Raw genomic sequence first — 137,346 nt, 5'->3', positions numbered from 1 at the left:
TGAAAGGACCAACATAGCTGAGATATTCTTCTAAATATCTTTGTTTATGTTATGCAGAAGAAAGAAAGTCATACACATCTAGGATGGCATGGGGGTGAGTAAATGATGAGAGATTTTTCTTTTTTGGGTGAACTATCACTTTAAGAAATATTTTGTCTTTAAATCTTATGTGCAGAAGTCTCTGAACCTAGCTGAATGAAGTAAACCTAAGTAAACTCTGACATAAAGAGCTGAACAGTATTTTGAATAGCACACATCTTCCCCGTAAGATCACATAAATTCTTTTGAACAATAGCAGGAAATTGCCACCTTAGCTAGAACGGAAACATATCTAGAGGCAACCATTGCTGTCTGTTATGATTGACTGCAATTTGCATGTAAAATGCAAAAGCATAATACAGTCTTGTAACCTACATGGAAAAGTATTTTTATGCATTATTATTATTATATTATTCTTATTTATTTATTTTCTTTGCATTTTTTCTCTAGTCCATCTCAACTGAGTATTATTCCTGGCATCTAACAGATGTCTGGTCTAAGGACATATCATGGTTGTATGACGCACTTCCATCCAAATGCCTTCTGATGGGAGTGCCGAAAAATAAACAACAGTGTGACTGTTAGTTTTCAGAAACTAGATTTGTTCCTCTCCATTGTTTTGTTTCTTTAAAGCTGTTACTGTACACTGAAAAAAAAAATAACAAAAAAAATAAAATAAATAAAATAAAATCGCTGGTTTTACCTAATTCAATTGTGGACATCGGTTCCACACAATGAAAATGAGTTTCCTTAATATAAAATGTAAATGTAGGCTTTACTCAAATATTTTGTGTTGAATAGACCCAAAGGAATTGAGTTAAACTCACTTAAATTTGATTAGTCCAAATAACTCCAATGAACTTTGCAGCTTGCTATGAGCTAGCAACAATCTCTCTCTCTCTCTCTCTCTCTCTCTCTCTCTCTCTCTCTCTCTCTCTCTCTCTCTCTCTCTCTCTCTCTCTCTCATATATATATATATATATATGTGTGTGTGTGTATATATTTGTTTTCTTTAACAAGGATGGTGCTGCTGAGGATTTACACTGATCCTCAATCAGCCTTTATGCTGATGACCCCTCAGTCTTTGCTTCATGACAAAAGCTAAATAAAATTTTATATTCAGCATGGTAAATCACCCATCCTCAATCTAACCATTAGCTCCACTCTTCTCCACAATGGTAACCTCCAAAAAAATCCACCAACACAGAAACTTCTCTAAATACCAACATAACAGAACTTTAAATACTAACAAGTCTCCTACTTGTTTCATTTTGTGTATAAATACATTAAAATAACTACATAAAAATTGTACTCTCCCAATCCAGTCTCATGCAAAGCATGCTAGGTAATGTAAATTCCCTGCCTGTTTTCAGCAATACTTTGATGCAACAAATATTATTCACATTGTTCCAACACAGCTGGATTAATTAAACATAGATGGATTGTACACAATGAAATTAAGTTAAGACCAAATGCTAAATAAATGTGTTGGATTAACTAATTTGAATTAAGTAAATTAAGCAAGCAGTAACAAATTATGTTGAGTGAAGACTTCTAATCCGTTAGAAGTCTGAATCCATTTAATCATTTCATACCTATGTAATCTTATCACTTTTTAATGACTGCGTTGAATTTTACTTGGACTTCACGCAATATGATTATGTTCTCATCTCCAACATAAATGTATTAAGTTGATTTTAAGTGTACTGGTTTAGTATTGTCAGTAGAGCTGCTTTCCATTTTTTTTCAGAGTACTCACATCAAGTAAGCCATTCTGAGCCCAGTAATTAGTGAACTAAGTGATCTAGACAAACTAACAAGCATATGTGCATTTTCACAAAGAATGTGTAAACAAAGACATTCAATCATGATTTATACTGTTCTCAATAATAATGCCAAATGTCCAGTCTTGATTAAAGTGGTAGTTCACCTAAAAATAAAAAAATTCTGTGATTATTACTTACCCATCCTTATGTTGTACCAAACTTGTATGACTTTCTTTCTTCCAAAGACCACATATGATGTTGGGCAGAATGTTAGGGACTGACAGATTCACCATTCACTATCAACATTCTTCAGAATTTCTCCTATTTCTATTTCTATTTTTTTTTTTTTTTTAACCATTGAAGCAAATTTTAAGCTAACAACCAATAGTGAAACAGATATAAACGATGGGTCAGAACCCTCCAGTGTAGCATTTTAGGCATCTTATTAACGTGACTGTTTACATTGTTTACCTCACTTGGTTTTGTCACTTTTCAATACACATTTATGCATTTTTTTCAGGATTGACTTATGTTTTAGCAATAAAAGGATAAAGGGGTTCAGAAACAGCAAAAAGCAAAACTAAAAAGGGAAGATTTGAACCAGATTCATATGAACAGGGTTAAACATGATTTGTCTCTTATGGGACTGGCATCTCACAAGCAGAATTCCTGTGTCCCATCTATGACCAGACCCTGTGGCTGGTGTTAACACTAGAGACTTATCTCAAAAGTCTAACCCCACCTCCCGGGGGACCTCTCTAATATCTGGCTATTTAGGAATATGCAGAAACATACAGACATGTCTGATTACATCGAATACGTAGTACTGAAGGCTTGGAACCTCCAGTGTGTAATGTCTTATTTATTTAACTGGAGGAGCAAGAGGGCAGTAGAGATGAAGAGGAGATGGAGATAGCTCATTTTCCACATCTCTCTGTTTTCTCAGGGGAGATGGGTAAATGAGATGCCGGCACCAGTAAAGGCAGGGCAGCAGCTCTTTTCACGCTAACCCCGTCAACGCCCATACGCAATGGGATAAACCCAGGGGCTTAGGCAAACTCAAGCACAGTCGTACTCAAAGAAAGAATGCCTTACTATTGCCATAATTGCTTAATGTTGGTAATTTCAGCACTGTTTAGGATTTGATGAAATCCAACGTTCTGCAAAATAGTTTGACTTGAACTCGAGTCTAATAACGCTCCATTAGCTCAAAACTTAATCAAAACTCATATGAGCATAGAGAATAACTATGGAGTTCTAATCTGGGACTCCTGGAGAGAGTTCTTGAGTAGATCTCTCTCCTTTTGGGGGGTGAAAGAATTACGCAGGAGGCCCAAAAAACCTCACTTAGGTTTCATGTGCTAGGCGTGAACCCTCTAGATTCATGGTTTGTAATATGAATTCACAGACAGGTGAAACCAGACCTGGAAAATTATCTCTATGCAAACAGCAGGCTACGCATGTGTTTCATTAGAATTTGCAAAGGGAAATTAAACCACTTTGGTCAGTTTATAAGAGAGCATTCATAAAGGTAAGGCCAGTAAAGGTGCTGAACTTCCTAATAGGATGCCACTCATCACAGCTGTTAGCTCAACAGATGACTTCATACTGGTGTCAAACATCTGGTAAAATCAGACCAAATGCTATATCTTTCAGAGAGGTTTGTTTTTAGACCTACAGAGAGCACGCGTTCATCCTACAGAGTTAATGACTATAAAGTGAACTTACCAAATCTTTGCTCCAAATTATAGTAGATCACATCCTTAAAGGGATAGTTAAACAAAATATAAATAAATTCTGTCATTATTTACATTATTTACAAAGACAAAGGAGATATTTTAAAGATGTTCCTTTCACTGATTTCCATACAATAGCAGTTGATAGTGACTAACTTTAAAGCTTTTAAAAACACCCAAAAGTCATAAAAGTAGGCCATGTGACTCGTGCATCATATTCCAAGTCTTCTGAAGTTATCACTTTTTTATGATAAACAGACCTAAATGTATATGAATATTCCGGGTTCAATACAAGTTAAGCTCAATCAACAGCATTTGTGACATAATGTTAATTACCACAAAAATTAATTTCGACTCGGAAAAAAAAGAAGAAAAAAATCACATTTACAGTGAGGCACTTACAATGGAAGTGAATGGGGCCAATTTTTTGAGGGTTTAGAGGCAGAAATGTAAAGTTTATAATTTTATAAAAGCACTTACATTAATTCTTCTGTTAAAACTCATGTATTATTTGAGCTGTAAAGTTGTTTAGATCTTTTACAGTCATTTTAGGGTTTTAGGGTTTGTTGACAGTACATCGTCATGGCAATGAAATTGAACAATGTAATGTAAATAAGTGTCTCACTTTAACCCAGATTTTTGCTTTTTTAAAAAAAATGAGGGATGAGTTTTTATTTATTTTTATTTTTATGGTAATTAATATTGTTCCACAAATGCTGTCGATTGAGCTTAACTTGTTTTGAACCCGGAATATTCCTTTAAGACGGTTTTCACTCTTGAATCCAATCATTGTAAATAGAGCACAAATTAAAAATGGTGACATGTCAGTTACTTCAAACCTCATTGGTTCTTCAAACCAATTTGCCTGTTCATCATGCAAAGTAATCGTATGCCTTCAGAAGACTTGGAATATGATGCACAAGTCACATGGACTACTTCTATGAAACTTTTGGAAGTTTTTTTTTTAGCGTTAAAGTGAGTCACTATAAACTACTATTGTATTGAAATCAGCAAATGGAACATCCTTTAAATTATTTCCTTTTGGGTTCAGCAGAAGGGAGAAAATATGTATCTTGGTGAATTTCCCTCATGATTTTTTGTCCTACTGTATGCATGGCACACTGGTTCATTCTTTGGTTATCTCTTTTAGCACATCCTTATGTATTTAATTCTCAATTTCTCTCGCTCAAACTATTTAACTATTAAAAAAAAAAAAAAAATACATACATATATTTTTCACTCGCTATGCTTTACAGTGCTTCAAGTCAGATGTCACCTTTATTCACAGTATCTATTCTTATTTCACACTCCAGCCCTCAGTGAAACTTCAGGGTGTTCAACTTAGCTTCTCTGACAAGCCAGGTGAAATAAAGCCCTGAGGAAGAAAAATAATCCCTCAGTGGAAAACAGCAAGTTGAGGCATTTGACTGCACACCTCGTCTGAGTACATTTAAAATCATCTCTTCTCAATAAATCCTCTGACCACTCATCATTCAGCAGACTTTTAGTGGGCCCTTAAAGAAAAGCAGCAACTGAAATGAATACGCTGTCACCTCTCATTTCTGTCCACAGCCAGGCCCTGTGAGAGCCAACACCCCCCCCCCAGACATGTCTGACAGCCTGAATCGCTCACCAGACTGCAAAACTCATTCATCTGTGGCCTCTTATGGTCAAATCTGGATCCAATAAAGCAGGATACTATTGATCCCTTGTCTCACTGCAGCTTGCTGTGGCAGTTCTTCACCACTAGGGGGATCTCTTATCCAGGTTTGGGGCAGGAAAATGAGAACGACAGGACATAAATGTGCAGTGAGCTACTTTTGAATGAGTTCAGTTATTTATGTGTGAGAATATTTCAACCAGAGATTTATGCAGCTCTCTTTGATTGATATGAGTTTACATGAGTGACATTCTAGCACATACTGTATATTTGTAATCTGCCACAATGACAAAACTACATACTATTAAACGAGGTTGACGAAACCACCTTCATCAGTCTCTAGACATCTGGTCACATCTCAACATGTGAACACATTTATTTTATGCATGTGTTACTGAAAACTTGCAGGGTACACATGTGACCACATTTAAAATCTAGGATAAAAAATTTAAATCTTTTAAGCTCAGAAATAAATAGAAGGATTTAGCATTTTTAAAAAAAAAAAAAAAAAAAGAAAGAAAAAAAAGAAAGAGAAAACTAAAAGTAAAATTAGAATGAAAAATTAATTTATCTTCAGTTTATCATTTCCTTTCCCCCCCACAATTGCCTATTAGTAAAACAAACGTAACACTATTATTATAGCCTATTAGTAACATAATCATATCACTTTATTGTTTGCAATTTCCTATTGGGTCTTAAGAACAGTTTAACTGTAATTTCCCCTGATTAAAATTGTGACCAAAAACAACTTAAAACAAACAAACAAACAAACACAAACATATAAAAAGATAATACACCGATCAGCCACAACATTAAAACCACCTGCCTGATATTATGTAAGTCCCCCTCGTGCTGCCAAAACAGCGCCAACCCACATCTCAGAAATGCTATTCTTCTCACCACAATTGTACAGAGCGGTTATCTGAGTTACCGTAGACTTTGTCAGTTAAAACCAGTCTGGCCATTCTCTGTTGACCTCTCTCATCAACAAGGCATTTCCATCCACAGAACAGCTGCTCACTGGATGTTTTTCTGTTTTTGGCACCATTCGGAGTAATTTCTAGAGACTGTTGTGCGTGAAAATTCCAGGAGATCAGCAGTTACAGAAATACTCAAACCAGCCCATCTGGCCCAACAATCATGCCACGGTCCAAATCACTGACATCACATTTTTTTCCCCATTCTGATGGCTGATGAGAACATTAACTAAAGCTCCTGACCAGTATCTGCATGATGTTATGCACTGCTGTCACACAATTGGCTGATTAGATGATCGCATGGATGATTGTTGGTGCCAGACAGGCTGGTTTGAGTGTTTCTGTAACTGCTGATCTCCAGGGATGGAAACGCATTGTTGATGAGTGAGGTCAACAGAGAATGGCCAGGCTAGTTTGAACTGACAATGTCTTCGGTCACTCAGATAACTGCTCTGTACAATTGTGGTGAGAAGAATAGCATCTCAGAATGCTATTCTGAGATGCGGGTTGGCACTGTTTTGGCGGCACGAAGGGGTTAGGGTTAGGGTTACCTACACAATATTAGGCAGGTGGTTTTAATGTTGTGGCTGATCGGTATACATACAAATGTGCCCACTTAACTGGGGGAAATTATTTATTTACTTATTTATTTTGGATAAATGGGTTAAATTAGAAAAGACTGCAAAATACAAATATTTTCAGTAGTGGTCTTAGATTTTTGGACCCCGCTCTATGTCAGTAAATGTAGCCTACTTAATCAACAGTGTCAGGGATACAGGAAACATATTTTATGAGCTGCTAGACTTTCAGCTTTCAAATGAATTCCCATAATCTATTTTCATTTCGCAAGGCACTTTTTGATGTGCTTGTATGTACAGATACTTGTGAGGCACAAATTGAACCCCCCACCACTTGTTCCCTGGGGCAACAAACAAACTTGTGAAACAGAAAACAGACCTAGCCACACACAAATGCTCAGTTTGCCTGATGCTTTGGGGTTTGCTGATTTTTTTAGTGAAATAAATACCTAAAAATAAAAGGTTAAAAACACAACACTGAATGTCTGTCGGAAAGTATGAAAGTTGGAGAGCCAACTTCAAAAGAAATGGAAGACACAGGGAGTTGGCCTAAAATTGTGTGCGTAAGTGACTGCAGGGGCACCGCTGGCAAAAACCGCAACATTCTTCCCCTTCCTTAAAGGGACAGAGCAGTTTCTATGGGTACGTGCCAAACTTACGCACAACATTAGATTAGCATCTGAACATGGTCCTCTGTATGGTGCTGTCTTAATGTTTACATATGCTTAACACTTACTATCTAAACAACTGGGCGTGACATGTTGTTCAGTGGTATTATACATTACCCATTTTATCTTCCTTGTCTATCATAAATTAATCTTCCAAAAAACTTTAGGTTGTGCAATAATTTCCAATGACTGATAGAGGGCAGAATTGAGCTATGTAAGAGACCGAACACATAACTAAGGCATCACAGTCTCTCAAATACTACAATCTATTTTATAAACCCAAAGCTTTTTTTTTTTTTTTTTTTTTAAAGTAATAAATAAATATATAAATCAGCGTTTGATTCAAAATGTGAGGTTTTACGGTATGTGTTGCAGAATTCATTTTTGTGAAATGTATTATTGTACTGATAAAATTGCTTTATGCTTATTTTCTTCTGAAGTCTTTTAATATTTTATGCTTTTATCTTTTTTTTTTTTTTTTACAATTATTTTAAAATTATAGACAATAGTGTAATTACAAATATATATATATATATATATATATATATATATATATATATATATATATATATATATATATATATATATATATATATATATATATATATATTTGATACCATTTAATGTTCCATTTTGTTCCTTGGAATATTTTTATCAAGCTCTGTCTTAAACACTTATACACAACTGATAACATCTAGAATTTGGGGAGGGGAAGTCAAAAGAGACATGTACACATAGACAAACACACAAAGATACACCTAGAGACAACGACAAACACTGCACCCACACAGTCACATACATGCAAACAAGCAGTCCCTTAGCTGCACTGACACACATTCTATCACACAAACACCTGTATCTTCATTTATCTTTTACCTACATCTTGTTACAATATAGACTGAGAGAACTTCTAGGCTCTGCAATAATTTTTGGAATATCATGTACTTTCATTATAAGCCTATATGTATGATCATTTATAAAATACATTTTAAATAAATGAGCAGAGCAGACAGAGGCTGATAATGCAAGCAAAGATGTAGGAGTGTTGAGACAAGAGGCTGGTGAGTATTTTGAATTGGATGCACTGATTTGAGCTCAGATTAAATATAGGACAGGAACTAACCATATTCACAAGACAGCAGATAAGAGCAAAAATAGTTTTAATCACCAGAAAAGGAGAGGGAGAGAGAGGCACAAAACAAGAATAGAGGAGGGAGTAGAGCTCAGTTCATTTCCTCACTGAATATCAGACTACAGGATGGACGCTACATCCTTAAAACATCAAACACATCTAAAAATGCTCCTGTTGTTTTGTGGTAGGGGTAGTTTGTGTGTGTGTCTATGGCCATGCTATTGTCTGGTTGGCTGTAAAAGCACACATCAATAAGCGCACTAGCATTTTTATTTGTGTGTGTTTGCGCGTGTGTGTCTTTTGAGAATCTGGGAGTTCCTCCAGTCTAGGCTGAAATTTGATGGGAAAGTGGGCTGATTATTTATGTGGCTATAATCTAACCCATTTCAGCTGCACCCAGATCCTCTCTATCTCGCTCAAGTCTGCCATCAATTACTATCAGGAAACAGCAAATACAGCCTTTAAGATGGTGTGTGGGTTATGACACTCGGCTATATCTGATCTTACATCTTGATGCTAGTTGCAACACCTGAAAGACATTGTGGAAACTGATGGATGTGCTTAATGGTCATTAACCCTCCTATGGTATTTGGTCATTTTTTGACCTAAATAAATGTTCATCATTTAATAAAAAATGGTTTCATTTATCTGACCAGTACATGACTTGGTGACATTTCCTCCATTTGCCACCTGAACATGAAAAAAAAAAAAAAAAAGGAAAACCTTTGGTATTCGTGGTCAAAATTGACCACCCATTGAAAATGAATAGGAAAGACCAAAAACACACACACACACACACACACACACACACACACACACACACACACACACACACACACACATATATATATATATACATATATATATATATTTATCTGTCACATATAATCAATAAATTAGACACAATGCAGAAAAAAACAGACAGAAATTACAGAGTGAGAATCTAAAACATCCTCAGTGCAAAACATACAGACCCACTCATATACAAACACACTTACACACAAACACACACACACACACACACACACACACACACACACACACACACACGCACACACACACACACGCACACACACACACAAATGTACTGGTGAGACTATAACAAAGAGCTTTTTTTTTTTTACATTTGTCAAAAAAATAAAAAAAATAATATAAAAGTCACAATGCTAAACACTCACACTCAGAAATGAAGGGGTAAGAGGATAACACACTCACAATGAAGAATACACACACACACACACACACACACACACACACACACACAGAACCAGGGCATAAATAAGTGGAGCTCTACAGCCATATTTTGGTCATTGTTGGCTTTACAAGTTATCTGTTGTTTTCCAGCTGATGAAAGCAATCTGACACACACACACATATGCATGTTTGCAAAATTAATTTTTACTATAGAAAGTTTGAAATTGCAAAATATTTGCTCTGGTTCTTCTGTTTTATATTCTGACTGAATTTTCAGAATTTTGCAGTTAATTTCTGTTTCTTGATGTTCATTTTCATGACATTATTATGTATTTACTTTGAGTTAATAATGTTTATGTTTGAAATAAATTATTTGTAGAAAAATGCTTATTCAATGTCTTTTGTAACAACATGGTCAGGTTTGATTGCAAGCATAATGACATTAACAGCAAAAACTTAAAGAATAAATTAAAAAAATGCTAAACTTTGTCAAATAATAGTTTCATAAGGTCTATATATATATATATATATATATATATATATATATATATACAAATCCATATACTGTAAAAAAAAATATAAAATTAGGTTACAACAAGCCATCAGAATTGTCATCATCCAAAAAAAAAAAAAAAAGGGTTACACATCTGACACTTCCTGTCAAAAATGACTGTAAATACCAAAGCGAGGTATTTTTAATACCATAGGAAGGTTAAATATTTCATCATAGCTGAAGGAGAAATTGGAATCAGGAAAACATAATCACACAGGAAACTGACATTTTGCTTCTGAACGTTCAAGTCCATCAGACATTTTTGCCATCAAACATTTTTTCATCAATTTATGATCATGTATCCCTATAGCGCAACCTGAGAGACCCAGGTTCTGTTTCCATAGGAACTAGGAAGTAATTCTGTTCACGCAAGCCACACAGTTGTGTGGGACCTCGGACATCTGGGGGGTCACAGTCAGAAAGTTGAGCAAAATGCTCAAGGGGTGACAGGTGACACGTTGTTTTGGGTTCACATATGGTAATGCTGTTTTCAATGGTTGCAGAGCGGTTCGTGTGCATTGTGAAGGCAAAGTGCTGCAGGTTCACCCATTTGTACAATTCCAAACATTTGAAACCACTTAAAGTTTACATTATACAAATCTAAAAACATGACACAGTGTCACAGAAATGTAAGAGGAGACAGCGTTTCACCAGATTTATAAGGAGAAACATTATAAACTGTGAAATACATACTGACACTGCAGTGCACTATCAACATTCTGTCAAAACAAAAGCTACAGGTGAAGGTGAAGTAAATATGACAGAAGACAGACATGGCTTTTTTTTTTTTTTTTTTTTTTTCTTTTTTGCTGTTTTGGTGCATATAAGTTGTATTCATAATATTATAAATTAAATACCATTCATTCTTGTGTTCATTTAGTGGAAAAACTGGAAAACATGCATTCATTATCTTTGTTTTTTATTAAACATTTTTAATGTACTTGGCTACAAGGGCTTTTAGAAATGATTTTGAAATTATGGTATAAAATCACGTTTATGTAATTTCCCCTAGTTGTGGGCCGAAAGGGGGCCTCCAGCTGGACGGTCACCTGGGGCCTCGAAAATCATAACCCCTCCCCTGCTCAAACTGTATGGCTTCTTGAGAGGTGTGATATTACTGTTCTAAGCATTCAGAAGTTTTGCATGCCAAAAAATAAAAAATGGAGGAAAAAAATTCTATAGACTTTGAAGGAGGGACCTGAGCCATAACTAGAGACAAGAAAATCATAGGTCCCAATTAAACAGTTCAGTAAACAGACACCGATGTTGTGTTGATAGTATGAAGAGTTTTGAAAATGTATACTAGGTATTGAAAGCATGTAACCAACTGTAAAAAAACTGTAACATACAGTTTCGGTGATGGAATTTCAAACAGATAGCGTTCGATCAAATGAAAAGCTAGGTGTAAATGCACCCAAATCACATTGTGATCAGATCACTTGAAAGATGTAAATGCTAATGTGTTTTTGTATCCACAACTATGCAAGAAATATGTGATATGTACAGTAAGTGCCATTTCCATTTTGCATGTGCAAATGTGATTGTATTTCTTTCTGATCACACTGAGATGCATTTGAATGCAAGGTGTAAATCCAGCTAAAGAATATCTAGATACTATCCAGATATGAAATGCAAGGTAATGCCAGGAGTAACGGGGTCCAAATAAACTTGAGAGTGGGCTCCTTTGGCTTGGGCCAGTAAGTAACCCAGAACAACCTAGCAAACACCTAGTAATGTACTAGCAAGCAAATAGAACACCAGCCTGATCTCATGAAAATGTGACTGTGGTGACATTTTTGCTACATGACATTACGTTGTCTCTTACAAATATTGCTGCATATCTGAGTTAAACAAAAAAGAGAGTTACATTTTCTCCTAAACAGATGAGGATTTTGAGGTTAATGCTCTATCTATGCAAACCTACTTCCCTACCTTAAAACTTAAACCTAACCGATAGTGTCATAAAAAACAAATATGACATGAAAAATGCAATTGCTGAAGCAACCACATACTTTTGTGGTGCTTCTATGACACTTTCATCCCACATTTTCTATGCCATTTTAGTCAGAGTAAAATGGATTAAGATTAATGAATATGACATGACAGAATACTGTGCAAATCAGAGAGCTAAATTGAATGTAAAGCTTTGGAACTGTTTGTCTCTTACCCATTTGGTGACTTTTCTAATTTGTTCAGAAAGCTATGCTATAAAAAACAGAAACCGTGACAGCTGGAGTCACTCAAGTCTTACCATACCCCATCAGTAAACACACGAAACAGGCTATTTTAAGGACATCACTCTCACAAACCACACGCACACACATTGGTGCAGCTATCCTTGTGGGGATTCTCCACAGACAAAATTATTTTTATACTGTACAAACTATAGATTCTATCCCCTAACCCTAACCCTACCCCTAAACCTAACCCTCACAAAAAACTTTCTTTATTTTTGAATAAAATAAATTAATAATAATAAAAAAAAAAACATTGTTTAATATGTTTTTTTAAGCGATTTGAATTATGGGGACACTAGAAATGTCCTCATAAACCACATTTATAGCATACTACTCTTGTAATTACCAGTTTGTAACCTAAAAATCAGTTTGTCCTTGTAAACCACCCAACCAAACAACTATTTTCTCCTAATTGCAGTATGTCTGTCTGTGTGTGTGCGTGTGTGTGTGTGTGTGTGTGTGTGTGTGTGTGTGTGTGTGTGTGTGTGTTCTAAATGTCCGATTTTGCACTAATGAAGAGAAGTTCTGGGTGCTGTTGGATGATGAGGCTTGTTTGTATTGGACTAGTCCCAGTATCTTATCAAAACCTTCCAAGTTCCTTCTTTGGATATTTCCCTCATTTTTAATCTTATTTTCCCACTTTCCAACTAATCTGCTCCACTGGCACATTTTAAACCTTGCAGTGATTCATCTCCATGAAGCTACATTATGAGGCGAAACACCTGTATAATGCAAAGTTGCAAACTTACTGCTGTAGACGTCGGGTAAATGTTGTATGTATGCTGTTTACCAAGAACAATACTTTATACTGCACTTTAAAAATTAAAAGATACTCAAGTTCCTCACATGCCACAATGGCAGAACCAGCAGGAAATGGAAAACCTGGAGTGGATCCGGAGTGGAGTGATTATAGACTCACAGCAGTGCTATCAATATGTACAACAGCACACTTGCTTGTGTGATATTGCTTATGAATAACAGTACAATACGGTAACAGATATTTCCATAACATTGAACACAGCTAACACAGTGTCTTTACTTCAACAAGGGTTGAGTCACATTGACCTTCTCTTACTGTTGGCCAAGGTTCACACCTCCATGGAGTAAAACTGTATCCGATTGTGGTCAAAAGTCCTCACAGTCCGACATAGCGGCCGAGTGACACTCCCTGCTCCCAACACCCTGGTTGCTTCTGACAAACAATGCTCCTCAGAAGGAGTTCCGGCACATGTGTCCTGACGATGGAGGACAGCGGAGCTCTGACCCATTGCAAAGCCCTCTGGTAGGCAACAATCCAGTCCCTGTCCTTTCTGTTTCTAGAAACTTCTAGAAACTTGAAACATCTGGAGAAGGCTGAACATTTTCCAAGCCATCAAATACTGGGGATGTTTGTGTGACTTAGCAGGCCTATTTAGAGGCTGTTTGTACAACTCATAAAAGGAACTGGGGACTTAATTAATGATAATATCAAGGGCTAATGGTACTCCCTAAGAATACAGCTTCTCAGGGTGCAACAAAGTCACTGTTCTTAAGCTATTCTTGGAGTCACTCAGTACTTTTACATGCACTTTAAAACTTCAATTTAAGACATTAATACAGTAAAGGCCCTGATATACTTCCTACGAAATTGAAGAATGAATGGGTGTGACGTCATTTAGAACAAAATCTAGCCAAAAAGAAGGTGTTTTTGCATTTGTTTCGGTGGTTCGTAACAGCTCACCTGGGCAAAGTTTTAGGAAAATGTTTCTCCTGCAGCTAAACACCTTACTGCCATTGGTCCATGTCATCAGTAGGTGTGACCTGAAGCTCCACCAGTACCTTGAGGCCGACAGCTAATTGTATTTATGTTTTTCAGTCAGTCAAGATCAGTCAACATGAACACACAATGGCGTGCAGTTATTAGCAAGCTGGTGCAAATTTACCGACATCTGTATGATCGTTCGCATAGAGAAATTTATCAAGAACATTTCATGTATTTTTATTTTTTTTAATTGCTCTATGAAAGGAATCAAATCTACCAAAATACTCTCAAGTGCCCATTCACTCATGTACCATATGCAGCACACACACACACTGATACACAACTGTACAAACCCATTTTTTAATGTACAGAATGAGTGCAGCATTGAAGGGGACGTGGGCTGTTAAAGCTGCTGTAGTCTTGAGTTTATTTCACATCTGCCCAAAGTAAGATATGCCTCTTATCATCATTCTTTTGTTTAACACTAACACTCTTCTATACACTCATCTTTGCAGTAGTATCAGTGTCATCATAAATTACAATAACAGAGGGTAACGCATATCCACAATTTTCCAGAGCAATCACTGGGCAGCGCCATGATGATCTAGTTGCCTGTTTTCTGTTTCTGGTCTCGAGACGCAATGTAAAACTTACTGAAACGTGCAATTTAAGTGTTATTTGGAGTAAAAATGAATTTCACGCTCAACTTGTGCAATTGTTGGTTGTCATAATGTCACCGGTCCTACTCGACCTGCCCGAGTGGGATTTGAACCAGTGATCCCCGGCATGGGAGTCGGACGCGCTAGCAAGGAGGCTATAAAAGCTATGGCCTTTAGCCTCTGTCGCTAGCGCATCTCTTAAGGCCAGGAGAGTGAGGTTTACACACTGCACAGCTATCATCGGCACCATAGAGAACATGTTTTCTTACTTTTTCTACCAATGTAATAGTATTTGTGGATGAAAACACTGGAGACTGGAAATTGAAAATCGTGGAACACTTCTGCGTTCAGGAAAAACATGTTAGCGCATTAGTGTCATGAATTCAGAATGTAAACAAGATAACTGGCACATTTTTTACTGCATATATATAACTTTAAATCATCATCGAGTGGTTAAAGCAGCTTCTTTTACTGAGCTTATGTGAACTCTCCACATAGAATGAGGCATAAAGTTATTGATAACAGAGTTTAATCTCACATTATTATCTTGAGTGTCCTCATATTTAAATATACCTCTGAACGCCTCCCACAGCGGTGTGGCAGGTGTCTGAATGTTTGCAAACAGTACAATACTGTTGCTTGGCTGTTGCAAACTTCTTTTTATCCCTGAAGGAAGAATGCAGAAGAACGTCTCTGGAAATACAGTTGTGCAGTTGTGAAAACATGAGTGAGCAGGCAAAACACATTTATTTTATTTCTTATGGGATTCATATTCAACTGTAGGTTATAACAGAATGGCACAATCATAAAACAAAACATGGCAACAAAGAAAAAAATGAAATGACCCCTGTTCAAAAGTCTGCATACCCTTAGTTCTTAATACTGTGTATTGCCCCCTTTAGCATTAATGACAGCATGCAGTCTTTTGTAATAGTTGTCTATGAGGCCCCAAATTATAGCTGCCCATTCATCTTGGCAAAATGCCTCCAAGTCATGCAAAGTCTTTGGTCATCTTGCATGAACCGCACGTTTGAGATCTCCCCAGAACTCCAGAACTTTCACCTTTTTCTGCTGTAACCACTGGAGGGTCAACTTGGTCTTGTGCTTAGGGTCATTGGCGTGCTGGAAAGTCCAAGAGTGTCCTATGCACAGCTTTCGTGCAGAAGAATGCAAATTGTCTGCCAGTATTTTCTGATAACATGCTGCATTCATCTTGCCATCAATTTTCACAAGATTCCCCGTGCCTTTAGAGCTCACACACCCCCAAAACATCAGTGAGCCTCCACCATGCTTCACAGTGGGGATGGTATTCTTTTCACTATAGGCCTTGTTGACCCCTCTCCAAACATAGCGCTTATGGTTGTGATCATAAAGCTCTATTTTGGTCTCTTCACTCCAAATTACGGTGTGCCAGAAGCTGTGAGGCATGTCAAGGTGTTGTCGGGCATATTGTAACCGGGCTTTTTTGTGACATTGGCGCAGTAAAGGCTTCTTTCTGGCAACTCGACCATGAAGCTAATTTTTGTTCAAGTATCGTGGTATTATGCTCCTTGAAACAACCACACCGTCTTTTTACAGAGCAGCCTGTATTTTTCCTGAGGTTACCTGTGGGTTTGTCTTTGTATCCCGAACAATTCTTCTGGCAGTTGTGGCTGAAATCTTTTTAGGTCTACCTGACCTCAGCTTGGTATCAAGTGATCCCCAAATTTTCCACTTCTTAATAAGTGATTGAACAGTACTGACTGGCATTTTCAAGGCTTTGGATATCTTTTTATATCCTTTTCCATCTTTATAAAGTTCCATTACCTTGTTACGCAGGTCTTTTGACAGTTCTTTTCTGCTCCCCATGGATCAGTATCTAGCCTGCTCAGTGCATCCACATGAGAGCTAACAAACTCATTGACTATTTATACACAGACACTAATTGCAATTTAAAAAGCTACAAGTGTGGGAAATTAAACTTTAATTGCCATTTAAACCTGTGTGTGTCACCTTGTGTGTCTGTAACAAGGCCAAACATTCAAGGGTATGTAAACTTTTGATCAGGGCCATTTGGGGTATTTCTGTTATCATTATGATTTAAAAAGGAGCCAAACAACTATGTGATAATAAATGGCTTCATATGATCACTATCCTTAAATAAAAGAATAAATTACTTAAATAATTTGTACTTTCAAAATCAATGCCAAAATGTCACAATTTCTGCCAGGGTATGCAAACTTTTGAGCACAACTGTATATCAGAGCCTTCATTTATCTTTTTTTTTAAATGTAATGAAAATGCAGACCCAGCTTAGCTTCATCCAGCATGTAAAGAAGTTAACAGGACCAAAACTGGCCTCGGCATTGTGCAAATGCTCCAGAAGACAGGTAACATTCTACATGTATTTACGCCCACATATCTGTCTTTTCTTCAAATAATATACTATGCATTATGTCATGTGTACTTAGACAAACAGATGAAGACTGCCCAAAATCCCATTGTAGCTGGATTATAACTGCACAATGAGTGTTTCATTGGCATCATTACATAAACTCATTCCACTTTAAGAAATATCCCTGTCAATGGCACTAAAATACACTATGTCCAGTCCAAACATGCAGTGTCCTTATTGCAATACTAAAATTCCACTTTTTTTTGTTTTTGTTTTTTCATTCACATGAGTGCCAGTTGTAGAGTTTTTCCATAAGGGGTCTAAACTTGGGTTTTAGTGTCATAAAACATTATACGCTTGCTTTTGTCATCATAACTGTGGCTTTTATCTAAAAATACCTTACAAGAAATAAAAACAAGGCCTCAGCAGAAAAGAGATCAGCCCTGTATCTATCAAAGCAGCAGAGCTCGGAAACACGGTGGCCTAAAATAGACTCACTCTTCATAAAGACCTCCTTCTTTGTAGTCGCTGGAGCAACATCTGTGGGGCAGTTTCTTTGGGGAAAGAGCCGGGCAGTGAATCAAAGCAAGGGAAGATCTCCAGCGAGAGATGAGTGGGAGGACTTTCTCTCTCACACTCGCTCAATCTCTTTCTTTTCCCCCTTTAAATTGTGAAGGGAACCTGCAGCAATCAGGAGGATTGTAATAAAAGCCCATTAATATTTCATGTCATGATGAGATATCTTTGGAAATAACACATGAGGAAAAGATGGAGTCAGAGGACGTAAGGTCTGCTAGCACTCAGCAAAGCACTAGGACAACAGAGGGGGAAACTTTGATGAAGCGCTATTCAGGATGGCAAATGCTTAAGACAAAAATACTGATAGCTAATAAGGCTTTGATGTCATCCTGATTTATCATCATATTTAGTGTGTAATAAAAGGTCTTACAGCATTTAGACACCAGCACTCTCCTCAAGGTCACCATATTCCTTTGGCCTAAATCTCTGAAAACCAATTATACAGCAATTTAGAATGAGGAGTGATTCCTGGTGCCTAATTCAGTGTGATGATAGGGTGAGGGCTGGTGGGTTACAGATCTATGAGATTTGCTTTTACACAGAGCTTTGCACTTGCACGCTCCATGACGACAGTAGAACGGACATAAGCAGTAAAGCAGTCAGACACAGTGAGTGATGAACATTTAGAGCTGGTGGTGAGGGAAAAGTGTTCTGTTTAATGTATAGTGTGACCAGACCAGAGAGAGAAAGAGTGAGAGCGAAATACATAGAGGGTTAAGCGTGAGAGCGGCAACAATGGTTTGGAAAAATGTGATAAGGAGATGAGACAGAAGAGGGGAAAAAATGTGTATGACGTCAATGGCATAACATACACACACACACAAAATCCACAATAGCCTAAATGATTTGTACTTTATCCCATAGAACAGAAAAAAATCATAAATGGGATCTCCTTAATATAGGCCTATGCACTCCAAATGCAAATTTTCTGCACAATTTCTCGTTGTGATCAACATTTTGAATCGAAACAATGGATTCCTAAAGAGCCATTCTTACCTGAAGTGAACATTCACGCCGAATCACGCGTCAACAAAGATAAGCTTTTTTTTTTTTACGGTGAGTGTGTCAATTTCAAACAAAGAAATGTCCTGACCAAAAATATATATATATAATCTTTAGATTGCATGTCATAAGCCATTGTAGTTACCAGAACCAGAGAAACTGGTGGCACTAAAGCACAGAAAGCTGTTTTCACCATCGACATTAAACCCTGAAGGAACTCGAGGAAGATATCCTGAACCAGCAGTGAGGATGTGTAGTTCATTTGCATCAAATGCTTTAAAAACTGCTCTCATATGGGTTCTCTTAACATGTAAATGATATTGCTGGTTCACTGCCTTGCATCCCCACTAAAAATGATCTGATCTAATGTAGATTGTCTTCCTAATTTATTCCATGTTGCTGCATTGTTTTGCTTTTGCTTTTAATCTTACAGGAGTTCTCGGAACGCACACTTATGGCGAAATCGTCAGGATTCGTACGACTTTTCTAAATTTGGATAATTCTTATGATACTGTGTGACTGCACTCGTTTGAATTCCTATGACTTTCACTACAGCCAATGACGTTGCTGGACATCGTTTCCATCTAATACATGACAATTTCTTGCTTCTGTCACACACAACATCTTCCTATCATGTTTACACACTCTACTGATTGGTTAAGTTTAGATAAGGAGTTTGCATTATGGCATAATATTAATAAGCATGTGCTTAATGCCTCGTGCGCGGAACTTGCGCTTACGTCCACATTAGACATCTGGGAATTTGCACGCGATGAAGTCGTACGAGTTTATGCGAACAACATCGGGTGAGACCATAGGAAACAGCCAACTCGTAAATTACGTATGACTATTCATGAGATCGGGTTGGTTCTCTTATATCATTAATATTATACAGTATATATTGCAGCATCTTTGCCTTTGTATCACTTTTTTAATAAACAAATTTACAGATCACAAGTTTTTTTTCTCTCCAAATATTAATAATACATATACTATTGCTGCGACTTGCATAATACTGTCAGTCAGCTTGTCCAGCATGTGAAATGAAATAGTTTGTGAAGAGTCTAGAACGTTTTCTTTCTCATTGAGCAAAAAAACAACACATTCACCAACGCTGCTGGGGGAGAGATGCGTTTTATTTTTCTGATCTGCTCACTAGAGAATCGTTTGCCCTTTCTTGTTCATTTTGAAATCCCGGTGATGGGCGGAGGGTAAAATACTTGTCTATTAGCGCCACCTATTGTAAAGGTGTGAATATGCTAAAGGTAAACATTCGCTTCGACTTCTATGAGAATGGGCCTTTCGCCGGCGATTCACCTCTCTGCAAATCAAAGTCTGCAATCAAAAGTAGATTTCAATAAGAACTGAAACATTAAGCCTAAGTAGATCGTAGAATCCATCTTATGATTCATTCTAGTTTTGCGGCCCATTTCCTAAAAGCATCGTTACTTAAGTAGTAGCCAGTGTTGGGGAAGCTACTTTGAAACTGTAGTTTGACAAGCTACAAGCTACTCATAATTCTAAGTAGTTAAGCTACAGTCAAGCTGCCCTTTTGAAAAAGTAGTTAGCTACACTACAAGTTACTATCAAAAAGTTGCTAGCTACATTGAAGCTACTTAATGAGGGAAAATTTGTTTTTTAATGTTACTATCAAACCAATAATATTAATAACAAAATTTACACTAATGACATTTATTAATTAATGTATTAATTAAATACATTTAATGTGTTTAATTAAATATATTAAATGTATTTAATACATTTAATGAATAATAATATTAATACAGTTAATAATGGCCATAAAATAAAATACAACAATATAAAATAAAAACAAAAAAGAGCAGATGTCATTAAAAAATCATTTTTATACTGTACTTTCAGTCCTGCTGTGGCCAGGTGTAGCCTACTTCCCTAAAGATCACATTTTTAAGTCAAACTCTCTTTGGGCTGGCATTTTTTGTTCTTTTCACATAATATTTAGTGTGGATAATATGTGAATAAAGACTCAGGGCTTGTTTCTCCCCTCACCTGGGTTCATGCTCATTGTATTATCTGACTTTTTTGCCATTGACATGTAAGTGCCAGCTTTACAGGTCACATACAGAGATTGCTCTACAAATATTTGTTCACTTTGTTCAGGTCCAAGAAAAGTAGATGGATGGCCATCCTAAATTGTTGCATAATAATACATGCCATAAATGATTTCTTTTACCAATAATTTTATTTATTTTACATGAAAATAATAGTTAATTAAATGCTAAGAAATGGAGAAATTAAATATTTCTGCATGATAGTAATTATTATTATAATATATACTGTATATTTATAAATATTATAATAATAATTCACTTGCTGCTCCCAATAATGCACAGATGATGAGAAGTGAAATAAACATATTTAGAACAGAAACAAAATCCCTCAAAAGGCAATTATAACTTTTTGAATTATTTCATTAGTAAAGGTAAATATGCTGTTGTGTGATCTATTAAGAACAAAGTGTCTGAAACATTCTTTGTTACATAGAAGAATAAAATGGTGTTCTTTTGTCATTTTCAGATTTACCTGCCCCTGTACATCTTGTAAAGGTAAACAAACTGTGGTTGCTCGCTTTACATAACCATCAGACAATCTCTTCTTATCCAAGTGAGCTGTAATAAGCTCTCAGTAGATGCCGGTAATTCACTATTTTTGTTTGTGATCTGCCATTACAAAAGAAGAAGACGACGCTGCCTGATTCTGACCAGCAGACAGAAATATGCTGCCAGATCGTCGGACGTTTTGCCGGTAAAAGTTTAGCTTCTACGCAATAAGGAAGGCTATTAGTTATAATCTGACCAACATGATGTAGCGTTTGGTCACACTACACTGCTACTTGCTGGAAAAAGTAGTTTGCTACTGGAAAAGCTACTCTTGTTTTAATAGCAGCTGAGCTACTGTCAAGCTACTGAAAAATGTAGTTAAGTTAGTAGCGTCGCTACATGTAGTTAGCTACTCCCCAACACTGGTAGTAGCCTACCTGAAAATGCTCGTATATTTCCGAGTGCTCTGGACTACTCGTACAGTGCAAAGAGCATCTTAAAAACATAGACTTATGCAGACACTTGCAGGACATTGGCGAAATTACACTTAATACAATTTAAACACCTATATCAGGATAACTATGTTTTATTTATTTTTATTTTAACAGACAAACTTAATAATAATAATAATAATAATAATAATAATAATAATAATAATAATAACGGAATGCATTAAATAGATAGTCTATACAAATGGATGAATAGATTAATTAGGAAACAAATAAAGTTATTTGTGTGGACTAGTTGGTAACTACAAAGAGCCGGCATGATTGATGCAGACAACTGTATAAATTAAAATCAGAGAGAGAAGAAAAAAGTCAATAACTGCAAGAAAATAGTCAGTACATATTGACTTATCATCCATGTGTCCTCTTCCTATCTGACACCCAAAGTCTCTCTCGCCAGCACTACAAGTTGTGTGGCACCGCACACGCAGCGTTGCCGCCACCGTTATCAATTTTGGGAGCAAAGAGCAGACCTTCGCTTTACATGTGAATGTCCCTAAAGTGCATCTTCTAAACGTCTCCTCATTTTGCACTGCGTGATAACATGGTGAACCTCCTAATATTCAACAAATGCTTGTAATTAGCAGGATCATACACGGGGCCTCCGCTGTCTTCACTAATCCTGGAAGCTTTCATATCGAGAGAAATTTGTGAAAACTAAATATTACACATACACACATGATTATGGAAGCAGATTGTGTAAAAAAGAATAGATTGTTCTGCACAAAATCATTATAAAACAATATGTTATTATGTAGTAAATTATGTCAGATATTTAAGAAAATATTTTTAAACAAATATTAGCGAGGTAAATTACAAATGATGAGCAGCACTATACTGTCACATTTCAGCACTGTCACATGGACAGCAACTCTCTTAAGTAGCACTTAAAGCACGTCCTGGCACGTTCATTTTAAGTACAGTTTTGGGAAATGCACGTAAAAAATAACAAACGTTCGTAGAATCGCTCATAGAAAACGCTCTTAACCGCTAAGATCGATCGTTATTGGGAAACGGGGCCCAGAGCTATATGCTAACCAGAGTAATATTCTTAATGTATATAAGCAGTTATCCCATTTATGTCCTAAGGAATTTACTGAAGGAAACATCTGAGACAAAGTTATTATTTAAATGGAACATAAGTTCTAACTGACTTTTAGTCTTTTTTAATGTCTTGAGCTATGAAAAAGCAACCTCTGAGCAATGAAATTGTTAAAAATAAATCAAATTGGGCATGCTTCACAAATCCTATGCATGAAAACAATATGAAAAAAATAAGAAAGTCTTGTAACTGTAATGTCAATAGCAGAGATATTGATATGCAGAAAATAAATATAATATACAGGGATTTTAGGGATGGGGGAACCCTAAAATCTGACTCTTATTCTAGTAACCTAGGTGAAATATTTTATGATGAACCTCTTGTACAGTATTTGCTGCAAATGAATTAAAGTATTAAGGTTCTTGCTTTTGAAGCGAGAGGTCCTGTGTTCAACACAAAAAACTAAACTAAACTAAGTCAGTTGCTCCTGCATATCAGTGGATTTAGTAAATCAGAACGATCATTTGGTTAGCGCTGTATGATTATAAAAAATAAAAATAAAAATTGCTCTTGCATATCAGTGGATGCATAGTATATCAAAAAGATAATTTGGTTACATTTTATCCCCAAAAAAAATAAATAAAAATAAAACACGAAGAAAAAACCACCGACTGACTAGACTAGAGGCAATTAACTTTAAAAGGTTTTTTAAGCACACTCTCTAAATGGGATGGAATGCATGAACTGGATCAAACCAAAAACTGGACTGAATGGAATGGATTGACAAACAAATTTACAAATTTAACCTCTAAATATAGATGTAAGAAGGGTGTAAATATAAATGAGGAAGGAGAGAGAGAGAGAGAGAGAGAGAGAGAGAGAGAGAGAGAGATCACAGTATTTTTATTTTATTTTTTATGTTCATAATGTCTTGTTAAATGTTTATTTTATTTTATATGGTATAGTGTATATTGTTATTAGTTATTTATAGTTTATTTATTTATAATATATTTTATATATTTTTTTTTATTCATTACCTGGTACCTTATTTTAATTCTATTTTATTGTTATTTGTTACTATTTAATTATTATTATTTGTCTAGTCATTACCTGTTTTGTGTATTAATGATTTGGCAATATTGTATGTAAACACAATCATAATAAAGTACTTTAAATTGAATTGAAAACTGATAGAGAGAGAGAGAGAGAGAGAGAGAGTAAAACAGAGCGAGCAAGAGAGGGTGGTTGAAAAGTGTTGGAGTGATAAGGAAGGCGTAAGGCATGCAGGAGGTGATGAGAGTTAGATCATGTGGAGCAGAAGTGCATCAAGGCGTTCCCTTTGAACCAGTCATCATGTTAATTGAAACAACATTGTGGGCACACGAAGAAGATCTGGATCACATTCACTGCTTCAGAGAGGTTTCCCTCAGAGACAGCACAGGTTGACATGCCACCTCTTCACGGCTCTCGCCTTGCACTTGAAAGCACATCCAGATTTATTTTCATGGACCCGCTTGAAAGATCTCCGACCATGCACTTTCTAATTCAAACAAATGAGAGTATGGGGCAGCCACGGAGAGGTTATCACTTATCCATAAGGTGTTTTGGATGAGATGCGAACAGCCTGCTGATAAAAACAGAGCACACCAGGTTGCTTGAGTTACTAGGAGAAAAAAAAAGAGATGGGGCAAAAACACAAATAGCCATAATTGTCTAGAAAATGAATACATAATATATGAATGCTGTGTATACATGCACATGACAAATATACAGAATTGTAAACAATCAGTACACCACTGCTGCTTCTAAGTAAATGATGGATAAATATGTTGTTGTTTCAAACATGGACCAGATGTTTCGATGATGACAAGATCATCTCTGCTCATTTCACACTAGGACAATTCACACTTTCTCTCACAAAGTGCACACATATGAATACAACACACTCTGTTACAAATGCATACACCCTCAAATACATGAATACACACACACACACACACACACACACACACATGCACAAAGGTCATGGCCACCCAGGCCTAATAATTTTTTTTTTGTTCATCTGGTCATAACAACACAGCTGTACAGGAACAACGCATGACAAATAGCCTCTTTTCTCCTCTCCTCTATTCAAAACTCATCCTAACTCAGGAGCATATCATCACAGCTCCAGCCCAAAACTGGCTTCCTCCCAACAGCAGTATAAAGAGGGACCTTGGATAGTACATCCAAACAGACCGCTCCCTAAACCTCTCCCTGACTCTTCTGCAGTACGGCTGTCCTCCTCTCCACAGCCCGGCAACCTGCTGGACTGATATCGTCAGAGGAAATCCACTCATTGTGACCCCCATCAGTCTCTCTCTTCCTTTTCCTCTGTATATGGACATTTTCCGTAGCCCTTTACGGAATCAGCACAGGCTGCTGGACACACTGTCAGCCACTAACATAGTAACAGGACAAGCCATTCAATCCACTTCCTCTCTGTTATGTGGCCAAGCCCAGGAAGAGCTTGTGTGAATAACTACTTAAATGGTACCAAAAACTGCAATATTTGATTTTCATATGTGTAGCAACCATTATAATTAAATTATAATTAATCTCCCCATTTATTTGGAGATAATAATTACTTTTCAAGCAATATGTGGCCCCAGTTATTTCAATAAACCCATTCAAATTCAATAAAGATTTGTAATTAATTTTAAAAAATAATGGTTAATATACACTCACATGTATTCAAAGTGTAAGGAAAATATGTTATCGTTTTTATTTTTATTTTTTTTATTTTTTTTTACTTGGGTGTTACACCACGTTTGATCTAAACATTTCTAAAAAAATAAATAAAAAAAAAAAAATAAAAAAAACTATTTTAAACTCACTATTGAAGAAAAGAAAAAAGAAGAAAAAAAGAGAGCACAATATTCCCGTGTAATGACGTTGTTTCTATATCAGTCGTTCGACACTTGTTTGATGTGGAAAGTCCTGAATGGTTTTTGGAGTGGAGCGCAGTTATTGGGGAGGGTGGGACTCCGGCAAGTGCGCTTTATCCTTCCTCTCCAAAGACAAGCCAGGTACACACAGCAACTGTCAGCTCACCGCAATCAGCCTTCAGCTTAACAACGAAAGAACGGTAAGGAGAAAGTTTCTTTTGATTCCTCTATCGATTTTTTTCGCGGAAGAGAATAGTTCAACCGTTCAATTTCTGAGCGCGTAAAATGCGGTGCTGGTGTGCTTCGCTTTGAACTTTCTGTTTGGATCAGGAACAATTGCTCCGTTATTCACAAACCCCAAAACTGACAAGAATGTGACTTTTTGATAATATTGCCGGGAAACTATATTTTATCTTTCTCTCTCTCTCTCTCTCTAATACAAAAAAGCAAATCTAAGCAAAGTTTCGAATGTTTTGCTACATTACTCAGTCAAAATTGGACTTTTTAAATCCTTCTTTCTAATATGTTTTCTTGGTAAACTGTCTGTCTTACTTTTATGTTTTAGATTTTACATTCTGCATGGTTTAATAATAATTTAATAATTAATAATAATAATAATAATAATAATAATAATAATAATAAATACTGTAAGGACATGAAATCAATCTAAACCAAAAAAATAGCTTGTACTGACATAAAATATCAGGCTGTTCTTTAAAAAGATACAAAATAAAATCAAACTGTACTAAAATACTTGCTATTTCAAATAGTGACATGTCCATTTTACTGAATAAGAGACTGGTTAACCTCTGGAAGATCCATCTGTAACAGTCACCTCAACCTTTGACTGAGAGTAACATCAGTTGTCACACTCCCTAAGCACTTCAAGATGTTTAGGCTACTCTCTCTCTCTCTCTCTTCCTTACACGCATGCACACGCACACGCACTGCTGTTTTAGGTGAATACTCAGTTGTTGCCCTGCCTGTCCATATGCGCCTCATGAGCTCCTTCCAGAAACAGAATCCTCACAGCTGGGTTCCAGCTCGCTCTGCTAATGCCCGCACTAGTAAACAATGATAAAGGGATGGCAGTAAGAAGACACTGAAAGAGTGAAAAGGGAGGGTAGAAAAGGGGGTGAAAGGGGCAGACACCAGGCGGTGGATCATCTCTCAATTCTTAAGAGATCCGACTCTTATACTGCTGGCAAATTTCAGTATTATGGTTTTCATTAACAATTGCTATTTTATTACAGATGAGATCACGGTTAGTTACAGTTAAAATTTGTTACTTTATTATAATAGTTTATTTTTGAAAACCATTTTCAGCATAAGCACAAAGTCTTACCGAAAAAAATAAATAAAAAAAAATACATTAATAATTTAATAATCAACCATGAGGGGGTTGTGGGCGTGTTGTGGCTATGGGGCACTATGAGGGGGGTCAATGTCTATGGTGGTTAAGGCCCTGTCGGAGCATGTTTTCACAGTGAACCTAATTTATAACTGCATGTTTGAAACCAAAAAAAAAAAAAAAAAAAAAAAAACACTGTTAAAGAAAACAAGCATTAGTGGACAAAGTCTGGGCTTTTTTTTTTTCAAAACCTTCTAGTTACTGAGTTATACACCTTGTGACAACTTCCATGAGTGACAACTAACCCCCAGTCTCACCTATCTATTATATTTATTATTTCATTATTATTTGAAAACACAAAAGTCAAACTAATGACACAGTCTAAGCCACTGACAAACTTTCCACAAAAGTAGTGTAAATGTAAAATGTATGATGACTATGTGTTTTAGAGCCCAGCCTGGCCGATTAAGAAACACTTAAGCAACATTACGATAACATTGCGATAGATTGCCACCTCTGAACACATCACTTCACCATCAGTTCCCACCCTTCTTCTCGGTTTGAGTCACCTCATGTCATTTATATGTTTGAGTGGCAGGTTATTACTAATCCAGGTTAACCATATGTCTGATGGAGCCTTGTCCCTTGGATAAACAGTGTCTGATTGATTGAGGTCTCTGCCCTTACCAACCTCACCTCCAGTGTGGCCATGTGTGTGTGTGTGTGTCTTGTCCATAGGCTTCCATTGCTGCAGTTGTTCCAGCTCTGGTTCGTAGAATGAGTTACTACTTGGATCCAGTTTCCTCCTGTCAAGCTCTTCAACCACCTGACTGTCTGGGTGTAATGGTAAGACCCCTCCATCTACCACTATAAATCACCTCTGTTTGGCCTGAGCTGCCCACCACACAACCACCACCACACAAGGTAGCAAGTGAATGCACACCCCAGTGTTCATGTAGTTAGTCATCTAGTAAAGCATGGAGATAGTAATGCCAAGATTGTAAGTTCAGTTCCCAGAGAATGCACATACTGATGGAATGTACACCATAAATTGACTCATATCTGACAAATCTAAATAACATTTTTACATAAAACAAAAATCCAAAAGCTGTTTGCATAGTGTGGGCTGCTTGAATTTCAAAACGTTCAGTATTACTCAAGAAGCGAAAATCCTTACTCTTACCTTTATTTTATGCTTTGTTCTACTACTGCTGATATGTCACAATAATACACTTCTAGGCCTGTCACCTCAAGTTCCTTGATTTCATATTCATTTGCTGTTGTCTAAGAAGACTGCTGTATTACAATGCAGAAGCTGCAGGAAGGTGGATGTGATTTCAGTGGCAATAAAAGGACGTAAACTCATGGATGACACCAAATGTGCCCTGAATGCAGAACATTGTTTAGACACAGAATACTATGCTTTTTCAAAGAAGATATCTGAATAATTGCACAATACAAAGGGAAAAAGAAGAATTAGTATGGGAATGCTTTCAGGCAAAAACATTTACCTCCTTTTAACCCCATCCAGGGGTCAGATTCCGTGCAGGTGAGTGCAGAATGAAAGGTGTATAATAAAGATTCATGGAGGACATTCAGCCATCAGTATGCACAGACAGGGTTGTTAGTCGTTGAGCCAGAAAGGGTCACATGCTAATACGCACCCGGCCCGGCCTCCTCATGCAGGGATTTACCGTTCGGCTAATCTGTTCAGGTGGCCTCTGTGGCTTTTGAAATTGAGATGACTGTACGCTTGTCTCCCACTATGGTCAAAGGCTATGCGGAGGGGGCTTTCCTCACGGTTCATTAATTTACATGCGCCGAAAAAGAAAAGAACATTCTCTGATCTCATCTCCCCCTGAACACCCCCTTCACCCTACTCTCTTTCTCTCTCTCTCTCTCTCTCTCTCTCTCTCTCTCTCTCTCTCTCTCTCTCACTCATGAACTATAAGTGAAGATGAGGGAACCTGTGAAGGAGAGATAGACCAATGTTTGGCTGTGTCATAAACAGGCTTATTAGCACTACAGGCCAAAGAACAAGATTGCCTGGCATTCTCGTTTCTACTGAAGTGCATCTGTTGACACAACGCACTTAATTTTCCTTGAGGGTAACAGAAGTGCATTCTATGAAATCCACTTCATCACGAAGTCCAACTCTTGAGACACATTACATTTGCATTTAAGCTCTTTGGATTGAAAGCCCTGCTGGAAAATCCAGTTTGTTACTGTGTTTTGGAACATGGTACAGTAGTTGGTTTCTAGCTGGTCTAAGCTGGTCATTAGATGGTCCAAGCTGGTCATAAACTGGTACAAACTGGTCATTTTCTGGTCCATGTTGGTTTTTAGCTGGCCTAAGCTCGTCATTAGCTGGTTCAGACTGGTCATATGTGGTCCAGTCTGGTCATAAGCTGGTCCAAGCTGGTTTTCAGCTGGTCTAAGGTCATCATTAGATGGTCCAAGTTGATCATTTGCTGGATCAAGCAAGTTTTCAGCTGGTCTAAGTTGGACATTAGCTGGTACATGCTGATTATTAGGTGGTCCAAGCTGCTCATTAGGTGGTCCAAAATCTTCATTAGCTAATCATTGCTCTTCATTGGCTGATCCAATCTGCTCATTAGCTGGTCCAAGCTGGTCATTAGCTTTTCCATGCTAGTCATCAGCTGGCCCAAGCTTGACATTAGCTGGTCTAAGCTTATCATTAGCTGTTCCAAACTTGTCATTAGCTGTCCCAAACTCGTCATTAGCTGGTCTAAACTGGTAATTTGCTGGTCCAAGCTCGAGATTAGCTGTCCCAAGATGGCCATTAACTGGTTTAAGCTCGTCATTAGCTGGTCCATGCTGGTATTTAGCTGATCTAAGCTCGTCATTACAGTAGCTGGTCCAAGCTGATCATGAGCTGGTCCAAGCTCATCATAAGCTGATCCAAGCTTATCATTAGGTGGTCCAAAATCATCATTAAAGTAGCTGGTCCCAGCTTGTCATTAGCTTGTGCAAGCTTGTTATTAGCTGGTCCAAGCTGATCATTACAGTAGCTGGTCCAAGCTCATCATTAGCTGGTCCAAGCTGGACATTAGCTGTTCCAATTTGGTAATTAGCTGGTCCATGTTCGACATTAGCTGTTCCAAATGGGTCATTAGCTGGTCCAAGCTGGTCATTAGCTGGTCGTAAGCATGTCCAAGCTGTTAGATAATTTTGGACTATCAACAAACTAGCTACCTTCTGGTCATACTAGCTTTGGGTGGTCAACTAATTTTTGGATCATGTTGGCTGATCAACCAGCTAATGACCATATTAGACCAGTTAGAAACCAGCTAATTTTCCACTCATTGTCAAACTTCCTGGTCCTTGATTTAGCCATTGTGGTGGGAGCTAGGGTGGTATTGCCCTTTGTATCGGATTGGACCCTCCAGTACCCTATAAATCCTACTGCCGTCCTCCCTACTTCCTCTATCTATCCCTCAACCAACATCTGTATCTCTCTGCTCTCGACTTTTCGTCTCCACGCCCCATGACTCCAGCAGTAGTAGTCATAGTTTCAGACAGCCTAACCAAGATCCCCCAGCACCCCCTACCAACACAACAATGACCACAGCTCTATAAAGCTGCTGCCAGGTCTTGGCTGATAACTACAGCCTTGCCTCAACAGCAGGCTTTATCAGATGGGCAGTCAGTCAGGCTGTGGACGCCTCCCCTTGCTAAGAACAGTCCTGGAGACAGACAGTAGCTCAGACACCAGGGGCTTCTGTCACCAGAGCCACTCAAGATGACAGTCTATCTGTTGTCACTTGAAGAAGAATATAACAATGTAACTTTCCCTTTTGTCTTTACCTTTCTCAACCTGCAGGGGCACAATATTACAGGAATGGTTCACCCAAAAACTAAAATTCTGCTATAATTTACTTACCAAGCCTCATGTTGTTCCAAATCCATTTGACTTTCTTTCTTGTTGGGGACACAAAAGGCGTCAACATTCTTCAAAACTTCCATGAAAGAAAGTTTAAGTTTCATTGGTCGGATAAACACAGTCAGGTTTTGTTCTTGGTAACATCACTAAAAGATACTGAACCAATCAACTGTGAGTAAAGTGACATCTCTGATGCAATGAATTCAATCTTAAAGTGCACTTTAAAGAAAAAAAAAAAAACAAGAAAAAAAAACATAGAAATCCACAAAATCAACTCTTCATGATAAATTATTTAAATATAGATTTTTGGCAGATTAACTCTAATTTTATTTAAATACACTATATTTGTTTTTCATTTACCTACTCTAGCCATAAAACATTAAAGTGAGTTGACAGAGAAAGCTGATGAGCAGCATCATGATACTAAGCCTGATTGGATTGGTTTGGTTTTGTCAACTCGAAACCAATCCTGTAACCCTGAGTTTGTTCAACTAGCTTGATGGTAAAGGTCCCTGGTCGGGATGCTCAAAAAACAGAGCAATGTTTTGACAGCACCACAGAGTGAAAGTGTTTACACTTTATGGAAAATCAACCTACAAGTGGTTTTGCATATTAAGCTGGGGATAGAAGAAAGTATTTTAACATTGAAAAAAAAAATCAAAATAAAATAAAACACTTTAAAGATGCTTTAAACATGGGACATCTCCTAGGGGGATACATATAAATGTTAAGACATGTAACCTTACACTAGCATTATCTTTAAAGAGCAGGAGAGTTGCTCTCTGCAGCACCTGTGACCATGCACACGTCAGTTTATTATTTGTGCCTTGACCAGTTATGCTGAACACTGCTTTTGATAAAATATATCAAAGGAAGCTTGCAGCTTCATTGAAATGGAAACGTCTCTCTCTCTCTCTCTCTCTCTCTCTCTCTCTCTCTCTCTCTCTCTCTCTCTCTCTCTCTCTCTCACACACACACACACACACACACACACACATTGATAATGTTTCAGACAGATAAATCTAGAGCAGAGCCATGTGCTCGCCCTGCATTAATGCTGATTTAATCACCACAAAGATGCTTTAGATATGCTGATATCAGTTAACCTGTTCCTGTATACCCAGCAGTTCACAACATGCATCAAACCCCATTCAAAATGGAACATCATTTTTGGGTCATACTTGCAGCTGTAGATTGTATATCAGATTTCTAAAACAGAGCTAACAAGAATGCACAATAATCTTTACCCAACTGAAGTCCCATTATGCTGTGCTCGCAAAAAACACATTGTTTCATTAATCTAAAGCATTCTTTTCTGGAAGTTAACCAAGACTGTAAACAACCCTAGAACAATGTATATTTACTGTACACACACATCTTCTACAATTACATGTGATGGCATGTGCTTTTGGCCAAAGGAAGTTGATTTGACTATTTGAATGGACCTTTATCTGTCAGAAATAGTTTTGTATGAGGTATTTTCCCTTAGAATGGGACTCAGAGACTGTATTCAGCAAACATCCTGGAGACTAAATCTGTTTGTGGATCTCTTTGGCCAGTTGGTCTCTTGAAATTTGCAGTAGACGATTTGGGAGATGGCTAAAACATTTAGAGCACTGATCAACCATTAGCTACCACTTACTGTACTGTATTTACCTCCTCTTGTCAGGATTTTCTTTCAGTAAGGCATATTCAAGACATTGACCCTTCATCTTGGATTATTGATCTCTTGGGATGTTCAGTGACTTTAGACATTGAATTCTGCTTTTTGATTTGAGTAGTTCTTAAGGAACCAGCTGACTCAGCAAGTTTTCTGCTACTACTACTACAACGCTCTCTCTCTCTCAGAATCCCACAGAGATCAAAATAATAAAAAATGCTTCTCAAGCGCTTTGGTTCAAAAAAACTCAAGCTGCCTCTAGCCACACAGGGAATTTCATATGTTAAAATCAAAAAGTTTGACGCTCATCGGTTGTAAGCAGTCATGAATGAAAGCCCCTGCAAGACACAAAGACATATTTAGAAATCTATTTCTGTTGCTAGTCTATGCATTAAGAATTAATTGCAAAATATTGAATAATTTATCATGTCTAGTCAACCAACCATCTCTATTTTTTCCCCAACAAACACAGCTTCAGAACCATAAATAATGATAAAATAATACTAATAATAATAATAATAATAATAATACAGCTAAAGTGTGTAGTTTTTTTCACCAACCTTATTAACAAAGGAAAGGGCTGGGTGTACAAAAGACCACAGAAGCAATTTAATTAACAATTCACAATTAACACAATGCTAGTGTGCAGCCCTGTGTGCTATAATAGTTACAAATATTAATAGTTACTAAGAGTAAGATAGGCCTACAGGACAGCAGGCTATGATCATGCAATCAGATTCTTAAGCTTACCTAAAAAAAAAAAAAAAAAAAAAATACAATAGCAATGCACAATAGCTTTAGAAATAGCTTTACTATAGCCCACAGTCTGTCCTCTAACCGGTTGAAGCACATAGCACTAGTGGTGGTGATTTTGATTTATTTTAGTGACTTGATTCTTTTGATTCCTTTCACCAAAGAGATTCGTTCAGATTCGTTAATTGATTAATTCACTGAAAATATCTTCAAGTTTCGCCTTTACACCTGCAGATGGTGCCAAATGACCGTCTTTTAATTAACTGCATTGAACCGAAAGCAGTCAACAAGTCTAATTATCCTTTATTAAAATTGTACTACGCGACTAATGCATCATAAGCTTTTCCCCACAAATGACAACAAAGCATATCTATCATACTGTGAACTGCTGAACACGACTTTTTATCAAGCTAAACAAAAAAAGGACAACAATACTAACCTAAAAATCATTATAAGTTTCAATAACATCCATATGTCATTGTAATGTGTGGTCATCACTCACTTTTAATTATAATTCATCAAGCTCATTTTCTTGTTGAACGAGATTGACAATATGAACAAACGACATGCAGCTCCTCCTCCCGTTCAGCAGATCATCGTTCATGATGACTGATTAGTTTATGTTGGTCGCGAACAAATTTACCAGTACATTCAGTTCATTCACGTCAGGAATGATATGACAGACTAGTTAAGTGGTGTATTCGTTCGATGGGTCCAACCAATGATATACTCCTTCACAGCCCGCTCTTGAATGTAATTGGCTCGTGCTAAAGTCAATCTTTAAAAGCATGACAAAATGTACAAAGACACTTTAAAACATAGAATTTAAACACCATAACCGTTTTCACCAAAAATGGCAGGTCTTATTTTCCCTATATTTTGTCAAATGCTGGGATTAATTATTACCAAGACAAAGAAAAAGTTTAAGAAAAGCCTAAATATCTTACACTGTGCATCAAAGCACAACATTTCCATCCATAATTCATGTAATTTAACTGTATGCCTTCTGTCATTTTTACACATTCATAAATTGGGGATCATGTTTTGAGAATACTTATAAACTTGTCTTAAGTGCATTTCACCTCCTTCTCTCCTTGTTGAACGCGACTGACTCACATGCCAAACTGAACAAACGACACGCGTCCTCTTCTTCTCAGTAGTTCAGCAGATCTTCATTCACGAGTCGTGAACAAGTTTATCATTCAGTTCATTCACAAACCACCTCTCATCTGTTCAGACTCAAATGACTGACTAGAAATACTGAAATACTCTGTGATGAGGTTTTGTGTGCTGTACTTGCATTCTCTACACATTGTCCGCTATTTTACTGAGTGTTTTCTGTGAAATTACTTGCGAAAACTGCCACGCCATTATATTAATTATTTATTTATTTCTGTGTTTTCAATATAGTATGATATATTATGGATAAACCCGCCCTTAAATGACATGTAATGACAAAACCAACTGTGATTGATTGCTTTATGTGTCAGTTGGCGTTTTAGTCAAAGGTCTGGCTACGTGAGACTAGCTTTTTAGTTACACTTTACAAGAGACATCAATGGACAAATAATTCACTTTAAAATGGTTGCATGCACCCAATAGCATCCTACTCTGATACATTTTAAAACTAGTGAACCCATCTGTTACAGATTTAACATATAATCATCTGTTAAAACAAAATATAAACATGGGTAGCTCGAACAAAATTAATGTAATTTTTTTTTTTTTTTTTGTAATTTTGGAGACATTAATCTGTCCAAGCTGCTTTTTCCAATGGAAGTGAAGAATTGGGGCTGTACTGCAACATGGCAAGCACCGTAAAAGTAGCACATCTGATTTGCGTGAAGATCGATTATGTAAAGAACAGGCCGAAATTGTATATGGTGTCGGCAACTGTTTCCTTTGAGACAAACTTTTCTTCCTCAATGGGGCACTTGAATGATGGCACTTGATGACTCAGAAAGCCGAATCCTCCACTGATCCTCATCCAAAAAAAAAAAAAAAAAATAGTTTTAAAAATCAATATCCAGGAATAACAAATGACTGTGAATGGTCCATTCTGTTCAGCACTGAGAAAAGTAACAAGCACCGCAGGACCAGGCTGTTAATGAGCCATTTCAGCAGCAATCTAGACAATATTTTACACCTGAATAATGATACTGAGAAACATTAATGTCAATTGAATTAGAATTTAATGTGCTGCACTGTATTGTAAAAATGTCATACTTGAGCACATCTAAGGCACTGAGAAACATTTGCATTCCAAAGAGTGGGCAGGTGCCCAATTTCCCATATCGTTAATCTGTTCCTGCCAAATGAAATTGCAAAAATAATGAATGTTTTCAAAACACTCCCCCGTCTTCCACTGGCTGGACAAAATTGTAGACCCGCCCCAAATTCACGCCATTGGTTGAGCCAATGTTGCTATGTCAGGGTTGGTCAGGATGCTGAAACAAACAGAGCAATGTTTTGATAGCACCACAGAGTCACAGTGTTTATGCTTCTCATGGACATTAATTTACATATGGATTACTTATGTACTTACATGTTTACTTAGTTGTTTTTGCACATTAATCTGGGATAGTAAAGGGTATTTAAATATAAAAAAATGGCATACATCACCTTTAAATATTTACATAGAAGATAGTGCACAGTGTTTACAGTAGTTTGTGTTTCTGTTTTGTTTCTGTAGAGGCCAAGTGGTGGTATGACAGGTACTATGGTACCACAGATGCAACCTCCTGCGGTGTGCCACCCACAAAACCCAGCCCCAGCCAGACCTCTGTACGCCCACCACATCACCCTGCAAGAGGTGCCCAATGGACCAGAGTGCAGCCCTAATGGTAAGAGATCAAAGACTGTTTGTGTGTTGAAAAGGGTGTCAATGGGCGTGTCTAAATCAACTTTAATTTCAGGCTGAGGTCACGAATCCCTCTCTCTCACCTCCAACCACCTGGTTCCATTACTGCCACTTTATACAAACCAATCAATTTCCAATAAGCAAAATCAAGTCCTATCCTAACTTTTTTCTTAGTGCATATCCTGTATTTTCACACGCACACATTGGTGCGGTGTGGCTATCCTTATGAGGACTCTCCATAGACATAATGATTTTTATACTGTATGAACTATGGATTCTATCCCCTAACCCTTACCCTACCCCTTAACCTAACCCTCAAAAAAAACTTTCTGCATTTTTACATTTAAAAAAAAAAATTGTTTAGTATGTTTTTTTAAGTGATTTGAATTATGGAGACACTAGAAATGTCCTCATAAACCACATTTATAGCATAATACCCTTGTAATTACCAGTTTGTAACCTAAAAAAAACCCCACGTAAACCACCCAAACCCACCCACCCACACACACACACACACACACACACACACACACACATCAACAGCAACAACAAAAAACATCAGATTACTGAAGTAAAATGGGTTGTGAACAGCGTTTCATGCTTTCTTTTAAAGTAAAGGAAGAAAGTGCTGAAAAAATGCAATTACTGCAGGGCTAAATGCTCAGATTGAGGTCAAAACACTATTGACACAATGTAAAGTTGAGTATTATTTGGCATAAAACAGATCTTTGTGTGTGACTATGAAACGTGCATATGAACACAAACTTACTCAAAAACAGACTTCAGTTTTTGAGGGGGAGGAAATTTTAAGGCATCTGTTAAAGGCATCTCCTTGGGGTCAATGTCCCTGTCATCCCCCAGAGAACAATGTTTTCTCTGCCACACTCAGCCTATATTTAAGTGTGTGTGTGTTTTAATTTGTGTGTTTGTGTATGTGACACGAAATGGGGGAGGTGGCTGCATGCTCTGCATTTTTTTTTTTTTTTTGTTAAGGACACAATTTGTGTGTGTGTGTGTGTGTGTGTGTGTTTATTCAATATGAGAACATTCCTCCCAGTGTTTGTCATCAGCCTCCCTGCTTTTCAGAATGATATATAGAAAGAACAGCGACATGCGCCATCTGTATGTATATGCATGAATGTGTGTGTTGGGTTTGATCCAGCATTGGCACTAACTTTCGTTTGACACCTCCCAAATGGGACATAAGGCCAATGGGTTGCAAGGGCGCAAGGGCTCAGCAGCGGCCATTCTTTTCCCAAGCCTCAGGGCCCCTTAGGGAGTGCGCAGGGAACCAGGCCGGGTCAGGTTTGATGGGATTTGCTGATGTTTGTTGCTGGAGACACTAAAGCCTCCAGCTCCGCCTGAATATGCTGCACTGTCATAAACAATATCAACTGGAAAAAAGTGACCTCTTGACCTTTTTACTTGGAGGTGATGCATCTGAGGGTTTCAGCACAGTGAAAGATCTGAAGTTTGATGTTTTATTTAATCTGATGGGCCTTGTGTTTGGAGAGTTTGTTTGATAAATCATGCCTGAGACTTTGACCCCCCTTAGGATTCAAAAATCACAAATGAGATCTCTTTGATATATAAAGTGTTTTTCCTAGACATCAATGAGATTACTTTTAGAACAAATGGAGACTTGAACTCTCCTGCTCCTCAGATAAAACCTTATAAATCTAATTTACTGTATGTCTCCTCTAGAGTTTCCAAAGAGATCTCTGCAATGTCACAAGCTGTGCTCAGATTTGCCAAAATACCGAAATCTGCAATCAAAACTCAAAGATTTCAATATTAAAAATGTATCATAAAATTCCTCCAAGACAACTTTTTACAAGCTGTGCTATCCATCTCATTTGTGTCTATTTTTATTTCTCCTAAAAGTAATTTTAGAAAATAAATAAATAATAATAATAATAATAATAATAATAATAATAATATATATATATATATATATATATATATATATATATATATATATATATATATATATATATATAATATTTGAGACAAATTTGATACTTTGATACAGTTGCGTCTTCTGAGCTATAAAAGAGCAACCTCAGATCATCAAAATGTTTCACTGGGCCCTCAATCCTTTGCTGCAACATGTCAGCAAATCAAGAAAAGAAACAAGGTCGGGTAACAGACTGCTGTTTAAGTTGTTTCTTTAGTCATGGGTGAGGCACATTACAGTCAAGTCTAAACCAGTGAATGAGCTAGCCTATGTGAGATGGCAACCTCAAAACAGACTCTTGAACTGTCATCCAAGCCACCACATGCAAAAACCGTTGGACTGCTACAGCTGTTAGTCAGATTGAAATGGGGCACCCTTCTGTCACCCAGAAGTTTATGTCTGACTTTTACAGTTTAGTTGTGAAAGTTTAAGGTAAAAGCACAGCATGCTTATCTGTAAATAATAATTTGCCATCTTCACACAGTTTTAGACTGATGTCATGTTCACTGGCATGGAAGAAATTGGCTCAGTATCTGTTTAAAAACTTTATAGGGATCTGCCACGTTTGGGGTGTGTCTATATAATGCACTGCAGAGTGGTTGCATGTATGGTCTATAAATGTTTCAATACATGCACAATAAAGTCAGTTTAAATATATGCATGATTAAAGTAACAAATATTATTTCTAAATGCCCAAAGTATCCATGTACCATGTCAATTTCATACACTATTCAGCCAAACTGACCACGTTTACTTGCTCTTAAGAAAACTGTTTATTCCAGGGTTTTTGCAGAGCGCGGCGTTCTTAAACATCGTGCAAACAAGAATGCTGATTTCTTACGCCGCTTAAGTGATTTAAGAGAAATTGGTTGAACACATCCAGGATTCTCCTTGAGAACGTGGCTTAATGTGGTCCTGTTAATTCATAAGCGGTGTTCTCTTTGAAGAGTGCGCATGTGCATGAACAGACCAGATAACAAACGTCATAGGATGAAGCCCAACAACAAGTCAACACAGCGTTAAAAATTAAAAATGTATTGAAGTACAGTGGGAAAAGCACTTACGCTATAAGCTATACCTATTTATACACCCCAATGTAAAATATCGACTGTCCCTCACATTCGCATAAATGCGCTCGTACACTGGGGGAATCCCAGAGTTTTACTAAGAGGGAAACCCCACTATTGCAGCGCAATTCTGCTGCAGGTCACGATGCAAAGTTAAGGAAATTGAAACAACAAGAATTCTGGACTATCTGGAAGTATTTTTTTTTTTCAATTCACCTTGGAGCTGGTTGGTTTGGTTGATGAACGCTTTTTGAAGAATTTTACGAAAACCGTCAGGAAAAAATATTATGGGAAAAAGTGGGTGGACACGGTTGCTCTCTGTTGGCAATGCATTTTGAAACGCTTATGACAAATGTCACAATTTTGGCTTGACTTCTCACAGCGATTGGTTGCCGCCTGGCTATTTTTTGATACTGATTTGCATTTACATGTTCAGCATTCCCTTTTTTTTTTTACTTGCTCCGCTCTGTAGGCAATCCCACAATCCCCCATGCAAGCCTGTCACTTAACATCCATAGAGAATAACTGGGAAATGCCCGCTCAGCTCTGCTCTATCCGCGCCAAAGCACACGTAGAGTTATATAAGGGACTGTACAGCTAGGTGTGCAATAAACGATTTTAAATGCATGATGTGGAGGTGAAGAACCACACGACATGAAGCGGAGGGCTGTTGCCTCTGCGAAGTGCGTTTAAAATCGTTTAACGCACACCTAGCCATGGATTATCCCACTTATAAGATGGTCACTTGCCAGCATTGATTTGTTACAGCTATCTTCATTTTATTTGCAGCGCAAATTATAACTTTATCTAACGGCCATTAGATCTACAGCTCCGCCTCTTCTAAATCAGACACAGAGAAAAAGTAGTGCACACACTTGGTCAAAACTGTGAATTAAAATGCACAATCCAGAAATAATAATATCCAGAGAATGTAGAGGGGTTGACACTCCAGAGGAAATTAATTATTTAACGATGTTACAAAAATGGCAGTGACAGTAAAAGTAGCACTTACTGTATAATAAGGGGAAAATTCTTTCGAAACACTCGCAGATTTTGACATCTGAGACATTGGTATGGTATCCATTAGGGATGTGCACGAAGCCGAATACCTTATTCAGAAAGGCACGGATAATGACTTCAAAATGAATAACGGATTCATCCGAATAATATAAAAATTATTTGTATGACTGATTATCCAAGAAGCACAAGGATAAAGCGACATTTTACATAAACATATACAAAATTACAAATAATTTATGAATCTCTGCAGCCAATATTTCTAAAGTGTAAACATATGAATAAAAATGCGCACAATATGATATCAAATTGGATGGGCGTGGTCTCGACTCCGTTTGTGGTCTCTTACTTGTGCACGTCTGGAGCTTATCAAGTGTAACATTAAGATATGACATAATCAACACTTTTCAATTCTTGAAATGTCTTTGTTAATGTATCACACGATTCACACGTGATTCCCATGTATTTATTTATAGCCTAAACCTGAGCACGGTTAAAATCCTGTCCTGAAAGATGATTTCATGTCAGAGCTCATCTAGCGGTCTCTTAAAGTTGACCACATTTATGTTCACATCAGTGATTATGTTATTATCTGATTAAGACTTTATTTAAAAAAAAAATAATGTTAAAATGCTCAATAAAGTTTTCATCTATTAGGAATATTCCTCATTATGTAAAATGAAGAAACTTAAACATGCTTTTCTTCTTCTTCTCTTCTTCTTCTTCTTTAAACTGTGCTAAATTTCAGAATGTTAAGTGTTCTTGAACTGGAAAGGCACTATATAAATGTAACATTATATTATTATTATTATTATTATTATTATTATTATTATCAGAATCAGAATTAGCTTTATTGCCAAGTATGCTTTACAAGGAATTTGTCTTGGTGACAGAAGCTTCCAATGCACAAACAATATAACAACAAGACAGAGATAATAAAAATCTAGAATAAAAATAAAAAGCAAATAGAAAAAGTTTATATAGAAGTACACAGTAAGATATATATATATATATATATATATATATATATATATATATATATATATATATATATATATATATATATAGTTCAAATACAAATCTGTTATATACAGATTGTGCAAGGGAGTGTAATGTCAGAAGAGGTAGGATATGTTGGATAAATATTAATAGACTAAGCTGTGTATTGCACATAATTATTGCTCAGTGGGGCAGTTTTAACTGTTCGTGAGAAGGATAGCCTGAGGGAAAAAACTGTTCCTGTGTCTGACGGTTCTGGTGCTCAGTGTTCTGAAGCGCCGGCCATAAGGCAAAAGTTCAAAAAGATAGTGGGCTGAGTGAGTGGGGTCCAGAGTGATTTTTACAGCCTTTTTCCTCACTCTAGAAGTGTACAGTTCTTGAAGGGAGGGCAGGGGGCAACCAATAATCCGCTCAGCAGTCCAAACTCTCCTTTGTAGTCTTCTGATGTCTGATTTGGTAGCTGAACCAAACCAGGCAGTTATTGTAGTGCAGAGGACAGACTCAATGACTGCTGAGTAGAACTGTATCATCAGTACCTGTGGCAGGTTGAACTTCCTCAACTGGCGAAGGAACCTCTGCTGGGCGTTTTTCCTAATGGTGTCAATGTGGGTCTCCCACTTCAGGTGCTGTGAGATGGTAGAGCCCAGGAACCTGAATGACTAGTGGCTATAGGTGGCACTTCAGCACAAAAACATAATATACACAACACATTACAGTTTGAATTGTCTTGCATCATCTTGCCAGAAAGCGAAAGACACATTTAATAGGTGCTGATTTCCTTCTCTCACCTTCCATGCAAAACAAGCTGAATTCCATTGTATTAGCTATGCTGATGAAAGTGGTCAGGAAATGTTTTCAATTGCTATTGCTCACTCTGCTTGCCTTGTAATGTTATGTTGCTATGGTTACAAATGGCACGTTAATATCGAACGGTGAATAAAACTGAACTGAACTACCTGTGCATTCAACGGTTTGAACCGCACACATTCCAGCCAATCAGAATCAAGTATTCGAACAGACCATGGAATAAAATAGATTCAGCCACTTTGGTGCATGATGTTATGGCGTTAATTCAAAGCTGTTTTCAGTTTAGGATGACATCAGATTTGCCATCATTTGTGACCAAATGTTGTTCCTGATGTTCTTTTCCAAAGAGACTCTCCATAGATGTCTGCTATTTGGCTCTGTGGATGTCTCGCCTTAGGTCATTTATTCCTCTGTCCCTTTATGTTCAGTCTAATCATGTGCAAAAGCCTCCCATATTTGCTTTAATAGCTGGACTTATTAAATTTAATTAATCAGTGCCATATTTCTGTGTTTGAAGCCAGAGAAGAGGTGGAATTTGTTCCATTAGCAAAAGCAGACTTTTGGAAAAGCAGGTTGCCCTTTGGTTTCCAGGTGTGCTGTGAAACATGTCACGCAACACACATACACACGCAAACACCCACATGCTTAGAGACAGCTTGTGTTGGCGTATGTAAGCAGTGTTCCATGTAGCTGTACCTGTCCTGCATTTGTAACTGCAGGTGCAGGCAGTTAAACCAGAAGACAAGCTGTAAACGGCTTTTGTGTACTACACATCTGGGACCTGTAAGTGGAGTGGGAAAGCCTCTGTCAGTTTTCTGCACTGTGTCACACATTGTTGCTCCACAAATCCATAAGAGGTAATTATTTGTCTGTGTGTGTACTCTCAAATTCTACAGTAAGTCATCAGTCCACAGAGAAGGTGTGTGTTTTGCTCCTGCACTCTTTTTGTCAGTAGGAAAGTATGTGAGTGTGTGTCCACATGTATGCAGCAAATGAATGTAGCAGACTTTTGCTTTGTATATGCCAGATTGAATATCGCTTGTCAAACGCTGTACTTCCAAAGAAACACCATACCATCATAAAGCACACTGTAAAAAGTGGTAAGATGCAGTTGTGACCTTAAGGATATATTTTTACTTGATCTTACCCTTAAAAATTAATATTCTACTTAGTAAATCAATTGTCATCCTTCCATTAGAAGATATAGTCCCTGACATGTAAAAAAATAATAGAATGTTATTCTATGGCTGGTATATCAAGTGATCCACAGTATACCTTTTTTTTTTTTTTTTTTGAATGACTGGAATGCTGTATTCACCAGCATCCAGAACTGGAACTATCCATTTTATAATAATGTTTATAAGATAATAATGTCATGAATGAACTAAAACAAAATACACATTCCCACAGCTCCATCTATTGAAATCACACAAGCGCTGGGAGACTCCCACATCACCATGTGGACTCTTAAAAAGACACACACACACACACACACACACACACACACACACACACACACACACACACAGCTGTGTTATCAAGCTTTGTGACCACTGGCTTAGGTTTTATGAGATGTGCTTTGACAACTGGACAGTTGGACAGAAGATAAACTACAGTACAGTTATCGAGGACTATGTGTGTATGTATGAATGGGTCTGTACATGTACATACTGTGTATGCGTTGTGTGCTAGCACCTTCCACGGTTTGCGTATATGTGTGCATGTGTGTATGCAAAGGCTAAGCCTGTATCTTTGTATATAGATATGTGTGTGGTTGGGGGGAGTGTGCAGTCTCTGATGAGGGGCACGTCCTCGCGGGCCAAAGCCCATTTTTTCTGGGTTAAAATAAACAGATGACTGGCGGGGGTCTGGGGGTTATGGGAAAGGAGGAAACAGATGCTAATCAGCCCAGCACACACTTCCCCCAACTGTAAAACAAAATAAGAGGGAGAGAAAATGTTTAGCTATAAGTGCGCATGAGTGAAAGTTTAGGACTGCAGCTCCACTTGGCAAGGTCAAGTTTCGAAACCTAACTTCAGTTCCTCTCTAAATATTTTTTTCTTCATCATTGTTTTCGCAAAGGAGATTTATGTAACATGATGTTACAAAATCAAAATTATAGGCAACAGTTACACATGCTGAAAATTCTGAATTTACATAATTAAAAGAGTAGTTCACCAAAAAAAGTGGTATTTTCTCATCATTTTCTCACCCCTTTGTTGTTCCAACCCTGTATTATTTTTCTTTCATTCATGGGACACAAAAGGAGGTCTAAGGCAGAATATCCAAGCATCCATACAATTTGTATACTTTATTCAAGGTTTCAAGGTCAGAGAAAAACTGAATTTGAGCCACTGTTCACTGACAATTTCCCCTTTGCCATACAGCTCACACATTTGGGTGTCTTTTCAACTTCAGGCACTTTCATGTCCCAGGGACATGAAATTTTCCTCATTTTGTTATATGAAGGACACATCAAAACTGACTTGGAAACTTTTTACCAGGCCTTCATCATTTATTTTTGGTACTTTTTAAATGCCATATATGTATAGATTTGATTGTTTTAGCCCATCCCAGACACATACTTTCAATATTAATACAAATTATTACATGTTTAAAACTATAATAATCTAAACAATGTCAATGTTTTTTCTGTGAAAATTATTTTTGTAAATTGTTCAAAAATTAAGTCCCACAAAACATTAGCGTACCTTTTAACCAAGTTGACAATAGTTTCAAAAGAAGAGCATGCTTGAGATGAAATATGACATATATGAAGAAAACAAAGATTTTGAAATTTTACAAATTATGCAAAAAGTAAAAAACAATAATACATTATTATGTACCATGTTAATATTTAATTGTATTTATGATACCAAAAAAAAAAAAAAAAAAAAAAAAAAAAAAAAAAACATTTGCTATGAAATTAGCCTAGCAAGTCAAAGGAGTAGTCCATTTTCTTTCAAAAACTTTAAAAATGTAATTTCTTTCACAGTCATTTCTGCCATGGAATTCAATTATGTAAACATAAAAGAATAAAAATGACTAAATGTCATAATACAGAATTTGAGATGTGGTGGAAATGGCACTGTGGTGGGAGTTTTAATGACTTTCAGACAAAAATTACAAAAATGACATAAATCTCCTGTGATGCATGTACATACACAGTTGGGCATTAGTAGTACACATATTAAAAAACGTAAATCCAAAGAGATGAATACTTCAATAACACAGAGAAGCTGATGTCTTCTTGAGTTGTTGCCTAGTTACAGTAATAAACAGCTGCCACTTGTACTCACGTTGATGACGTATTAGGACTGGGGTTTGGACCCAAAAATTTTATGTGAACAGAGACCAACGGGGTCAGGGGGAGGGGGGAGGAAACGAACTTGGGTTTGTCCAAGCAATCGAACCAAGTTTGAAAGCACCCTTAATAAATGCCCAAATTTAAAGAAACATCCATTTGAGCTCATGTTTTTCAAATTTGCCATTTCACGATCAGTAATTTTTCTATGCAAGAGGAGCTCAGACAGACATGGGTCGGAAGACAAACTTTGAGCAAATGATGACAAAATGTTCATTTATGTGTGAATTATTCCTTTAAGAGACACAGACCATCTGTTTATTGCATTCCTACATTATATGACTGATTCATAGATATTGCAGCCATCTGAACTCTTAGACCAATGGACTGAGGTACAGCAACACTGGGGCCTGCTGTTAATGGAGGGAAAATACTTGCAATTACTTGTGTGTGTGTGTGTGTGTGTGTGTGTGTGTGTGTGTGTGTGTGTGTAGAATAGAGAGAAAGACTAGGGGCAGAGATGCCTAGAGAGGAGGAGGAGCGAGGGCGAGATAGAGGGATGTAATTTAGTTTGCCACACAATGGGGTGAATAGCAGACACGTGATGGAGCTAATGGAGGAGAGATGTCCTTTTTAGCAGTGCTAATTGATAAAAAAGAGCTAGCCTTTGTTGAACCAATCCCCCTCCCCTCTTTGGAGGTGTCAGGGACTCCATGGGTAAACCCCCATCTGCTTTCCAGGGTCCTCATTAACCATTCTCCAAGCACATGCACAAACAGCCTCTACCAGCAATACACAAAGACAAGTGTGCCTGCTACATTTGTGCGTGCTGATGTGTGAATGCTACATTGTTTAAAGATTAGTGTCACTGTGAGAAAGTGAATGATCCCCACCCCTGCTTTTTTCACTTAATCTTATTTTGTATATCAGTAATGCCATTTTAATTGCACACATAATATATGAACTAGAGAAGGGCAGTATATACTTTGCAAAAGTAGAGATGTGTCAACTGGTATTACTATTCCATTTAAACGTGTGTTTTTTTTTTAAACTTGTAATGCAGTGTCAAAATGACACCAGGGCCCAGAACTTTTGGAACACAATAGAAACAAAAAGCAGTAGCACAATATAAAAACAATGGAATTCAATGGAAAGCCCCCACCATGATAGGAACAATGTGTGTGTGTTTGAAGCTGTTTTCACTGAAGTGTTACATAATGAGAAGCTGTTTTTGCAGCTATGCTAGTCTTTTCATTCTGTTCTTATAAATAATCTTGTCTATAGGTTGGCATCCATCAATTTCCAAAGAAAGATAGTGTAATCAAATAAGATGAAGTAACTTTCATTGTAGGTTATTCATTGTAGTTTCAAAAAAATAGGCAGTACCACATGATTATTTAAAGCTGAAGTGTGTAATTTCTACACAACTAGTATCACCAAATGGAATTGCAACAATAATCACTGTTTTCAAACAGATTCCAGAAAACTCCCCATGTCTTCCATTGGTTGCAGAAACAGATAGCCCACCCCAAACTCACAGCATTTGGCAATGTTGCGGTGTTGGGCTGAACAGCCACTCAAACGACAGAGGAATGTTTTGATAGCAACACAGAGCAACAGTGTTACAAATGACTTACTAATAATCGCCTCTACATAGTAAGCTGCTATCTGAGAAGACTTTTAACATAAAAAAAAAAAATACATTAAAAAAATGACACTCATCAGCTTTACTATATAAACCATTCAGAATTACTCATGCTGCAAAATAAGATTTTGGTTATGCCACCCTCCCCTAGTTTGAACACTCGTTCATACCATGCATAAACTCTCCATGTTAGCACCCATGATTTGTTACTTGCTGGTAGCCATGTTACCGACATTGTGCTGCTCAACACTTACCCAGTCTGATTTAATACCTCATAACTGTCAAAACCCATGACAACAGCACTATGAAGATCAAAGAAGCTAGGCAGAGTCTGCACTGAAGTCTTCCACAAGACTCTACTTGAGAGGGTGGCTACACAACTGAAGCATAATGAAGTCCTTAACATAGCCTGATTTCTCTCCTCAGGCTAGATTCCCATAGAACTATGAACAGTTCAGAGGCAAAGCACATGCTTCCAGTAAGTAAGGTGGGCGAGGGAGAGAGAGAGAGAGACATGTTTTTTGCTTTGCTGTATCCTGGTGACTGTTTGTTTTTGGGAGTCAACAACTTAAGATGTTGCTTGAGATCCAAGTTGGAGTATGAATGAACTTCGAATTTGTGAATCAAAACCAAGACCAGCCCCGTGTTCGGGCAGAATTTCTTATAATTCCAGGAGTTCCGTAACTTACAGAGGAGGTTTCTGAGAAACCCATTTACCCTACGATTACCTCAGCACCAATTTGTAGCTGAGTCAAGATGGGATGAGAATGGTTACTGGCCATGATACTGTACATATATGCAGTTGGTAAAAGAAACCACAGGTTTCTCCTTTTTAAAATGATTATTTTTTTATGGGATTTTCTGTCTAATAATAGAGCTGACAGCAAGACAGAAAAAAACAACAACATGGAAAACTTCTGAGGCAATTTTTTTGGAACATTCAGCATTTTCAGCAGACTTCTTTAGACTTCAGAAGCCTGAATATATAGACAATAACAAATCGACAAAAAGATTTTAAAGGACATTCTGAAATCAAATTCTTCATGGATCAAATCAGATTCTAAATACCAAGAATGTAACCAAATATTAAAGACTGGGAGGACCAAAAGTTTAAGAATTTACTTAAAATACATATATTGACCACTATTATGCATATTGGGGGATTGTGTCCCCCTCCGGTTCTATGGTGGTCACAGCCACAATATCAAATATGATATTGACTTTTATTAACTAATGGTCTAATGGATTAAAGGTCATTCTGCAATCAAAACCATCATGGATCAAGCCATAGATTTTAAATATCTCCAATCAAACATGACACTGACTTGCAATTGAATAGATTGAGAAAGAGATATAAATGTATTGAGCTGGCATCAAAGCAACAGACTAGTGGTAGACTCCAGGCTGAATGTAGGCCTCCTTTCTTATAAGAATAAAAAAGGGCCACTCAGCAACCCCTGGCTCTGATATTAGTCAGAAACCCCATTAGTCTTAATGGCTGCCCCTGGGCACAAGGGAGACTGTCTATCCTTTTAAAACTACACACAAGGAACTCATTAAGACTTGAAACAAAGAGGAGTAGTAAGAGGGGGTAGAGGGAATGAGTGAATGAGTGACTAACTGATTGACAGAAGGGAGAGAAGTGTGAGATGCCCTACCTCCATTAACATCCCACCCCCCACCCTTCAACTCTCATCGACGGGTTCTTGTGAGGAGCTGACCGCAGAAGCCCATAAAGGCTCAGTCATTTCCATAATCTCTCATATCTGTCAGATGAAACACTATCCAGATGGCTTAATGGACACTCTGTAGAATCCCGGCTTAAAAATCTATACCTAATCAATAACTCTGGCTCCCCAGCCCTTCAGCACCATTTGCAGATGTGTACTACCATACCTGCTGCCTAGTATTGACCCAGCTAATAGGGTTATTTTGAACATGTTCTTACTCCGTCTCCATTGCTAAAGCTCTTTGTGGAAAATAAGGTAGGTCAAAATTCGTTTTTCGGAAACACAACAATCTGTTATGACGTGGCTAAATGTTTTAGGCAGCCATTCCCACAGTTGTCAAAAACGCTGGGCTCCACTTAGGAAACAAGCTGATCAGTACATGGAAATTGCAAAGGCAATCCGTTACCATGGCAGCTAATTAACTTAGAGCAGTCACAGGCCCTTACCCCCACCTCTCTGCCTCTATTCACCTCCTTTTTAGGTGCGAGTAAATCTTCGCACAAATCCATCAGTGGGAGTGATTCAGTTTATAAAATTTAATTTGAAGTGTTCACAAGTTGTGTAAAAAATAGAGGAATCATTTCTCTGGTTTATGGACAACAAACCAAATAAAACCTTCGTTGAGGTTTGATCACTTTTTTGCCCATGCAAACAGAGTGCTGAAAATCTGTTTAAGGAATAGTTCACCCAAAAAATACAATTCTCTCATCATTTACTCACCCTCATGAAACCCCAGATGTGTATGACTTTATTTCTTCTGCTGAAAACAAACAAACATTTTTAGAAGAATGTCTCAGCTCTGTAGGTCCATACAATGCAAGTGAATAGTGACCCGAACTTCAAAAGCTCAGAAAATTTGATAAAGTCAGCATAAAAGTCCATAAGACTCCAGTGGTTTGTTCAATGTCTTCTGAAGAAATCCAGTTTGTTTTGGGTGAGAGCAGACCAAAATGTAACTCCTTTTTCACTGTACATCTGGTCCTTTTTCACTGTACATCTGGTCATTGCGGTCTCTAGGCACGATCATGATTTCAAGCTTGATTACACTTCCTAGTGCTTGATGCATGCACAGAGTGCTAGGTAGCACTATAGGAAATGTAAGTAGAGATAATTTTATCTTTTGGGTGAAATAACCCTTAAAGAAATGTTTTTGTGTCAAATAATTTTGACTCGTCTCTCGTCTACTTTAAAAGAAGCAAAAATGATGGTTACAGTAAAGCGTTTACAATGGAAGTGAATGGTGCCAGTCCATAAATATTAAAATATAAACTGTTTCAAATGTACAGCCACAATATACATTATACATGTAAACACTATTTCTGTGTGATAAAATAGCTTACTAAACTTATCAGTGTAAAGGTGTATCCAAAATTACAACTTCGGCAACGCAACGCCCATCACCGTGTGAGTGATTTTATCACACTAAAATTATGTTAAAACATATATTGTTTGCATATTTTGGCTATACTTCTGATTAACAGTGTGTATTTTAATGTTTATGGAGTGGCAGTACACTGTAAGTGCGTTACTGTAACTGCGAATTTTGTCTCTTTTTAATTAAAACAAAGGATGAGTCAAAATGATTTCATTTCTATTAAACTAGAGGTGTGTAACACATAAAGGATGGGCAAAGAGGAGGCAGGAACCGGCTGAACAGTAAACATAAAGTTTAATGGTAACTTAAAACCAACATCAACAAACATGCAGCGCGGCTGCGTGCGTCTCTCTCTCTCTCTCTCTCGAACTGGTGCCTCCGGCTCGTCTTTATCCCCCTCCCAGCTGATTAGCCCGATTCAGGGCCGGCCGTGTGTCTTCATGACCCGGCTCCGCCCTCCTCCTCGTCAAACTCCTCCATCACCCGACTCAGGTCGGGGAAACCCCTGGCATGACGCACTCCCCTTCCTTCCTGGAGTGGGGGCGTTGCTTTTCCGGCCGTGCCTGCCTGCAGGTCTTCCCTGTCTTTCTGGAGCCCTGGGAGAGACGAGGGGAGGGAAAGGTGAGAGGGAAAGAGCGAGGCGGAGCGACAGAGAGAGAGGAGGGAGAGAAAAACTTGTCCGCTGTCGCATGGTCCTCAACCACTCCTCCGCCCTCTCGGCGGCTGGCAGCGATCCCTCCATCCCCAGGCAGACGGTCATGGCTGACGGCGAGGACTCTGTCCTTCCTGGGTTTCAGTACCAATGCAACAGGTAAAGGATGGGCAAGGAGGAGGCGGGAACCAGCTGAACAGTCAACATAAAGGTTTCATGATATAAATGAACTTAAAACATAAGACAAACAGACACACACAACGCGGCCACATGCGTCTCTCTCTCTCCAACCGGTGTCTCCGCCTGCCCCTTATCTCGCTCTCCCGCTGATCGGCCGATTCAACGCCAGCCGTGCTCCATCATGGCCCAGCCACGTCCTCCTCCTCATTACAAGGTGTTTATTAGAAATGCTGTTCCAGACAGACCAAATGTAAGCTTGATTCAGATCCAGCACTGTGGATACAGTGAGAGGATCCTCTGTAAAATCCTGAATTTGGGATTTAACTGATCCACTCAAGGTGGGCAGGAAATACGCTGAGGTGTTTATGAGGGTTTGGCCGAAGTTACAATTGCACTCGTTACTTTCAAATTATTTCCAGACGATTAGCCAGACAGGAGATGTTTTTATCCACCTTTGTTCCTCATGCACTTTAAAGATTTCAGTGCTTCAGTAAAAGTTAAACTGAGCATGTCATCAGCAGGACAAATGTGATACTAAAACATGAGCCAATGTGGCTTGTGCTCTTTATCAGTGTTTTTAAATAGACTGAATAGTTTTCTTGCCCTTGGCAGCTTTCCCTGGGAGTGTGAGGTGTGTCACTTTCATCATTTGTCTTGGCTGTAGACATTTCCAAAAAACAGCAAATTCTAGTACATGGATGTTTTTGAACCATTAATGTGAAATGTCACTTTTAGCAGTCATTGCATCAGTGGAGTTAGCCAAAAATGTTTTACTTGTGTGTTTTCTTAGCCCAGAGACATTGCTCAAGACTACACACATAGATAATGGACAATATGTGACCTCAGTTTCTTTGTGAAATTGTTCTATTTGCTAATATCAGCTTCTCTGTGTTGAATAAGTTCCTAAAAGTAAGTGAAATGAATAAATGGGAAGTTATAACTATTACAGTGGCAATTGTGCCCAGGAAATTGTCAAACTTGTTGCCAGGTCAGATGTAATCTAAACTTCATGGCCTATGTTACGCGACATAACTGGAATGCTCCCATTACAATCAACTCACCTGTCTACACTGCAGTGCTGCTTCTAAATTTGTGTACTGTCAAAGTACAGCATGTAGTGCAGGGCTAGTCAGCTGGCAGCTCATGGGCCAAATCCGGTCCGCCAATCCCTTTTATCTGGCCCTCTGACTGATTTTGATAAAATCATGTCATAGTCTGAAACATCCGAGCGCTTTCTGTGCAAAACTCAGCGGTGAGTTTATCAACACTCTGCAGTGCGTGCAACAGCATTAGTGGTCGTCAGAAGATATCCATGGTCCAGTTCCAGGCCGGAGCACACGTGTTTAAGCTTGTCTAAAAGCTTGCTTTTATTCTCCATTCTTTAAGTGGTAAACGTGCATATCTCGTCAGTTCCGATTTGTAGAGCTTGTAAAAACTGATAATGTGATGTGCCACTGAACCTGCAAACATGCAAATATCTTGACTATGTTTGGCTCTATGTATATACAAATGTGTGTCAGTGTTCTGAGTCCCTAACATCATCAAGGTAGTTTGTTCTCTGTTTGATTATCTTCACAAGTATATGGGCTGCTGCACAAATTCACAATATGTGCAGGACAAGGAATGGCTTATTTTCCCCTCACTGAATAGGAGGATAACAGAAAAAGGAAGAGCTGACATTTTCATTTTTTTCAGTTTTAAATGTATTTTATGTGAAGGACTATATTAGATTGCTAGATTATATATATATATATATATATATATATATATATATATATATATATATATATATATATATATATATACCATAGATTGTAAGTTGTGTATTAGATTGCCATGGTTTTCTTATGTGGATTAATATTGTCAAAGATACAAAATTTAGCAAATCTAAATGTTCTTCCTAAGTTTTCATAATTTGTAAACAATAACTCTACATTATTAAAATTATCATTATAATGTATGCTCTTCAGCCAGATCTTAAGAAGGAATTTATAGCCGGACCTTAAAATTTTTTAATTGATTACCTCTGACTATCTAATGTAAATGAATGCATAGCATTAACAGTGTTTAGTGTGTTGTTTTTAATGTTAACATGTAGTTACAATGAAAGTTTTAGCAAAGATAAAAACAGAAAAAAAAAAGAAGAAGAAGAAAAAAAAAATTGGCCCCTGTCGAGTTTTCATCTGGATAATCTGGCCCCCGCATTAAAGTTGTTGAAGAGCCCTGATGTAGTGCATTGGATAAAGAATGTTATTCTTGACCGTTAAGAAAGTACGTATTTAGGTATGCAGGTGACACCTCATTTATACTGCAAGAGAGTGATACGATGCAACAAAACTAGAACATCTACATCGCAAGCACAACCACTTCAGCACATGTTCTGGACTTGATGAGCACGCTTGCAGTTTAGTCAGCTTTGTTCATTTTTTATGTGAGCATTCTAAAGCTGCATTGGAAGAGTATGTACTGCATTTGATGAATAATGTACCTTTCTGCTGTAATAAAGAACTTTCTTTAGGTAGGTACAGGGGAGTAGTATGACTACATTCCTATGACGTCTACACAGCTATTATGGCAGGATAATAAGTGTCCAGTGGATGCACACTTTAGAAGGGATTTATCATCTGGGGATTTCTTGCCTACTGTTTTATGAATGCTGATTTAGACATACACTGTTAAAAGTAGTAACCTGCAATCAGTGATGTTAATATTTTTGACTTTGAATAAAACCAGTTAATTGAGATTTATTTATTTTTATTTGTCTAAGATTAATATTTTTTTCAGTGTAGTTCTCATTTGACATACTGCTTTTGCAAAACTATAGCCAAATATGGAAGTATGCAATTATGGAGCATATATTTCTGAGGGAGAGACTGCAGAGTGGAGTGTAATTGAATTGCAATGAATCCGCGTGTAACACCGCCCCCTTCACGCGAGGATCAGCCTCTTCCGCGCCGCACACAGAAACGCCCTGACAGGGGTAGCTAACAGGACGGAGGGAATGAAAGAGTGATTGAGAGAGAACGGGGAAAGAAAGAGAGAGGTAGGAAAATAGACACTTCAAGACTTCAGAGATCGGATCTTGTCAAAGGAAAAACTGTGGTAATTTTTGCAAAAAACAAAACAAAACAAAACAATAAAACCTTGAGGCACAGATACGGACTTTGGAGGACACGTTTGGGACTATCCTAACGGAACACACTTGAAAACATAAAGACAGACTTGAAATATATACATTGAATGCGTGACCATGACGGCAGCTGTCGATATGAAGCCGTTAACTATAATAAAGTCCGAAAAAGTAGACGGTAAGTGAGCGCAACTCATTTTCGTCGTTATCATGATGTTTTGATATTATTGCAAAATGTGTCTTAGTCACTCCCCAGTCAGTTATGAGTAACTTTTGTGAATTCTGAGATAATGTCTGTGTAAAATTCGTTGAAGTAAAGATAATAATATAACATTTACCCACATTGTGACGGTGTCAAACCGGAACATTTCCGTAAATTGATGCAATATTAAAACTTTTTTGATAACAGCCATACCTATTACTATGTATACAACGCTCCAGATGTGCCTGTCATCGATTTTGTGTAAACAGATACTTTGTGTTATATACAATTATATAGCAATATTCAATAATGTGATGCTGTTTTAGGATATTCGGACCATATTATTTATTTTCAGTTATAGGCTACATTTGAACAGCGAAACTAGTAGAATGTGTGCGCAAAACTGGACTTGTTTAGCTGAAAGAATTGGAGCAAAATGTTTCATTTAGCAAACGCTTTTATCTAAATTTAGGCCTATACCTTCAGTTTGTTAAACATGTTACGAACGTGTGTTCTGTGCAGAGTTTTACAGAGGACAGATGTTGTGTCAAGCGCAGCCTCTCATGACATGACAGACATTACCGCTTTTATATTGTCGCGTGTCATTTCATGCATGACCAGCGGGCTTGAGTTTTAAATACACGAGTGATTATTGTTGTGTGGAGGCGACTTTCAAAACATTGCATCATATAATGTGCATTTAGTGGAGGCAAGTTCTATTCATTATAAAGTCATTGGGCCCCGGGCTTTCTTTCTTTTTATGCAAATATTATGATCATCTAGGACTTTTATGTGTGCATTAATATCCTTGTTCTTTCTTTCTTTCTTTCTTTGAAAGTGCGCTTGTTTTTGTGATTGCACGCACACACGCGCGCGCGCACACGCACGCACGCACGCACGCACACACACACACACACACACAAACACACACATACACACACATGCATGCATGTCATTACAGGGAAATTCCCTCCTGGCTATAAAAATGGTCAATGTCAACTGAATGATGCTTGTCATGATGCATTTTTCACTGTCCATTCATACCACATCCATTAACCCCCACCACTGACCCAGCCATGCCTGACCAGGGTGAAGGAAGGGAGGGCAGATGCCATGCTGGTTAAGCAGTCAGCAGTTTCACACTCCTCCGCTCTACTCCTTAAGATTGGAATAAAGTGACGAGTGTGCAAGTGGGAAGTTAGCACATGCCGTGGCACGGTGTACTTGGAATCCCTAGAAACTGACCCTCTTTTTGGCCCGGAAGGGCAGGGTGAGTTCAGTGGCCGTTAGTTTCCCTATGATAAAATTTACAGCTGGTGGCTATACACACAGTATTCCGAACTCCCTAACTCTAACACTCTCACACACACACACACACACACACACACACACACACACACACACACACACACCATTTACACCACCAGCAGTTAATACATCATGGAAAAAAAGAAGAAAAAAAAAGACATTCACCTTTGCAAGCTTGTCAGAATGAAAGCTAAAGCTGAGGTATAATGACTCCAGTCTGATGTGTAAGATGTGCTATGAATCATTACCACACTTGCATATTCTCACATGCACACAGGCCTGCATGTACAAATGCAAACTGTCATGCACTTGCAATTAATCACATGAACATGCACTTTCCAACCAACATTCACAAAACGCAGTGTGCAATCGGGCTTTCCCTTTGCATGGAAAAACAGTTGTGCGCTGTAAAAAAAAAAAAAAAACAGAAAAAAAGTGCTGATACATTCAGCAGGGTTGCCAAAATTTTGTGCTATCTTGCAAAATTATTTCTCAAGACGATCTCCCTCGAGTTCAGTCAACCGTAAGTGTTGACTGAACTCGAGGGAGCTCACTGCCTTAGATTGTAAACTGCACGTTTGGCTTATTTATTGTTGTTCTGCTTCTTTAGTCTTCCTGTAGAAAAAAAAAAAATATGGTTATGTGAACCTTGTGGGTATCTTTTGACAGTCTCATACCTGTAGGGGTATTAAGCTCTGGCACACTGACACAAATTCTAAATTATACAATGTGTGCACATTGTTAATGTGGAGAGAGTGTAGCCTAGACATGAAGCATCTGATCCCAGTTTGTATTGGGTCTTAAATCTAGACAAGTGAGCAGTGTCTTGAGAAGACAACAGTTAGTAAAGAGACAAGCCTGCCTTCCCTCACCCTCCTTCTGCATTTTGACTCTGTTTATATAAAAGTGATGAATGGCTGAATTCAGTCAAGAGTCACACAAAAAAAGACGTAGGGAACGAAGAGACAATGAGAGCTACACAAGAGGAGGACAGCCTCGATAAACACACTTACATTCATTAATGAAATGGCTAAAATAAGACTGTGTGTGGAGTTAGCACAAAACAATCTCCATTTAACAGAAACCCCCCCCCCCAAAAAAAACATGACAAGCTTAATTTAGAGACAAACTGACTAAACTGACTAAAATTAATGAATATGGCATTATGAAATATTAACTGAATTTAAAGGACATTTTCATCAAAGACAAAAAATAAAATAAAATAAAAATAACACTGGTTAGAGCAAAATATTTTTTGGTAGGTTGAGCTTGCAACCTTCTAAGCAGGCCACAAGTCATTCACAAGAATGGCCCTATCGGCCAAAAACATAAACTCTTGTAACATCTGCATGCTAAAACTACTAATGCTGCCCCTACCCATCAAACTTTTGTTTTGAGCATCTTCTGAGGTCCCTGCTTTGAACAGGGTGTTGTCAAAATGCTTGACAACAGGACCACTCCTTTCATCTCTGACCAAAGACTACTTAGCACAGAGAAATGAGTCAGCAACTACATGATAGATAGCAAGGGGTCACCTCCCACTTATTTCAGCCTAATGAAAGAACTGTAGAGAAATAGCCCTTGATCAGTACATCTCCTCTTCGCTTTCTCCTTCCAACTCTCTCCCCATGTGTCTGTCTCAGGGTTCAGTGAGTGACAGGAATGTCTGAGGGTTGGGTGGGCTGCCTGCTACCCGCTTTTATCTGATTAAGACACTGCACGCTTTCATCTCAAACCCCCGATAGGCCCCACTCGCACACCCATGCTTCTGACACTCACACCTTGGGCACTATTGATAGAACGGTATCCAAGCATTATCAGGTATGGCGGACATCCCGAAGAGATGATAATGCAAGCTGGCAGTTCACAACTTTGCGACAGTGTATCTAAATATGACCTCGATTCCCATGTTACGTAACAGTACAAGCAAAGGTTTCTGTAATGCCAACTTCTTCTCACTTTCCCCAGGCCTGTGCATGCCTCGCTACCTGACAGCTGTGCAAACATGGAGCTGGGCAATCAAGGTTGGTCTTTTGTGGGTCTCAGATGGAGCCAAACAAATGACTCAGCCTGAACGCAATTTTTATAGGCCGTTGAACAGTGTACGAGTCACTACGGAAAGTATGTTCCTACATGAGCTGTAGGGCATGTTCAAGGTGATAGAACTGACACTAGAACAATAATCTTTTAGAGGTAATAGGATTCATATTTGACAGTCAGAATTGATTCACCAGACTGGAAATATCCATGGAAAATATTGCAGCGCTTGAGGCTAAGATGAAACACTGTCAGATCAGACGGTCTTGCGTACCTGTCCTGAATGACTCCCCCGTAACAGAATGTCCATTGGTTAAATTACTCCCCTGTCAAATTCTTTGTGGTTAACACACTTTTTATTATTCCCTTTAAAGCGTAGTCATTCAAGGGGGGGGGGTCACTTTCAGTGACATCAGAGTGGAACATAGTGAGTTTGTGTAAAAACAACTAATCTTTAACTCTGATATTCTAAGCCTCTATTCTTGCACACTGTCAACTGTCAGTGTTGGGGAACCTGCTTTGAAACTGTAGCTTCCCAACATACAAGGTACTCATAACTTAAAGTAGTCTCTTAACTACAGTCAAGCTACTGTTTTATAAAAATGAGTTAGCTACATTACAAGTAACCAAAAATTAGCTTATTACATTAAAACTATTTAAATAAGAAAGTATTTTTAAATATAGGCCTTTAACAGTCATTTAAAATCTTGCAGAATTGCGTCGTCATGGCTACAAAGTTGTAAAATGTAATACATCTTTATGCTGATAAGGTTAGTAAGTGATTTTCTCACACTTAAATTATGTTAACATGTATATTTAATGTTTATGTCTTATGGCTATACCTTTGAAAACAGTGTGTATTTTAACATTTATGAACTGACCCAAGTTACTTCCATTTCCACTTCCACGTAGCTTGCTGTAACAGCAATTTTTGCTTTTTTATTAAAGAAACAAGGGACCAGTTGAAATAATTTTTTGTGGTAATCAACAGTGTGCCAGAAATTGTGTTGATTAAGCTTAACTTGTACTGAACCCGTAACATTCCTTTAAGTTAGTTGCGTTTTTTTGTTACTTTTAGTAAGTCGCTCCTCAAACCTGTTGGCTTTTTAACAGCACAAACACTTTCTAAACTGTTGCGTGTGTCAGAATGACTGAATGATACGTCAAGAGATTTGTTTTCACTGTAGCATATTTGTGACCCAATTTGCTGTATTGCAGTTTGAAATCTTCCCAACAGTTACCTCTGGCCCTGCGTCTTTGAACTTCAAAAGACCAAAACAAAAGCAAAAGACACAGCATGCATACCCCCCCCACCCCCCCTTGCGTTCTTGTCTCTCTCCGTTCTGCGGGCCACATGGGCTCTCGACTTGTCTCCTTGGCCCCTAAAGTGGCATCTGCCTAGTGCTGTCTTCTCCCCACCGCGTACTACAGGCTAATTACTGAGTCACAGCCCTTGCCGAGCTGACTGCACCCACCCCTCTCCCATAAGATATTAGCCCTTCCCAGTCCCTCTGGTGGGCTCCAGACCGCCTCCTGGGTTGTGGGAGGCCCTAGATGTGAGTAAGCCAGTCTGACCGGTGCCTCTCTTTCCATGCCACTCTTGTTTTTAACTGTGGGTGTTTTACAGATGTCTCTCGGTTACCGTGCATGTTCTTAGCTATGAGACATGGAGGATGGCATTGGGTCTGGTTTTGAGATCAGAGTGCCGTCCTGACTGGTTCTGGCTTTGTCTCTCACATCTCAGGGAGGCAAAGGAAGACCTGTTCCCAGATTCATCTCTCCCATTGGTGTATACGCTTTCACAAAGTCACCTGTTTTAGGGCTCAGTAGTTAGAGCTGTTTTTGCAATTAACCTATTTTTGTCTCACCTCTTTGAACACAAATTCCTACCTTTAGAGCTGTATTGAGATCTTCTGGCTACCAGTTGCACTACATATGTTCCTGTTCTTGGTTTAAGGGTTAGTTAGTTTTTCTTCTGTGGAACATGAAAGATGATGTTTGGTAGAATCTTACCCACAGTCAGTATGTTTACATGCACAGCTATAATCGAGCTACATTGGGTTTTTGCATAGTTGAGCTACAGTCTTCATCTGTCTGATGCGTAATCGGATATTTGAAGGAAAGTCATCTGCTGAGGAAGTGTTAAATACAGGTTGCGCACCACCTCTGTCTCTTAGAGCATGCGCACAACATCAAGGCCAATTGTGGTCTGATTAACGTGTGTACTGTACATTAGAGCCCGACCGATATGGGATTTTTGAAACCGATACCGAAAATCACAGACCTTTTCTGTGTGGATTGTTCACCAATTTTGCACTGATATGACTATGCAAAGGTACTCAGAAGGCTGCTTTCTTAAACAAATATTTTTATCAAAGAACATTTGACATTATTATTATACATTGTCAACAAATTCATGCTGAGAAAATAAAGAATAATTTCAAATAAAATAAATAGCTAAATAAACATCAGTAATGTATGTTTAGTATCAGTCAGTTGCTGACCATTAATATAAAGAATAAATAAAAATAAAATAAATAGTTAAATAAACATCAGTACTGTTTAGTATAATTCAAATGATGACCATTAAAATAAAGAATTAATAAAAAATAAAAAAATAACTAAATAAACATCAGTACTGTATGTTTAGTATCAGTCAAATGCTGACTATTTGAATACTGCCAGTCAATTATTGTCAGGTTGTAAAACAAGAAACATTTACACCTTCCGAGTCAAGAGATCAAAAGTGGCAGTGGTGTTACACCGTATTCTGTCATACAAGTTCAGGGGAAACTTTCAACGGTGGAAAACCAGACTTTTAAATATTATATTTTATAAATGCAACGACTGGAATTGTTCGGTTGAAGGGGGTACCAAACTGCGAATCCTGAACAAAACAGTTTGGTGAATACATGTTTACACATTAGCTTCCACTCAGCTGACAAGCAATGAAAGTAGCTACGTGGTTAGCTAGTTAGCTATAAGCTCTTTTTCATGGAAAGTAAAAGATGGACCAGCATTGCATCTCACCAACTAGGTAACAGCGTAGCGTGAAATCAAAACTCAACAAACACAATCCACCACCACACTGTTGTCTACTGAGCTGCAAAAAGATGCTCTGATGTTTACCTTTCAATCTGCTACATTACTTACTGCACTGACAAACTATAGCTGCCTAACAGCAAACAGACATGAGTGACATGGTTGTCAGGGACAGGGTTAACGTTGTTTTAGTTATATTGAAAAGGGAAAATGATGGGGTCATTTTTTATTAACTTTCCAGTATGAATTTCACAAACTAGTAAGCAACTTACCGAGAAGACACCACTCAACTCCGCACCACTTAACTCCACACCGCTTAACTCCACCCTGTCTGTAGAGCCACCTTCAGTTCAGAGGCAGCTCTGTAAACAATGGAGTCAGAGCGCGCTCTGCTGGACAAACTATATATATCGGTTGGGCACTACTGTACATGCTGGACAAAGCCGAGCTACAATCACATTATCTAGGTCTGTTGGTTTGACTTCTATTCAGACTTAAGTGTTTACATGATATTTAAAAAGACTAATAATTGTTTTAGTCAGACTGAAATATAACTTTAAAAGTGCATGTAAATGTAATGTGACACCATTCACTTTTATTGTATCTACCTAACATCTCCTTTTGTATTCCACAGAAGAAGAAAGTCATATGGGATTAGAATAAAAGATCATTTTAATTTTTGGTGAAATTTTCTTTTAAGCATTTCGCAGAAGCTACTTTCTGAGGTCCAGGTGTTTGGCTGTAACTTGGTATTCGGTCTCTCTCTGCTACTTGATGTACAGCTGAATACAAGGCACAAAATCCTTGGCAGTCACAAGAGCCGCCACAGCTGGGACTCTTTCACGTTCAACCTTCTCCACGCTATCTACATATTTCTGACAGAGAGGCTCTGCTTGGGCGATTTAGGGATGGGATCCTTTAAAGGCGTTCTGTGTAGGTGTCTGGACTGAATCCAACAAGCGGTCGTAATGAGGGCTAGTCTTTGACATTGTTCACTTACATCAGTAGAGTATGGTGGGATCCAACAGCTCACCCTTTTCTCATAAAACCACAGATCAGGGTTTATTGTAAATCATTATTATTTCATTTTTTTAGCTTCCCTGCTAAAAAGACCAGCTTAACCAGGATGCATATCCCATGCTGGTATAGACCGGCTTATGCTGGCTAGTGCTGGTTTGGTACTGGGCTAGCTGGTGGACCAGCATAGCCATGCTTTTCACCAGCAAAACCTAGCCATGGTTGACCAGCATGGTCTTTCTTATGAAGCTGGTTAAGCTAGTTTAAAAGCCTAGTTGGGACATCAGCACAGCAGCATCCCATTACCAGCACCCAAAACACAACAAAAGCTGGTGACCAGCAATGCTGGTTTTTCAGCAGGGTTGTGTGAGTGCACTTGGAAATATGTATGAACGAGAAATGTTTTTGGAGATTTAGGCTATTCCTCACACAGTCGTGAACTGCTAAGACATGTAACGTTATGTGCTTCTTCCTTTTGCTGCTCATAAATGAATTTATTTGATGTTGACATTTGTCAACATAGAGATATTTTCATTTTCTGAAATGATGCACAAGAACAAAGATTCGCTATGCTGCACATTTCAGAATTCATTCATCTATTTTGGGCTCATGATCTTTTTCACTTGCTATAGTTGTGGTGCTTTTCTCTGCATACAGTTAATTGTGTAATTGGTCTATTTAGAATGGAACTCAAAGACACATTGGCATTAAGGTCACAAATTCAGAACAAACTCACAAAATATCCCATCCACATTAGTGATTGTAAAACAAGTCAGGAATGTGTGGCATGATTCATAAAAACAATGTGGTCTGTGGGGAATTAATTTACTTAGAATGCATCTGTTGGCCAACGGCTGGCTCCACAATAGCAGAAACCATTAGCCATTAGCTTGCTAATTGCATGCAGAGCTTCCTTGCCTTCATTTCCCTGACACAGAAAGCTGCTTGCTCATAAACTTACCTCAGGCATGACCGACTGCTAGCATATGCACTTGTTTTGATCATAAATTATTTTCGATGCATGCATATCAAAAACTAAGAATGTGTTGTTTTTCCTTTTGAAAAGCTGGAGTTTCAGGAACATTTAGAGGTGGTTTATGTTGGAGGTTTCGAGAAGGAATGTCTCAGAGAGAGTAAACAGTTTGTCAGGTTCAGCATTTGTTTGTTCTGAAGTCTAAACAGTGCATTTAAGATGCACTCATCCAAGTGGTCTGTTGGAGGTAAATGTGTCCTGCAATGCAGTTCTGCTCTTTCACATTTGCATGCTGCAAACCGCCTCTGCTTTTCTTTACAAGATGCATAGTAGCATCGCTCTATGCATCACTTTAATGCAGTGTACAGTCTAAACAAGCAATTGCAGACAGTTGATCAAAGCTAGGTTGTGGTAGTGCAGCCAGTTATGTTTTTGTAGAAATGCACTGGCATGAAATTTCTCACTCTTTTTAGGGTTTGGGTAAGTGATAAGGTTTAAGGGACTTTAGATTAGATTTAGATTTATTTGCCATTTGCACAGGTACAGAGCAGTACAGGTACATTGGAATTACTGTGCGTATCTCACAGACAACTTTGTAAACATAATAATAAAAAATAAAAACACCATATATGCATATTAAATTTAATTATTTAAAAATAAAACAATCAAACAAAATTCAATTTAAAATTATTTCATAAAACATCTTTTTGAGGTGTTAAGTGATCATGATGCGAGTGAGGTGGGGGGTGTGGTATCTCCCTCCAACCTTAATGTCTTTTGCAATCAATCTGAGAGTGGCTGGAAAACAAAAAAACTATTGTAAAAGCATGCCTTATGAGTGGTGATACTCTACTTTATGGTTAGATTTGGGGTTTGGGTTAGGAGTTAAACTTATGGAGAAAAAAAAAATGCACTTTCTCCTGTGGTACACAAGAGTGATTATTCAGTGTAAGATTTTCAGTGTGCATTTAATTAAAGGCCAGCAACTCTCATGAAGTTTAAAGAAAGTACACATTAAAGTAAAGTAGAACTGAAGGATGGATACATTCCTTCTCTATTGCTCTCAAATGTGGGGCCAACGTGTGACCCACTGATGGTGCTGTTGTGCATTGTGTGAATGTGTGTGAGGCCATCCAGAGAACACGGGGCACCCAGTGGCTGGGTCTCTAAGAATAGCCACAGTGTTCCCGAGCAGGAGACCCCCGTGGCGTGACCCCAATGGGTGCACAGGCTCGGTGCTGCCTTTGGGAGCTCAGTTGTGGGCCGCTTCTATTCCTGTCCCTGCCCGGCCTGGTCTGCATGCTTTCAGATGGAAATCTAAACAGTGGGCAGAACAACCACTTCTCTCACTGAATCCCCCACCCTTGGCCCTGCCTTGTTCAGATCGGAGCTGCTGGGTGAATGGCCCTCCTTCATTCGGGCCAGGTTTAACAGTCTCACTGTCAAACGCTCTGGGAGAGATAGAGCAAGAGATAAAGAACCAAAGGTGGTTTATGGCCCACCCTGACACCCTGTTGAGACACACAATTGTCAATATGCAGAAATGGCTCCCACTGGCGCTCCTTAAAGACTTTTTCCTGGGATGCGTTTTTTTATTTTAATTTCTTCTTTCTCTTTGATAATATGATTGATTTATTGATTGTTTATAATATGATGATTGATTATGATTTTGCCCACTATCTTTTTGTTTTCACCCAGAAGTACCCACACAGTGACCTCAGATTTAAAGGGATAGTCCCAAAAGTACTTTCATAATTTACTCACCATCATGTTCTTCCAAACATCTTTTTTCTATACAATGAAAGTGAATGGTGGCTGAGGCTGTCAGTCCCTAACAATGTATCTAACATCTCATTTAGTGCTTCACAGAAGAAAGAAAAGCATATACACTATATTGCCAAAAGAATTCGCTCACCCATCCAAATAATTGAATTCAGGCGTTCCAATCACTTCCATGGCCACAGGTGTATAAAATGAAGCACCTAGGCATGCAGACTGCTTCTACAAACATTTGTGAAAGAATGGGCCGCTCTCAGGAGCTCAGTGAATTCCAGCGTGGTACTGTGATAGGATGCCACCTGTGCAACAAGTCCAGTCGTGAAATTTCCTCGCTACTAAATATTCCACAGTCAACTGTCAGTGGTATTATAACAAAGTGGAAGCGATTGGGAATGACAGCAACTCAGCCATGAAGTGGTAGGCCACGTAAAATGACAGAGCGGGGTCAGCGGATGCTGAGGCGCATAGTGCCAACTTTCTGCAGAGTCAATCGCTACAGACCTCCAAAGTTCATGTGGCCTTCAGATTAGCTCAAGAACAGTGCGTAGAGAGCTTCATGGAATGGGTTTCCATGGCCGAGCAGCTGCATCCAAGCCATACATCACCAAGTACAATGCAAAGCGTCGGATGCAGTGGTGTAAAGCACGCCGCCACTGGACTCTAGAGCAGTGGAGACGCGTTCTCTGGAGTGACGAATCACGCTTCTCCATCTGGCAATCTGATGGACGAGTCTGGGTTTGGCGGTTGCCAGGAGAACGGTACTTGTCTGACTGCATTGTGCCAACTGTGAAGTTTGGTGGAGGGGGATTATGGTGTGGGGTTGTTTTTCAGGAGCTGGGCTTGGCCCCTTAGTTCCAGTGAAAGGAACTCTGAATGCTTCAGCATACCAAGAGATTTTGGACAATTCCATGCTCCCAACTTTGTGGGAACAGTTTGGGGATGGCCCCTTCCTGTTCCAACATGACTGCGCACCAGTGCACAAAGCAAGGTCCATAAAGACATGGATGAGCGAGTTTGGTGTGGAAGAACTTGACTGACCTGTACAGAGTCCTGACCTCAACCCGATAGAGTGCCTTTGGGATGAATTAGAGCGAAGACTGCGAGCCAGGCCTTCTCGTCCAACATCAGTGTCTGACCTCACAAATGCGCTTCTGGAAGAATGGTCAAAAATTCCCATAAACACACTCCTAAACCTTGTGGAAAGCCTTCCCAGAAGAGTTGAAGCTGTTATAGCTGCAAAGGGTGGGCCGACGTGATATTAAACCCTATGGATTAAGAATGGGATGTCACTTAAGTTCATATGCGTCTAAAGGCAGGTGAGCGAATACTTTTGGCAATATAGTGTAGGTCTTGAATAAAACAAATATTCCACTGTATATATCTGTACAAAATTTTGTAGTCACCATCCAGTCTCAGTCACCATTCAGTTTCTTTGTATGGACAAAATATGCAATGAAAGTGAATGGTGGCTGTTCCATGGAAGAAAAAAATCACATGGGTTTGGTGCAAAATGAGATATGAGGTAAATGAGTGAATTATGACAAAAAATATTTTTTGGATGAACTATCCCTTTTATTTTGATGAGATAAAATGATGCAGTTCTGAAGTGAAAGATATTAAAATAGAGTAAGAAAAGGAAAGTGCCTCTTTGCCACGATATGCTAATTTGACGTATAGACACAAACCCTACAAGCACAAAAGGCACATTCAGAAGCTTAAATACTGTCCAGACTATTGAGGGACTCAAATGAGCTATTTGGCTTTTATCCACCCCCCCCCCCCCCCACAATGGCTAGTTGTATGTAAGTCAATAAATCACTGAGAACGTGATTTACAGTGATTTACACTACAGAAAACACTGAGAATGAATGGACTGGATGGGCGGGGCTCCGTGGTCATGCCAGAGGTGATGTCATCCCTTCGGGGACTCCATTCATGCTGTCTTGGATGCTCTAACATTACAGATAAGTGAATCATCCAACCCCTCCCCACCACGCCCCACTCCGTGAGACCACCAGGCCCCATGACTATAATCACAATTTCACAACTCCCTGACCAAAGCACAGATCTGTGTACTGAAGAAAGACACATCCATACCACCCAATGCACACCTGCATTGTTTTTGTATAATGTGAAGATTTTCCATGTGGGACTGTATGGCTGAGGCCCAAGATATGCTGTAATATGGTTCAATAGACGTAATTATCACAGACGTACACTACTGGTCAAAAGTTTTGAAACACTTACTCATTCTTAATTATCATTATTTTTTCTTCACATTTTAGAATAATAGTAAAGTCATCAAAACTATGGAATAACATAAATGGAACTATGGGAATTATGTTGTGACTAAACAAAATCCAAAATAAATCAAAACTGTGTTACATTTTAGCATCTTCAAAGTAGTCACCCTTTGCCTAGAATTTGCAGACATGTACTCTTGACATTTTCTCAACCAACTTCTTGAGGTATCACCCTGGGATGCTTTTAAAGAGTACTGAAGGAGTTCCCATCTATGTTGGGCACTTATTGGCTGCTTTTCTTTATTATTTGGTCCAAGTCATCAATTTCAAAAACTTTTTTCTAATTAAATTTTAGTTTTATAATGAAATAAATTAATATGGTGGCACAATTATATTTTTGTCTACAAAGCTAATTTCAAACATGTCAATGTTTCAAAACTTTTGACCAGTAGTGTATATCTCTGGACATTATTATTGCTGTAATGTACAGATTACTTACCCTAGTTTTTGTCTAGACTTGCAGAAGTAAGCATTAATTTGCTTTACAGAAGAACATGGGGCTGCTTTCTCTAAGAAAGTCCCATGTGATGCCTTTGTTATGCTGTATCTGTGGACATGAGCACTGTGATCGGTCACTGCTAATGTCAATCGTGTTGGTGATTAGTGTTCATAGAGCATCTTTCAGCTGTCTCTCTCTCTCTGTGGTAACAGCATTTAGATTAAATATGTGATGTACAGTGTCATTAAGATTAAAGCTTTGCTTTAAAGAGAGCACACCATTCATTCAATTTAGATGTCCTAGCATATGTATGGTTTTAACCAAGTGAAGATTTTTTTCTTCGTGCTTAGAATATTTCAGCTGAGTGACAGATACACATCCGAATTATACTTTCCCAGCTTAGCAGAACAGCAATGTTTGTTTACAGCAATTAAACAGCACATATTTTTTATTGAAAAGGTAAAACTACAGATAAAAGTAGCTGACACCCTGAACTGCATCACAACAACAGTTTAATAAAATATAAATGTAATAAAAATATAAATTACACAACAGTCACCTCAAAGCAAAATGTGCTTAAAAATCAATTTTTTTTTTACATAGTGTGCTCTAAACCCTCTGTATTTAAAGATACAGCTAGTAAGTAAGGCTTTTTGTAATGTTATCTGAAGAAATAAGCTTTTAAAATCACCACTCCACTGTGTTCTTTCTAAAGGCCAGTAATGAAGAAAAAACCTTGCTTTAACTGGTTAAGCTGCATTGTCACATTTTGTCCAAAGAAAAAAAAAAAAAAAAACATGGAGCATTTGCACTTTACCAGACAGGGTCTTTTTGGCTTTTTTTATTTTTTATTTTTTTTTTTTTTTGGCAGTTTGGTGGGATATACTTGTATCACCTAATGTGAAAATGGGCCTCTTTGCCAGTGAATGAAAGCTCTGGCGTCCAGCCGGCAGAATGGCCCCTCTAATGCCCAATTAAACACTGTAAATGGAGACTGCAGCATTTCGTTCCAATCGAATCACACAAGAGCGCTGCACTGTTTTTCTCCATTTAGACACTCTGCATAATGTATCACTGCTAAGCCTTCTCTGTTAGAGGCAACCAGGGAAGCAGATCGAGAGAAAGAGAGAGAGAGAGAGAGAGAGAGAGAGAGAGAGAGAGGGAAAGGAGGTTAGCAGGGACAGCTGTTGTACATTCCTGGCTGGGTTATGCCGTGTTGTGGATCGAAGACAGCAAGCGCAGACCCATATGGCGCCCAGTGCTGGCAGTTTCAAAACCATGCAGAGGTGCCAGAACATCTGGGTGTTAATAGTAAAGCAGTTGCAGACCGAACAAAGAGGACACAGAGTATTTTCTTTCCACAGTCTCGATGGTGTATTTAGCTCCCAGACAAATTCATTGTGCCTGAGTCACAGTCAAACTGTTTGATGGGACACCAGTAATAGAATCATCAGCCCTCACCTTGTTACATTAAGCATGACATTCCAAAAATGAGGTCACATCATGGTTGTAAAGTATTTGATCTCATTATTGTTGTGTATTCTTGGCTGAAGAATTGATTGTGGCATTCTTCAAACCCTTAGGGAGTTTCCCCAGACCCCTATCTTTCTCTCCCTCTCCCTGTCTCTAACCACACTGGCAGTCCTAATTGGATCAGTGGAAGTCATTGGGCACTGTTTAACTCATCAAAAGACCTCTCTGTGTCCCGCTGGGTGCCCACGGGGTGACTTGGCGAGATTTCCAACACTGTGGTGTCTATTCGACACCCTGCAGCCTGTGGTGACATCATCACCCCTCTGCAAGGACCTCTCACCTTTAACTATTGACCCTTGTCAACAAAGGCTCTTCTGTTTTTGGCTGGAGGCAGCAATTGGGCAGCATACTGAGTGGAATGGAGTGTGGGGATGTAGAGAGGTGATTATCGATAGATGGAGAATCTGACCTGTGGCACACTCTGTGTGTTAGTGGACCATCTAATCCTTCTTGGAGGTCAAATCAGAGGATGATGTTGTGCATATGGCCAAATAAGTGGGCCTGCAGGACAACTAACAATAATTGTGTGATGCTGGGCCTGACATTGCCCTATTGTTCCTTTTTATGATGGTGCTGATCTTTGGCTTATATTTTAGTCAAGTCATATAAGTTTTATTTGTTTTGTGCTTTTTCACAATATGTATAATTTCCAAGCAATGTTAAGGAAAATAGCCTTAATGACCCCAATGCACAAGCTTTAGTCAACTGTGGCAAAAAGCATGAACAGGTATCCCAGGTAACTGCATCCCACACTTTTTACTTTGTTAATAATCATTATAAAATTAAGTTGGGGGTCATTGAGCATTTTCTTTCTCCACAATCAATCTTGTGTCATCCATCCTCAATACTAGACTTAGTTAAGTTCTGAATTCACAGACCACACAGACTGCCATGTGCATTTGTTTACCACAGTTGTTAGCAATCGGCTGTGAATGGGTATTGTTGTTAAGCCTTGTAGACCTGCTCTCTATTTAATAGTATATAATAGTGTTTTATTTTGTTTTTTAAGCCTATGACTTGTAGTATACTGTAGTTTTAAATTATAAAACCGTACTAAAACCTACTTAAGCTGTATAATTAAAACTATTTCACTTTGTTTTTGTTATTTGTTTTATGTGGTCTAATTGTGGTCTAATTCATACAAAATCACTAGAATAAAAACATATGCTTATTTTGTGCAATTTCATTATTATTTATTTTATAATTTTTATTAATGATGTCCATCAACAGTGCACTGTCACTTTATTTCAGCATAAGCAGTGCAGCAAAAATAGACTTTGCGGCAAAACGATCGTAGCTGTGCTGTTTCTGCGACGTTTCCGATGTGAAAACTGTAACCTGTTAACATGGGCGCTGAAAAAAAACCTGCACTGCTCTGCTGTGCTTCGGCGTTAACGTGTTAATCGCATGCGATTAAATTAAATCGTTTAAAGCGTTTATTTTTCTTAATCATGATTAACGCTTTTACTGGTAATACAGCATAAACCTGTATAAACTCTGGTTGGGAGGGCGGAACCTTTGTAATGTGTCCGTCCGGAGTCATTACAGTGACGGACACACCACAACATCGCTTCCCTGTCAGTGATAAAATGATGGAGGAAGGACCTCTTAGCGCTATTATTTGATGTACAAAACAAGCCCAGATGGGATTTGTGATAGAAATAAAGTATTTTCAGCCTATGTAAGGGGCATTTTAATTACCACAGAAGCACGTCATGTCTTAACTATCACTCCACTTTTCCTGCTGACGTTGACACTCTGACGGGAATCATGAGTGCAGCTTCACAATTGCTTGTAACAAAGTGGATAGCCACAGTCTACCGGCAGATTAATATTGTGGAGGATAAGAGTTTAAGAGGTTTAATGCCCATTGCAATGAATACTAAACCTATGGGGACTAAAGCCTTTACACAGTAAAAATGGCACAGTAGCTGCATCTGAATTGGCAATTAGATGTATTTTCACAGAGCACTTATAAATGCATTTACACAGCAGTTGCAAATGCATAAAATAATGTTATGAGATTAATATTTAAAATGTAAAATTAGGAGATATATAGAGAATATAGAAATATGAAATGAATGAAGATATGATAATACTCACCTATAGGGACTAATTCTTTCAATAAGTCAACCTCCCATTTAGACTTTAGGAAAAGTTTAAATTTAGATGAATTGGTGCTATTTTAGTGCATTCCTCTCTTTATACTGTGGAAGGCGTGGTTTGGAAAATATGAATAAAGCATTATGTTGTTACATATTGTTTTGTTTCTTTCCTAAGATGGAAATAAATGCATTGTGACAGGAAAATAAGTATATACGGTGTCAAATTTCAGCATTCTCATAAACTGTGATGAAACGCGATTAACTACAAAACAAATATGCGAGTAATAACGATGACATTTGTTTAATTGACTGACAGCCCTAGTTTTTGGTGTGTTTTGTTTTAGGCTTTCTTATGTGTGAAATGTAGTATATTTACAGTTAATTTGTGTGGATGTGTGTGTGACATATCTGCCCATGTGTTTGGTCCAACAGATCTGGAGTGTGCAGATGTTCCTTTACTAACTCCAGGAAGCAAAGAGATGATGTCACAGGCTTTACTGGCCACGTTCAGTGGCTTTACCAGGGAGCAACAGCGACTCTCCATCCCTAAAGGTTAGACTCTTCTGCACTTATCTCTAAAACAAAAACAGCAAAACGTTTTTGTTTTTTGTTTTTCATCCTTTTTCCTGTCTCTCTAAAGTAAATCTTATGTACATGTTTCTTGGCTCACATGTGTCGATGTCTCCTTTAAAAGTCACAACAAATCCATTCACCACCACTGACCATGTTAATTAAATTAGACACATTATCTCGCTCTTTTTCTCATGTATCTGATTAAAAGCAGAGGAGAACAGAGAGAGAGAGAGAGAAAAGAATGAGTGATAGAAAGCAAGAAAAGCAAGAGTGAGAGAATGAAAAAGAGAGCAAGAAAAAGATGCAGAATGTGTATACTTAAAGGTGCAGTATGTAACATTTTTTTTTTTTTTTTTGCCAATGTGTGAACGGCTTGTAACACAACTTAAAAAATGAGCCCTTCCCGGACTTACTAGGTTGCCTATTAAAGCCTGTAGACTGATTTTCATGTGAAGGGAGTGGGTCAGTTTTGCCGGGAAAATCCAAAGGATGTGACGTTTATGTGCGCTCCCGAAAGCCTTGTCTCAGTAATAGCTTCTCTTCCGCTATTCAACAGTGACAACAAAATGCAACACTAGGTAACGTTATCTTAGAGATGGAATCCAGCACATGTCCAGCTCCCAGCACAACACTGACTCCTACACAAACTCTGAGTAAGCCAAAAAAAAAAAAAAAAAAAAAAAAAATGTATCTACTGAATCCCGTCTGGCTAAGCGGGAACGTGATCGGTGTCGAGCGTAAACTAGAGTGAACATCGTCAGGGCATTTGATTCCTGGAGGGACCTTCGTTCAGTTTTGGGGATCAAAACCGACCCTGAATTGGTGTTCTTCTTATTGGACAGGTAAGCTTACATAACCTCAAAGCATGTGAAATATAGTGCCATAAGGATTGATCTGTGTAATTTTAGCTAACTTGATCTTGCCTGCTAACGCCTATAATTCATCAGAATTGCAAGCTACCTTGCTTTGTAACTTACAAATAATTTCAACGATCATCTCTTTATACTAAAAGTCAAATACGCTGGATTCTTGATCGTAGTACAACATATGACATACAAAACATACAATAGTGCAATATAACAGTGCAGTGCAACAGTAAACCATCTGGTATAGTTCGGTAGTATGTAGCTGTATGTATCAGTATGTTATGTTAGCTAATAAGTAATAAGTATAATAAGTAGTTTTAGTTTAGTCTCAAAGTTTGTAGTAAAACAATCATAACTGTGTAATTTTAATTATGCTACCTCATCTGTCAGCATGATGCCAGTGAATCACGTTCAGTGTCTTTGTACGTTACATCATTGATTTGGCTGATGCTCACGTCCCTATGGAGTGTGTGCACGAGCACGAGCAACAGGTAGCTGGCTGCAGTTCACGTCACGGCCACAAGTGTCATTAATAACAAGGGTTTCTGAATCTTACATACTGCACCTTTAACTTGTTACTGGCTCAGTATTCCATAGCATTAGGCTGTTTTGGCATGCCAAAATCAGATTGCCTAAAAATAGATCTTGCTAGATAGGTACATGGAAGTCTCAAGCAGAGGTTATGAATTATGATTCCCAAATTATGGCAGACCACAAAATGGCTTTTCTTGCTGTGTCTGGGGAGGCTGTATTCTGCATCGGGTCTACATCTGTCTGGAAATAGCTGTATGCAGAGAGTTTCTGGAGTGTGTACGTGTGTACATTAGACAGAAAGAGAGAGAGAGAGAGAGACTGAGAGAGTGAGAAAGAGAGTGGGTGTGTAGGTCTATAGGCTAAAATTACAGTTGTTTCAGTTCTTGCTGTCTTGGCACTGAATTTATAGAAAAATACCTGATTATTTTCCTTGAGCCACTGGAACGGTGACCAATATACTGTCAGCATTATGTAAAATGCTGACTCTATATTACTGAGGCAAATCACACTTAGTAAGCAAACAATTTCTGCAGCTTTCTCTAGTGGAGAAACAATAATAAATTAAACATATCTTCCTTTGATTTGTAAAATGCAAATTTATATATTTATATAGTACATGCATGGAACATTGAGATTAAGGTGTATGTGGTCTACACTATTTGGAAATAGCTGTATACACTCAATGAGCACTTTATTAAGAGCACTACGGTCCTAACAAAGTTCCCGGCGTGGTCTTCTGCTGTTGTAGCCCATCCACCTCAAGGTTCGACGTGTTGTGCATTCTGAGATGCCATTCTGCTCGCTACAGTTGTACAGAGTTACCTTAGCCTTTCTGTCAGCTCAAACCAGTCTGGACATTTTCTGTTGACCTCTCTCATCAACAAGGCATTTCCATCCGCAGAACTGCCCCTCACTTGATATTTTTGTTTTTGGCACAATTCTAAGTAAATTCTAGAGACTGTTGTGCATGAAAATCCCGGAGATCAGCAGTTAAAAAAAATACTCAAACCAGCCCGTTTGGCACTCAAAATCATGCCACAGTTGAAATCACTGAGATCACATTTTTTCTCTATTCTGATGGTTCATGTGAACATTAACTGAAGCTCCTGACCCATATCTGCATGATTTTATGCATTGCACTGCTGCCACATGATTGGCTGATTAGATAATTGCATGAATAAGTAGGTGTACAGGTGTTCCTAATAACTAATCTAAACATTCACACTCCAGATACTTTAATGAAGGTAAAAAAAAAAACAAACAAAAAAAATGATCATGCCAAATGCAGTACATCTCATCTCAAAGAAAGAAAATTAATCATGAATAGTTCCGATTGTGACCCTGCCCTATCTCCTTTATAGACCCCCGGGAATGGACAGATGCCCATGTGAGAGAATGGTTAACCTGGACGGTAAATGAGTTCAGTCTGAAGAATGTGGACTTCCATAAGTTCAGCATGAATGGGGCAAATCTCTGTGCACTGGGCAAAGAACGCTTCCTTGACCTGGCACCAGACTTCGTAGGTGACATCCTCTGGGAGCATTTAGAGATGCTGCAGAAAGGTAGCCATCCATCCATACATCCATCCATCTATGGTTATATATATGGTTATATATATGAATATCAAGTGTCTTGGAATTCTTTGCTTTGCATATGCTTGGCAAGTAAATCAACAGGGTTCGACATATCTGTTAAAGTAAATACTGTTTATGTAAAATGTGTCACAATGTAAAATCCTGTAAAATAAATGCCACGCTGGTGTAAACATCAAAGCACCCCTGCTGCATTGTCTTACACAATCTAATCTGGAACACATTTGGTTTGGAGAGTGTTTATAGGTTCAGTGATGTGTGTTGTTTGTTCCGCACAGAAGACCCGAAGCATTTCCCTGTCAACGGTCTGACCTCCAGCTTTCAGGAATCCCGCTACCCCTCAGACTACTTTTTCAGTGAGTATCTGGCCTCTCTTTCAGGTAGCATCATTACAGTACCTAAGTACACTTTCAAATCTTACATCTTGCCTATAATAGGTGATGTTAAATGATCAGTCTTTTAACAAGACAGGATTGAGTCATGAGAGTGTGTTTGGATAGGATATTATTGTTTAAAGGAGTAATTCACACAAAAATGAAAATTCTGTCATCATTTATTCACCATCATGTTGCTCAAAACCCTTTATTTACTTTTACTGTATGGGAGAAATGATGCAATGAAAGTGAATTGTGACTTCACTACTGTCACCAAACAAAATGGTAAAAATAATGACAGTTTTCAAACAGTCCCGCCCTTCTGCCATTGGTCTGACAAACAAAAATTCCCTCCCCAAAGTCACGCTATTGGTTGAGCCAGTGTTTCTGTGTCAGGCTGATTGGGTTGCTCAAACAAACAGAGCAATGTTTTGATAGCGCCACATAATTAAATCACAGTTTATCACTTTTTGGGAAAATAAGCACAATAAGATGGAATAGGATGAAGTACTTTATCATAAAAAATTACTCTTTGTCTTATTGTTGTTCTGTCTTCACTACCTCTCTATTCAGACTATGGCATAGAGCATCCCCAGTGTGTCCCTCCTTCAGAATACTCAGAGCCAAGCTTCATAACAGAGACTTACCAGACCCTTCACCCAATTAGCTCAGAAGACCTGCTGTCACTCAAATATGAGAGCGAGTATCCAAATGTTATCCTGCGGGACACACCTCTCAATCCTCTGCAGGGAGATTACTTTTCAGTCAAACAGGAAGTTGTGTCACCTGACAATATGTGTGTGGGCCGCATTAGCAGAGGTGAGTATGGGGCCAAGTTCATGCTAACAAGTGCTTGTGTTTTAAAATGTATGAAAGTGTGTGTGTGCGCACATACTTAGCTATAGCTATTTTGCTTAGCTATATTGGGACGTCCTCATTTCGAAAAAAAAAAAAAGACTCATGAAGTAAATAAATTTTCTCTAAAATTCTAATTTGCAAAATGCAAAAAGATTTAGTTTAGGGTTAGGGTGTAGGTTAGGGTTAGTTTATAGTAACTATAATTAGCTTTATTAAGAACAACAAGTCTATGGTATGTCTATGGTATGCATTCCAGTTGAAAAGACCAGCTTAGACCAGCATAAATTTCCATGCTGGTCTATGCTGGTTTATTCTTGTTAGTTTCGGATTGGTACTGGCAAACTGGTGGACCAGCACTGCCATATTCACTAGCAAACCTTAGATGGCACAGATGGTTGCTCAGCATGGTCTTTCACATGATGCTGATTGACTTGCAGGCTAAGCTACTTAAGCAGCTTTTGGGGGACACCAGCATCCAGAGTAGAATATACTGTATGCTGGTAACCATTTATGCTGTCTTTTCATAAGGGATGTGTACATGTGGCATATTGGATGAGCATGTAATAATGCCAGAGGCCAAGATCAATATGGTGAGAAGGAAGTGTAAACTTTTTGGAGACAAAATCGAATTCCTCTTGTCTTAGACGCATATTTACAATCTCCCATCAGGGCTTAAATTTATCCCGTCACCCCCACAGTGATCAGCAGTGTGTGGTCTTCAAAATGATGTCTGCCACGACTCACAAGTGTTCTCATCTTGCATTACCACTGCTATGCATGCATTGCTAGGGAATCAAGTCGACCGTTGGGTTTGTTTGCGGTTGTTTTCGAGAAACTCTCGCCTGGTGTGGGGGAAAAAGGAGAGAAAAACAAAGATGTTTGCATCAAAGTGAGAGATGTTTGAAGCCACAGAGCATGGGTAACCTTCTTTTGTGAAGAAGCATTCGCATAAGGTACCGTTACTGGAGTGCAGGTTGTTTTTGTGAGCCTTAGGTTCTCGTAAGGAGTGAAAGGTGTAACACGTGAAAAGAAGATTCCGGTTTCTCATGAACTGTCATGTTAGCTTTACCGCACGTACATCTGGTCTCCCTCTCCCACTCGTCGTTCAAAGATGAACAAACAGCCTGCTTAGCACTTAATGCCTTTAAACTGGAATTTGTGTCCATCCTTCCTGCAGCTGAACAAATGATTTTGGATTGGAGATGGATATTTGTCAGAGTTGCTTGTATATTGTAGAACAACAGAGCAAGTTGGGCTTTTGCCCTCTATGTACGCACAGGCTTTGTGTTCAGTAAATCCTAGCTTTGGCAAGAGCACTGTGTTTTCACTGTGTGGGAAAGTATTTGTGGTGCCACCAAACTCACATGTGGATTCAATTTTTCAATTGAGAATTTCAGGATTGGACCCAGCTCTGTATTATCTTTCATTCTGTAATTGGTATTCAATTGAGACTGGCCTTTTATCTCTAGTTTGGCCAAAAATAGAGAAGCAATTTGTTTTGATTTTCTTCCAATTAAACAAAACCCAAATATTTCCACATGGAGATTGTGTAAGAGAATCATCGTGTGGTGTGGACCAGTTTGGGATTTTTCCGCTTGGTTGGGACCAGACAGCTTGTGAACTTTATTTCTTCATCACTACACCACATTAGTCTTCCCTAGCTAGTGTAGTAGCCAAGACATTGGGTTCATGCTCAGATTAGAGGCCAAATCCTTAAAGGAATAGTCTACCCAAAAATTTACATTTGTTTAGTTTTTTCATGAAACAAAAGAAAGCACATGCTCCTTTTTGCATTTAAACGATAGTTCATAATGACCATAACTGTCAAGCTAAGGAAAGGACAGAAAAAAATAAAAAATAAAACAATTATATAAAAGCACCAAATGTATCATAATACTAGTCCATTTGGTTTGTGTATTTATTTTTCCAAATCTTCTGAAGCAATAAGTTGGCTTGTGAGAATCAGACCAAAATGTAAGTCTTTATTCACTGATAATTTTCCTACAGCTCTCAAATCTCATTCTCACTTGCTTTCAATTTCTAATACGCTGCTCTTGTGTACCAAGTTTGATGTTGTGCATGTGTTGTAGCTAAACGTGGTGCACCAGTTTAGTATGCAGAATGGAGAATGACAATGACATGGACTGCACTCAATGAGCACTTTATTAAGAACACTATGGTCCTAATAATGTGCTCGACTTGGTCTTCTGCTGTTGTAGCCCATCCGCCTCAAGGGTCAACATGTTGTGCATTTTGAGATGCTATTTTACTACAATTCTACAGAGTGGTTATCTGTGTTACCATAGTCTTTCTGTCAGCCCAAACCAGTCTGGCCATTCTCTGTTGACCTCTCTCATCAACAAGATGTTTGCATCTGCAGAACTGCCACTCACTGGATGCTTTTTTGTTTTTTTGCACCATTTCAAGTGTAAACTCTAGAGACTGTTGTGTGTGAATCCCAGTAGATCAGCAGTTACAGAAATGCTCAAACCAGCCCATCTGGCACCAACAATCATGCCATGGTCGAAATCACTGAGATCAAATTTTTTTTTCTCCATTCTGATGGTTGATGTGAACATTAACTGAAGCTCCTGACCCATATCTGCGTGATTTATGCACTGCACTGCTGTCACACGATTGGCTGATTAGATAATCACATGAATAAGTAGGTGTACAGGTGTTCCTCATAAAGTGCTAAGTAAGTGTACATCATAAAGAACTAGTTGTTTTATGGAGTATTTTTTATTTTGTTTAAACTTAACAGCCATCGTCAATATGACCTAGAAAAAAATTGGTAAACTGTTATTTTAATACTGACCTTCCTTCTCTCTTTTTTTTTTTTTTTTTTTTCTCTCTATCTCATGTTGTCTGTCTCAGGAAAGCTGGGAGGTCAGGATTCATTTGAGAGCATTGAAAGTTTCGAGAGCTGTGATAGGCTGACACAGTCCTGGAGCAGTCAGTCATCGTTCAACAGTCTACAGAGAGTTCCCTCCTATGACAGCTTCGACTCAGAGGACTACCCTACTGCACTGCATGGACACAAACCAAAGGGTACCTTCAAAGACTATGTACGGGAGCGCTCAGACCTCATCAAGGACAAACCGGTCATTCCGGCAGCTGCGCTCGCTGGGTACACAGGTCAGTATTAACCAGAGGTCAATCATTCACTAGTTGCCTACACAACGTACTGATTCTAAATCTGACTCATAAATGGCATATTGCTTAAGCAGAAAGAAGGAAAGCCTCTACCGTGAAACATATCCTAGTTTCATATTCTAGTTTCATATACATGAGGCCATCAGAGATAGAATTAACAGCTTTATAGAAGTTAATACTTGTGTAAACCAACAAAAAAGTACCAACAATATTTTTGGACATATTAACAATACTATCATGTATTTTTTGATTTTTTTTTACAAGTACCATGGAAATTCAATGTTATTTTGGACATTTAGCATAGTAGAGGCACAAGGCATGGTTTTCTTTTAAGTACACTACCAGTCAAAAGTTTGGACAAACCTACTTGTTCTTTATTATTACTATTTTCCACATTTTAGAATATTAGTAAAGTCATCTAAACTAGGAAATGGAAGTATTGGAAACACATAGAGACAGATTATTTAAGCTAACAAACGATCTTTTAATATTTTTGCTTCTTCAAAGTAGCCCCCTTTGCCTTGATAACAGCTTTGAACACTCTTAGCATTCTCTCAGCCAACTTCAATGAAAGTGCCACTTGTTTCTTTAAACAGTACTGAAAAGCTCCCATGTGTGCTGGGCATGTGGTGGAAGCTTTCCTTCACTATTCATTCCAACTTATTAATTTAAAAATAAAATGTATTAAAAGATTTAGTTTTGTAAATAAATTCAAATGAAGGCATAATTCATATTTGTCTACAAATGTAATTGCAACCATTTAAGCAGAGAGTTTTAAAATAATGGAAAACATATAAGCATGTCCAAAACTTTTGCAAGGGTAGATATCATATTCTGTATGTATGTCCAAACTTTTGACTGGTAGTGTACCTTGGAGTACCATGTAAGTACCATAGTACATAAATATGGTATTCATTGAGTACCAAAGTATTATAATCTGGTACCACCATCACTGTGCTATAATAACACCACTACCCTTTTGCAAGGGTAGATATCATAAAGGCCCACGTATAGTTTATATCCGTCAAGTGTAATGCCATAATTGTGATTCAGTTCGATACATTTTTACAACCAGGAAGCCTTTGGAATCACAGGCATGTGCTTGTTTCCAGTTAACTAAGGTGCGTTGCATCGTCTTACTGGGACATGGTTGCCATTGGATATGTGAAAGTGTGTTTTGCACCAGTTTAGAATGCATTGGTGCACTGCATAACCGCAGAGCCACATTTGTTACATGATAGTAAGGAAGGCAGAATCTTTTCATACAGCACAACTGCCACAGTTGCTTCTGTAAGCCTTGCAGTCTGCAAGCAGCTTCTGTACTCAGCAAACGCGCCACACCCCGGATTTCTTCAGATATAAATGGGGCAGTCTCTTTCTCTCCATTTTTTTTTTTTTTACTGCCACAAGCTCTCTGTTTCTTTCTCCGCTGTTTTCATCTTGTATTCTTTATCTGTGGCCCACATCTCAACCCATTTCCCAGGTCGTCTAGGCAACAGAGGGTGCAACACAATGTGATAGCAGCGCTGTGCACTTAAGATGAGAGCTCCTTTATCGGCCCATCTGTGGGGGGATTTTTTAACCTATGCCATACATCTTCAACCTACCTGCTCATGTCATAAAGACATGTCTGAAAAAAGACTCACTATGTGTCTGTTAATTTCATTTCTATTTTTGGAGACTATAAGGTTTCTTTGAACGCATAAAGGACCGTTTTGCCTGTGCCACACTGCCTGTATTTGTTGTCATCAGGAATGATCTCTAATAGATCCAAGATTGCACAATGAACAAGATATAGTTTTAGGGATAAGTTACGATGGTCGACCAGACATCCAACAACCAAAGAGTCGGTTGGGAAAAAACAAATGTGTTTTTTTCTTCATTAATTAATTAATTCACCTGTTTCTTTATTTATTCATTTATTTATTTATGAATGAATGAATAGTTTTGATATTTTTTGTGGTGGTGTATTAATTAGCATGCTGTCAGAGTTTGCACAGTAAAACCATCTCAGAAAGCTGATGTCTTTACATTCATGCCCTTTAAAGAAAAAGTTCACCGAAAAACACTGGCTTAGCTTACTAACCCTTATGCTGTCTCAAACTCTTATGACTTTCTTCTGCAGAACACAAACAAAGATATTTTGATGGAAATATAAGGTATTTTTGTCCATATAATGCAAGTCAGTGGAGTCCAAAATGTCCAAGCTGCAAAAAGGATGTAAAGGCAGCATAAAGGCAATCCATACGACTCAAATGCTTTAATTCATGCCTTCTTTCAGTTTTGGGTGACCAAAATGTAACTTTTTTTCACTATGCATCTTGACAGTTGTATGTTGTGCATGCTCTGTGCATGCGTCAAGCACGAGGAAGTGTAATCGACCTTCAAATCATTATTTCCAAGGAGACTGCAGATTAAGTTACATTTTGTCTGTTACTGTTAAACCACTCAAGTCATATGGATTACCTTTATGCTGCCTTTATGTCCTTTTTGGAGCTTGAAAATTTTGGATCACATTGACCTGCACTGTATGGATATATTTACCTCATATCTTCATCAAAATATCTTTGCTTGTGTTTTGAAGAAGAAAGAAAGTGATACGAGTTTGAAAAGGCGTAAAGTGATGAGAGAATTATATATTTTTTTGGGTGAACTATTCCTCTAAAGCATTGCTGCTACAGCCACACGTTCTGCCTGATGTCCTTTCGTTTGCGTCACACATCATGCTGTCTTTTGGGCATCCCATCACGAGCATTGCGTGAAATTGAGAATAGTTTATTCTGTTCCATTCCAGTGTTCTCTGTCCAGTTGTTTTAGATTGCAAAAACACGTCTAATGTAAGAAATGTGTTGGAAGAGGGTCTGGTGAACTCGGAAGAAGCCTAATAATACAGGACTTCCTTAAGACTGATTTATTGACTATTCCTTCAGGCAACACACCAATTGTGTAAATATGTGTTTTTGCACATCACTAATATTTTTATGTAACAGAGGGTATTGTAAATAGTGTAAATTAGACATTTAAATAACAGGCTGCAATGGCTGTTTCTACGAGTGTTAGCCACAGTGTCAACATACACAGTCTTCAGAGTTCAGAGATCAGGTAGATAAAGGAAGCAAGTAAAAAAAAAGCTATTTGCTCAAGTCTGTGGTTTTCGTGTGTCAACATTAATCACATACGCAAATAGAAATCCATCAGATCTGTGAAGAAAGCAAAACACAACCACAGGATGATTTATACATTTAACATTAAAAGTTTGGTATGATGCGAGGGTAGATGATGACATTTTTCACTTTTGGGTCAACCATCTCTTGAAGCTCATTGCTGGGCTAAAAATCCATGGGTAACTGTCAGAGACTTTGTTTAATTTGTTTTTAGAAGTCTATCGTGTGCAGCCTTAATGGAATAGTTCACCCAAAAATAAAAATTTGCTGATAATTTACTCACCTTCAGGCCATCCAAGATCTATATGACCTTCTTTCTTCATTAGAACAGGATTTAAGATTTTTAGGAAAGTATCCCAGGTTTTTAGCTTCATCCAATGCAAGTGAATGGACACCAGTTTTTGACGGTCCAAAAAGCATACTTAGGCAGCATCAAAGTAATCCACACAACTCCAGGCAATTAAGTAATGTCTTCTGAAGTTAATCGATGGGTTTGTGTAAAAAACAAATAGCTAATTAAAATATTTTTTACTTTAAATCTGTGCTTCTGTCAGCTCTCTGTAGCTGTTTGAAATGACCTAACTGTCACGTGAAGTACATTCCTCTGTGGTAAACAGAGTGGAACTTCTGAATTCTCGCGTGAACATGCCAACGTGATGACATCACGGAACAGCGATGTGAGGCATTAAGTGTTTACAGGAAGCGATTTTTTAAAGTTAATAAAGTTTAATTAGCAATTCGTTTTCCACACAAACTTATCGATTCACTTCAGAAGACATTACTTGATCGGCTGGAGTCGTGTGGATTACTTTGATGCTGACTAAATGTGCTTTTTGGACAGCCAAAATTCGGTGTCCATTCACTTGCATTGGATGAAGCTAAAAACCTGGGATACTTCCCTATAAATCTTTAATCCTGCTCTGATGAAGAAAGAATATACATCTTGGATGGCCTGAGGGTGAGTAAATTATCAGCAAATGTAAATTTTTGAGTGAACTATTCTTTTAATCTTTGCTTGGGGAATGTGGTGTAATTTTGCACTTACCTAAAGCAAAGTGGCCTTAATGTACTTTTAGGGCTTTGCTGACAGTCAGTAGTGGATATGTCTGTCAGTTTAGTGGGTTTGGTTTAGGCATGTAGAGGACAGACGGATTACTTTCAATTCCTGGCCATTTAAGGTCTAATGAGGGTGTGTTACAGTAGCTACGTTTATGGAATATTTTAATGTATTTACGTGCAAAAACAGATTACGCAAACACTGATACAGATGAGTGATTCTGGTGATTCATGGCATACACTGATGAGAAAAAAAGCTTAAAGCAGCCTAAGCTTGTATGATGGTCTTCCACCCTGGTTGGGCTGGGATGTTTGCTGGTTTTAGAGAGGTTTTGGACATTTTTCAGCTGGCCAGCCTATGCCCAGCTATGCTAGGCTGGAAGACCAGCTACATAAATTTAAACCAGCTAAGACTAGCAAACCAGCTTAGACTGGTTTAAGTGTTTTTTGTTTGTTTTTTTCAGCAGAATAGAGGATGAGAAAGAGAGACAGTTGAAAAAACAGAGTGAGATTTAGAAAGAACTGTTTAATTTTTTATGAGATAATTAGTTTCAGAATTGCATTAATGTTTTATTGCATTATTGGCGGAGGTATTTTTAGCTGGATATAACATACAAACTCTCTTTTGGAAGCACAGACCTTTGGAGAGCCGTTGTTTGTAACAAAGCCTTTTCTGCTCACTTCTCTGCTGCTTCTGTGTGTTTGAAGCAGGTGTAATATGAAGTGTTGGATCATTTTAATGTACACTAACCACAAGATGAAGAAAAACTGAGTGCACAAGCTGCTTCTGCTGCCTACACACTACAAAGCCCTTGCAGAAGACAAAATCACACTCTATAAGTCAACTTGACCGCATAAACTCTTCTTTCAAAGAGCTGCACGTCTTGCAATTAACTACACTAAAATGCATAATTGTAATTTTTAAATATTCTTAAATATGTCACCTTGCAGAAAGGCTAAAGCCTTTAAAGTTGACCCCATCATGGTGATGACAAATACTAGGCCTATCACGATTATTAAATAACCGTCTGATAATGGTTATTTGATCTAACCGTGGTTATTTGATCTAACCGCGATTATTGTGCACTTTAAATTCCAGTCACATTTTAATGCCCAAATAAGGGAATTTTAAGCAAATATACAGTATAAATGCCATGAACGGTGCATTTGTGTGTCATTGAGTTGAACTCTGAGTGTCACTGAGCCGCACCGCGGATGTCAACCAGAGGAGCATCTCCTGTCCGGAAGAGCATGTGAAATTTTCAGCGCTCTGTCTGACGTGCATGCAAAGGCGGGGCCAGAAGGGTGGCACCCTAAAAATGAGCATTGCCACCCCAAGTCGGACCTGCTCACATCCTGGAGATGGTGCATAACAATGTTAAAGTCTTTCCAACGTCCAACAAAGGTCCACCGCAGACAATCCCGCAACTCCCAATCCCAACCCCGCCGTCAGCAGAGGCTCGCGCCAAACTTCCGCGAAAGTATAAATTAACAAATATAATCTTTGATAGTGAACGCAAAGCGCTCCAGTTTTACTTCAATTTAACGATCGTGTGATGGAACATGTTCCTGGACATATCGGGTTCATGCATGCAGTGTTAATGACACACAGTAACACAGAGGAGACACACACTTACTCTTTTTCTGTGGAGGGATAAGATGATGAAAGGAAATCTCAAAGGTTTTGCTTCATGACAAATAAGGGCTTGTGGGTTTAATCAAAGAGCATTAAAATAATGTGTGAAAGTGAAGAAATATAATAATATAAAATAATTTTTATTATATTTATAAAAATAAATAAAAAAAACAACTAAATATATAAACTAAACTAAAGGCATATTTAAAGTATTAAGAACTATTTTGATATTTAAAAATGTTTTTATGTCATTCATAATTTTTTAAAGCCTTAAAAGGAAATCATATTTTTTATCATCTATTTTTTTTAAAAATTTTTTAAATTTTTTTATTTTCAATTTGGAATGCCCAATTCTCAATGCGCTCTAAGTCCTCATGGTAGTGTAGTGACTCAATCCGGGTGGCGGAGTACGAATCTCAGTTGCCTCCGCATCTGAGGCCGTCAATCCGTGCATCTTATCACGTGGCTTGTTGAGCGCGTTACCACGGACACATAATGCGTGTGGAGGCTTCACGGTATTCTCTTCAGCATCCACACGCACAACTCATCACATGCCCCACCGAGAGCGAGAACCACATTATAGCAACCACGAGGAGGTTACCCCATATGACTCTACCCTCCCTAGCAACCGGGCCAATTTGGTTGCTTAGGATACCTGGCTGGAGTCACTCAGCACACCCTGGATTCGAACTTGCGACTCCAGGGGTGGTAGTCTGTGTCTTTACTTGCTGAGATACCCAGGCCCCCAAAATTACTTCTTAATGTGTATGAAGCACACATACTGTACACCTTAAGAAATATGACAATTTGTATAACAATCATGAAAGCCTTAAAAGAGACAGTTAATCGTCATAGCTCTAAAACAGACAGCCCTAACAAATACAGTGTTTTTGACAAAGCAGCTTGTCTTGCAGATGGCCGCCAAGGGCTTCTCTCTCACACCCACACATCTGTTCACACACATGTAGATATCACACATATGTGTTCTTTCAAACACACTCACGTCCACTCAGGCGACACAGACATATACTGCAGATCATGGCTTGCATGATCAAACACATTTATTCACCAGATATTTTGCTTTGGGGCAAACTCCAAAGTGATGTCAACTGTTTGGAATTTACATAAAGAGTCCAAAGCTCAAGTAAGACATGCACTGTGGGGCAGTCTGAGCACTGGCCAGTCAATACACCATTGTGCCTCACCGGTTGCTGTTTTCATGGCGTGTGACGCAAAGCTGATGGCATGTAAAATTAGTTTTAGGCCATGTTATAAAACTTTTTTAATGGTTTTTACTAAAATGTAGATGGAAATGTAGAAAATAAGGACATCAAAAATCACATTTAGACTTTGACAGTCCTTACAAAAAGCATTGTGGTGATACCATGATACAGTGATGACATGAGATAGTAATAACATAGTGCTTTAATATACTATATCATGATTCTGAATGACTGATGATGACCATATTCATATACCATCCACTTAGCCATGGTATTATTATGGTAACATGTCCAAAAAATGGTAATACCATACAGTAGTACTTTGAGTGACTGAGTGTGTGACAAGGGAATGAAAGAATGTTATAATTGCCTTTTGTGACTGACTGTGTGGATGTGTGATCTGTGAAAATGCTGTTGTAAATGTTCTTCGTAATGTAGTGTGAATTAATAATTTTATTGTTTCTTTTTTCAGGCAGTGGGCCCATTCAACTCTGGCAGTTTCTGTTGGAGCTCTTGACAGACAAATCCTGCCAGTCCTTCATCAGCTGGACTGGAGATGGCTGGGAGTTCAAACTCTCTGACCCTGATGAGGTGAGAGGTTGTTCTAGCAGCTCATATAAATTATTTTTTTCACAATTAAGTATGTGAAGATCACAGTGTTATGATTTGGATTTGTGTGATAAAAAACATCAATCCATTCAGACTTGTGATGTCAGTTGATATTTTTATTTTTTTAATCACGATTAATCGCATAATTGTTTTATACGCAAATGTTGAAAGTGCTGAAATTTGATACTATATATACTTCTTTTCCTGTCAAAATGCATTTATTTCCATCTTAGGAAAGAAAACAAAACAATATGTAACAATATAATGCTTTATTAACATATACCAAACAAAGCCTTCCACAGCCTTCCAAATGCACTAAAAATAGCACATTCAAGTAACAGCTTGTTTCCCAAAGTCTTATTGAAAGGTTGACTAACTGAAAAATCTAGTCCCCCCATATGTTGCATTTTCATGACAATGGGCATTAAATCTCTTAAACTCTCATCCTCCACAATATTAATCTGCTGGTAGACTGTGGCTATCCGTTTTGCTACAGCAATCATGAAGCTGTGTTCATGATTCGCGTCAGGGCGTCAGTGACAAGCACCGCTTTGAACTCCACATGAAAAGCACTTGCAGACAAAACATCTCATTCTGCGTTTTGGTGATAGTTAAGACTTGACCTGCTTCTGTGGTAAGTAAAATGTGCCTTACATAGGCTGAAAAATACTTGATTTCTATAACAAGTCCCATCTAGGCTTCTCCATAATTTTATCACTGATACATAAGCGCTGTTGTTTGTGTTTGTTGTAAAGTGTGCATCAGTATAATGACTCCGGGCAGACACATCACAAAGGTTCCGCCCTTCCAACCAGTGTTTATGCTGGTTTATGCTGTATTAGCGGTGAATGTGTTAAGCACGATTAAGAATATTTAACGCTTTAAACTTATTTTATTAATAATAACTTTATTTATAAATAATTTTATGAATAATATATAATAATAACGCGTTAATTCTGACAGGTCTAATAAGACATATTGACTCACTTTGAAAAAAGTAACAATGTATTACATGTTTTAGACATGGTACTATGTTTTTTTGCCATGTTCCATATTAGTACCATGGTATTCTTTGAAATATCTTAAGAGTACCGATGTAATCGAATCTCATGTGTAGCTGAATATTAAGCCTATTGCCACGTCAACACTCACCACTTATCGTATATTGCTATAGAGAGCCTTTTTGGAAGTCTCCGTTTTCGGTGGTGGAAAATGCAGTTTTAGTGTGGATGAGAGCCTAGATAAGAGTGTGACAAATTCTATTTAGATCTTCTTGATTCTGAACTGTGTCTTTCTGACCTTTAGGTGGCACGTAGATGGGGCAAGAGGAAAAACAAGCCCAAGATGAACTATGAGAAGTTGAGTCGTGGTCTACGCTACTACTATGACAAAAACATCATCCACAAGACGTCTGGCAAGCGTTACGTCTACCGTTTTGTTTGTGACTTGAAAAGCCTGCTGGGATACACTCCAGAAGAGCTCCACAACATGTTAGACGTGAAGCCTGACATGGATGAGTAAAGTTTGGACAGGGGAAAGAAGAGAACAGGCTGTAAACCATCCCTCAAATACTCTGGAGAAATGTGGTGCCCATTTTTCGGGGTCCGGTCACATTCCATTTTAACACCTTGTCCTGGTCCAGTCTTGTTTTGAAATCATAATGAACACAGTGACAAAAGCATCAAAACATTTAACAAAGTTTATAATCTGTAGACTTTGTGCTTCTGTATTGTTTAGAGTTCTGCGTGGAAGGGAAAACTGTACGTTCAGGTGGAACTGCCTTTTTGACCCAGTAGCACACACACCAGACTGCAAATGCAGGGCGGGCCAGGAATGAACAAGGACTTATTGTAGATGGACATTTCATGGACTGAAAACTTTGGTTATTAAACATGTTGCCAAAATTAGAGACAAAAGGAATATCACAGAAATATTTACTATTAAGTTACGTATTGTTTCTGTCTCCTTGCATTCTCCTCATGAGGGTTCTCAGCTGGACCAAAAAAAAAAAAAAAAAACAATCCTTAAAGATATATATGTGCCAGTATTAATTTGTGTAGATCACTTGTATTAAGGTGCTGTTTAATGTCTAGACAGAGATTGTGCCGTTTTATACATTTTCATATGCAGAAGATGAAGGTTCCTTGAAGTCACACTGTGCTAAGACATTCCACTCCATTTGTTTTAAGGTCATAGTTGGTTATGGGTTGCTCTTACCACAATGTCCACAGTTGAAAATGTTGTTTTTGAGCAACAGACCATAATAGATACCAGAGTCTTGCCCGTTTTCAGTTGAGAGAAATGTTTCTCAGTCAAACTGAGAGTGAGTGCGAGACACGAATGAAAGTGGCCGTTGACTGAACAACGGTGACTGTCACTGCACATGTCTCAACGGCACATCTGTGGTGAAAAAAATAAGTGCATTTGTGACACTTCTAGTGTCATTTCATGAGTTATAGTAGGACAAAAGACATCAAACATTTTTTGTCTTGGTTTTTTGGTTTGTACTCTTCATGAATACTTTTCCTTTGTCATTTTAAAGCGTTGCCTTAATATATCACGTGATATTAACATGTTTATGAACTTACTCTGTATCTCTGGTAGACTGAAAAGCATGGGGGTAGGTGACAACTGAAATGTCATGTAGCTGGGGCCTCTTGTCAATTGAATAGTTGCTGGCAGTGTTAGACAAGCGCTTAGTTAAGAGTTAACTGAAATGAAAGCCATAAAATCTACAAGTTTGAGCATTCGCAGGAAAAAAGTCATGATGTGAGGTATTTTAACAGTTTTTAGCCATGGTGAAAAGTACATACTTTAGCATGCATCTTAAGGGTCAGACCCCTGACAAATGAAGTTTAAAGTCAAAAGTAAGTGTGATGGATTTTGCAGTGGCAGTGAAAGCAATAAAAGATCAACTGGACAGAGTATTGTTTTTTCAAGATGGTTTGAGAAAGTGGCTATTAACTGTTTATTGGATGACGTTATGCACATTAGATACTTATATTTAAGATTAAAAGTACACCAGATGATGTTAATACTTTTTCGGCAGCTTTAGAAACATGATGGCATGGATGATGATCTGATAGCATGGTTAGCGGAAGGCATCATCATAAACAAGATTTAAATGCACAGTCTAAAAATGGGAATAAGCAGTTTCGTAATGGTTCATTTAGATGCAGTGTTATGGACTATTTTAGTCATCGCAGGGTGTAACTTTAAAATCTGAATTTACATTACAGTGTCCTTCAAATTGCATAAATAGTGAATTATAGTTATGAAAAACATACTTTACTGCACATTTGGTGTGATAACACATGAATATTGTAATCAGTTACATTAATGTGCAACATGGACACTGTAATGTATAGTGTAAACCAATATTTGCATTACTTTTAAAAAGTGAAATAGACAATATGTGAATGGCAGTAAGTTGTATTTCGTGCTGGCTTTTCTAATTCAGCATGGCATTTCGACTGTGTCACTGTGTGGGAAGGGTCTCGTACACAAGACCTTGTGGGAAAAGCCAGAGTAAAGAAAGTTTTTCTAAGAAAACAAATGTTATTGTTTACAGTGGCAGAATGCTACCCGTCCAGATTGGTGTAGCTTAGAATTGTGTATTTTTACAGATAACATTTCCTAAAATTGCAAGATTCAAAAATAAGCCAGAGACAGAGTTGTAGTCATTTCCAAACTCATGAGATGTATGTGAGAATGTGTTTTGCAGAAGAGCAGAGAATGCATATCTTTTGAATTCAGTGAAAGTTTGCCATACTGTACCTGCCACCAAATGGGTTATGTCACCTGAACAAGCAGTTTATATTGCTAAAGTGTCTCACTGGAATAACAACAGAGCTTATTTACAGCAGTTGGGCAAGGCAGCATACTTTTGTTAACCCTCACAGTGATGTTACCTGACATATTATTAAACCACACATCAGAACGGCAGCGATATGTTTCATGGAAACATGACATTCTTACTTTTTTCTTTCTTTTGAAGAGTCAAGATCATAATGCAGTTATGTCCCAAATATATGATTGTAATAATTGCAAAAGTGATGTATTTGTGTGAAAATGCACACTTTTGGCAGACGCATACATGCATAAACATATTGGTGTGCTTTTTGTATTATTTCCCCACAATTTTGCCTTATTTTGTATATTTTATATTTCTGTATTTTTTTGTTAAATGAGAATTTTAATGTATTTAGTTCGGAAACATTTGATATTTTTCAATAATTTATATTTTATAACTTTGAAATATGAGATGCAGACAGCTGGTGCTTTCATGGGAAAATTACGGTAGCGCAGGACAAAATGTAGCGAATTGTCTTTTATATGAAAAAGAAGAAAAAAAGAAAAAAGTTGAATTTGAGGAATTAAAAAACCTGTCTGCTTATACAGTTCTGTATAGATAAAGGCTGATGCTGGCCCATCATTATGTTCCGCTGGAGAGTTTTATAAACAGTAGCTTCTATTTCTTATTGTACTTTAAATTGTTATGCTATAAAAGTATACGTGGATAAAATTATCTGTGTGCTTGATTTTTTTCAAATCTGTTGGCAATAATGCTGAATCAAATGTACCAAAAAGGAAAACACACCCATAGCAACCCTTTACCTCAAACATGCACACACTCACCACTCACATATAAACACAGGTACAAAGTTGCAAACACACAATTATCACAATTAGCTCTCTCTGTGCAGCTCTCTGCAGATTTGTGGCAGATTTGTGGTTAGTTCACTATGGGTCTTGGTTAAATTAGCATCTTGCTTCTTTCATTGCTAATCATCACACATATCACAGCTGCAGTTTTCTCATAAAGCAAAAAGCTTATAAGCTGTCCGAAGACAGTCACTTTACGGAAAGTTAAAAGGCAGCTACCTTTGAGTCTCACGCTTATGATTTGCGTGCAGGGCCGTAGCTAGTGGGGAGAAAGGTGGTAGCGATTCTAGGGGCCCCACAACAAATTCTAAACTGTATTTTTTAATGGGAAAGGGGCCCAGATTACCTTGCTACGGCCCTGTTTGCATGCAAGGGGATTTTTAAGACTCTTCTGAGGAAGGGGCTATGTTCATTTGTGGCTGGTCCACTGTGTAATGACCCTAAATAAAGTCATGTGATGTAAGAGCAAAAATAGACACAATGAATTCATTCATTAGTATGTAACCTCAGAATCCAATTAACTCCAAATGTCTAAATGACAAACCACACATCTCCACTGTATCCGCTCTTGTTTTTCTCAAAACACTGATTCAAGATTTAAAGAAACTTTTTTGGGATGATAAACATTACCAGAGCAATCCAGGTATACAGAAAGTAAAGTGTTTGTATACTTGACCTACATTTAAATATGTCAATGTAATTGCATTAGATAAAAATATATCAAACCAAGTGGCATCTGCAAACAAATTATGCTAGGTCTTTTCTCATAAATTCCTTCATTTGTTTTTTTTTTTTCTAAGCCATTTGTGCAACTGGTCCCAGGGTAATTATGGATAGAAGTCAGCAAGCATCCTAGCAGAGTACCCACAGGTGTAGTTCATCACATTAACAATGGACATTAAATATTAACAACCAGAGAGTGGCCATATAGATGAAGGTTACTGTTTACAAACAAACACTCTGCCCCGGCCCTTCCGGGTTCTTTTGGTAGCCCAGAAAAAGAACTGCTGTCTATGGGCTCTTCGCTCAAATTGCGCTGAATCTGCCCAAAAAGTGCTGTTTCTGGGGTTGGAACACCCCGTTTCCCACAGATTATTGGAGAGTGGGGCTTCTTTAAATTTCCACCAGATCATTGCATCAGGAAAAACCCAGGATTTTACATAAATGATGATAATTCACAGCTCACCGTCATTGTTATCACATCTGCTCTATTAGACGCAATTAACCCGCAGCAGTTGGTGTTGGATATTAACTTTTTTTATGAAGAAATTATGTAAACTCTGATTGCAAACTGCTTTTTTTAATTTCCAAAGTGCTGTCACATTAACAGATATGAGGTCAAATATGATCTAACAATGATATTATCTGATTAAGATCACCATATACGATATACAGTGGCATGCAAAAGTTTGGGCACCCCTGGTCAAAATTTTGTTGCTGTGAATAGTTAAGTGAGTAGAAGATGAACTGATCTCCAAAAGGCATAAAGTTAAAGATGAAACATTCTTTTCAACATTTTAAGCAATATTAGTGTATTATTTTTATTTTGTACAATTTTAGAGTGAAAAAAGGGAAAGGAGCACCATGCAAAAGTGTGGGCACCCCAACAGATTTGAGCTCTCAGATAACTTTTACCAAGGTCTCAGACCTTAATTAGCTTGTTAGGGCTATGGCTTGTTCACAAACATCGTTTGGAAAGGCCAGGTGATGCAAATTTCAAAGCTTTATACATACTCTGACTCCTCAAATCTTGTCCCAACAATCAGCAGCCATGGGCTCATTTAAGCAGCTACCTAGCACTCTGAAAATTAAAATAACTGATGCCCACAAAGCAGGAGAATGCTATAAGAAGATAGCAAAGTGTTTTCAGGTAGCCGTTTCCTCTGTTCATAATTTAATTAAGAAATGGCAGTTAACAGGAACGGTGGAGGCCAAGCTGAGGTCTGGAAGACCAAGAAAACTTTCAGAGAGAACTGCTCGTTGGATTGCTAGAAAGACAAATCAGAACCCCTGTTTGACTGCAAAAGACCTTAAGGAAGATTTAGCAGACTCTGGAGTAGTGGTGCACTGTTCTACTGTGCAGCGACACCTGCACAAATATGACCTTCATGGAAGAGTCATGAGAAGAAAACCTTTCCTGCATCCTCACCACACATTTCAGCATCAGAAGTTTGCAAATGAACATCTAAACAAGCCTGATGCATTTTGGAAACAAGTCCTGTGGACTGATGAAGTTAAAATATTACTTTTTGGCCGTAATGAGCAAAGGTATGTTTGGAGAAAAAAGGGTGCAGAATTTCATGAAAAGAACACCTCTTCAACTGTTAAGCATGGGTGGATCGATCATGCTTTGAGCTTGTGTTGATGCCAGTGGCACAGGGGAACATTTCACTGGTAGAGGAAAGAATGGATTAAATTAAATATCAGCAAATTCTGGAATCAAACATCACACCATCTGTGAAAAAGCTGAAGATGAAAAGAGGATTTCTACTACAACAGGATAATGATCCTAAACACAACTCAAAATCCACAATGGACGACCTCAAGAGGCGCAAGCTGAAGGTTTTGCCATGGCCCTCACAGTCCCCCGACCTAAACATCATCGAAAATCTGTGGATAGACCTCAAAAGAGCAGTGCATGCAAGATGGCCCAAGAATCTCACAGAACTAGAAGCCTTTTGCAAGGAAGAATGGGCGAGAATCCCCCAAACAAAAATTGAAAGACACTTAGCTGGCTACAAAAAGCTTTTACAAGCTGTGATGCTTGCCAGGGGGTGCCCAAACTTTTGCTTCGGGCCATTTTCCTTTTTTTGTTATTTTGAAACTGTAAAAGATGAATATAAAAAAGTACAATTGCTTAAAATATTAAAGAAATGTGTCATCTTTAACTTTAAGCCTTTTGGAAATGCCATCTTTTGCTCACTTAGCTATTCACAGCAACAGAAATTGATCAGGGGTACCCAAACTTTTGCATGCCACTGTAGCAGGAGGAACAGATCCTGTCTCCACCACCGCAGCACATGGACTACTGTTTGTGAAAGGATAAGTGAATAAAAATAATGTCATACAGTGAAAATGATGTCTTCACATTTATTTTGAATGCAGTAAATAATATTGTTCAATCGAAAACAGATGTTATTAAGCTTTGATATGGAATATGATCATACTGAAGTAAGAATATTATAATTTATTGTATGTGGGTTAATAATTTAAGCAGTAAAGACACATATTACATGTCTAGTGGTAGTTTTTATTTTTATATATTACATTTCTTAGGCTTTAGAAGTGTTTCTTTTTTGGTCCTCTTCACATTAATGTGGTCTCAGACCTCTTGTTGTTCATACAACAGCTCCTGAAGAACTCAGACCCCATTGCAGCTAGGACTGTCACGATTATGAAATTTGGTTGACAATAATTTGGTTTACGTATGCATATTACAGATAGGCCTACACCTTTAGTAATTTATTGATATTTAACTTGAAATCAAATAATAAAATGTGGCTATATGATTACTTTTAAGGATTTAAAAAATATTGCATTTTTCATTAAAAGTTATTGCACAGGGATGGAATTACATAAAAAGTAATAATTTATATTTTATATAATTTATGAAACCCAGACAACACCGCCAATCATACTGCATTATGCAATAGTAATAATGTATACTGTACTTCTGTCCTAAATTCTTCACTCTCTCACCTTATGTTAAGGCTCTCCAATAAAACCTACAAGCCCTTATTTCACATGAAGGAAAACATTTGTAATTCTATGTGCATTTGAAAATATGTTTCTTTATCTGTCATCTCGAGAGTAATGGAGCAAGCAAGTGTTTGCTCCTGCATGTCATTTACATTGCATGTATGAGCCAAGAACATTTGCCTTTGCACAAATAAAATTAAAGTGAAACTATAAAAATCCTCGCTTGTATTTTTGTGGGAGTTTGGCGCAAACCTCCGTAGATGGTACACCCTACAGAGCACTTTAAAGCGGTTCATCTTAACGCACTGCTTTGCTCTGAATGCGGCCAGTCCGTTCATTTTATGTGCTCAAATAATACAACAAGAACGGAATATGAGACACAAAAATAAGTCATTGTAATCATGGGATATCTATATTCACTTAAAATTCCCATATGTGGACAGTAAATTGTTACTGGAATATGAAGTATGTAACGCAGGTATGTATGACAAGCCACGAGGTACTTGTGTCATAAAATGCAAAGCGGACTGGTACCTCTTTGCTTTCACATCGCACAAATCAATCGAACCACAAAAGGACCCATAAACGAACCGTCTGTGTACGTGGTCTGAGTACGGTTCACTTTTGGGTCCTTTTGGGGGGTCTGAGACCACTTGGGTTGTTCACATTTACATGTTATACCGCTCTGAGAGCGCTTGGAGTGCTCAAACGAACTAGGTGTGAAAATGCCCTTAAATGCATGGGAATTTAACCAATCACTCTTTCATATTCGTGTCTCTAGAGACCCCACACTTCAGTCTATCACAAATAGATCTGCAAAATGCCCAGATAGTGTCAAATGTTCAAAATAATTTCAAGACAATTAGAAAGTAATAGAACAAAATGCATTTTCATATGTTGATGTTTTATTTCTCATATCAAAGAGAAAATGTAATAAATCAGGACAAATCTAGAACAGAATTCATTACGTTCACACTGAAATTTAATGAGACACAACTGGCTGTCAAACACATAATCTACACATAAGGTACACATAAACTACACAAGTATTTTCTCAGGCACTTATTGAGTCTAAATAGATGCACAACAATAGTCAATAGTCAAATCATACTGTTCATGTGTTGTACTTGATATAGTTTACTTTCATGTTGTTTCTTTATCAAATAGCAATGTCAAATGTAAATCAAGTCAATCACTGACAGATCAGCGCCACCTTGTGTAAGAAATAACACGTATAATATGCATGTGTTCACGCATATGGAATATTGATAAATCACCATTGTTGTTAATACATTGTTGCACAGAAAATCAATGTGATATAGTATTTTTGTATAAACATAGTACTCGTCCCTCTGGTAGTAAACAAAGAAATAGATATCATGTGAAAGTAAACTTATATAGAGAAGAAATAATCACAAAAATACAATTTACCAAAAAAAAAAAAAACAAACAAAAAAAATGTGTGTGTGTGTGTGTGTGTTACTATATTTATTGGAGGGAGATTGAGTACTAAAGAGGTGTGGGCACAACTCCCAAAAATTGATGAGGTACAGGGGGTGGAATGAGGTCCCTATTCAAGGCCTAAGGTATGCGTTAAAGGGTTAATTTGTCATGAAATGTTTGGCCTGAAATTGTGCTTGTCCTAACTTTCGTTCATACAAATACCACTTGGTTTACTATTTTGTTATCTAATGCAATGACATGCAAACATTTGTGGTGCAGATTACATGTCCAAATACTGTATGTATGCATGTACATATATACAGTACATAGCAGAGCCATTTCAATGTGGGTTTTGTATCCACTGGTTGGCCTTTTATATGGAAAGATTTCACATACAGTAACAAGCCAAGGGTGTTGCAAACATTGTAACTTACAACATTTTCTTGGAGATAATTGTTACTTTTCGAAGACCAATACTTTACCGTGTTTGTATCATTTCAATGCCCCTGCAGCTAAATTTGAACTTGCTAACCCCCACCCCCAATCTTTGTAGTGGATTGCAAGATGTGGAAAGTTTTAGTCCCTAATTTGTGCATAATTAGGGCAAAGGTCGCAGAGAGATGTTTCACTTCATTTTGTGTGCAGTTAAAACACAGTGTGGTGTGTATGTCTATGTTCGCTGATTCTGTACATAGTCAGGACTTTTCTTAGTTTGGTGTTGGTCACGGTGGTCATGTATTCTGCCAATTTGCATGTTACTTTTAGGAACTGCTAGCATTCCAATTTGCTCTGTTTAGTTGAAGTTTCTGCCCAGTGTCTTAGAGGTTTTCATGTGTGTTTTTATATTTTAATTTAGTCTCGTTCAACATGTTTTGGTATTTGAACAACCCTAAGGCCAACTCAGCAGGTTCTGGGACGGTTTGTGCTCTAATGTACACTACCCAATTTGGACACACCTACCCATTATTTAATATTATTTAGCACATAGAATAGGTATTTAATAGTTTGAAACTCTGAAATAACACATGGAAGTTTAAGGTAATAATAACAAAAAAATTAAAGAAAACTAGTAGAAATAGTCAGAATTTTTTTTTTTTTTTTTTTTTTTTTTTTTTGCAAAAAGGCTACCTTTACCAGTAAAGCTTGTCACTAGGGCAGTACCCTCAAAGGTACACTCACTCAAGGACTTTTGGGTGGGCCTCAATAAAAATGGATGGGCAAAGTTTTCGTCCATTTTTTAAAAATTGCTTTCCTTAATAACAGAGTAGTGGCACATTTAAACAGTTCTTTCACACTTTCAGAAAGCAGAATTTATGCATTTTTTTAATTTTATTTTTTTTACTATTTTATAAATGTATATTTGAAGCCAAAGTATAATCTCTAATATTCTGGGTGGGCCTGGGTCTAATTTGCTTGGCTACGCCACTGCACTCACTGTACTGATTTACGATGTTAATCGGTATGTATTTGTACCTTATCTGTCCCTAAAAGGTACATATTAGTACCTTAAGGTGAAAAGAAGGTACTGTGGGTGTACCTTTGAGGGTACTGCCCCAGTGACAAGCTGTTGTACCCCTAAAGGCACAATTTTTACACAGTGTAGTTTCTTCAAAGTAGTCACACATTTCCTAGATTACGGCTCTTTACACGCTGGACATTCTCTCAACAAACTTCATAAGGTGCCATCTGGGATGCTTTTTAAACAGTATTGAAGTGGTGTCCATGTATGCCATGCACTTATTGGCTGCTTGGCCTTCACCATCCAACTAATTGATCAAGCAAACAAGCAACCATAAATATATACCATTCTTTTTCATAAAGTAATTAATTCATAAGCACACTTTTCAAATATCTACAAAACTAATTTCAAGAATTTAAGCATAAGCCTTTAGATCAAATGGTTTTTAAGCTCATGACAAACATAACCTCATGTCTGTCAAAAGTTTGACTGATTAATTTTTAAAAACTTGGCAGTGCAACACTGAAGATATTGTTGACTTTTGTATGACAAATTGCTTGTTTTGTTCCTCATTTGTAAATCACTTGGGATAAAAGCATCTGCTAAATGACTTAATTTAAATGTAATGTATATATTGAAAATCATTGTGTTCAAGCTACATAATGTTGGTTTGCATGAGAAAATCTTGTTTCCACAACTGACCACATGCACACAAAAATGCACACAACGTTCAAGGTCTGTGTTCTAGACATCATTCAGCACTAGTCGGTTCTGTTTGCAGGTGGTTCCTCCCTTGCCTTCACCTTTGACAACTTCAGATCTGCTTCATCACACACACACTTCACCCATGCACACATAGTACATTGAGCCTCAGAAATTGTTTCTGTTCATAAAGATCTTGGTTTGATCTCTCGAAACAGAGCTTTAATATGTATACATGTATAGTATAAATATGACATGAAGTTCATTATTTGATAAAACAGAATGAGGATGATCATTATGAGTTTGTTTTAATTGCTAAGCGTTTCTTTGCACTTTGCCGTTAAATTAAGAAAATGGTTGTCAGGTTACACAAACACGGTGTATCTGTGGGTTTGAGTGCACCAACAGTTGGGGATTTCAAAGGGTAATTTTCATATCTGACAGAGGTAACTTTCCATTACGGTTGAGTGAAAAAAAAAATAAAAAATGAAAGTCAGAGAAAGATAAGTGTCATAAGTTAGGTGATGTCCTATGCCTGCATGCTATTCAAGAATGTATCTCTATCCAGTACACATAGACAACAGTCAAATTCACACATCTTACACACATCTTATAACATTTGGTGCAGGAGATGGACGAGTGTGTGGAGTTTTAGGCTAAATATTTATGCTAAAGTCAATGGCAGGCCCCAGCTGTCTCCTCTACCTTCAGTCTGAGTAGACACAGACAAAAAAAAGTCCACCCAAAATGTCTAAAAAATGTCAAATAAAAGTCAGGGAACAAGAAAGATAGCACAGAAAAAAAGAAAAAAAAAAGTATGAGGTGAAGTATGTCAATTCTGTGTCACAAGTAGCACCACACAGAATAAAAAAAAAAAAAAAATATATATATATATATATATATATATATATATATATATATATATATATATATATATATATATATATATTTGTTTCCAGACAGGTTTCTGAAATGCTCCTACTGCCCCTTACAGTGTGCCCCCATCTGCCATTAGTCATCCAAAACGGTAATCCCACCCCAAATTACACTATTGGTTGAAGTTGACTCCTCAGACCTTTAAAAAAAAATAGAGCAATTTTTGGAAGGCGCCACAAAGCAACAGTGTTTACTTAGATCCACTTACAAATGGCTTACTTATAGTTGTCTCTGCACATTAAACTAGTAAAAAAATCATACACTAAAGCTTTAATGAGATTCAGCTTTAATTACATTGGACTGAACCGCCTGGTCCTGTCAGTGGTGACGTGAGGATATTTGTGCTCCTCATGCTGATCTTAGTGTGATAAATTAGCTCATGTATCCCATGAGGAAACAGAGCATTGGCCCTTGTGACCCATGTTAACCTCCTTTCTCTGGTTCCATTACACCAGAGCTTGTGAAATACGAGCCGATTCCTGATTCCCCAAAGTCCCTTTCATAACACTATATTCTATTCTGGTATCATTGTCCTAAACAGTCGAATCTGGTTTGGGTCAATATTACCAAGGATCAGTAACACTGTCCTGGGACTTCATTACGCCCCCATGACTGATCCTTATTGGAGTATCAATATCTGATCTATCTTCATATACTCAGTGTTTCAATTATTATCATTATTTCTTTTCTTTTTTTAAGTAAATTTAAGTTCCTAATGTATTTTCAAAATAAGCTGATCTTGTGAGGTATATCAATTGACAGTTTTTAGCCCAATTGCAGCGACTGTAAACCAGCACTGTATTGATGTTCCTCAAACATCCTGATTAGGGTTTGTTTTAAACCTCTAACTCAGGAAATGCAAATGTACTTCATATTTACATTTAAATATGTTTAAACAGGAAACAGGAAAGACTTTAAAAATTTAATTTCATTCATTCAGCTTCTCAATGTCTCAGTGAAGACGTCCTGACCCAGATTTAGCTACAGGTGGGAAGTGTATTATGTGGGTGTACAATGGTCGGGGCCCATGCTTTGGCTGCAATTTGAATTTTTATTGCACTAGTACTTGTCCAGATCTCCAGTAATGTATTACTGACTCGCACAGACACCTCCAGAACCCTGCTGTGTCTCTACCCAGATGAGACCACCCTCTCTGGGACTGCGGCATATTCATGAGGGGCCAAGAGCTGGGGACCTGGCATTCGAGACGGGAAATTGAGATGTCTTCAGATGTTAATGTGGACTTTCCATCAGGAATGCTGATTGATTTTTGTCTTTGAAGTCATGACAGCTCATAAGCTGGCAGACAGTCACAATAAAAAGGGAGTGTGTTTGGTGAGGCAGAGCTGACAGGGGTGGAAGAGGTAGACACAGGGTCAGGGAGGCAGGAGAGGGTCTATGCTGCATTCAATACCTAATTCTCCAGTATGTTTTTTGTAGTGTGTTTTAGCCCATATTACAATAGGATTGAATGGAATAGGTTTGAATTGCGTTGCATAATTGAATTTAAAGCCCTTTTATGTACTTTTCTTTATATTTACAGTACATTGCAATGTCAGGTAAAACCTTGGATGACTCATCATTACTGTGGTTAGGACAATGTAGCTTGTCTTTCTAAAAAAAAGAAAAATAAAATGCAACAAAATAGCTCAGCAGCACCACCCGCTCTCATGTAAAATTGTGAATTGCGTAATCGAGTCAGTCACACTTATACTTCTCAGATTTATTTAATTTTAATTGTAATTTTTTAATCCCTATGGTGAAAATGTATGAAATTAACAAAAACAGAACCAAGTTTGCTGAAAAAATGGCCGGTCACTGTTATGCTCTATACCAGGGGTCGACTATGGCGGTAATCACTGGCACACCAGCAACGGCGAGACAGGAGTATTTATGTGATGTTTTTCGCATCCTTCCTCATGATCGCGCAATGTGTTTTCATTAGCTGAATGGGAGGCTAAACACTATTAAAGTGTGACGAGACTCTTGTTACGCATGCAAGCCATTCGCGCATCACAAGCTGGCAACGCTTCACTTTCGGTTAATCGCTTTGGTTTGTTCAGGCTGCGCGAATGACAGCCTACATTCCATGTTTCATTTGTTACTTTTTACTTTCAGAACAACGTGATGAAATAAGAAAAACATCACTATTAATCCTTGAGATTTTCATACAGGTACACCCTCCTTAAACCATAGTCACACTCAGAATTACATTAAACGATTAAAAGAGAAAACATAAACCCACATCGTGGGGTTCAAAAATCTGTTCAAGTCTATTCAAAATATAAATTAAACCTGGAAATAAAGTTTTAGGATTTTGCAGGTACGATTTACTGAAAAGGGCTAAATAGTTAATCAGCTTGTGGCTGATGTTCTTAATGGCTTGCACTTGCAGCGTGAGTCTCCTCACACTTTAATAGTGTTTAGCCTCCCATTCAGCTGATGAAAACACGCTGCGTGATCATGAGGAAGGATTACATCAAGATGTAGATTGGAATGCAGGTGCGAAAAACGTCATATAAATAAAAAAAGTCTACTCCTCTCTCGCTGTTGCTTGCGTACTAGTAATTACCTCTCTATGTGATTTTGAAAAATGTATGACATAATATAAGAAATATTTAAGATTCTACACAATTTCGTAATCAGTAATGAAATAAGCAGATTTGTGACATTAACTGTGTTAACTCATTTTGTACAAAAGGACAGGTTTTCTTTCATTAAAGCACTTTCACAAGATGCTCTGTGAAAATTTGTTGGTTTCGTTGGCACAGCCATTGATCAGGAAATCAAAAAATGGCACTCCATGTCAAAAAGGTTGCCGACCCCAGCTCTATACCCACATCAGTAATGTCATATTTGGTAATTATGAGAAAAATGTGCTTATGTAGTCATCAACATCCTTTCCGTCTGAGCTAGATTTATTCATCCAGGTCAATTTCTGCTGGCCACAGTATGTGTTTCCAGGCATATGTTTGCTTTGTTTGCACAAGTGCGCAGCATGCGTGTGTGTGACTGAGAGTGTATATGTGTGTATGTATGTGCAGCTGGCTGAGTGCAGAGTCTGCTCCATGTCCAGTTGCTGGTTTGAATGTTTTCACTTCTCTTTTACTGTGCTTTGGTTGGGAGTTAGCACGCCTTTCCCAGGACATCTGCTCCCTGCGCCCACGGTTGGCCTCTCCTCCAATCGGAACACTTCTGACACCCTTCAAATGAGCCAACGCTGTTTTCTGATTGGTTGAGAGAGGCTGGGCCCAGAAAGTGTAGACTCAGGCCTGAGAATTCTTAGGCCAACATCTGCTTCCAATCACAGTTTCTCCTGAGGGAGCCCCCTCCCTTCTGAACAGTCCACTTCTCAAGGGCCCCCACCAGAGAACTCTTCTTGGGATTCTCCTAATAGACTCCGGTCCTGCACTATAACAGCGATTCTCATCTCTACATGAGGTTTAAGAGGTTTTATAGACAACACATCTGGATAAACGTAACACTTGGCCTAAAAAGATTCAAACACAGAAAGATGGTAAATACTGTGCAGAAAAATCTTTTCTGTGGGAAAATCATTGCAAACTTTTTGTTGGCCTTGAGAGTGGATTGATTGTAGTGAATGGTGCACCCTGATAGCGTTGTTTCTTTGCATATACTGTACATTTATTTATTTATTTATTTATTTATTTTTTAATTGCTCAATTCACTAAAATAATTATGAAAATCAGATAACGTTGTAAAAAAAAAAAAAAGAAAAAAGAACTGTGCTAAATGCAGTTTGCACAATTCCTTAGCTTGCAGGCCGGTTTTTAGTGCTAGGTGCTGTGGAGGATGCAGCAGACAACTGAGATATATATTATTTGGACTATACAGCATCATTCCACCACTGTGATCCAGGCACCTTAATTGGCTCTTTAAAATTTGGAAAGTGCAATCAGCTACACTGTGCGTCTGGATATATGGCCCATTATTGGGGCGCTCTTGCTGCCATAAGCACTACACAAATTAAACAAACATCTCTTCTTCTCAAGTTCAAGTTCTTCTGTTGTGCAAGGAACCTCTCCGCTGTCTCTGTCCTTCTCTAAACCAATGAAAAATAAGTACACCTTACTCACTTTTAAACTATTCTCAATTTTTATATTTAACATTAGTTATTTACTGCTAACTTCTAAACTTACCATCTATCTCACTCCTTGTCTCATCATTTGCCTCATCTTCTGAATCTAAGCAGTCATTATCGGATAGTTCACCATTTACCAGAATTTCAAAGAAGTCTACCACTGTATACTCTAAAAGTACATTAATAATAATATTATCAATTTTAAACAGATGACAATAAACATACTGTCAAATCACATTTATCTATGAAATATGTCCACAAATACCCCAACCTTGGCATTCTGATACTAAATAATGAGGTTCCTTCTGACGTCTCTGAAGATCTGATGTTCATTGGGATGGACATTAATTTTAAAAAAATCCTGTGCTCTACAACTTTGAATTATCTTCAAATTTACTTTAGATATCATCACTTGATAGTGTTAAGATTATAACCTGTGTGAATTTATGAAGATATTATGGACATAAAATAGTATTTAAAAAGTGAAAATGGTGCTTACTCCTCCTCTTGTCTAGTCGGTGAGCCAAGGCTGTGTTGTGTGATTCCTGAAGCTCTCTCAGATTAATTTAGTGGTGGTAACTTCATTGTGATTGGTTGATTAGGGACCAGTCAGTGACCTGGCATTGTTCAAATTATGAAAGCATAATTTTTTATTGGTTTACAGAGAAAAACATGTCATGTCCATTCCAATGGACGCAGGGTCTGAAGGGGTAAAGTAAAATTCTTAATGCCTGCTTTCTATAGGTGGTAATATTGCAACATTAGCTGCATCATAAAAATAGTTCTGAGTTTTGTGAATAAGGCACAGTCAAGTAATTCCTAATTACACTACACAGTTCTAATTTACATAAAAATGTGTGCTCATGCTGAAAAGAAACATCAAAGACTAATTTAAATACTCTCTGGCACTTTACTATTTCAGCGCATTTAGAGTTTAACCCTAAGCTCACTTAGTTAACCCTAAATGCATATGTGGGGCAAAATGACCCAGCATCTAATAATAATAATAATAATCATTTGAACTTAGTCCATTGTACTTATACTGTATGTATGTATTTGTGAAGGTAGGGTTGTTGAGACATCTCGTATGTTACCACCACATTACCCAAATTACTGTTATACAGCCTTGTTTATGTTGTCAGCAAAATCTCCTGTTCCATTTTCAATGTGTGTGAAACTCTTCAGAATTGAATAAACTATATATTAACCATTAACATTTTAAAATTATTAATAAATAATTATTACAGTTTTCCTTGAAAAAAAAAAAAGAGTAGTTTTATAAAGAATAAGCATCTACATTTTACCTGGGTCTTTTTCGACCCACATATGCAATTTATGGGGGTAAAGTTGCATTTGCTATTTAGATTAAAACTGGATAGATAAATAGATAAAAAATAAATTAAAAAAAAAAAAAAAACTGGATAGATACACCTATATTTGCACTAAAAAACTGCACACAAGTGTGGCCCAACTGTTTAGGGAATTCACCACTCTGTCTTATTTAAAAGTCACCTAATAAAAAACAATGTCAGCAACCTGATGCCAAAAACAAAACAGAGCAGAACAACATCTACACAATGAACAAATGTGCACCTTTTTTGATGAATGACCTGTATGCAGTGAAAACAAAACTAAAAGGCCACAGAGGAGATAGGCCTACACATGTAAAGTGGATGGAGACAAGCCTTGCTGCCTCATATGTAAATGTTTGAAGTGGTTTGGGGGGTTGTGTTGGTCTGTTTTAAACAGAGCTGGTGTACACAATCTCATAGCTAGACCACCAAACTGCTGTAGTAAGCGTGCTCTCCCATGGCATCTTAAAGCCCTCCTTTATCACTAAGACTCTCTCTCTCTCTCTCTCTCTCTCTCTCTCTCTCTCTCTCTCTCTCTCTCTCTCTCTCTCTCTCTCTCTCTCTCCCCCCCATCAAACATAATTTTCATGTGTGGTCGCTTTTGCAGTTTTTCTTTGCATGACTTTCAACTTTAGTGAAAAAATAAACAGCTGCATAGGCTTATAATAACAGTTACTTACCATAAAGTTTCACAGCTAAGATTCTTGAATCACCATTGGCTAAAACAAACACAAGAGATTGAACCGCAGCATGAATTCCCATTACCAGCAGCTGTATGCTTTCCTCTGCATTCAAGATATTCTATTAGGATTGGATGCTGGCATCTGGAAAAGCAACTCTGTTTGGGTGATGGAAAATATTAGGATATAAACATCCCTCAGAAAGATTAACAACCTTGCTTACTTTGTATGTTTACTAGGGTAATGGGAAAGAATTGAACCTCGCCAAAACAGTACATAAATATAGTTAATCCACAGGTGAATTTGATGGTACATTATATAATGTTGTTTTTTTTTTTGTTTTTTTTTTCTTCTTCAGTGAATCATATCCAAACCGTCTTAAAAGAAGTCTTAAAGTCTTAAAAGAAGGACTTAATACTGAAATGCCAATAGAGCACAAAAGTGACCGCCAACTTTTTCAGAAATCTTGTTTCTTAAGTATTTATTCCTATTCATTTTCTTTTTAGGTATTTAAAAATAAACAAATACACAACTTTAAAATATAAAAGGAAGACAAAAGGTACAATCATGTAATCAAATCAAAAACAGCTGTATGATATAAAACTATTCACTCTAATTAATCAATTATGTATAAAATACCATCTAATTGAAATTTATTGCAAAATATTTAAACACACATACAATTAGTGTACCACGATTCCCCCAGTGGCAAATGGAATAAATGGCAAGAGCGAGCTTCTCTACAATTTCCAGAAGAGAATAGCGGAAAAAGAATGAGAATGTTTCTCAGTAATAACGTGTGCAGAAATATTCTAAATACTGTAGATGTAAACTCTATGGAGCATTTAAAACAAGCACAGATTTCAGAGACGTACACAATAAAAAGAGACTGCAACATGGGCATCTGATTTGAACTTTAGAACTTTAAAATGTCACTTTATCCTTGCTTGTTGGATAATCAGTCTAGCAAATTTATGCTGTGCAAAAGTCTTATATTATAAGCACATAACATGTTTCACAAAACATTTGTCTTAAGATGGCTATTTATATATTCAGATTTAGTGTGTCAATAGGAAATATAAATTTTAGACTCACAAACATTCCTTTTGCAAATAGAATATAATAAAATAGAAGAACAGGGAGCCCTGCAACAGAGGGCATTTGATTTTTTAAATGTTTACTGGACTTTGTATGATGTTAATTGATAAATTAAAACTCTGTATGGCATTTTTTTAAGACATCCTCACTATGCAACATTTTTCACAAGTGGCTAAAACTTTTTCACAGTACTGTATATATAGGGAATGCAAGATCAAAGAGTGAAATATCATGGCACTGTTGACACTTTTCAATAACTAATGCTCAGTATTCCCAATTGTGGTCTAAACTGCCAGTTTCACTTACAGTGGGCAGTGAAGAGTGACATGAGCTGACATTTAAGTTCATATCTCAAATTAGTAACATGACCTCAGTCTAAGCTGCCCACACCTTGCTATTTATATGAATGAGATGCAAATAAATGGTGACTAGTAAAAAAAAATAATAAATAACCCCATCAGAATCTTGAATTAGTACAACATGAGCAAAGCAAGATAAAGGGTCACACTTTATATTAGGTGGTCTTAACTACTAGTACTAACATCAGAATCAGAATCAGCTTTATTGCCAAGTATGCTTACACATACAAGAATTTGTCTTGGTGACAGGAGCTTCCAGTGTACAACAATACAAAAACAATACAAAAACAGCAGCAAGACATAGATAATAATAATAATAATAAAAAAAAAATAGTTATACACATACGTACATACACACACAGACACACACATACATACATACATACACACATACACATACGGAGTTCAGTCTAATAAAAAACTCATCTGTATATCATACAAGACTATGTATTTACCTGTGTAACTACATGTTGTTCTGCAAAACTCCCACATTTGCTGCTACAGAGGTTGAGGTATGAGTAGGTTTAGGAGTAAGGGTAGGGTTAGGTTTAGAATAAAGGGTTAGAGTTAGGTTTTTGGATAAGGGTTGGGTTAGGGTTAGGGGTAAAGTTAACAGTGTAACTACAAATGTAATTAAATGCAAGTCCTTTAAATGTAATTTCAATGCAAAAACATGTATGTACATAATAAGTACTTTGAATCAAATGGTTAAGTACATGGAAGTTCAGGCCACCTAATATAATGTGGGTCCGATAAAGATATGAGGGAGGAAAAATAGTACTAGCCATTTTTACATTTTCCAAAATGAATCATCTTAGTTTGCACTGCCACTCATCAGATTGTCTGTCTGGATAAAACCACAATCATCTTACACCAAAGAACTCTTAGAAAAGTAACTCTTAGAAAAAACACATCATTACAGCCATCTTACTAGATAGCGCTCTAGTTTTAAGGACCTTGATTTCCTTTTAATATCATGATAGGCACTTCAGACAAAATTGTCTGAGGAACATTCGAGAGATTACTAAATGGTGTAAAAATGCATGGTCTGTGAGATCAGATTCATCATTGGCTGGAGATGGTGGTATTATATCTACCTGCTAAGTAGAAAAAAAATAAAAAATACAGAAAAAACTGAACTTCTGCATTAAATATTCTATAAGTGATACTGGCAATATGATATTGTATCAATATCTGGGTCACAATAAAATAATTGTGTGACTCTTGATTTTTAGTGTATTGCAATTCAAAACTATGATATATTGCAACCTTTTACGAACTTGCTTCTCATTCATCTTTATTGGACTTCTGTTATTTGCACACACACACACACACACACACACACACACACACACACACACACACACACACACACACACACACCTTTTTAGAGGAATAGCATATCTAGTTTCCAGCAAGTTCATTATACAAAAACCCTTGTAGTCTGTACAGATGATCTGTAAAAACATCCTTACAAATGAAACAAGCATATTTATATTTTTAGCTCCATAGCTCATTCTGGTCAACACAAATAATTGAGTCTTCATTGTTTTAATGCATAGTACATTTGTTTATTATAATTATTTATTATTTATAACTAAAAATATTGATTCGTGATGTATGAATATACCATATAGATGAAAGTTCCATGACGTCCGCAGGCAACCATTCTTCCGGATTCTTTTGAGCAGCAGATTTTAATGGTGGATATGGGCAGTGCTGCAGTTTTAAGTCATCTTCTACGCATCATATAATGTAAAAAATTTTGATATGTTTGATCATTTGTTATAATAAAGGTAGATCTATGGTAAAAATAAAGAAATGTGTAGTTCTTTCTGAACTATCCGCAAAACAAGTTTTAACTTGGTTTGTGGTTCTATATGATTATGTTGGACATGTAATAGGTTGATGAATACATTCTCACACATTCAACACATGTCTAAAGCCTGACAAATGTGGCATATAAAAATTAAAACTACCATAAGACATGTAATATGCATCTTAACTGCTGAAATGATTTGTCTACAAACAGTAAATAATATTTTACTTCAAAAATATCATATTAACTATACAAACTTAATAACAGCTGGTTTTGATTTAACAAGTTACTGTATTGACTGCAGTCAAAATAAAGGCAAAAACATAATTTAAAGTATTACATTATTTTTATCCACATATTCTTTCACAAACAGTAGCCCCATGCACTGTGGTGGTGGAGGTGGTGTCCCATTCATCCTATTATATCTTACATGGCTGTCCTGTTCTTATAAAATCATTGTTAGATCATATTTGGCATCATATCCGTCACAGTGACTGCACTTTGTAAATTAAAAACAGTTGTTTGCAGTTGAGTCTTAATAGAGCAGACACAATAACAATTATGGTGATCTATGAAATATCATTACTTATGTCAAATCCACCAATCCTAAAGGAAATTTAAAGAAGCTAAAAACTCCAACAAACTTTTGTAAACGGATTGTTTCAACCCCACAAACAGAACTTTTGGGGGCATTTCCAGCTCAATTTGAGCAAAGCACCCATTGACAGCAGTTCTTTTCGGCAATGCCAAAAGAACTCGGAAGTGCCGCCACCGAGTGTTTGTTTGTAAACAGCAACTTCATCTTAATAAGATAAAATAACGCAAAACTTTTTAATATTGACCCCCACCCCCATTTGTAAAAGATAAAAGCGAATTCTATGCTTTAGGCTATATATGGTATAATAATCAAATTATAGAAAATCCTCATGCTTTCCATTCATTAGAACACTTACTGTATGATCTGACTCATACTAAAATTGGGCTCTGGCATGCACACCAGATCACAGCTTTGTAGGAGTCAGTTGGCAACCTCTGTAAACTCATTCCACTTAAATGACGTGAATGAGCAGATTAAGCGTGAGAAACGATGAAGTCACAAGATGATGCATCATATCTATAAACAAATTCACTTTACATCTATACATCCTCACACATCCTATTGGTCCCTACAGAAGCATATTAACGATGGAGAAAAAGAATGGTAAGATGAATGACAATGGGAGTGATTCTCAAACATCCAGTGTAAACAGCTGCAAAAAAGTGATATGAATCAGACAGCATGTATGCCATGCCAACTAGACACCACCCCACTGAGTCAAAGAGACTCTTTAAACAGGCATTAAACAAGGGCACACTGGAAAACGTAACAACAGTGAAGACAAATGTGTCCCCATGTTAGCTAAATCTGATAAAATATACCTTATAATTAACTTAACATCCAAACATTATAAGTCTTTGGCATGACCTCATTTATATTTAGCTACTGTAAGTAGCCAAGTAAGAGTGTGTGTGTGTTTGTGTGTTTGTGTGTGTGTTTGTGTGTTTTATCTGATCTTATTCAGGCTATCAGTCAAAATTCACCCAAGTTTACTGCTACAGCCCCAATCTCTGGGCTCTAATAGCGTCTAGACTAGACTGATATTTTTTTTTCTCCTATCGTGTCTCTGGTTCGCTTGACTGTTTCTCTGTATGATTTTGTCATGGGTGGGCCCTGCTGTGTGCCAGGCAGTGAGATTGTTGGAGGTTTGATTTCTGCTGTTGGAGACTAAACAGACTGCTGTGCATTTTATCCATTAAACATGGTCACTCTAGATTGCATTATCATAACTATTCCAAAGACTGGAACACTCTTGAGGTGTATTACTTGATAAATATAAACAACTATGGGTACTGAGGCTAAAAAGTATTTGCTGAGTATAAAAGTAAGGTTGTTAGTTGATGTAAATAAAATGGCTTACTTGAGAAGCACAGATAAAAGGTATAAACAGCAGGGGAAATGCTTAATGCAAATAATACAATGCAACTAATCATATACTCATGCATAGTAAGGATAGCCAAATAAATGGCTTATCAACTTTTAAAGGGAAGAGAAAACAATTCCTATATCTTTTGTTGATGACGTGAAAGCTTGTGTGTTAAAATGATCACACGGGAAGTTGGCATGTTGTTTCCAAGAGTTCCAGTACCCTATGATCGCCACCTTATGCCGACTTACTGATAAGCGGCATCTCCCATCAGACATTTTTGCACTGGCTCCAGTGTTTTTACCTTCCCTTGTGGCTTGACCAGAAGCACACTCCATCAGCAGCATGGGAGACCCGTGTTCTGATCCCTCATTGAAACCAGGGAGTAATTGCGTTCCCACAATCAGTGACGAGCTATTCGGAGGTTGCATTTTTCCCTCTAACATTACCAGTTTACTCCACTGATGTTAGGTTTGGGTTGGGGGGTGCAGTTTATAAAATATGAATTCCTATTCACTATATTACAGCCTGTACAGCTGAAGTAAACTCGCTTCACAACTCGTTTTTGGCAGCCCTCTGTGGAAATTGAATTTGGAAAATGGAGCTCACACGTGCCCATACGCCCAACAACACTTACCACTTTGGACACTGGGGGCACTGCTTCAAATGTCAGTAAGCACAGGATGATTTCAGCTAAAGAAAAGTCAACCTACTGTTTCCTATTTCACTGTGAGATCATTATGTGTGCGTCCGGTGAAATTCTATGATATTTTGGCAAAAATGCATCTGTCATTTGGTAGATGTTAGCCAAATTGGGCAAATGGTAAGATGGGCAGGTTGCATGACATGTCCTCAATTTATTTACGTACATATGATAAAGAATTTGGGTACTTTGTTGGGATCTCACTTAATGTTTACTTTAAAAATCTGGGTCCTGAAGTAAAACTATATCATGTCTCTTTATCTCAGATTGTATTCTTATTTGGAATTTCAAAGTCTTTATGTTCCACAGACATAGGCAAAGCTTGGAAGAAGGGTTATCTTTTTAACCATTTGGGTCATGCAGGCATATAGGGTTTAGCTGGGTGGGATTTTCAACTCAATTCCCTCCTGGACTGTTCCCACATTAGGAGTGTCCACACTGCTCTCCAGGGCTGGGAGGCTGGGAAAGGCAGCAGCCTGGTGTTCTCACATTTAGTAGAGGCCAATTGTACACTGGCCAGATGTGAAGATGAAGAATAGACCACCACACCAGCTCTGATGACTTCAGAGCACCACATCCAATCACTGGGTGTCTACACAAACCTGCTGGGAGACATCAGCTGGTGGGTTTTGTTTCTTAAAGACCCTGTGAAATCAAAACTAAAGTTTTACTGAATTTAGTTCATATCTATTAGCTTTTAGGTCATCTACATGCTAGTGTACTCCTAATAATTTACCAAATTCATTTTCATAAGATGCAGGCATTTAAAACCTGTAGCCTCTGTCCTCTGGCTAAACAAACCCAGGCACAATCTTGAAGTCATGCAAAGGTTGAGAACTTTGTCCAATAAAATGCTTTTTTCAATAGGAATGCACCCTCCCCCTACATTTGATCAGCACACATGGCTGTGTTCTAACCCGCGCTGATGAAGCTTTCGCAGGGCACTTCAAACCCATGCTGTAGGGTCGTTCCAATCGCTTGTGATTTGTGAATGACTGTTATCTCCTTTCAGCTCTCTGTTAAAAATTATGCAATGGTTATTGTTTAGTGGCAGTTCAATTATGTGCTGGAACATAATTCAAAAGCTTTTTTATAAACAATTGATTCTGGATCAAGTGTGTAGTTTTGGTTTTAATATTGGTAGGCACATTTTAAAATCCAACTACGTAGATGCATGTTTTTTTGGCTGCAAAATGGCCAGTTACAGCTTATCAGTTGTTATCATTTACAAATAGTATTTCATTTTTAATCATTTATTTATTTTAGAAAATCCAGTTTCTTGTACTGTGCTTGTTTTTAAAATGGTGAATGGGTCCATGGCAAATGCCAATTTAATTTAAAAGGAACTAAAGACTTTCGTTTTATGAATACAAACTGAACGCAGTAACATACAATTCTTAAATCACATTCAATACTTTTATTATTCACAGTCACAACCTTGATTACAAGAAATATTTGTATTGATTATTTAGCAGTCTCTTAACTTTAAGAATTTAGTTAAAACATAATCTGAGCCCATGACCTTAATTACAACGTTTCCATCAAAAATCTTTCATATATTGCATAAATTTTTTTTTTTTAATTCACTAGCCACTTTAGTGTGTAAAGCACAATCCAGTTCAACCAGGCATAAATGCGGAGAAAAAAAAACAGAATTTATTTAAAATATATTTTTTGTATTTTCTATTGATCATGGCAGCAATAATTCATCAAATGATGATCAATGATGGAAAAGGGCATTATATGTGGGCATATACACAGCACAATGTATTTGATTGCACATTAAGGCATTTAAAGAGCTTATTCAGCTGCATGGATCACAGTGGTGGAATGGTGCTGTACAGTCACAATAAAATATGTACGATCATAGTAGTTTGATGCTTCCTCTGTAACCCAACACTCAAAACCAGCATCAAGATGGGGATCGCACCGTGCAAATAACATTCAGATTTTTTTTTTTTTTTTTTGCATGGTTATCTGATTTGCATAATCCCTCTTTGGGTGCACAAACTGTGTGAAAATAAACAGTGCTATCAGCAGGTACATCTCATTCTTAGTGAATTCATCATTTTTGATGAATTAAATTGCTAAAATGTGTAACTTATTTTTTCTTTCACTATAAAAAGGACAAATTTGGAACAAAAGGAATACAGATATATATGAAACATATATATATATATAGAGAGAGAGAGAGAGAGAGAGAGAGAGAGAGAGAGAGGGAGAGAGAGAGAGAAGATGGGTTAGTGAAGCTTAACAAACTGCAGACTTGCAAACCACAGCTTGTACTGTGATGAACACCTTTTCTTCCCCCACACTGTGAACGAGTGCAAGATGAGTTGAAGGCAGCACACAAGATAAGAATAAGTGAGAGAGATAGAGAGAGTGTGTGATTCAGGTCACTGACACTGCAGCCACAACACACTGCTACCAGAGGCCAGTTGTGCACTGTCCTCCTGTGCTCACCGGAGGAACCCAACCCCCTGAACTGGCTCTGTGTCGATACCTTCGCTTTCAGCTGTCATAGCACTTTCACAATCTCCACAAGCAAAGTGGAGCATTGACAGGAAACCACTTTACAGGGAGCACAGACTTTCTCAGAAAGCCATCGTAAAAAACTGAGCATAGCACTAACAATGCCAAGGTCATGGGTTTGACTCCCAGATAACACACATTGTGATAGCATGTTCTTTCAATTCAATAATTCAATGTAAATTCAATGTCACTTTGGAAAAAGTCAAATGTTGAAGATATACAGTAGATGTGGAAAAAAATACTGGATTTAGCCATGTTTGAAGTTTTTGTTTGTTGTACTAGAACTAAATGCTGATATTAGCATGAGAGACATGCTGGTAGCTTGCATTATAAAGAAAGCCTTATGCCAGTAAACACCCACACATTCCTTTGATCTGGTTAGTTGATGGTGAATAAAAAAAAATATAATAAAAAAAAAAAATAAGACAAATTTGAGAAACAAAGAAATAGACATGGGACAGTTTGTGGTCTTCTTGACTGGTGCCATATAACAAAAACAGAATAGCAGCAAAGAAAGACTGTAAATATAGCCTATAGACTTTATAATACTTACATAATTATACTTATTTGTATTTTGCCTTTTTATAAGTAGTGTCACAGCTACATGTACTAACACATTTCAAACATCGGGTGCACATAAAGGTTGATATCAAAAGGATGGCAGTATTGTGCAGAAACTAAACTAAACAGTTAAAATAACAACAGCATTGTGCAATAATCTCCAGTGGACAACATTGGACAACAATCAAAACTGGCAAGAACTTGTTCTAAAACACTTTTATACAGTTACAGTCATTTCACTTGTTATACCAGTGTGGTGTTTTTTCCAAGTCATTTATTAGTCAATATAGTCGTTTTCTAGTTGTATTTGTATGTGATGGACATTTTCAAGAAATCTGAAAATACATTAACTTACAGTATGTATCAGCGACAACATACTAGAACGAAACTAAATGCAGGCGACTAGTAGGCTGAATCCTGAGACCGAGTTTGAAATGAATGAGTTGGACTCAGGCTAGGTGGCTCTTACGAGTTACTAGATCGGTTACTGAACCGAAGAACCTGTTTGAAATTAACAACTCAAACCTACAGGCAGAATTAAAAGTCAGCTTTTTGGTCATGTCTGTCTGTCTCAGAAAGAACCAAATAACTGTCAAAGTTTGCCGAGGATTACCGAGGACTTGTATGAGCCTGGGGCGAAATGTACGTTTCTTTAATAACAAACAAAACGTACCGAAAATTTGTTTATGACTTGTTTTATTAAATAAAATGTTTATTAAAACATGTAAACACTTAAAGTTGAGCAATGTGAATGAATTTTACTATAGTTTATTGTGTATGCAAATAATATTTTAAGTTGTCATAAACTGAATCATGGTTTCTGATGAGTTTATTAAGACTAGTTTATTCCCTTTATATGCTTTAGACTCGTATAACATATTTGTGTTTGTGCATCAGTGTCTGTATTGGGTGCTTTAGTTACAAAAATTTAATGTAGGAAACGTATCTAAGATGTAATCAATATTTGTCAGTCGTAGGCTATTCGATCACAGAATGAAACACTGATGACAATAAACAATTTAAACTTATTATTATAACTTAATTGAATAAAATGTAATATTTAGCCATATGTGTTCACATAAGGCTTTATTTGAATACCATGTATAGATGTGTATTAGAATTACGTATTAGTGACATCATTACGTGATGACGTAAAAAAAAACAAAAATGCTGAATTGTTTTTTTGAACCGGTTCATTGAAACAAACCGTCCAGAAGAAAGAACCGGTTTGTGGTTCCCATCACTAGTGTTCATTTCACCAAGAAAGTGCCAAGATACGTACAATGAGCCACATAAAAACAATTTTGCACAAATGTTGTAATGTGGTTTTATGAGACCAGTTTGAAAATATTAAACCAAGTTGCATCTGCAAACAAGTTAAGCTAGACCTTTTCTCAGAACTAATTTTACTTGACTTTTTGCAGTTTCTTTTAACCAACTAACTTCTCCCACTGTTATTTTTTTTATTTTTATGAAGTCAGTTACCCTCAAGTTCACATGTGTAGTTCATCACTTTAACAATGGACATGTTCCACTTTGTGAGACAACCAGAAAGTGTCCAAATAATTTTGCCATAATTTTAAACAGTATTCCTGCAGTAAAAGACCAGCTTAGACCAGCATGAATTTCCATGCTGTTCCAGGCTGGTTTATGGCTAGTTGGTTGCTAGTTTGGTGCTGGACCTAAAATTAATGATTAACAAGCATGGTCTTTCTGTTGGTTGATCAAGGCAGTCTTGCTGGTTAAGCCAGTAAACACAGCGTCCAAAATATGGCATATTCTGGTGACCAGCAATACTAGTCTTTTCAACAGGTATACCAATTGTTTTAGAATTTAAAACATAGGTTTCTTTTAATGAAATGTTTTTCTTGGAAAGTGTGCCTGTGCTACCTTTCATTAAAATAAATCAAATTAATTAATTAATAATGTATAAGTATATATCAAAGTAGCATTTTCTGCTCAGGAAGACATTAATGTGAAGCATCTGTGTGCAGCAGTGCTGGAGAGGATCCCATGTATTTTTAGCTGCGGACATGCCTCTCATTTAGCCTACCTGCAGACGCATAAAGCAATGATTTATTGATCCCACCGTTTGGCCCGCTGCTCCAAAGCTGAATTAATCAGGTGTGAGACACATGGAGCCTTCAGACAGACAAAAAAAAGAGACAGACAAAATGTGGAGAAAAGGGGCAGCATGACTCAAATTGGAAACATATGCTTTTAACATGTCCAGTCTGGCTGAACATTTCTTATCTGTAGATGAGAGGGGATGACCCTCACAGTGGCAGGCTGACTCAGGTCTGGGAACAGAGGGCTTGGCCCACATCTCAGCCACTGGTGGGAGGAGCTTCTGGGCTGTGCCTGATCCTCATATTATCCATGCCTCCCTTTTTCTATCTTTCAGTGGCTTTGATGTACAACTGTTGCATTTTAGGCATGCTCTGTCACTGAAGCCCTATTATTATCTGCTCTCAGGTAGGATTGGGTCCAGATGGGACACTTGCGCTTCATGGGTGTGGCTTCAAGCTTGGAGGTTTACAACATGATCACATGGGAAGACAGTATGTTGCTACCGATTGTTCCAGTACCCAGATATTGGCCCTGTTCTGCCAAGTGCAAAAATTTTCAGTTTGCAAGGAATATTGGATTAATTACTACATTTGCTGAAATGTGCAGTTTCCAACAGAGCAGACTGTGCATAGTACTGTATCTATAATGCAATTTGCTGGACTTGACCTCCCACTTCTAGTGTGACCATTTTTAGCATCTCTTTTGTGACAATGTTTGATTGGACGGCCAAATGTAAAGACATTTTTTACAAAATCAAAACAGAATTTAAGACTTTTAGGATTTCATTTCAGGCCTCCTCCTCTAAACAATGCAAGTGAATGTCCTCCATTTTTTGAAGGTCCAAAATGCATATTTAGGGTGCATTAAAATAATCCACACAAATAAAGTTCTTCTGGACGCAAACGGTTGATTATTTTTAGAAACAAAACAATACTTAAATACTTTTTAACTACAAATGTTCGCTTCTGTACATCTCTGTGACCTGCGCTCATGAGAGGGATGACGTAAGCTTGTTGGTAAGGTCACGCGTCACGTGGAGGAGGAGTCAGGAAGCGCATCATTGTTTACAAGAGAAACTTGTGCCGTTCACAAACCAAAACAGTCCAAAACAATTAAAAATAAATATATATAAAAAAAAAAATCATTTCCAATTAATAATTAAAAAAAACAATGTAAACAATGACGCGCTTCCTGACTCCTCCTCCACGTGACGTGTGACCTTACCAACGAGCTTACGAGCTCGTGCTGATGTGTTTATGTTTGCGAAGCTAATGTGTTTACATTCGTGAAGCTAATGAGTTTGAGTGCCTACGTGCCTCTGAGGGGCCATTTACACAACAACATTTTCAACTAAAAACCAAAAACTTTTTATGCGTTTTGGCTGTTCGTTTACGTGACAACGACGTTTTGGGGCCTGAAAATGCAAACTTTTGAAAACGGGTTTCAAAGTGCAAGTTTTTGAAAATGATGCCCTTATCGTCTCCGTGTAAACATACAAAAACGCGAATTTGTGAAAACTATGACGTCATGCGCACGCGTATTATGTGTTCAGTCTATATGCACGCGCGCGAGACATTCAAAACTACAATGGTGGACTACAGAACTGTGTTTGTGCTGCTCAAGATTTTGAGTTTATTGACGCTTCTCCAGCAAAGTGTAGATCTTCATTGTTTGTATTCACCACTCTGTGGAAGAATGCTTATGTGCACAGGCGCGTAGTGTTTCTTTACAAAGTAACATCGCCAACTACTGGCCTGGCATGCATAATACAGCATTTTTAGTAGTTTTCGCGGATTCGTGTGAACACGGATCATTTTGACAACGTTGTCATCTGTACGCAAAACTTTACAAAAACGCAAAGGAAAAACATTTCCGTTTTTAGTACATCATTGTCATGTAAACATACCCTGAGACTATTGAGCTTGTGAAGCTGTAAAGCATTGAAGTGGCCGATTAAAAGCCTTACCTGAGTCTGGAAAAACCCGCTTCCCTGTGTCCTCCTTCCCTTTTGTTTGTGGAGTCCTTCACACTGGTGCCGCAAACCGGGTTTTAAGTTGGAGGAAGTATGCCCCATGGAGTCCTCTCAGTTGGCAAAGATCCTCCAGTCCCTCACCGGCCTACACCAGTCCCACCAACAATCCCTGCTTGAGCTTTACCAAGACCAAGATTGCCGGTTCTTCAAGATCCTATGAGCTCAAGTATGCGGTCCGGAGTCTCCTCAGCCAGGAGAGAGCCCAGCCGTGACCCTGGACAACCTCAGCCCCCTGCCCCCACCCACGCTTTTGAAGATGGGGGTGGAAGATGACCCAGAAGCCTTCCTCGAGCGAACCGCAGAGATCTGGGGCTGGCTGCGTGACCAGTGGGTGGCCAGGTTCCTCCCATTGCTGTCCGGGGAAGCCCTGCTTGCTGCTCAAAAACTGCTAGCGTCTAACCACCTGGCTTATGAGGACCTGAAGAAGTCCATCCTGCAGCGGGTTGGGCCACAACATGAGGCTTTGGGCACAGCTAAAGCAGTGAGTGTGAAGTGTGTGCATGGGGATATGCATAACTACCCTGTGGTGACCCTTGTGATTCAATTCCGGGGAACAAAACATAGAGTGGAGGCCGTGGTTAGTTCCCGTCTCACCCATCCGCTGATTTTGGGGACTAATTGGCCTGAATTTAGAAATGTATTAAAGGGAATATGCGTGGATGGGTCCTGCACAAAAGCGACGAGAGGTGAAATGTGCGATGCTCTGGCAGGGGAGGTGGAGCCGGGACCTTCTTCGTCAGCTCCACATCAGGATGATGTGAGGAAGGGAGAGGCTGTGGCCCCTCCAATCCTCAAGGGATTTCCCGAAGGGGATTTCCCTTTGGAGCAGTCGCGAGATGAAACCATCAACTCAAACCCACCTTCGACCAAGTGAGAGTGATTGATGGTCAACAGCTCTACTCGGGTGTTGCACTTTCATATCCTTATTTCACAATTATAAACGAGCGGTTGTTTTGAGTGACGCAGGATGCTCAAACAAAGGAACATACAACCCAGCGCTTAATACCGCGGAGCCGCCAGGAAATGGTATTCCAGGCGGCTCATTATAATCCGATGGCGGGTCACTTAGGGGAAAGGAAAACACTGAACTGAGTAATAGCCCGTTTTTATTGGCCGGCATTGGCGGCGATGTTCGCAGGTGGTGTGCGGCATGCTGCGAATGTCAACTGGTGAATCCAGCGGCCACTTCAAAAGCGCCATTGCACCCCCTTCCACTGATCGAGGTCCCCTTCGAGAGAATTGGCATGGACCTCATCGGGCCATTAGAGCGGTCAGCACGCAGACATCAATTTATGTTAGTCCTTGTGGACTATGCAAGGCGATGTCCGGAAGCAGTGCCTCTACGCAGCATCTGGGCACGTAGTGTTGTGGAGGCACTCTTCAAAATAATCTCCCGGGTGGGGATTCCGAAAGAAATCCTCACCGATCAGGGCACAACCTTTATGTCACGGACACTATGCGAGCTTTACGAATTATGGGGCATTAAGTCAATTCGCACCAGCGTTTACCATCCACAAACAGATGGCCTGGTGGAGCGATTTAATAAAACCCTTAAGAGCATGATTCGTAAGTTTGTGCACGAGGATGCTAGAAATTGGGTCAAATAGCTCGATCCCCTGTTATTCGCAGTACGACAGGTCCTGCAAGCCTCCACTGGGTTTTCCCCATTGGAGCTGCTGTATGGGCGGTGACCGTGTGGCGTGCTTGATGTCATACGCAAAGCTTGGGAGGAGGGACCTTCAGCCAGTAAGAATGAAATTCAATATATTCTTGATCTTAGAGCAAAACTCCACACCTTGGGGCAACAAACACAGGAGAATTTTCTCCAAGCTCAAGAACAACAGAGCCGACTGTATAACAGGGGAACTCGGCTGCGGGAATTTGCACCGGGAGATAAGGTATTACTCCCCACATCGAACTCCAAATTACTCACCAAGTGGCAAGGAACCTTTGAGGTCATACGACGAGTGGGGGATCTCGATTTTGAGGTAAAGCGAACTGATAGAGGGGGCGCACGTCAAATATATCACCTCAACCTCCTGAAATTGTGGAGGGAGGTGGTCCCTGTGACGTTGGCTAGGGTAGTTCCGGAGAGGGCGAAGCTTGGGCTGGAGGTGAATACAAAACCTAATCATATCACCCCAGTCACTTGCGGAGACCACCTCTCACTGTATCAAGTCGCAGAGGTTGCCAAGTTGCAATAGGAATTTGCAGATGTGTTTTCCCTTCTACCGGGTCATATGAACCGCATCCAGCACCACATCGAGTCCAAGCCAGGGGTGGTGGTACTTAGCCATCCCTACCGTTTTTGGGATAGGGATGGCTTTTTGTTTGGGAAGAATTGGATGCAATGCTCGATATGGGAGTAATAGAGGAATCCCACAGCGATTGGTCCAGCCCAGTTGTTCTAGTTCCTAAGAGTGACGGGTCTGTATGGTTCTGTGTGGATTATAGAAAAGTCAATGTGGTGTCTAAATTTGAAGCATACCCAATGCCTCGCGTTGATGAGTTGCTCGATCGGTTAGGCACTGCTCAATTTTATTTGAAATTGGATTTACACAAAGGGTTATTGGCAGATCCCCTTGACACCAATCTCCCATGAAAAAACAGCCTTCTCCAGACTGTTTGGATTACACCAATTCGTGATGCTTCTGTTCGGTTTGTTTGGGGCTCTGGCCATGTTTCAATGCCTCATGGACCGAATCCTCAGACCGCATTCGGCTGAGGCCTATTTAGATGACATTGTCATTTATAGTAATGATTGGCAGCAGCATATGCAGCATCTGAGGGTGGTTCTGAGGTCGCTGCGATGGACGGGGCTCACAGCAAACCCCAAGAAGTGCGCGGTTGGGTGGGTGGAGGTATGGTATCTGGGGTTCCACTTGGGCCATGGCCAGGTGCATCCCCAAATTGACAAGACTGCTGCGATTGCGACCTGCCCGAGATCCAAGACCAAAAAGGGGATGACAGTTCCTGGGGCTAGCTGGCTATTACAGGAGGTTTGTGCCTAATTATTTGGACGTCACCAGCTCGCTGACTGATCTCACTAAAAAGGGGGCTCCAGACCCGGTCCAGTGGACGGAGCAGTGCCAACAGGCGTTTACGCAGATTAAAGCCGAACTTTGCGGGGGGCCGCTTTTACATGCCCCTAATTTCTCTCTCCCTTTTGTATTGCAGATGGATACTTCAGACAGAGGGCTGGGGGCCATACTCTTGCCGGTGGTGGAGGGAGAGGAGCGCGGGGGGGGGGGGTAGTTGTAGGCAGGCCGGATGGCTTCCCGGCCTGAGTTGGGCGGTGGGGATATGCGGCAGTGGGGGTGTGGTCGAGCATCCGTCCGGAGAGAGAGAAAGCAGTAAGGGCACTTACACCTGAGCTAGATTATGTCTAACAAATGTCTCTAATTCCAGTGAGCATGGGGAAAGCGGCATATAAACAGCCATGCCACCAGCAGAGAGGCAGAGAGAGTCTGGCACAAGGGAGCCTACAGTGCTTGTGGAAGCTGATGTGTTTATGTTTGTGAAGCTTATGTGTTTATGTTTGTGAAGCTAATGTGTTTACGTTCGTGAAGCTAATGAGTTTGAGTGCCTACGTGCCTCTGAGACTGTTTGTGAAGCTGTAAAGCATTGAAGTGGCCGATTAAAAGCCTTACCTGAGTGTGGAAAAACCCGCTTCCCTGTGTCATCCTTCCCTTCTGTTTGTGGAGTCCTTTACAAACACACATACAACAAAACAAACAAAAAAAGTTATGGCGACAATCTCTGTTCCAAGTTGTTGACAGTTTAGATATGGGGGTCAAATGTAACTCTCCAATGGCAGACCAGGGTCCCTCAGGAAACCTGCAGGATGCTTCTTAAAAGCCCTCCATTTCCTCTAGCTTTGAAGAGGTTCTGCAAGGAGGGCAGGGTGCCATGCCTAGATCTGACAGATTTCCTTTTTCCTCGAAGTTTCAGCTGAATCTTCTCTTTAAAAATGGCACGAGATACAAGAAAAAAAAAAAGAAAAAAAGGTTGAGGAACTGAAAGGTGCATTAAAAAGAGAGCATCTGTCTGGCTTTTGCAAAATTGTGAGCCAAAACATCTGGAGAAAATCTGATCTTGGCATTGCTATAAATAATCACTTTATCCGTGTAATGCTTATGAAAAAGGGGAGGACATGAAATGAATCCAGTGACTTATATGTCTTTAAATTTATCTGACTGAAGGTACAGTAGAATCCACTCATAATATGTAATACTGTAAAAAAAAAAACAAAAAAAAACAAAAAAAAAAAACAAAAAAAAAAATATATATATATATATATATATATATATATATATATATATATATATATATATATATATATATATATATAAAATCCCCCAAAAGGCAATACCAAGCCAATAATTTTTTTCTGTGTAAGTTTAAAAAAAAATTCTGTGAAAGTACAATATGCTTTTTATTTTTAAAGTGTAGAATATTGAGTTATGTCTTTAAAAGCAGGTGTGAATGTACAGTATGTTCAGAGTTACCACCCAGGCAGATCATTCACCTTTATAAACTTTGCACATACAGTAGGCACATCTGCAACTGCACGGATTAATGTGAATGAAGAGTACACACACGTACATGCGCGCACGCACATACACACACCATAAACTGTAGAGTTTTAAAATAAATGAGAAACTAGTATCAGTTTCATGTAGATCTGGCTTTCAGACATGCACACATTTGCATGCTCCCTATGTAGTGTGTGTGTATGTGAAAGGAGTAGTGGGTGGCATTTGTGTGTGGCAAAAACCACACACATTCAAACACACACACACACACACACACACACACACACACACACACACACACACACACACACACACACAGAAACATACATACATACACAGGCTTAGCTTAAAACTAAAAGCTCACACCTATAAAGTCCCAGGTATAGACCTTTATCACAGTCCGTGTGTCATCACATCCGGCTCCGAATACTAGCATTATCAAACATCCGCCAATAGTTCCGTCTATGAATGATCACCAGTTTTTTATGAATAAATTAAACAAACTTACTGTAGATGCTTTTGGCAGTAAACATCAACCATTTAAATTGTTTCCTTGATTTAACACAGCACTTCAACATGTGTGACATCTTCAACTTTAATGTATAATAGTATCTGAGCGAGGCGATTATCAGGGCAAAGTTTTCCCGGTTTAAAAGGAGCTAAGTGCTGTTTAGGTTACTCCCAGGATTAATGTGCTCAACTTTAGTCCAAAGAGACTGAGTTTTTAGCATTTTAATGTCTTTGTTTCACTATTTCAGCATGTTAATCTCCCATTTGTATTTGAACTATAATACAGTTGTAGACACCGTAACATTTTTATCTCTATTTTTTTATTTACCCTGCATTCGGTTGCTTGTGAAATGCTTCCCCAACCATCGCACTCAAACCAGGAGGATCAGCTATAACTCCACTGTGACGAGGAGGAGGGTGTGGCTGGGCCATGATGGTGCACGGCCAGCGCTGTATCAGCTGATCAGCGGGAGAGCGAGATAAAAGGGAGCCAGAGGCACCAGTTCGAGAGAGAGAGAGAGAGAGACACATGCGGCCACGCTGCATGTGTGTTTGTCTTATGTTTTATGTTCTATGTTGTTTTAAGTTCATTTATACCATTAAACTTTACATTGACTGTTCAGCCGGTTCCTGCCTCCTCCTTGCCCATCCTTATACTGTTACATCCACATTTACAATGATTAAACCAGTTATTTTCTGTCATCAGACTCTGGTATGGAAATGTTTCTTTATCTGAACATTTTAAATGGATCATATAAAATACCTGGGGATTATATTAAAAAGTTCATGAAAGCCATGTGATCATTATCATTGCTCATACTCTGTAAAATCTTTTTTGTGATATACTGTTTACCCGTCTTGTTCTAATGCTTTTTAATATGTATATGTACTTGTTTTAATGACTACGATGGCATTTTAGTGCCATGAAAAAAAAAAATCTAAGATTTCAAGAATAAAGTCATAATATTTTGACAAATTAAAAATTACGAGATTAAAGTCGTAATACTTTGAAAATAAAGTCAAAATCATGAGAATAAAGTCGTAGCACTACGAGATTAAAGTCATAATATTTTGAGATTAAACTCATAATATTTTGAGAATAAAGTCAAATTTACGAGAATAAAGTCATAGCATTTGAGATTAAAGTTGGAATATTTTGAGAATAAAGCCAAAATGCAAGATGCAGTGCAAGAAATGGATGTGGATGATTTAGTTAAATCATAATTTAGTTTAGGATTTAGCAACAAATAAATCCTTTGTCATCTTTTGGCACATCAGCACAAAGTTATTATTGGGATCCGGACACAGCAGTGGTTATGTAGGAACTGAATTAATTCAGGAGAAAAAAACAGACAGACGTTCGCGCAGTCCCGCTCAGTGTGGCTGATGCTTGGGCTGGGTTTCCCGAAGCTCTAAGTTTAATGTTAGTAGCACTCAAATTGTACTTACTACAGCACGTTTCCCAAAACCATCATTATCTAAGTAGCATGTAAAAACACTTTAATTAATTACAGCTATGAACTGCTCTTAAATCCATTAAGTGAAACTACACGTATTGTTCTCGCATCTTTCACAGTTTATCAGATACAAAGGGATATTTAATCATTTTATATTCTTGTTACTCCTTTACATGTCTCTGATCACTACTTTGTTCAATTCAACATGACTCTCACATCTGCATAAAAACAGACTCCACCTTTGGTTTCCTTTCACCGTAACCTCCGTTCTCTTTCATCCTCTCACTATTTCCACTGCTGTCTCTACCTCTCTTCCCACACAAAATGTATTTTCCACCCTTGATGTAAACACTGCCACAGACAGACTAAGCTCTACTTTAACAACCTGTCTAGACAACATCTGTCCTCTCTCCTCAAGGCCAGCACGTACTACACCACCCAGCCCCTGGCTCATTGACGTCCTTCGTGAACATCGAACTGACCTCAGGGCAGCTGAGAGGAGATGGTGGAAATCTAAAGATCCAGTGGATCTAGGTAAGTATCAGTCTCTGCTTGCAACTTTTTCAGATAATGTTAAATCTGCAAAAACTTTCTACTACAAGAACAAGATCAACAGCACCACAGACACTCGCAGCTTGTTTAGAACATTCAACACACTTCTTTGTCCTCCCCCTCCACCGCTTGACACATCACTGACAGCAGATGTCTTCGCCACATTTTTTACTAATAAGGTTACAACCATCAGCAATATATTCTCAGCACCTCACCCTGTCAAACACCCATCTCCTGTATGCAACTCCTCTGTCTCTATGTTCTCTCCTCTGACTGACACTGAGGTCTCTAAACTCCTCCTCTCCAACCACCCCACCACCTGTTCCCTTGACCCCATTCTTTCTCACCTTCTCCAGGCCATCTCTCCGTCCATCTTACCTGCACTTACTCACATAATTAACACATCTCTACTTACAAGCATTTTCCCCACTACATTTAAGCAGGCTTGAGTAACCCCGCTGCTGAAGAAACCCGCACTTAACCCCACACAAATAGAACACTACAGACCAGTCTCTCTCAACCCGTTCATGGCAAAAACACTTGAAAGGGCAGTTTTCAATCAAATCTCTGCCTATCTCTCACAGAACAAGCTACTGGATGACAATCAGTCAGGGTTCAAAAGTGGACACTCCACCGAGACTGCCCTGCTGTCTGTCAATGAGTCGCTGAGACAGGCGAAAGCTGAATCCAGATCATCTGTCCTGATTCTACTGGACCTTTCTGCAGCCTTCGACACAGTCAACCATCAGATATTTCTATCCACTCTCTCTTCGCTGGGCAACACAGGAACTGTGCTTGACTGGTTTAATTCCTATCTCTTTGGTAGGTCCTTCAAGGTAGCCTGGAGGGGTGAGGTGTCCAAGTCACATCAGCTACTTACTGGGGTACCTCAGGGCTCAGTGCTTGGGCCACTTCTCTTCTCTATATACACAACATCAATGGGACCCATAATTCAGGCACATGGTTTCTCTTACCACTGCTACGCTGATGGCACGCAACTCTACTTGTCTTTCCAGCCCAATGATACCACAGTGACTTCTCGCATCTCTGCCTGCCTGGCAGACATCTTGGCCTGGATGAAGGAACACCACCTGCAACTTAACCCAGCCAAGACCGAACTCCTTGTCTTTCCAGCCAACCCTGCTGTTGAACAAAACATCACCATGCAGCTGGGTGCAACTACAGTAACGCCTTCTAAAATGGTCAGAAATCTAGGGGTAACCATCGATGACAATCTCAAAGACTGCAAAATCATGTCGATTTACACTCTTCAATATCAGGAAGATAAGACCCTTCCTCTCTGAACATGCCACACATCTTCTTGTTCAGTCACTTGTCATAACTAGACTGGACTACTGTAACGCTCTCATTGCAGGCCTCCCTGCATGTGCAATTAGACCCCTGCAAATGATCCAGAATGCAGCAGCATGTCTAGTCTTTAATCAACCAAAGAGAGCGCATGTTACACCACTCCTTGTCTCTCTTCACTGTCTGCCGGTTGATGCACATATCAAGTTCAACTCAGATGCAGACATACAAAACAGTCACTGGGTCTGCTACAGCATATCTAAAATCATTTCTGCAGAGCTACGCGCCCACTAGAAGCCTACGGTCAGCTAAGGAACATTGCCTTTTTGTCCCAACACAAAGAGGCACCAAAACACCTTCCCAGACTTTCAGCTTCATCATACCACGTTGGTGGAATGACCTTCCCAACTCCATCCATGAAGCTGACTCACTTTCTGTCTTCAAAAAATGGCTAAATACACATATTTTCCATAAGCACTTAACAAGTCACTAAAAAAAAAAAAAAAAATCTTGCACTTTAATCTGTTTTGAATACTATTCTGATGCTAGTGAAACTTTGTAATATGGCACTTTTCGTACCACTGTCTCCTTAAGATGATTCACTTATGTGTTCCTCTTTCGTAAGTCGCTTTGGATAAAAGCATCTGCCAAATGAATTAATGTAAATGTAAATAAATGTAATAAATTATATTAATATATTTTGATCATTGAAAATCCACTGTACACTGTTTCAGAGGATAAAAAAAGTGTTGAAAAAAATCGCATTGAAATCAATAGGCAGTCTCTGCAGTCTGTGCATGTGACATGAATGGTCTAAATCAGGTCTAAAAATAGTTCTAAATTTACATGACACATAATACAGTATACGTTTTATTGGCCTTCTTTGATTAGCATAATTGTAAACAGAAACAGAACATTTCTTATTGAGCAGATTTGCTTAGAAGGCATATGTGAGTAATGTGACCCTGAAGTTTAAAACTTAAATCAATTGGGAAAAATAAATAATACAAAAAATGGTTAACAAAAGGAGATTAGAGTGAGAGTGTGAAATAAGTGATTCACTCCCTCTCTTCCTCCTCTTCTTCAGTCCTAGTCTGTTTACATGGCAGTCACAAATTGCATGCTGCATAATGGCAGTAAGGCAACAAGTGCACAGTGCCTAGAATTGTATCTGCATCCGGTTAGATGATCTTATTAGATAATATTTAGATAGGTCTTATCTATAGTTCAGTTGCCTATGATATCCATCATTTTAATACTGTTCTTTGTGCATCTGTTCAGGTCCCAGCCAAAGAAACAAAACTTAAAGCTACGTGTTTGTGTGCATTCATGTTACATGCGTTTTGCGTCACATTCATTATTCTCTATGAAGTTGCTAATTAATTTGAAACCTTGTCTTACTAAAGCCATCATTATTTCTGTTAATAAATTCTGTAATAGTTAATACATTTTGGCGCCTCAACAAGGTTATGAACAACTTCATGTTTATCAGTATGTCCACATTATTTTCATTATTAGAAGACAAAGTTTCAGCACCTTTGGACCGGACAGCTCCCGTAACAAAGCACTTACGTTCTACTTTATAACTAGCGATCTAAATGCTAGTTTGGGAAAAGTTAAGATGATCGTAAATTATCATTAAAAAACCTCACTAAGAATGAATTGTGCCTGGTAAATGCGCTATTTACTATTAAGCACTCTCTGCACTAGTTTAGCGCCCTATTCACTAAAGGAATTATACAGATCAGCAATAGCACAAACGTGCCCGCAATCAGCCGATTCTGTGCGCTATACAGTGGAGGATGCTGCACACCACCACATTTGACACACCCTGCTGAGACTGTTCATCTCCACTGTGAGCCAGACACCTAAATCATCTCTTAAACATGCCGAAAAAGTGTGCTTGACTAGCCTACACATTGCATCTGGATATAGGCTATAATGCTCTTCTCAATCATTTGATGAGTATTTGACGAAATACTGCTGTTATGATGGGTTGAAAATGTTCGCAAACTTCTCTTTTAAATTAAATTCGCCTACTATTATTTACGGCAATAATGCAATCTAATCTGCGATAGGCAATGTTTGTGAATGAAGCACATCTACAATAAAACTAAACTACAGTACATAGAAAGGAGGCATCTTTCCACGGAAAGGAATGACAATGGCTGGGTTTCACAATAACGTTGCAGCTTAAGCATTTACGATCATCTTAACGAATGCCGCTTGTTATTTTAAGATGTAGTAATGTCTGTCTCCCAAACCAGTAAATAGATCGTACATTATAAAGTAGAACATAATTGTTTCATTACAGGAGCTGTCCGGTCCAAAGGTGCTGAAACTTTAGTCAATAGCCTTTATGTCTAGGAGTTGTTTGTAACCTTGTGGAGGCACCGAAATTTATTAACTATTACAGAATTTAATTACAGAAATAATGATGGCTTTAGTAAGATGGGGTTTCAAATGTATTAATTCGCAGCTTCATAGAGATTAATGAAAGTGATACAAAAAATGCATGTAACATGAATGTATACGATGTGCATCAAAGGGGCTCTTTGATCTTAATTTGTATTAGTAATTTTCCACCTGTTGGAGAGGGATACTTGTGTGATGGCAAAGGGTGCTTATATCAGATTTTTCAGACCACTTCATTATTCTTATAGCTTTTTCGTTTCGTTTGAAGTGTACTTGAATTTAGAAATATATTTGGTTTAAGTTTGTCCTATTTCAATACATAAATTTAGTTTTTAAACCAAAAAGGAAGAATTCACTGATCCCTCCACGGGGGTTGACGATGTAATCGGATATCGCAATATTTCTTTTTATAAAAATATCATGAATATATTTCTTGCATACCCTACTGTGCACTTGTAGCCTTACAGCCATTATTCAGTATGTTTTTGTGACTGCCATGTAAACAGACTAGGACTATTTGAATCATCCATTGAGGGAGGAAGAAGAGGAGGAGGAAGAGAGAGAGAGAGAGTGAATCGCTCATTGCACACTCTCACTCTAATCTCCTTTGTCAACCAAATTATAATTATTTATTTTGGCCTATTTCAATTTTAAACTGCAGGTTCACATTACTCACATATGTGTTCTAAGCAAATCTGTTCAATAAAAGCATATCTTTCTGTTGCCATTACATTTGTGCTTATCAAAGGCCAATAAAATGTTATACTGCATTATGTGTCATGTAAATTTATATCTATCTTTAGACCTAATTTAGACCTATCACGTCACATGCACAGACTGCGGAGACTGCCTATTGATTTCAATGTGATTTTTTTTCAACACTTTTTTATCCTCTGAAACAGTGGACGATGGCTTTTCAATTATCAAAATATATTAATATAATTTATTAAATGTCCCTTTGTATCTGATATACTGTGAAAGATGTGAGAAAATACGTATGTGTAGTTGCACTTCATGGATTTAAGAGCGGTTCATAGCTCTAGTTAATTTACAAGCATTTTTACGTGCTACTTAGATAATGATGATTTTGGGAAACGTGCTGTAGTAAGTACAACTTAAGTGCTACTAATGTTCAACTTAGAGCTTCGGGAAACCCAGCCCAAGCATCAGCCACGGCGAACGGGACTGCACGAACGTCTGTCTGGTTCTTTCTCCTGAATAAATTAAATTCCTACATAACCGCTGCAGTGTCCAGATCCCAATAATATCTTTGTGCTGATGTGCCAAAAAATGACAAAGGATTTCTTTGTTGCTAAATCCTAAACTAAAGTATGATTTAACTAAATCATCCACATCCATTTCTTGCACTGATGAAGCTGCTGGCTCTGCGTTCTATCGTTGTGATAATGACACATTGTGATAATGACCTGCTGTTTCTGGCCATTTTGGCTTTATTCTCAAAATATTCAGACTTTAATCTCATAATGCTACGACTTTATTCACGTAATTTTGTCTTTATTCTCGAAATATTAGGACTTTAATCTCGTAGTGCTAAGACTTTATTCTTATAATTTTGACTTTATTCTCAAAATAATATGACTTTAATCTCATAATGCTATGACTTTATTCTTGTAATTTTGACTTTGTTCTCAAAATATTATGACTTTATTCTCTAAATTGTTTTTTCCCCTCCATGGCACTAAAACGCCATCGTACCGTAGTACGATTGTAATATATACTTACATTCCTCTATTAAAAAACCTACTTGTACTATGTGAAGTACTGCCTACTCACATATAGTACATACTCTCCTTGAAAATAATCAAATGCATCAGATAACCATCTTTCTTTGTTTCATCATTCATGAGTAATGATTGGACGGTGATGTAGGTCTGTGTAGATGAAGTATTTGAGATGAATTGTACATTAAATAGATCATAATAATTCCACGCAATGGGCACTGCCATTTAAATAGACTGCTGCGGAAGCTGTTTTACGCTACAAAGCGAAGCTGTATTAGAGGTCTATACTTTGTTTTTCCACAATCCGGATCGCATCGCGCCCGGTCGACCGCGTTGCCTTAAGTATACTCTTTTGACCACAAGCTAATATGAACGCATGTGAAGCATGTGCACATCACTGCTTTGTGATACTCTTATTGTTCAGTTAATGGCAGGCACATGCCAATGATGCACACACACAAGGACTGTTCGCATGTTGAGAAAAGGCTCGTTTGAGATGCCAAACGCCTCGCCTTGAAAGTAGACGAGAGTAGGCATGATGCAAATTTCTCATTATGTGTGTTCGACATATGCTTCGTTCCATTCAAGTCGGATGTGGGATATTCCTACTTTATATCTCAGATCTCTGAATATAAATGCATTCCATTGCCAGCTGCTCGGATGACGACGTTTAAGGACACTATTGTAAGCTTAGCAGGCATTTGACTGTCACCAGAGACATCTCCTAGCAACCCAATTCATAAACAATTCTGCAATGCAAGCATTTGTGATACAGGTGTACAATTATCAAAAGATAGTATAATTGACCATGTTTTGAACACCTGTCTCTGCTAACATTTGTTAAACAAGCTTTAATATCATGTAATAGGAACAATGTTGACTCATTTATCAATAATATTTAATAAAAGTGAATGTTTATCACTTTTTTTTTTTCTTTTTTTTTTTATATCTTCCTGGGTGTCAACATGTTTGTGGGATGTCACACACCTGCATCTTGGCAAAATCGAAGTTTAACATTTCCGCACGACTTTCAAAGTTGGAATTCCGACTTCAAGTGGCATTCCATTGCACTTTTCCTAGTAGGAAGTTGGAAAATCCGACTTTCTGGGTTGAATGGAATGCAGCATTAACACGAAGTTGAACATACCTAATGACGTAATTTGCATTATGCATACTGTGTGCGGTCCGAATAGCAACACAGACAACCAAAGTATACTTTAGCATTAAGGTACAAAGGGAGATGGGACAGTAGAGCAGGGCTAGTCAAATGCTAGCCCACCAATCACTTTTATCTGGCCCTCTGACTAATTTTGATTAAATCCCTCACAGTCTGAAACATAAGAGCACTCTCTGTGCAAAACTCAGCGGTGAGTTTAACAACACTCAGTGGTGCGTGAAACAGTATTAGGGGTCATCAGAAGTGATCCATGGTCTAGTTCCAGACTGGAGTGCGCAATTAAGCTTGTCTGGGCATAGTTCAGTTACACTCCTTACCAAAACTGTACTGAATTGGAGGTGTACCTGTGGATGTATTTTAAGGCCTACCTTCAAACTCAGTGCCTCTTTGCTTGACAACATGGAAAAATCTAAATAAATCAGCCCTCAGAAGAAGAATTGTGGACCTCCACATGTCTGGTTCATCCTTGGAAGCAATTTCCAAATGCCTGAAGGTACCATGTTCATCTGTACACACAATAGTACGCAAGTATAAACACCATGGGCTCAGGAAGGAGATGCATTCTGTCTCCTAGAGATGAACTAATTTGGTGCGAAAAGTGCAAATCAATCCCAGAACAAAAGCAAAGGACCTTGTGAAGATGCTGGAGGAAACCGGTAGACAAGTATCTATATCCACAGTAAAATGAGTCCTATATCAACATAACCTAAAAGGCTGCTCAACAAGGAAGAAGCCTCTGCTCCAAAACTGCCATAAAAATGCCAGGCTACAGTTTGCAAGTGCACATGTGGATAAAGATCGTACTTTTTGGAGAAATGTCCTCTGGTCCGATGAAACAAAAATTGAACTGTTTGGCCATAATGACCATCGTTATGTTTGGAGGAAAAAGGGTGAGGCTTGCAAGCTGAAGAACACTGTTGGGCCTCATGTAGTCAGATAGAAGACAAAGGCAGGCCTAACACAGTCATAAAACCTAACTCAGGCCCCCACATAACAAGTCGTAAGTCTGACTGATAAAAACCGCACCAAAATCAAACAAAGGGAGTCCAAAACAAACTACAAATCCCATGAAGCCTTGCTCACTAAAGGATCGAACTCTCAACTCCTATTGGATGAGGCACACAACAGAATGTCCCTCAACCATGACATCATCAGGAGTAGAAATACCTCTGAAATGCTTCCGGGATTTGCTTCCGGCAACTTTGCTCACCGTGGGTAGACGCAGCTCATCGCTGCTCTCAGGTGCAGCCTCGTAGCACAAGGAAGTAACGTCCGACTTGAAACTGTGGCCATACAATCTCCATCTCGCTGGACGAATTGAGATTACTCTGTGTTCCACCGAACACTCTAACGGATCCGAAGGAGACCGCCGAACAATCCGCATCTTCATCCGTTTGCCTGCAGAAGTGAAGAATTAAAAGATTTCTCTTCCATCTTCAATCAAGTCGACGTTGCTAATTTTTCCCGCCAGCCCGCCGAGAATCAGCAGCCGTACCGCCCGCCGACAGAGAGAGGAAACGGCCTCCCGTCATCACCCGAGCCTCGAGGAACCGAGTCTGAGAATGTGAACACACATTCCACCTGCATCCTCATGTGATTCAAGTAAGAGGTTTACGTCTGGGCAGAGATAGAATATTATAGTGTGTTATTCTTGTGTTTCAAGGTTTTTGCTTGTACAGTTTACGGACCGCCATGTCCGCTCATTATTAATACTCAGGGTATTAATTATCACGAATTTGATTTGCTGTATTGTGGTCCAACCACATTGGACTGTTGTGCATTTTCGCCATCGCGGGTGAGACTGGCAAACTGAGTTTATCCATTAAAGAATCAAAGAACGCGGGACTGTTTACGAGCCGTCCACCACGTCTCTGAGTGATAAACTAACAGCTGCTTTCTCTCCCACGATCGCGAAATCGGCTTTGGGGCCATCACTTAATTCTCTCTCTCTCTATCTCTCCTCTCGTACTAACCACACACACAAGCGACCCCTCACAAACATTCTGGCACACATTTTTGGCTAGTAGATAGCTTCGTGATAAAGCTCAGCTTTGTCCCTAAGCTACCATTGACTGGTTTCTCTCCGCCCACATTCGCGGTCATATTCCCTGGCCGGAAGTCTCACATGACATACTCTCCACGAGAGTCACGTCCGCCATTTTGTGCGCATCCGTCCACACACACACACACACACACACACACACACACACACACCACACACACACACACTCTCATACACACACCCAGATGTGTTATAGGATTATTTTGATTTCCATATCTAATCATATCACTGTTTAGTTTGTAGTTGTAAGTCGGAAGTTTATTGACTGCATTGTATTAATTATTAATTGATATTACTGCATAAATAAACTTTGTTATATTACAAAGAGAAGTGTTTTGGTTTGTTTTGCATACACCTGTGTCATGCTGACGGGATGTCAGCGCTCGGATTCAAGCCTTCATTTATTGTTTTTTTCCCTGAAAATCGATATTCTTTGGATGTCGATTTCCCTAAGGAAACAATCTAATATTGAGACTGTTATACTATCTGGTTATTAGTCCCTGATTCCGGGGTGGTGCCCCGTCAATGTTAATCCTTATTAATATTCTATTGATTTTTGATAATTGATAATTATCTTTGATGATTGTTGAATTTGAATGATCAATAAGCTAGTGTTAATTTTAATTAATGTTTCATTGATGTTAATGATTAGTGATTATCTTTGATAATTGTTGATTTAAAGGATTAAAAAAAGCTAACATTGATTCTCATCAATGTTCTATTGAGTTTAATAATTAATAATTATCTTTGATAATTATTAATTATTGCTAATAACCAAACCCGCTCCTAAACGTAGTGCACTACATTTACTGTTGCACCATATGAGGTTTTAATGAGTTAGATTCAATTAATTAATTTAAATATTAATTAATATCTAAAGAAATAATTATTAATTATTTCTGATAGTAACACTGATCTAAACAACCAGTAAAGCCCTACAACACCATCCCAACCATGAAGCATGGGGGTGGCAGCATCATGTTGTGGGGATGCTTTGCTGCAGGAGGGACTGGTGCACTTCACAAAATAGATGGCATCATGAGGAAGGAAAATTATGTGGATATATTTAAGCAAAATCTCAAGACATCAGCCAGGAAGTTAAAGCTCGTTCTTCCAAATTTTACAATGACCCCAAGCATACCTCCAAAGATGTGGCAAAATGGCTTAAGGACAACAAAATCATGGTATTAGTGTGGCCATCACAAAGCCCTGACCTCAATCCGATAGAAAATCTGTGGGCAGAACAGAAAGTGTGTGTGCGAGCAAGGAGGCCTACAAACCTGACAGTTCTGTCTGGAGGAATGGGCCAAAATTCCAGCAACTTATTGTGAGACGCTTGTGGAAGGCTACCCAAAATGTTTGACCCCAGTTAAACAATTTAAAGGCAATGCTACCAAATACTAACAGAGTGTATGTAAACTTCTGACCCACTGGGAATATGATGAAAAAAAAAATAAAAGCTGAAATAAATTATTCTCTCTACTATTATTCTGACATTTCACATTCTTAAAGTAGTGATCCTAACTGACCTAAGACTGGGAATGTTTTCTACGATTAAATCTCAGGAATTGTGAAAAATTGAGTTAAAATGTATTTGGCTAAGGTGTATGTAAACTTCTGACTTCAACTGTATACGGTCATTCAGAAAGCACACACACACACCGACATGCAAACTTACAGACAAGTATTTATTTATGAGGACTTCTGTTCTGGCTGCTATGATATTTCTGGTGCACTGTCTAAGTATTATTTTTGCTATTTGGAATGCACTGTGTCTGTGTGTGTTCACATGGCTTAATTCCATGGTGTTTTATTTGTAGCTATGGAAACTTGCCTTAAATGTCACAGCCTCTTATCTGCCACCTGTTCCCTGCATGGATGTGTAAAGGTTAATTTGGCCTCAATCCAAGAACATGTTTAATACCTCTAAATTTTAAAACAAAAGCAGCAGAACAGTGATGTGCAGCCAGTCACGTAGGCTTTGACTGTTTGCCTGGGCTAGAATAAACCACTTTGACCTCTGTATTTAAAGACTCTTTATATTATGACCTCTATACATCAACAATTAAACTGTATTTGGACTTCAGAAATAAATGTAATAAAATGTAAATTTATGTAAAAGCATAAATAAGCTATATAGGTAACTTTGCATCAGCTCTTTAATAACTCTGCATGCTGATGTGCTCATGTTGACAGAGCTTCAAGTCACACCTAAGGATGATGTGGACCAATAGCATTAAGGTCTTTAGCAGCAGGTACTCGTTTTGGCCAGATTTTTTTCTTCATGACGTCACACCCGTTTGTTCTTCGATTTCATATGAAGTATGCCAGGGCCTTTAATATGAGGTTTTATGCAGTTTTAAAATCAGAAATAAGTCAATTCTCATTTCATGGAAATTCCAGCAATGTAAGTCTAGATGTTTTGGGTAATTTGGATAGTCTACTGTGGGAGACCAGTTAGAGTCCAAATAGTTTAAAGGACAGTTCCAAGTTTGGCAGATGTAGCTTGAAAGAGGAGTTACATTCAGATGTTTTGGTCCGAAAAGAGTAATATGCTTAAATAGAATATTAGTGAATGCCATTTTCCTCATTCCCAGCTGTAGGATTGTTTAGTCTTATTACTGAGCTACCCTGCTGTGATAAGGGGCAGGGTAAACACACTGAACAGGGTGCACTCACACTGGGCTTACGGG

General features: G+C 38.2%; 1 protein-coding gene across 6 annotated transcripts; it reads left to right on the top strand.

Annotated features, from left to right (window-relative positions):
- The first annotated feature begins 25,971 nt into the window (after positions 1-25,971).
- On the top strand, positions 25,972-91,244 carry ets1 (v-ets avian erythroblastosis virus E26 oncogene homolog 1). 6 transcript variants are annotated; one of them, XM_051724542.1, is made up of 10 exons: positions 25,972-26,149; positions 28,039-28,146; positions 36,310-36,460; positions 71,511-71,630; positions 74,413-74,613; positions 74,925-74,999; positions 75,591-75,836; positions 78,753-79,013; positions 86,583-86,701; positions 88,025-91,244. In XM_051724542.1, the coding sequence occupies exons 1-10, from the start codon at positions 26,006-26,008 to the stop codon at positions 88,238-88,240; spliced, it is 1,641 nt and encodes a 546-aa protein (XP_051580502.1). In that variant the 5' UTR covers positions 25,972-26,005; the 3' UTR covers positions 88,241-91,244. The 6 variants fall into 6 exon arrangements, with proteins under 6 accessions (XP_051580502.1, XP_051580501.1, XP_051580506.1 ...); XM_051724541.1 differs by having other exon boundaries at positions 74,922-74,999; XM_051724543.1 differs by lacking the exons at positions 25,972-26,149; positions 28,039-28,146; positions 36,310-36,460 and adding exons at positions 54,187-54,518; positions 57,819-57,874 and having other exon boundaries at positions 74,922-74,999.
- The last annotated feature ends 46,102 nt before the right edge of the window (positions 91,245-137,346 follow it).

Source organism: Myxocyprinus asiaticus, chromosome 18, assembly GCF_019703515.2.
Source record: "Myxocyprinus asiaticus isolate MX2 ecotype Aquarium Trade chromosome 18, UBuf_Myxa_2, whole genome shotgun sequence".
Classification (NCBI taxonomy): Eukaryota; Metazoa; Chordata; class Actinopteri; order Cypriniformes; family Catostomidae; genus Myxocyprinus; species Myxocyprinus asiaticus.
This window is presented reverse-complemented; position numbering and strand designations above follow the sequence as displayed.

Excerpts from the sequence above, each read along its gene's own strand:
- ets1 (XM_051724541.1), top strand. The coding sequence starts at position 26,006 with ATGGTTTTTGGAGTGGAGCGCAGTTATTGGGGAGGGTGGGACTCCGGC. Across the intron at positions 26,150-28,038 it reads AGCTTAACAACGAAAGAACG|GCTTCCATTGCTGCAGTTGT; the intron begins GTAAGGAGAAAG and ends TCTTGTCCATAG. Across the intron at positions 74,614-74,921 it reads TTTAGAGATGCTGCAGAAAG|AAGACCCGAAGCATTTCCCT; the intron begins GTAGCCATCCAT and ends TGTTCCGCACAG.